The sequence below is a fragment of the Monodon monoceros genome, unplaced genomic scaffold (assembly GCF_005190385.1).
Source record: "Monodon monoceros isolate NGI ecotype Baffin Bay Population unplaced genomic scaffold, NGI_Narwhal_1 Super_Scaffold_15, whole genome shotgun sequence".
Taxonomy (NCBI): domain Eukaryota; kingdom Metazoa; phylum Chordata; class Mammalia; order Artiodactyla; family Monodontidae; genus Monodon; species Monodon monoceros.
This window is the reverse complement of record NW_021703771.1, coordinates 79,572,227-79,716,405: the sequence shown is the minus strand read 5'-3', so window position 1 is coordinate 79,716,405 and position 144,179 is coordinate 79,572,227. Positions and strand designations below refer to the sequence as shown.

General features: G+C 39.8%; 3 protein-coding genes and 1 pseudogene across 4 annotated transcripts in view; 2 read left to right on the top strand and 2 right to left on the bottom strand.

Annotated features, from left to right (window-relative positions):
• The window catches only part of TULP4 (TUB like protein 4), a 231,071-nt gene extending 225,496 nt beyond the window's left edge, over positions 1-5,575 (bottom strand). The window contains exon 1 of the mRNA XM_029223964.1: positions 5,461-5,575. The gene's annotated coding sequence lies outside the window, so the exon portion shown is untranslated. The remainder of the gene's footprint in view (positions 1-5,460) is intronic.
• Positions 5,576-38,371: 32,796 nt separating this feature from the next.
• On the bottom strand, positions 38,372-57,913 carry GTF2H5 (general transcription factor IIH subunit 5). The gene is made up of 3 exons (XM_029223304.1): positions 57,901-57,913; positions 56,973-57,045; positions 38,372-38,755 (listed from the first exon to the last, which is right to left on the bottom strand). The coding sequence occupies exons 2-3, from the start codon at positions 57,005-57,007 to the stop codon at positions 38,575-38,577; spliced, it is 216 nt and encodes a 71-aa protein (XP_029079137.1). The 5' UTR covers positions 57,008-57,045; positions 57,901-57,913; the 3' UTR covers positions 38,372-38,574.
• A 151-nt stretch (positions 57,914-58,064) lies between these two features.
• Positions 58,065-136,548, top strand: SERAC1 (serine active site containing 1). Of its 2 annotated transcripts, none has more exons than XM_029224196.1 (17): positions 58,065-58,183; positions 92,652-92,750; positions 95,364-95,400; positions 97,974-98,110; positions 100,688-100,777; positions 102,043-102,174; positions 103,894-104,015; positions 105,018-105,146; positions 116,084-116,197; positions 118,035-118,197; positions 127,302-127,452; positions 128,760-128,901; positions 129,956-130,050; positions 131,290-131,387; positions 132,554-132,736; positions 133,889-134,032; positions 135,719-136,548. In XM_029224196.1, exons 2-17 carry the CDS (start codon positions 92,660-92,662, stop codon positions 135,853-135,855), a joined length of 1,965 nt encoding a protein of 654 aa, XP_029080029.1. In that variant the 5' UTR covers positions 58,065-58,183; positions 92,652-92,659; the 3' UTR covers positions 135,856-136,548. The 2 variants fall into 2 exon arrangements, with proteins under 2 accessions (XP_029080029.1, XP_029080030.1); XM_029224197.1 differs by lacking the exon at positions 58,065-58,183 and adding an exon at positions 93,248-93,323 and having other exon boundaries at positions 92,699-92,750.
• Positions 136,549-142,412: 5,864 nt separating this feature from the next.
• LOC114895923 lies at positions 142,413-142,947 on the top strand (annotated as a pseudogene).
• The last annotated feature ends 1,232 nt before the right edge of the window (positions 142,948-144,179 follow it).

Genomic DNA, 144,179 nt, shown 5'->3' with positions numbered 1-144,179 from the left:
GGAGCCCGTGCTCCACAGCAAGAGGGGCCACCATAATGAGAGTCCCGCACGGCTCAATGAAGAGTGGTCCCTGCTCACCGCAACTAGAGAGAGCCCACATGCAGCAACGAAGACCCAACACAGCCAAATTAAAAAATTTTTTTTAAAAGATTAGAATAAGTGCATCAATTTACACCTCTACTGAGACCAAAGAGTATACATGTCCCTTCATCTTCACCAGCACTGGGAATTACTATCATCCTTATTCCCACTCCAAATTAGGAAATGCCCAAATATTAAGACTACCAAGAGAATGGATACCCAAAGTAATCATAATAACATAATACTTTATATCAAGCTTTACCAAATTGTTTCACATCTAGTAAGGTCTAAATTGAGTTTAAATTACATTGCCAATATAATCATTGAAATATGGTGTCTTAGTTGGCTCAGGCTGCCATTAAAAAATACCACAGTCTGGGGTGGCTTAAACAACAGAAATTTATTTCTCACCATTCTGGAGGCTGAAAACTCCAAGATTAAGATGGCAACAAGGCTGATTTCTTTTGTGACCTCTCATCTTGGCTTGTAAGTGGTTGCCATCTAGCTATGTGCTCACATGACCCCTTCTTTGTGCGTGGTGAGGGGCGGGGAGGGAAGTGTTTTGGAAGGGGTTGGAGACCTCTCTGTTGTCTGTCTCTTCTGATGAGGGTACTAATCCCATCATGAAGGCTCCACCCTACCCCTAATTACCTCCCTAAGGCCCCATCTCCAAATACCAACACACTGGGGGATAGGGCTTCAACATAAGAATTTGGGGGAGAGACATTCGGTTCATAACAAATGGTATCTTATCTTTGCTTTTAATTTCATTTCTTCAATTACTAGTAAAGTTGAATATTTTAATATATTTATTGGTCATTTACTTTCTCTTTTATTTTTCTTTTAAAAATGGTCTGTTCTGATTCCAAACCCGGAACAGGAAGGCTACAGGATGAGCCTGGAACATCTTGTCACACCAGAAAGCAAGGAAGCTACTACAGGCTACTAGAGCTATGTCATAAGGACTCAGAGCCAAACTGAATAAGTCTATCTGCCCAAAGATATGGCAATTTGAGCATCAAAAGGACAATAATTGAAATGGACTGAGACGCATCATATATGCTAAAACAGAGAAGTTCATAAAGATCCTCAAAAAGAAAAAAAAAAAAAAAAGGAAAGAAAAGACCCTAGCTCCATTACCATTGGAAGATGGCAGGGAACCAACTCATGATTTTGGAGAGTGGCAAATAAAGGGAAATAATCAAACATTCCTACACAATGTATGTATACCTCAGGGTGAGTCCTTCATGCTCTTCCATACAGCAAAATACACCACCATTAAAACGTTAGCTGAGGACAACGACATCAGCTGCAAATTTCACGTCCATCCACATGGAAGGGAAATTAAAGGACCCAGAAAGGATATAACACACATATTAGTTTCAAACCCCATGGTTCCCATATTTTTAAAAGGTACTGTGCATTCTGTTGGTGGGAATGTAAATTGATACAGCCACTCCATTGGAGAACAGTATGGAGGTTCCTTAAAAAACTAAAAATAGAGATACCATATGACCCAGCAATCCCACTACTGGGCATGTACCCAGAGAAAACCTTAATTCAGAAAGACACATGCACACCAGTGTTCATTGCAGCACTATTTACAACAGCCAGGACATGGAAGCAACCTAAATGCCCATCGACAGACGAATGGATAAAGAAGATGTGGCACATATATACAATGGAATATTACTCAGCCATAAAAAGAAACGAAATTGGGTCATTTGTTGAGACGTGGATGGATCTAGAGACTGTCATACAGAGTGAAGTAAGTCAGAAAGAGAAAAACAAATATCGTATATTAAGACATACATGGGAAGCTAGAAAAATGGTACAGATGAACCAGTTTGCAAGGCAGAAATAGAGACAGAGATGTAGAGAACAAACGTATGGACACCAAGGGGGGAAAGTTGGGGCGGGTGGGGGCAGGGGATGAATTGGGAGACTGGGGTTGACATATATACACTGATATGTATAAAATAGATAACTAAAAAGAACCTGCTGTATAAAAAATAAATAAATAAAATTTTTAAAAAGGTACTGTGCATTAAAAAATAAAATTAAATAAAATTTTAAAACAACTAATTTGATTTTCTGTTTTAATTAAACAAATCATAGTTAAATAATTTCCAGTGAGAGCTCTTGATCATCATGAGATTACCTCAGTTGCTAACACTTAGTATGTTAAAATTTAGAACCTTTATAAACAAAATGTAATGTATACATACAATGGAATATTATTCAGCCTTAAAAAGGAAGCAAATTCTGAAACATGCTACAACATGGATGAACACTGAAAACATGCAAAGTGAAATAACCCAGTCACAAAAGGACAAATACTGTATGATCCCACTTATATGAGGGACCTAAAGTAGTCAAATTCATGGAGATAGAAAGTAGAAAGCAGAAAGGTGGTGGTCAGGAGTGTGTGTGGGGGGGAGGAGGACAGAATGGGAAGTTATTGTTTAATGGATACAAAGTTTCAGTTCAGGAACATGAAAAAAGGTTCTGGAGATGGATGGTGGTGACAGTTGCGTAACAATGTGAACGTACTTAATGTCACTGAACTGTACACTTAAAAATGGTTAACACGGTAAATTTTACGTTATGTATATTTTATCATAAAAAACTTAGTATTTTAATATGTTAAAATTTAGTTGACTAAATTAACATTATCCCAACCAAACTAAAAGAAATTCGACATTTCAATTACATATTCCCTGCAGTCTCACTAAGGACAGATGTACAATTTGGGAAAAGCTTTTGGTAATACTGAAAATACTTCACAGGGTAGGAACCAATAGAAACCAATGCAATAACTAAATCAAGACATTTCATAACAGAAGTTTTACTCAATTTTTTTTTGCCATTTGCGGGCCTCTCACTGTTGTGGCCTCTCCCGTTGCGGAGCACTGACTCCAGACACGCAGGCTCAGCGGCCATGGCTCATGGGCCCAGCCGCTCCACGGCATGTGGGATCTTCCCGGACCGGGGCACGAACCCGTGTCCCCTGCATCAACAGGCGGACTCTCAACCACTGCGCCACCAGGGAAGCCCTTACTCAATTTTTTTAATGCATTTGATGAATCACATGCATAGTTGGGTCACTCAATCTATCTTCAATCTTTCTCCATCCACAGAAGAGAACAGGAAAGAGATCATTGATACTGTAAATGCAGTGAAACAGATGAAGAACAATGTCCTAGCTTAGCCCTGCACATGGAAAGCACTGAAGGAAGGCTGCTGTCTCTTTATTCTTCTTTCATCACTGGGGATCTCAGCATCAATGTTGGATGGTTCAATATAAAACAGGTTTCATGAACCACATATCCTCTTATGGCTTAAAAAAGTTTTTTTCCATGCAGGGTTTTGGTGGGGAAAATGTAAATAATCAAACTACCACTCATATAGCTCCATATGAAAACTAGAAAGTTCAATATGATACACACATCTTTTCTAAATGAAAAGTTGGTTTTAAAATAAACAGTAGTAAATACATTACTATTTCTCGGGCACAGGAAGTTAACTTGGGCTTTCTATTCTTCTCCCACATCATAAAGCTTCACTGTGTTAAAAAAACTTTCCCTATATGATCCCTCTAACTCAGTACTACATACTTCCAACTCTAGAGGTCAACAACACCTCCCCCCATCACAGGAAAACACTGCTACTTTCACAGCCCTTACTAAAATAGAGCACTTAAAATTCTCCAAAGAAATTCACATCCTCTAGCAACTCTCTCACACAAATTAAGTCCTATGCTTAAACACTAGATTTAGCTTTTCACAATTTATTCATATACTCATTTCCACAACAGTAAACTATCAAGAAATAGAAAGGGACGGCTGAGTTCCTCCCAATCTCAGCGTGGCTATCATTGTACGATGTTGAGATCAGCTTCCAAACCGCCCCACCAGATCACCAGGAGTACAGGCAGTTGCCTCTGGTTCGCAGCGTGGCTATGTGCAAGGAGCCCTGTCACTTTCCATCCATCACAACCCCAAATCCCAGCAATCAGTGCTGCAGGGCCTGGGGATGAGCATCCTCCAGGACCATAGCACCATCCCCTGTGGCCTTGCCTGCAAGAACTAAGCTCCAAGAAATGCAAACCTGAGACACAGACAGAGAGGCACAAAGAAAGGGACTCCCAAATGTTTTTTTACATTCTTCAAAACTTTAGAAATGAATTATTTTCCCTGTGCTTTTTTAAGAATCTGCCGACTGGGTATCCTTAAGGTGCTGCTAAACTACTGCAAAATACAAAGAGGAGGACAATCGCCAAATAGAGAAATCCAGGGCAGAGCTCCCTGTAAGGGGAGCTGACTGTCCACCAGGGGAGAAGTGTTAGAAGACTTTCTGATCACCATGGCAATTTAGCAGATAAGTCACATCCATCCCCGACAGAACCGTGTCACCCTTATTTCCTTCCACAAAGTTAGATGAACCTCACCTTTCCAACCTGAAAGTGGTGTGACAAGAAAAAGTAGACACCTCTCCCTACTAATTGCCCGAGCCGGTCAAACTTCAGACGCAGCATCATGCACTTTGTTTTTAAGCAGAGAGAAAAGAGGAAGGGTTGGCATTCTGAGCGGAATCCCCGTGATTTGCCAGAGGAAACAGCACAGACCAAACAGCAGAAGCGCCAGCATTTCCATGCAGCTGCCACGACAGGTGACCGGGCCGCTGTGCAGACACCCCGCTCGCTCGGGGGTAACACGGAGGTGGGGCGGCAGGAAGGCCAGGCGGGAGGGGGACAGCCTGGAGGACGAGAAGGTGGGCAGAGGCCGGGAGGGAAATCCACTCCATCCAGACGCCGGGGAGGAAGAGGAGGAGCACAGTTTCCCCCGGGAAACCGTTTTATCTGTCTCCACAATTAAAGTGGTTTTCTGTCTCCACAATTAAGGCGTTTTCTGTCTCCACAATTAAGAAAAAAAAAATGGCTCCAAGCCAAACGCCTCCTGATTTACACACAGACACACATACACTCACGCGCGCGCGCGCACACCAAGCTCCTCTATCGCCCCATTTTCTTAGACACTGAAACAAAAGACTAAAACCGCTAAACGGCAGCAAGCGCCGCCCGGAGCCGGGTGTCGGCCACCGTCTCCCCACCGCGCCCTCGGGAAAGCCCACCCGAGGGGGCCGCCCGCCGCCCCCCCGCCCAAGCCCCGGCCGGGGGCCGCCCGACGCACCCCCGCCCAAGCCCGGCAGAGGGGCCTGGCCGGGGCTGGGGGCCCGAGCGCCCGCCCCGAGGGGACAGGCGCCCGGCCCGGCTCCGGAGGGCGCTCCGCCCGGCGGTCGGGCCCGCCACCTCCTCCACGGGAGGGCGGCAGCGCCCGGGCCGGGACGGCGGTGACAAGAGGCCAGCTCCCGCCTCACCTTCGGGCGCCGGTGGCGGCGGCCCCGCGCTCCTCCGCGCCTCTCTGCCTCCGCCTCCAGCAGCCCCACGCCGCCGCCGCCGCCGCCGCCGCCTCCGCCGCCGCCTCCCCCAGTGTCTCCGCGGAGTCTCCGCCTCCCTCGGCCGCCGCCGCCGCCGCCGCCGCCGCCGCCGCCGCCGCCGGGCCCGGCTGTGCGCCACGTGATCGCGCCACGTGACCCGGCGCGGCTGGCAGGCGCCTCCCCAGCCAGCCTCGCGCCCTCGCGCCCCCGGGGACCCGCGTCCCGTCCGTTGACGCCCGCTGGCTCCGTACTGGGGTCGCGACCCCCGCCACCCTCGCCTCGCGCTCTGCCGCGGCCCGAGCTGCTGACGCGCTCGTCACCTGCTTGCTGCCACGCGCGAAACCCCCAACTCAACAGACCCTGCAGCCACTGCACACTCGCGAGCACGCCCTCAAAGCGCACACACAACCGCCGAACACCCACTCGCGCGCCCACCCGTTCTCACGCACGTGTCACACACGCGCACCCCGCAGTCTTCGTCCCTCGGGGCAACTACACAGCCTGGACAACAGTGAAAACAGTAACTAGTCCAGTCTGAACCCCACCCCCTTGAGGAATCCTTCCTACCCGGTAATGTAATGATTTGTGTGCGGTCCGAACTTAATTTGAGCCGGAAGTGGATATCACACTCTTGAAGTTGAAAGTCTCTAGAAAGCGCACGTTGCTTGTAGTGTGAACCACCGTATGTCTGCATGAAGACAGTCACTGAAGTGTCTTTGATGGTGACGATCTGATCTCAGATATATTGTATCTTTTTCAGTTGGTCTTATGGGGAAAGGACTGGATAGCGTCATTTTAACTCACACAGAGGAACAAGAATTCACAGCCTTTTTCCCCCCATTAAATTGATGTCCTTCTAGGAACGGAAACTTTATGCATCCGTCCTTCATTTTCCATCACGTACACAGAAATGACACTGCTGATTGTGTGACTGTTTATGTATGTGTATTTTTTAAAAAATAGACAAGAGCAGCATCCTTTCTTTCTTGATTTGAGGCATAACGTGCCCTATATATTTAAGTATAGCAGCTAATCTTTGCAAGTGTTCTGCACTTTTTTCTGTTTTGCCTATTTGCCAAAATTTTCACATCAGCTTCGGCTTCAGAGTTAAGAATTCTGTCTTCCGTGAATTTCTGGTTGTCAGAAAGAAAATAAAAGAGTTGGACTAGAGTCTTTAAATCCTGAAATTACATACCTACAATTTCACAAATGTTGGCAAGTGCTGCCTAGATTGTTTTAATTTTTAAAAAGTTTTAAAACGATAATATTTGCCTCATTAACATATGCACATAAGTATAATGTGTTCAAGAGAAGTATCAATATGAGCATTATTTAATCGCATTTTATAACATCTCTAAAATTAATTTTGACACCTTTCAGAAGTAAAACTACATTCAAGTCTTAGAGTACCTTAACCATAAAAGATAATCCTCCCTCATTGCAATGTAATGAGTATTTTGCTTCAACTGCATTAACTGGGGTCAGCAATCAGGACCTGGAGCAAATTTTGAAACATCTGACCCTGACTGTTAGACCTTAAATAGTTAGTAAACTGATGAAAGATGAAAATATGCAGTTGAAGAACTTTTCTTTTCTTTTTTTTTTTCTGCGGTACGCGGGCCTCTCACTGTTGTGGCCTCTCCCGTTGCGGAGCACAGGCTCCGGACGCGCAGGCTCAGCGGCCATGGCTCACAGGCCCAGCCGCTCCGCGGCATGTGGGATCTTCTCGGACCGGGGCACGAACCTGTGTCCCCTGCATCGGCATGCGGACTCTCAACCACTGCGCCACCAGGGAAGCCCCTAACACCACTTCTTTAACAGTACATTCAAATAACAATATCTACCTCACAGGGCTGCTGAAAGAATTAAATGAAATAATTTATGTAAAGCACTGAGTATAGTGCCTGATACATAATAGGTACTCAACCAAAAATAAGAGCTCCAGTGTATTAAATGCTTGCCACGAGCCAAATGCTGTGCCTTGCTGGTTCTTATTTTTACTATTCTTTCTGTTCCCTGTTACTCAGGGTGGGTGCCCTTCATCCCCCGCCGTACCTCCACCAACCCCTTCCCTATTCCCTCTCTCTGCCTTTTCAGAAGGAAAATGGTTTCCTTAAGCCATTTTAACTTGAAGGCTCATTTACAGAAATCTATTGAATCAGTTGTGAATCAGCATTTTAAGCTTAAAAAAAAACCTTTCAAATTATGAAATAAAAATTGACTATAATTTAGAAATCTGAGGCAGCTGGGGGCCATTAAGAAGGAGATTTGGCAATGCGGACCCTACCACTGGCCTTTGAAACCCCCTGGTCCAACAATTCTAATTTTGTTGTGTTTAAAGTACATCGTTGTCTTGGGCAAACTTTTTTTTTTTTTCTAGTGAGGTCCTAAAACTGCCTCACTCTTGAAGGAGGAGGAGTGAGTGGAGAGCAGCGCCCCCACACACACACAGCTTCTTCCAGGCTCAGTGTCAGGGCCATGACAGGCCAGCCACAGCCGGGAGGCCTCGGAGGTGAAGGTGCCGAGAGCGCAGAGAAGATGGAATCGTGGCCTCACCTGGGGCTGGCCAGGGGCAGCTGCGCGCACAGCCGGGGCGGGGCTGGAACCAGCTTGGTCTCAAACCTCACAAGGCTGGCTGCCCTCCAGGAAGCTGCTGGGGATGACAGTCGTGGAGCTGAGAGCCGAGGGCTGTCGGTTGGGACTGAAGATGATCAGGGTGTAAGTCTGGTAGCCAAAACATAATACAGCAGAAACGACTCTACTCCAATATCAAATGCCTTCAACACTTGCGTCTCAGCTGTTACTCTGTCGTATATAACCTGTTGGTTATATCTTCTTTTTGTCTTTGCTTTCGCCACCACATGGAAGAACTAGTTGGAACTTGGCAAGAACAGACATCATCACAAGGCCCAGGGTTATCATCCGTACCATCACTTGGTGACCGGGTGAGCTTGGACACATGCTTGGACACATACTCCGCCTCTCCGGTCTTCACTGCTCAGCCTGTAAAACGGGGAGGGGGTGTTGGTCCCTGATCCTTCCCCACTCTAAAACTCTATGACTCTTTCAATGAGATTTGTTAATAGAGAGAAATGCATAGGACCCTTTCCTAACCTGTGGCTTCTCTATAGTTTGGAATATTCATAACAACCCACTGTCAGGAATATTTCATTTAACTTGGCCATGCTAAGTGAAGGACAAGATGAACTGCCAGGGGGTGGGGGCTTGGCTGCACGCAATTGTAGACCTCAGTGGACTTGTTAAAGTATAAAGTGCCAAAATGAGTTTGCAAAGCGTAGACCTCCCCCCTAACATTTAGTTTCTCCATGTCAAATTCACCCAATTTACATTTCTTAAGCTAGGAAAGCTGTAGAAGAAGAAAGAAAGAGCATTTTAAAATCAAATTTCTGTCTCTACCCCATCCTCTCCTTTTCTGTCCCTCCTCCCTCACTCACCCTTTTCTTCCCTTGACCATGAATCCAAAATATACTTGGTCACCAGTATGAGGTCACGAACAGGACCAATGTTCAAGTATTTCTCCATTTTGCAGGCATCTACCATAAATTTTCTGAGGCTATAAGTACAGCAAACATGGTTGGACCAACCACCGTTCTCCCCTCTTGCTTGCTAACAAACCCCAGTGTGTTAAGCTGTCCACGTCCTCCACTGACCAGTGCTCCCGGAAGCCTGGCCACTGCCCACCCCCATCCAGGTCTCAGCCACCGGTTCTCACAGTGGATCCCAGGCCAGCCACAGCAGCACCTGGGAATTGTTAGAAACACACATTCTTAGCCTCCTCCTCAAACTTTCTGATGGAAACCCTCATGTTGGGGGCTGAGCATCCCGTGTTTTAACACACTCCACAGGTGATTCTGACCCACACGGGAGAATCACTGGTATAAACCAATCTTGACAATTCTATTCTCTTTTCTTAGAAATAGGCAAGTGATCCTGTTCTGGCCAATTAAACCCGAGTGATAGTCTGCAAGGGAAGCCTTTTAAAAACAGCTTTTTAGCTCCTAAAAAAATATGAGGACATTTTCCCGGGCAAGTTGTGGGTCTGATTTCTTAATAATACTAAGATGTCATTTGCATATTCACTCGCATTCCCTCATGAATGTACATTGGTCTTATCCAGAGGTTACATGCTGTGCAATATCACAACAGATTGGGTGCAGAAGTAGATATGAGAACCCATTTGTTCTCTATTAAGAAAGACATTACAGGACTTCCCTGGTGGCGCAGTGGTTAAGAATCTGCCTGCCAGTGCAGGGGACACGGGTTCGAGCCCTGGTCCGGAAAGATTCCACATGCCGTGGAACAGCTAAGCCCGTGTGCCACAACTACTGAGCCTGCGCTCCAGAGCCTGCGAGCCACAACTACTGAAGCTCACGCCATGGAGCCCGTGCTCCACAACAAGAGAAGCCACCGCAATGAGAAGCCCGCGCACCACAACGAAAAGAGTAGCCGCCCACTCACAGCAACTAGAGAAAGCCTGCGCACAGCAACGGAGACCCAATGCAGCCAAAAATAAATAAATAAATAAAAATTTTAAAAAGACATTACAGAGATTTGTAAAAAAAGTAAAACAATGCCACTCTTCCCACTAGATTTCTTTGTTTTGGAAAACATAGTTGTTTTTTCATTAAAAAATGTGTGATTTATATTAACATATAAAGATGTACTATTGTTATAAACTAATAAATATTTTTAAAGTTTCTCAGTTTTAATTTATAAAATGGTAAACATCGATAGATATAACCCATATAATTATATTTTAAAAGCTCTTTGGGGCCCTTAATTCTTAAGAATGTAAAGGCTGAAGTCCTGAGAAAGTCCGAAGGCTGCTCCTTTGGGCGAGGATGCAGTGTCTGGGGCTGCTGCTGCCATCTTGTGACCACCAGAGGCGTCAGCTCACACAGCCAGGACGGCAGGGTAGCGAGAACTGGTCTGTGAGGCCACTTTGACCCTCTGAAGACCCAACCCTGGTATGTATTCTACAATCTTTCACTATCTTAAACTTCCTGTTCTCTGAGATGATAAATCCCCTTCTTGCTTAAGCAGTTTTAGGTTGGGTTTCCTCTTGCTAGCTGAAAAATCTTCCCAACCATTGTAATTTACATTTGGCTCTGAGGACCTCAGTGACGCTTACATCCATTTTGCTTATGTTTCCATAAACAAATCAGTGGCATTACTTACAAAATGAAGACAGTGAAGCCCCGAGACAAAAATTGAATAGAGAATAAAATGTGATAAAGTTGTCATTCATGAAAGTTAACGGAAATTATCAGCACTCTATATAGCCAAATCAGTGAAAATATACTAGAACCCACACACATTTAGGAAAATAAATCTCTGATTAAGACCATGTATTAAACCATTACAGTCTCTGTGTTGTAAAATCGATAACTTCTATGTAAATGCTGTAGCCATTTTCAGTTTAGCTCCGTAAAAGCTTAGATTTCGTAACTGATAATTCTGAGAATCAGAGACTCTGATGAAAGTGATGTTTACCAATAAGACCAATGAATACAAATATGAAGTCATACCTATATAATTAAGCATTGCTCCAAAGAGAATCACTTATTCGATACTCAATAACTTTTGTTATATAAAAAAAATTAGAAGGGGAGTGGCTCTGAAAGATTTAAGTATTTATGTACTGTTTAAGTACCAGGCTACAAAAGAGATGCATCCCAGCAACATTACATTGAAATAGGCAAGTGATCCCCATTGCTCACAGTGAAGTAACCTTACTCACACCTGAAAAATAATGCAAGAGTTTGGGATAGTGTCGCAGAGGTGGCTAGTTGTCTACCCTAAGATAAGGCTGTAACTAGGAAGTCTCTGCCTGGCCAGGGACAACATTTCCCAGAACCCCTCTCTACTTAATTGGGGCCATATGACTGCTGCTTGCCAATGGAATGTGAGAAGAAGTAACATGTGTCACTTCTGGCCACAGCAGTTAAGAAATGGGTGTGCTTCTCCACCCTAACTCTTCCCCTGGCTGCCAGCTCAACACGAAGAACTTGAGGCCCCAGGGAACAAAGCCACCAGATGGAAAGGGCCTGGATTTCTGAATCACTCATGATGGAGAGCTGACTGCCAACAAGAAATACCTACGTCGGACTGCTAAAGGAGTACAAAATAAATTTCATTTTGTTAAGCTTCTGAAAACTGCAGCTAATGTTAACATAGATGCTCGGCTATCTTGAACTGTTGAAGCTCTAAGTAGACATCAGAAAATTTTTTTACTTTAGGAGGAAAAAGAGCAAGTCTCATGGTTTACTATTGTATCCCCATCTCCAGTGCCTAGAGTGGTAGCAGGTAGTGATTAAATATGTGATATGATTAAATGAATGAATGAACAAATTGATGGGTGGATGATGCATGAATAAATTGTGTTCATGTGAAAACTGTAATAGTTTGGAAAAAAATAACACTAAGTATTTGTGGGAAATGTTCACGTTAACTAGTATTTATTTCTGGATATTTTGAGTAAAGGAATAACTGGAGGTATTAAAGAATAAATAGACTGGGCAACCACTTGGCAGGGGTGTGAGATGTGATAGAGAAGGTTCAGCTTGGAAAGGTGATTGGACGATGAGTTTTATCTTGCTATTCTCTGATCTTTTAAATGAGTGATTAGATATATTAGTTTAAGATTCTGTATTTATCTATTTTAATATGAGTACTATTTTAAGTCTTTTAATTATTATTTTAAGAAATAAAAGTATACGAGATGAGAAATCATTATAAATTAAGTACATATAATTATAGGCAAGCTACCCTACAGGAAATCATCAGCTTCTGGAGTTCTGGCCTTGCAATCCTAAACACATACCGTGACAATTATGAATATCAACTGGTATGACAGTAAGAAAAATGTTTGGATTTGATATTAGTTTTAAGAAAAACTTTAACCTTTTTTTTTTGGCCGTGTTGCACGGCTTGCAGGATCTCAGTTCCCCGACCAGGGGTTGAACCCTGGCCATGGACAGTGAAAGCCCGGAATCCTAACCACTAGGTCACCAGGGGACCCCCAAAAAACTTAAATCTTATATGAAAATTTTTAAAGGATGAGAGAAAAAAGATATACATTTAAAAAAAATATTTATTTAGGCTGCGAAGGGTCTTAGTTGCGGCACACTGGATCTTCATTGCAGCATGTGGGATCTTTAGTTGCGGCATGTGGGCTTCTTAGTTGCGGCATGTGGGCTCTTAGTTGCAGCATGCATGCGGGATCTAGTTCCCCGACCAGGGATCGAACCCAGGCCCCCTGCATTGGGAGCGTGGAGGCTTACCCACTGGACCACCAGGGAAGTCCTGAGAAAATATCTATTGACATTCATTTCTCTAAAGAAGAATTCTAAATATTAATTTTATTTGTCTTAATAAGGTTGAAAGATGGAATAGGTAGTTGGCTTGGAGAAATAAGAGAACACAAAGTCCACAGATTGGATAGTTTTCCTAGAAATTATTCTATTAAAATATATATATTTGTGATATGTAAATATGATCAATATAATATATATTCAATATAATTATAACAATTTAATATCATATATAGACACGCACATATATACATATATATATTTGTCTTAAATGGTACATACTTTCTGGTAACCTTCCAGAATCTCCTGAACAAAAGAAGAGATGCTGTGGAGAAGTAGACTTGTTGCTTAGCAACCTGAGATTATGGGACATGTCCTCTTTCATTGACTTGATTTTATTTTACTTTATTTATTTATTTATTTTTCACGGTACGCGGGCCTCTCACTGTCGTGGCCTCTCCCGTTACCGAGCACAGGCTCCGGACGCGCAGGCTCAGCGGCCATGGCTCACGGGCCCAGCCGCTCTGCGGCATGTGGGAGCCTCCCTGACCGGGGCACGAACCTGTGTGCCCTGCATCGGCAGGCGGACCCCCAACCACTGCGCCACCAGGGAAGCCCCACTGACTTGATTTTAAATCAGCCTCTTCAAGGGCAACTATGAGATAAACGACAAAAATGTAAGAACTCATAATGCTAGCATAGGGCAATGATCGTTAGGAACAAACTACCTATGTTGTCACTGTGTTAGGATATTGAGGTTAGTTTGGAAAATATTAATTTTACTCTGGAATACTCTCTCTTTTCCCTGTAGTGATTATACTTATTTAAAATTGCTCTTGCTAAAGTGGAACTATCTGAAGAGTTAGTTGAATACGTTAATTAGCTCGAATGTGTTGATTATTTCACAATGTATAGCTATATCAAATCATCAAATTGTACACCATAAATACATACAACTTAATTATCAAATACACCTCAATAAAAACAAAAATATCACACTTCTAAAGACTACATAGGTTAAGAAGTCAAAATAAAATAGGAAAAATATTTTGAATTTAATAAAAATTAAAACACAACTACAAAAACTGGCTCTTGCTGATGAAGGCGTGTTTCTCCAGAATCTCTGTGTGGGGCTTTGTTTTTTGTTTTTGTTTTTTTTTAATAGTAAAGGGAGTGTGGAAACATAAGGATAAATTTGAGGTCTGAGGCCAAGAAAGCATTTGTAAAGTTTTCTATACAGTGGTCTTAAAGGAAGGAAATATATATAAGTATATATACTGTTTGAAATCCTCAAATGTGGATGTTTATTAAAGTAGGAAATTATGCTTTTTTGGCAAAACAAGATAATTGCACTATTTCTCTGGTAGAAACTAAATCTGAAATCCAAATCGAGTTCATTTATTCCAATGTAGTGCTTCTAAGGAGAAAAAAATATAGCTTGCAGCAGTATTTTATTTCACTGACGTGACACAGGGAGCAAGGAAGGACAAATTCTAGGGCATGGAAGGTCTGGATCCTCAAAGCAGAGATAATACGTGTCTGTGCTTTTAAAACTCTTGGTCAGGGCTCCTCCTGCTGGAATAACTTATTCAGTACTATGATATCAGACTCCTGGTCAAGATTCAAATTTTTGTTTATTTATTTATTTATTATTTATTTTGGGCTGCACTGGGTCTTCGTTGCTGCGCGCGGGCTTTCTCTAGTTGCGTTAAGCAGGAGCTACTCTTCGTTGCGGTGCGTGGGCTTCTCATCGCGGTGGCTTCTCTTGTTGCGGAGCACGGGCTCCAGGCGCACGGGGTCCAGGCGCACGGGCTTCAGTAGTTGTGGCACGTGGGCTCATTAGTTGTGGCGCACGGGCTTAGTTGCTCCACAGCATGTGGGATCTTCCTGGACCAGGGCTCGAACCCATGACCACTGCATTGGCAGGCCAGTTCTTAACCACTGTGCCACCAGGGAAGTCCTAAGATTCAAATTTTTAACAAACCTAACACAGTGTTGCATATTCAATAAGTCACAAATTATTTTTTTTGTGGCAGGGAGAAAAATTTCACATTAAGTGCTGATTTAAAAGGTCCATATCACATCTTCCATTTACCCCATAGTTGATGTTTACATTGAGACTTTGGTTAACATTTACATGGGACTTATGACCTGTCTGGCAGTATTCTAAGTACTTAAATATAGCTATTCATTTAATTCTCACAACAACTATATGAGGGAGGACTGCTATCATCTTCATTTCATGGGTGAGGAAACTGAGATACATGGATGGCTCTATTTCCTAGGTAACTGATATTTTTCATGCTATTGCAAATGGCATTTCTAAAATTTCATTTTTCAATTTTTCATTGCTAGTATGTGAAAAATGTTTTCTGTTTATTGATCTAGCATCCTATGACTTTGCTAAATTGTCTTTTTTTAAGATTTCATAAGGTTTTCAACATACATAATCATGTTGTCTGTTAATACAACCGTTTTACTTATTCCTTTACAACCTGCATGCCTGTTATTTCTTTTTCTTACTAATTGCACCAGCTAGGATTTCCAGTATAATGTTGAGTAGGAATGGTACAAGTGGATATTCTTGCTTGTCCCCAATTTTAGAATGGAAGCATTCAGTCTTTGCTATTATACGTCAATTGTAGTTATGTCAATAGATGCATTTATCAGGTTGAGGACATTCCCATATTCTCCTGGTTCGTAGAGAGTTTTTATCATGGATGAGTGTTAAATTTTATCAAATACTTTTTGACATATATTTGATGATCATATGGTTTTTCTTCTGCATTCTGCTAATGTAGTGAGTTATGAGTTACACTGATTGTTTTTCTTAGTTCCCCGACCAGGAATCAAACCTGGGCCCCAGCCGTGAAAGCGTGAGTCCTAGCCACTGGACCACCAGAGAATTTCCAACACTGATAGATTTTCAAATGTTGTTCAGTTGGTCATGATGTATTATTCGCGTTATATATTACTGGTTATATATATATATTTATTTATTTTATACATATATCATATGTATAAATATGCTTGTTTTATATTGCTAGATTCCACTGGGTAATATTTTTAAAGGATTTTTGTGTCTATTCTCATGAAAGATTTTAATTGATCATTTTTGTGGTAATATTTGTCCTGGTTTGGTGTCAGGGTTATGTTAGCCTCATAAAATGAGATGGGAAGTGTTCTCTACTATTTTCTCAAAGAGTGTGTGTAAGAAGGGTGTTATTTATTCCTTAAATGTTTAATAGAGCTTCAACTGGGCCTAGAGTTTTATCTGTGGAATGATTTTGATTAAACATTCACTTTTCTCAATAGTATTGGGCTGTTTAGCTTTCATATTTTATCTGGTGTTGGTTTTGATCCATCACATTTTTTCAAGAGATTTGTATATTTCACCTACATTTTCAAATTGATTGGCATAATGTTCTTTGTAATTTTCTTTATTAAGCTTTCAATGTCTGTAGGATCTCTAATGATATTCCCTCTTTCACTCCTGATATTTCTAATTTGTTTCCTCTCTTTTTTTATCCTTTGAAGTTTATTAAAACTTGTTTTATGAACCAGCATATGCTGTATCTTGGTGAATGTTGTGTACATACTTAAAAAGAATGTGTATTCTGCTTTTGTTGGGTGAAGTGTTCCGTAAATATCAAACAGATTGAGAGTGTTATTCAAATCTTCTGTATCCTTTCTTCTTTTTTTAAAATTTATTTATTTTATTTATTTATTTTTGGCTGCATTGGGTCTTTGTTGCTGCGTGCAGGCTTTCTCTAGTTGTAGTGAGTGGGAGCTACTCTTCGTTGCGGTGTGCAGGCTTCTCGTGGTAGCTTCTTTTGTTGCAGAGCACAGGCTCTAGGCATGCAGCCTTCAGTAGTCGTGGTGCGTGGGCTCAGTAGTTGTGGTGCGTGGGCTTAGCTGCTCTGAAGCATGTGGGATCTTTCTGGACCAGGGCTCAAACCCGTGTCCCCTGCATTAGCAGGTGGATTCTTAACCACTGTGCCACCAGGGAAGCCCCCTTACTCATCTTATACTTTCTTTACTTCAACTCTAGAATCAGCCATTTCTCAAGGAACTTATTAGTATAGGATAGCATTTAGAAACCAAGATCTGGTGCTTTTGCTATGAGGATGTCATTGCTTCTAGTCTGTTTCTGGAGACAGAGATAGGAAATTCTCTACATACATCTGTAATTATTTCTAGAACTATGTGGATGTATATAATATATACATATCATGAGTTTATATCCTACTTCCAATTCCAATCCAACATTCCTGTCCTCTGGTTTCCATTGTTTCTGATGATGTATGTAATAAATATTTTTTCCCCCTCTGGCTACTTAAATTATTTTCCTTTATCTTTGGTTTCAGCATTTTGACTATATTGTGCATACGTATGACTTTTCTTTGCACCTATCCTGCTTGGTGTTCCTTGAAACTCTTAGATCTCTGAGTTGATGTCCTCCAACAATTTTTGAAAATTCTCAGCCCTTATGTGCTCGAATATTTCTTCTGCACAATTTTCCCCTTCCTCTCCTTCTCATTCTCCTTTACACATCTGTTAAACCATTTGATATTGTTTTGCAGATCTTACGGGCTCTGTTCCTTTTTTTCTTTAATTCTTTTTGTCTTAGTATCTCAGCCTAGAAACATCCTATTAATCTGTATTCATGTTAATGGATCCTTTCCTCTGTTGTATTCAGTTTTCTATTAACCCATTGAATTTTAGTTTCTGATATTAAAAAAAATATTTTTAGCATTTCCACTTTTGCAGTTACTATCTCTTTGCTGTATATCCCCATTTGTCCATGCATGTTGTCCATTTTTTACTTGCTCTTTTAACATATTTATGATAATATATTTAAGTTCTCTGACAATTCTAACATTCAGACATTTCTATGTCTATTTCTATTAATCATTTCTTCTCTTGACTATGAGCCACATGTCCTTGCTTCTTTACATGTGTTGTAACATCTGTCACATTTTCATTTACATGTGTCATATTGTATGATTGATAGTATGAGCAGAAGAACAACAGAGACTGAAATAAAAAATATTCAGTCCCAGAAAGGGATATGCCCTTCTCCTGTCATGCCATGAATGAGGGAGGAGACTGAGTGAAAATAATCTGTAGCTGAGATAGGTCTGGGCTTTGTTGCAGCTTTGGTTAGATTTTCCATTATCTTCAATGTTTTGAGATCAGAATTAGGACTTTCCTTTTGATAGGGTTTGTAATCTGAGCACCAGTGAAACTCCAGAGATCTCTTTATGCTTTGCAACCCAGCCAGTGGCTCCCTGAACTGCAGCTCTGTGTGCTTTATAGTTAAATAATAGCCTGGCTGCTAGCTTTGTGGCTGCTAGAGGGTTCTCTTTTTTCTCAAGTCCTGTTCCTGGCTCTCTGTGTTTGGGAGGTCTCTCTTCATCCTGCTGCCCTAAGCCCAGTTTTTCACAAGGCCACTATACTGTACCTGGTGAAGGCCAGAGAGGAATTGCTTTCTGCTCTGCTGCTTGCCCCCAGACTTTGGAGGATCACGGGAGTTCACTAGGCACAGGCCCAGATGCTTCAGCAGGATCTTTCTCAGGTTTCCTGCCCTGCCCCCAGCCTCCAACATACTACCCTTGTGCACTTTGGTGAAGGCCTGTGGAAGACAGCTGGCGAATGGGTGCAGACTTGCTGGATGACTGGAGCTCGATCCATCATGCCAGCCCACACATGGCCATCAAGTTTATTAAAAGTTAGGCTGATTTCTCCATACCTCCATCCATAGCAGGTTCCTCCGACTCATGTCACTACGCAGACAGTGAGCCTAGGAAGGGCTCATCACTTTCCGGAATTTAGTTCATTTAGGTTTCTTTGTTACCTCAGCTGCCTGATGAGTTTATGAAACAAATGATTTTTTTTACCTTAGCTAGCTTCTCCTCATTGTTAGAGTGAGAGTGATGTTGTCTTACAACTTTTACTAAGTGGAACTAGAAGTTAAAATATGTTTTTAATCTTGAAATTTTGTTTGATCTGAAAAGTTTATGATACAAATTTTTATTTTGAACTAATATATATGTGTATATATAATATTCAGATTAAAACTGCCCATAAAAGAATCTTTTGTTAAAATACAAGAAGTCCTTGTTCCTACCTCCTTATTGTCCAAACCTTTCACATCATTAGAGAAGCAAAGGGATGCACCCACTGGAGCAGGGGAATAAAAATGAGGCAAAGGTCCAAAGCTCCCGGCTGTGTGGAGCCAGTGATACCCTAAGAGAAGGAGTGGGGTCAGGGGAGCAAGCTGTGGGTTGTTGTGTTGACTAGGACTTTGCTCCATAAACCCCTGTCTTCATATGCTACCCCTTGATTAAGAACACAGGATCCAACTTGCTGACAGACAACACCCATGGTTCTGTGCCCTGAACTGGTATCATTCCACGTTGCTTTTTTCTCTTTTGTGGCTGAATGTAAGATGTGTACTATAAATCTTCATCTCTCATGTTTTTGGCTAAAATATTTTAATAGCTATTTCCTATCTCTGTCTCTGTATTTGCAGCTCACACTACTTATTGTCCCCATAGACAACATTAATTTATCATATCTTTATTTTCACTCAACATGAAAGGATTAAAATAGAAATGAAAGGTTTAAAGGGACATCTAGTTTTGGGCTAGTACGAGAGACAATATTATAAAATAAGTTCACCCAAATTAGTAAGAAAAATGTCAAGACCCCCCAAAAGATAAATAGGCAAAGAACATGCCAATTAATTCATAAGAGGGAGTAGTCAAAGCTATAGGTACGTCCCATACAAATGTCCAAATTTCTATTGCCACCCCATGTTTTTCCTCCTGAATGGTAAACCATGTAACCTAGTGCCCTTGGATCTCTCCACCTGCATGGACTCAACTTCTACATTCCAAAGTCAAACACATCTTCCTCCGTAACCCTCGCCTCTTGCTTGTCTCGGTGAATGGGCTAACAAATCCTCTCTCTCTCCTCCCAACCACAACAACTTACTAGCTCCTGTCAACTCAACCTGCTAGATGCCTTTTTCTCTTTTCCATCTCCATTGCAACCTCAATAGTTGAGACCCCCTCATTTTTCACTTGGTATGTTGAGACAACTTCTTACCCAGATCTTCTGCCTTTGGTCCACTCCCGCTCCAGTTCACACTCCTGCCAACTGTTCCTTGAGCCTTCTAAACAGATACCAGATATTCATTTATCAAAATAAATGAAGGCAAATCATGAAATTATTTTGCTTAAAACTTTTCTGGGGCTTCCCATTGCCTCCAGGATGAAACGCAGATACTCCATCAGAAAACTACAAAGTTCTACGGGATCTGCTTTCTTGCCATTCTCCCAAACACACCCTGTCTGTCCTCGAGCCTTACTAAATAGCTTGTAGCTCTTCGAATGTGGCACACTGTTGCACACCTCCATTGCTTTGGCCATGTTGTCGTTTCTGCCTGAAATCCCTCTCCTGTCCTGTTTCCTGATGAACTACTCATCCTTAAGTTTCAGTATGAATGTCACCTCCTCTGTGAAGTTTCAGGCAGAATTAGGTGTTCCCACCTCTTTCACATGGCATGCTATAATAACTTACATTTTCTGTATTTATCACGTTGACCTCTCTTTCCTGCACTGGAATCTGAGCTCTGTGGCAGCAAGGATATTATGTCTATCTCCCCACACCCTAACCTGCACCTAATGCAACACTTGGTTGAATAATGAAATGAAGACATTCTGGTCAGGGTGCTGTGGAACTGGTACACTTAGACACAGCTGATGGCACTTTCAGTTGGTACCATCATTTTAGAAAGCAACTTTAGAAACATATATGAAGGACCATAAAAGTATTGATATTCTTTGACCCAGTGAATCTACATCTAGGAATCTTTCTTAAGGAAATAATCCAAAACTTTTTGTACAAGTTATTCATCACTGTATTACTTAGGTACTCAAAATACTGGAAACCACCTAAATTCCAGCAATAGGAAGATGGCTAAGTAAATTATGACATAGTAAGACAAAGTGCAGTCATTAAAATTTGTGATTTTTAGCTAAATACTGGGCAACATAGAAAACTGCTTATATTACAACACCACTGGACACTACAATTACAGTTGCCCCAGGACCTAGCTAAGACTTAGGTCTGCTTCCAGGATTGTCTGCAACAGGCAGAACTAATCAACTTGAGTAACTTGAGTCCAAACCGAAATCCTTCAAAGGGAGCTGAAAGTCAGAAGCCAGAGAAACTAGGCACAATTGCTAAGTTCAAAAAGAACAATGCAATCTTTTTTCTTTTTTTGAAAAGGCATTTTAAAAAATTAATTTATATTTTATTTTTGGCTGCGTTGGGCCTTCATTGACGTGCGCAGGCTTTCTCTAGTTGTGGTGAACGGGGGCTACTCCTCGTTGCAGTGCACGGGCTTCGCATTGTGGTGGCTTCTTTTGTTGCGGAGCGTGGGCTCTAGGCGCGCAGGCTTCAGTAATTGTGGCACGTGGGCTCTAGAGTGCAGGCTCAGTAGCTGTGGCACACGGGCTTAGTTGCTCCGCGGCATGTGGGATCTTCCCGGACCAGGACTCCAACCTGTAACCCCTGCACGGCAGGTGGATTCTTAACCACTGTGCCATCAGGGAAGTCCCAGAACAAAGCAATCTTGAAAAAGAGAATCAGTGGTTGCAATGAAGGCAGAGTGGGTAAAAACAGGAGAGTCTGGGTACTTGCTGTGAAAGCTGTTGGTCTTCTGAGGCCCTGAAGTTGAAATGAGTTAAAATACAGGATCAAGGCAAACAGCAGTTAAGTAAAGACAATAGATGCATAAGGGAAAAAGAACCCAAATTCCACGCTCTGGGCTCAAGGCACAGAGGGAATGGTTCTGGATTATACCATTTAAAGAAAGTAGAGTTCATGGTGAGCTGGGTTCTGGATTGAACCAAATGGTAATTCTCTCCAGGTCTCCAGGTCTGAAGAGGCACTGGGCTATGTGGGAGAAAGCAAGTTGGCAACCAGGAGGTGGAGGGTGTGTGTGTCACAAGCTGGGATGGGAGCCTAAGTTGTTGACTGCCTGGGCTGTTTCACTGAGCCAGGGGACATCCACAGAGCTGTAGAGCACACCTGAGATTTGCCCGAGATACACCAAAAGGCTAATTTTGGGGTGAGAATGGTGAGGTGTTGGCTAATATTAAAAAAAATTTTCTGTAATATGATATACAGCTTTTAAAAGGACAAAATTAACATTTAAAAATAAGAAGTGGACATCTAATGATTCTAGATGCAGTAACAGGCTAAATCCTGTCCCAGTGTCGTGTAAGATCAGCAAATGAAGCAGTTTACCTGACCGGCATAGCCTGTGGGAACTCGAGTGATCTGGTAGGCAGGAGTCAGCTGCCCTGTCACCCTGTCACAGCGTCAGTTCTTTTCTGTGCTGCGGGTTTCCAGGTCACTGCTTACTGTGACATCCTGCTGACAGGGTAAGCGAGGGCTGAAGTCCTGTGGAAGGAGAGGTGTCTTTTTCTTCACCCAAAGGCCCTGACCAGTAGCAAAGCCAGTACCTGCCACCTTTCTCTGAGTTGCACAAAGGCACTGGACAGGGCAGTTCTGTGCTTCCCATCTGCAAAGTGGGGCATCTCAGAATCCGTGTTTCTTTTACTAACAGAAATTTGACCCTATTTCTTGTGAAGTAATGAGGCTGATTTTATTTTGGTGAAGGTGTCTTTGCCCCTGTCTGGACCGGGTGATATTGTGAAGCTTCTTCACAGAGCACCATAGCCGTATCACTGTCGTTAATCCCCAGGTTTCTCCCCTGAATTGGGGTGGGAGCAGAAGGGAGCGTGTCGGGCCACAGCTTGTACAAGCCACATAATGTGTGCTGGGAAGACCCTCATCTGATCCCTTATCTGCTACCCCTCTGGCTGCCCAAGTGGGTGTTCGAATCCTCTCTCCCTGGCCCCAGGGTGGCTCCTTCAGGGTAGTTCTTCTCCACCTTCAATGTGTTTAAGAATCACCTTGGAAACTCATTAGAGTGTGATTCTGATTCAGCAGGTTTGGAGTGCGTTGCCAGGTGCGGCCGATGCTGCTTGTCTGTGCATCACCGTGGTTTATCGGGGCTCCAGGGCCTTCCAAACATCTGGGGCAGAGGCTGGAAAGGAACTGGGGGCTCCCCAAAGTCTGGTTACTGGAGGAAGAGGGTACTTCCCCCGTGGGGGCCTCTGCTTCTCAGAGCAGACTATGGACTCGTGTTCAGGGCATTACAGAACACTAGTGTAGCAGCCACCCCAACCTGGCTTTCCAGGGAGGAAGAGGCCCCTGCGGTGGTGAATCTGAGGCTCCTGTCTTTACAAGGAGGGAGGAAGGTGCACGGGGGGAGGGGAGGGAAAGCGTTCTGCTCATCAGATTAAGGTTGCAGAGTTTGGGGGCTTTGGGAGTTGAGGATTCCTAAGAAGGGGTGCTCACCTGGAGACCACAAGAGAGAAAGAGACCAGACACTTCCTGTCCCTGAGGAATAATTATTGAAAAATAACCCCACTGCCTAACTTCTTGTGCATTTGGAAGCCCTTCTACAGGGCTTTCCAAACTGGCAATGTGTGGATCTCAAGATCAGCTGTTAGAGCTAATATTAAGCTTGTAAGAACTAATGTGCTAAGCTGCTCTTGTTCTTCCCAAATAGAAGTGTCATGTGAAGAAATAACACACTATATGTTTGGGGATGGCAGAATAATCACCAAACAGGATAAACTTCTATTTTTCTTACAAACTTTATTAAGTACCTAATTGGATCTCATCTGGGTTTTAAGGAAAAAAAACATTAAGATCTACAAAGGAGTTATATTTTCCCACATTATGCCTTCATTATATTATTCCCTCTTCATTAATCCTTCCTAAGGATATTTAGAAAATGTGACCTGTTCACTTCATCAGAATTAGAATCCTAAGGCTGTGTTAATATTTTTGGCTGGACCTGCTTCATTATTGAATACTCTTCCTTTCCGGCTTCTGCTAGCCTTCCATTTTCATTTTAGAATTTCCAATACTGATACATAAACCAAAATATCAATTTTAACAGGCATTCTGAATGGACAGATAGGAATCTTACAGCTATGGGACACAACATTCCCTCTTGAAGTCAAGAGTAAGAAGCAGAGAAAGTTGGTCCTCGGCTAGAAGGAAGATGTGCTTGGAGAGGGGCTGGAAGGTCTCTGTTTCTAGCTTATTTGTGAAGCCCAGCTGCATCCCTGTCCTTGGGTTTTGTGAGTCACCTTGATAATAAATTCCGCTTTTTTATTTTTATTTTTAAAGAAGATGTTGGGGGTAGGAGTTTATTAATTTATTTATTTTTGCTGTGTTGGGTCTTCGTTTCTGTGCGAGCGATTTCTCTAATTGTGGCAAGCGGGGGCCGCTCTTCATCGCGGTGTGCGGCCCTCTCACTATCGCGGCCTCTCTAGTTGCGGAGCACAGGCTCCAGACACGCAGGCTCAGTAGTTGTGGCTCACGGGCCTAGTTGCTCCGTGGCATGTGGGATCCTCCCAGACCAGGGCTCGAACCCGTGTCCTCTGCATTAGCAGGCAGAGTCTCAACCACTGCGCCAGCAGGGAGGCCCATAAATTCTGCTTTTTTTGCTTAATCTAACTGAATTGTATTTCTGTTAATTAGAACTAAAAGAGACTAAATTTATATGCTGGTGAGGAAACTTTCAAGTTGTTCAGTGCTTACTATGTGTCATGCGCTGTAGCAATGCATGCTTTATGTTATTTAATCCTTAAAACTAACCCCATGAGGGAGGTATTAGCATGATTATTATTACCTGCATTTTATGGATAAAACCACCAAGATTTAGAAATATTTAGTAATTTGTTCCAAATCACCATCTATTAAATGGCAAAACTGAGATTCAAACAGAACTTTTGATACAAAAACCTATGCTATTAACCATTATGCTGTACTTTATAGTTTATTGAAACAAATATAGGCATATTATGTACTAGAACAAAATATTCACATTGTAAAACTCCAAGGATGGAAATCCTCAAAGATATACAAAAGCAGACAAAACAGTGTAAGTCCCACTGATCCATGGCCCAGCTTCAACATTTACCAACATTTTGCCAATCTTGGCTCATCTAACCCTCCCCACCCCCACCTTCTAACTATGGTTAATGTCTTACAATCTTACACTAACAGGGTACACTTGTCACAACTGAAAAATCAAGATTGGTACATTTTATTAACTGAACTGCAGGTTTTACACAGGTTTTCTTAGGTTTTACCTAATGTCCCTTTCCTGTTTCCTGATCCCATCAGGGATGCTGCTTCACATTTAGTCATGGTGTCTCCTTAGTCTCTCCTGGTCTATAAGTTTCTCAGTCTTGCCTCGTTTTTCTTGGCCTTGATGGTTTTGAAGAGTGCTGATCAGGTATTTTGTAGCACTTCCTTAAATTTGTGTTTGTCGGATGCTCTTCTCATGGTAAGCCTGGGGTTATAGTTTTTAAGGAAGAAAACCACAGAGGTGATGTGCCCGTCTCATCACATATAGGGGTACATGGTGTCAACATGACTTTATTTCTGATGTTAATCCTGACCACCTGGCTAAGGCAATATTGTCCAGGTTTCTCCACTGTACAGTTACTTTTTCACCCTGTCCAAATCTATTCTTTGGAATCAAGTCACTAAGTACAACCCACACTCATGACACGGAATCAGCTCCACCTGGACTGGACAGTACCTACATAAATTTTGATTTATTCTGTAAGAAAGGCCCCAAGTGATTTTAAAAGTTGAGAATCACCAATCTAAGCCAGTTATGATTATTCCATTCTTCTTTGCCAGTAAGTGGTCTAGGGATGGACATGTGTGACAATTCTAGGAAAGATTTTTCTCCATGATAAAAAAAAAATAATTATACCAGGAGGAAGCTCTTCCTTGTTTCTGCAGGCAAGTGGAGGCTTCCTTTCTTTGTGTGGGTTGCTGCTGTGAGCATGCAATCCTTGGAGTGGCAGCCACCATCTTGTGGCCATGAGGCGATAAGCCAGGGACGGAAAGCCGAAGTTATTGGGATGGCAGAGTTAGAAGAGGGCTGAAACCCTTGAAACTACCTCCAGCTTTCTTGTTATATGGACGATTACTTCTTTACTGTTTATGTCACTTAGTTGCTGTTCTGTTACTTGAAGTCAAATGCATTTCCAATTGATGCAGGTGCCTCATCTTGTTTTTACAACTGTAGCTATCCTCCACATCTAGGACTTGTCTCCTCCACATCTTATTCATTTTAAATGAGTAAGTGAAGGACTAAATGAAGAAGCTATTATAATAACCATAAAATATCAATGTCTTTAATGCCAGTATACTTGGCAATTAGATTCTATACGTCTGTTTCTTCTCTCAAACAAATACAATAGAGTTGTATGCATTCTGTCACTGGGGAAAAATTTATTAGTATGACTAGTTGACAGCGGTAAAAATTTTTGAGGTTTATCAAGTTCAAATTGAAGTTTAATGCACATATATTTATTAATTTTTAGGATTTATTAACCAATATATCGCTAGTATGATTGAGGCAAATAATGGAAGGCCGACCATATAGCGATGAGGATGAAAATACTATTACGTTATGCAACAGCACGGACGAATCCCACAAGTATAACGTTGAGTAACAGATGCCAGACACACACGTGCATGTTGCATGATTATATTGATACAAAATTTAAAAATAAGCAAAACTAATCGCTGGTCAAAGTCAGGACAGTGTTTACCCTTGAGTGGGTAGTGACAGAAAGGCTTTCTATGAAAGGGCTTCTAGGATGGTGATAATTTCCTTCTTCTTGATCGTGGCGCTGGTTATAGAGGTATATTCAATTTGTGGCAATTCAGAGATTTGTACGTTTATGACATGCACTTTTCTGTATGTATGTTATACTTCAATAAAGTTTGTTTTAAAAATTCACCCTGGGCTTCCCTGGTGGCGCAGTGGTTGAGACTCTGCCTGCCAATGCAGGGGACACGGGTTCGAGCCCTGGTCTGGGAAGATCCCACATGCCGCAGAGCGACTAGGCCCGTGAGCCACAACTACTGAGCCTGCGCGTCTGGAGCCTGTGCTCCGCAACAAGAGAGGCCGCGACAGTGAGAGGCCCACGCACCGCGATGAAGAGTGGCCCCCGCTTGCCGCAACTAGAGAAAGCGCTCGCACAGAAACGAAGACACAACACAGCAAAAATAAATAAATAAAATTAAAAAAAAAATTCACCCTGAAAATGTCTATCTCTAGCATCTTACTGATCAACTTTGGGAGCAGATAAACCTCTTAAGCAATGCTTATTTACAAACAGCACAAAATGGTTCACTATTTGTAGTAAAATTTAGACTGGGGTGGAAGGGACTAGCTTATTGCAGGAAGTCCCCAATTTATGAATGTCTTTGTATGTATAATAGCTCACTTGTAATTCAGTTGTTATAAACAATATTTTCCCATAGGTTCAGTGTTAGAATAACGCTTAGGGTAAATGCCGACTGGTAAGAATAATGAAGTGGAAATGCTATATATTTCCCATTAAATACAGGCATATAATTTAAATACCCCTGTTACACATACACAAGACTGAAACAACTTTCAAAGATATAAAAAGATAAAAACATAATTGTGATTAAATTCCATTTTAAATCCATCAGATTAGTAAAAGTAAAGTGTTAGCAAGGATGTAGAGAAATAGGAATTTTCACATATTGTTGGTCAGTGCTAACTGATTCAACTATTTTGGAGAACACTCTGGCAAGATTACTTGAAGTTGAAAATGTGCCTAACCTCCGACTTGGTAACTCCATTTCTGGGAAATAATGTAAAAGAACACTTGTACAGGTGCAGGAGGACAGATATATTATATATGTGTGTGTATGCATATATAAAAAAAGATGTTTACTGCAGAATTTATTGTTCCTAACATTTGGAAACACCTAAATGTCCATCAAAAAAGGAAGAGACATGTAAATTGTATGTATTCGTAACTGAACAGTAAATAATAGCTATAATGAATGAACTGAAACCACAGGTATAATGTGGATCTCAAAATTAGTGTGAAAAGAATTATAGAATGATGGTTTTCATCGTGATACCATTTATGTATCATGTATGTATAAAAATGATAGTAGATATCTTTTATGGATACTTACTAAGTAATATAAATTAAAGAAATGTAAATGATGATACATCAGCTTCCTGTTGTACTCGTATTGGGGGAGTAAAAAAAGAGGACTGTGATTGAGGAGGAGCACACAAGGGAATTCAATTCTCTGCTGTTTTATTTCTTTAAAAAAATCAGAATCAAATATGAATGTTAACATTGACTAGTACATATATTCTTATATGAGTCAATATATTTATGTGTGTTTGAATGCTTTCATACAAAGAATAAAAGAAATGAGGAATTTGGAATGAAGGAAAAGTCAGGATATGAAATTAAAAGCCTCAGCTAAATTAACACACTGAGATGCATATTATAAGACCTATGTAGTTTCCAGGGACGGTTAGCTAATTAGTTCTTTAGCAGTATCTGCAAGATTAAAAACCAAAATAAAGCAATAAAATAGTTCAGGAGGAATGCACCTTTGCTCTTGCGAAGTATTGAGAGGTTTCTCCTCTTCTGGGTCTTCAGCTATCGTGGGATGGAGCTTTGGCACTCAAAAGTGCAACCTGCCAAAGAGTAGCATTGACGCCACCTGGGAGCTTGTTAGAAACGCAGAATGTCAGGCCCCAGCCCAGACCTGCTCAATGAGAATTTGCATTTTAACAAGACTGCCAGATGGCACACTGAGGTCTGAAAAGCCCTCATACAGAAGCAGCAGCTCTCAATAGCATATCTGTCTAGATCATGACCAAGAAAATTTTATTCTGGAAAATTTTCAGAGTAGCTTTTGAACCAATCACCTAGTACAGCCATAGTTAAAGCTTTAAGCACTCAAAGAACATTTACTTTTAGACAAAGGCAGCTTCTACTAAAATTTCCAAGATGTATTAATTGCAAATTGTAGCTGTAAATACCGTATGATGTAATGGCTTTATAAGACTGAAACATCTCCTATGGGAAGTTCATCAAGATTTCTGTGATTTCTTCATGTCACTAAATCAATTTTGTTTACACATCTTTCACAGTCCTGCCTCTGCTCTCCCTGCCTTTCTGAATGAGAAACTCAACTTCTCTTCTTAATTTAACAAAATATATATTATATACATCCAGAGACCTTGTGGTAAGTGAAGATGTTATTAAAGGTTTTGGGGAGACAGAGGAGTGACTATTATAAAGTTGAATATTGGAGTTCCCCCTCAGCAAGATGCGTCCTGAGAGCTGATACACTAACACAGCTTAATAGTTTGTTTCACTAAAAAAATTCTGCCACATGTAAATGTAAATAATGACTAAAATATCTTGCAGAGAATTTATATTTAACCAATTAAGAATGCTGCCTTTACTTTCCTCAATCCAACCAAAGGATCTAAACCAAAGGAACTACCATCCATAAGTAAGATTCTGCAACTACTTCGGGAATCTAATGAGTGGATTTTAACAAAAGCTGGTTCCTTGCTTATAGGCCGAGCCATTTCCTTGGCAGTAAAAGGAAACAGCTGTGCTGGGTGATTAGCCTACTGAAAACCAAATGAGACACAAAAACAAAACCTCCTACCCAAAGTCTCTTTCATACACACTGGCCAGGGGCTCTCAGCTCTGACTGCGTTAGACACACCACAGAAGGGAGCCTTTAAAAAATGCTGAACTTGGGTCCCATGCCAGAACAATTACATCTGAATAAGGGAGGAGGGGGGCACTAAGGACAGGTATCAGTATTTTTTGAAAGCTCCCCATGTAATTCTATTCTGCTCAAGAAAGCAGAAGAAAAACCTTCCTCTGAAATAGAAGTTCTGCTTCAAGTTTTTAACAAACAAAAGGTTGTGAAAGATTAAGTGAAAAAGCCATACAGACTGAAAGTGAGGGGATGGAAAAAGATATTCCATGCAAATGGAAATCAAAAGAAAGGTGAAGTAGCAATTCTCATATCAGACAAAATAGACTTTAAAATAAAGACTATTACAAGAGACAAAGAAGGACACTACACTACATAATGTTCAAGGGATCAACCCAAAAAGAAGATATGACAGTTGTAAATATTTATTCACCCAGCACAGGAGAACTTCAATACATAAGGCAGATGCTAACAGCCATAAAACGGGAAATCAACAGTAACACAACCATAGTAGGGGACTTTAACACCCCACTTTCACCAATGGACAGATCATCCAAAATGAAAATAAATAAACACAAGCTTTAAATGATACATTAAACAAGATGGACTTAATTGATGTTTATAGGACATTCCATCCAAAAACAACAGAATATACACTCTCTTCTCAAGCACTCATGAAACATTCTCCAAGATAGATCATATCCTGGGTCACAAATCAAGCCTTCGTAAATTGAAGAAAACTGAAATCATATCAAGTATCATTTCTGACCACAACCCTACGAGACCAGATAAGAATTACAGGAAAAAAACTGTAAAAAACACAAACATATGGAGGCTAAACAATACACTACTAAATAACCAAGAGATCACTGCAGAAAACAAAGAGGAAATCAAAAAATACCTAGAAACAAATGACAATGAAAACACAATGACCCAAAACCTACAGGATTCAGCAAAAGCAGTTCTAAGAGGGAAGCTTATAGCAATACAGTCTTACCTCAAGAAACAAGAAACATCTCAAATAAAAAACCTAACCTTGCACCTAAAGCAATTAGAGAAGGAAGAACAAAAAACCCCCAAAGTCAGCAGAAGGAAAGAAATCATAAAGATCAGATCAGAAATAAATGAAAAAGAAAAGAAGGAAACAATAGCAAAGATCAATAAAACTAAAAGCTGCTTCTTCGAGAAGATAAACAAAATTGATAAACCATTAGCCAGACGCATCAAGAAAAAAAGGGAGAAGACTCAAATCAACAGAATTAGAAATGAAAAAGAAGTAACAACTGACACTGCAGAAATACAAAGGATCATGAGAGATTACTACAAGCAACTCTATGCCAATAAAACGGACAACCTGGAAGAAATGGACAAATTCTTAGAAAAGCACAACCTTCTGAGACTAAACCAGGAAGAAACAGAAAATATAAACAGATGAATCACAAGCATTGAAATTGAGACTGTGATTAAAAACCTTCCAACAAACAAAAGCCCAGGACCAGATGGCTTCACAGGCAAATTCTATCAAACATTTAGAGAAGAGCTAACACCCATCCTTCTCAAACTCTTCCAAAATATAGCAGAGGGAGGAACACCCCCAAACTCATGTTATGAGGCCACCATCACCCTGATACCAAAACCAGACAAAGATGTCACAAAGAAAGAAAACTACAGGCCAATATCACTGATGAACATATATGCAAAAATCCTCAACAAAATACTAGCAAACAGAATCCAACAACACATTAAAAGGATCATATACCATGATCAAGTGGGGTTTATCCCAGGAATGCAAGGATTTTTCAATATATGCAAATCAATCAATGTGATACACCATATTAACAAACTGAAGGAGAAAAACCATATGATCATCTCAATAGATGCAGAAAAAGCTTTCAACACCCATTTATGATAAAAACTCCCCAGAAAGTAGGCACAGAGGGAACTTACCTCAACATATAATAAAGGCCATATATGACAAACCCACAGCCAACATCTTTCGCAAAGGTAAAAAACTGAAAGCATTTCCTCTAAGATCAGGAAAAGACAAGGTTGTCCACTCTCACCACTATTATTCAACATAGTTTAGACAATTTTAGCCACAGCAATCAAAGAAGAAAAAGAAAAAAAAGGAATCCAAATCAGAAAAGAAGATGTAAAGCTGTCACTGTTTGCAGATGACATGATACTCTACATAGAGAATCCTAAAGATGCTACCAGAAAACTACTAGAGCTAATCAATGAATTTGGTAAAGCATCAGTATACAAAATTAATGCAAAGAAATCTCTTGCATTCCTGCACACTAATGATGAAAAATCTGAAAGTGAAACTAAGGAAACACTCCCATTTACCACTGCAACAAAAAAAATAAAATACCTAGGAATAAACCTACCTAAGGAGACAAAAGACCTGTATGCAGAAAACTATAAGACACTGAGGAAAGAAATTAAAGATGATACAAACAGATGGAGAAATATACCATGTTCTTGGATTGGAAGAAATCAACATTGTGAAAATGACTCTACTACCCAAAGCAATCTACAGATTCAGTGCAATCCCTATCAAAGTACCACTGGCATTTTTCACAGAAGTAGAACAAAAAATTTCACAATTTGTATGGAAACACGAAAGACCCCGAACAGCCAAAGCAATCTTGAGAAAGAAAAACAGAGCTGGAGAAATCAGGCTCCCAGACTTCAGACTACACTACAAAGCTACAGTAATCAAGACAATATGGTATTGGCACAAAAACAGAAATACAGATCAATGGAACAGGATAGAAAGCCCAGAGATAAACGCACGCACATATGGTCCCCTTATTTTTGATAAAGGAGGCAAGAATATACAATGGAGAAAAGACAGTCTGTTCAATAAGTGGTGCTGGGAAAACTGGACAGCACAAAAAAAGAATGAAATTAGAACACTCCCTAACACCATACACAAAAATAAACTCAAAATGGATTAAAGACCTAATGTTAAGGCCAGACACTATAAAACTCTTAGAGGAAAACACAGGCAGAACACTCTATGACATAAATCACATCAAGATCCTTTTTGACCCACCTCCTAGAGAAATGGAAATAAAAACAAAAATAAACAAATGGGACCTAATGAAACTTAAAAGCTTTTGCACAGCAAAGGAAACCATAAACAAGACCAAAAGACAACCCTCAGAATGGGAGAAAATATTTGCAAATGAAACAACTGACAAAGGATCAATCTCCAAAATACAGAAGCAGCTCATGCAGCTCAATTTCAAAAAAACAAACAACCCAATGCAAAAATGGGCAGAAGACCTAAATAGACATTTCTCCAAAGAAGATATACAGATTGCCAATAAACACATGAAAGAATGCTCCAACATCATTAATCATTAGAGAAATGCAAATCAAAACTACAATGAGGTATCATCTCACACCAGTCAGAATGGCCATCATCAAAAAATCTACAAACAATAAATGCTGGAGAGGGTGTGGAGAAAAGGGAACCCTCTTGCACTGTTGGTGGGAATGTAAATTGATACAGCCACTATGGAGAACAGTATGGAGGTTCCTTAAAAAACTAAAAATAGAACTAACATATACCCAGCAATCCCACTACTGGGCATATACCCTAAGAAAACCATAATTCAAAAAAAGTCATGTACTACAATGTTCATTGCAGCTCTATTTACAATAGCCAGGACATGGAAGCAACCTAAGTGTCCATCAACAGAGGAATGGATAAAGAAGATGTGGCACATATATACAATGGAATATTACTCAGCCATAAAAAGAAGTGGAGTTATGTGTAGTGAGGTGGATGGACCTTGAGTGTGTCATACAGAGTGAACTAAGTCAGAAAGAGAAAAACAAATACCATATGCTAACACATATGTATGGAATCTAAAAAACAAAAACAAAAAAAGGTTCTGAAGAACCTAGGGGCAGGACAGGAATAAAGATGCAGACATAGAGAATAGGCTTGAGGACACAGGGAGGGGGAAGGGTAAGCTGGGACGTAGTGAGAGAGTGGTATGGACATATATACACTACCAACTGTAAAAGCTAGTGGGAAGGAGCCGCATGGCACAGGGAGATCAGCTCGGTGCTTTGTGACCACCTGGGGGTGGGATAGGGAGGGTGGAGGGAGATGCAAGAGGGGGGAGATATGGGGATATATGTATATGTATAGCTTATTCACTTTATTATAAAGCAGAAACTAACACACCATTGTCAAGCAATTATACTCCAATAAAGATGGTTTTTTCTTTGTTTTTCTTTTGTGGTACGCGGGCCTCTCACTGTTGTGGCCTCTCCCGTTGCGCAGCAAGAGGCTCTCAACCACTGTGCCACCAGGGAAGCCCTACAATAAAGATGTTTTTTTAAAAAGAAGATTAAGTGAAAAAGCAAGTGTAAAAGCAGTGTGATCTCCCTGGGATGGGAGAGTGGAGACCATTTTTTATACTCTCAGAAAAAGGTTTGAAGATTGTCATCAAAATTTTAATTGTGGTTATTCCTGAATGGTGGGATTGTGGACGAGTTATATTTTTCTTCTTTTGCTTCCCTTTTCCAGTCTACCTGCAATGAAAGTGTATTGCTCATAAAAAAGGTAACTTCAATTAAAAATAAAGATACCAGTGGAGCTTATCTTCATTAAACAGGCTATGACAAGGAATAGTTTAAAAAAGTATAATGTAGGGCTTCCCTGGTGGCGCAGTGGTTGAGAGTCCGCCTGCCAATGCAGGTGACATGGGTTCGTGCCCCAGTCTGGGAAGATCCCACATGCCGCGGAGCGCCTAGGCCCGTGAGCCATGGCCACTGAGCCTGCGTGTCCAGAGCCTGTGCTCCGCAACGGGAGAGGCCACAACAGTGAGAGGTCCACGTACCGAAAAAAAAAAAAAAAGTATAATGTAACCAAAAATGCAGCAGCCAAGATAAAGTCTAAGTTGGAAGCAGTAGGAAATAGGTTTTCCATAAAGTGAAATCGAGTTTAGGTTTTCATTAAAGTAAAATCAAGTTTAGTGACAAATTTGAAAAGCATTCCTGTAACAGAGAATAAAAGCAATGAAAATGATAAGAAAACAACAAGTATTAATCATGGAGAATCAATTAATGAATAGGTGTTTCTAAAGAAAACAAACAGAATAGAGGTATGAAAGTTCTAACAGAAAATCTGTTCATTTAAAAACTTAAACAGAATCCTCCACAACGTAAATAAACAAACCACCTGAATTTTGAGAGCTCAGGAAGACACACATATTCCAGGCAAAATTAACAAGGGATATACACCTTAGTTAACTTATAAAATTTCAAAGAAATAATAAACACTATAGCGGAACAAAATAAAAACAAACAAACAAACAAAAAGGATGGAGGGAGGGATTGGTTAAGAATGAAAGCCAAGTAGAAAAAGAACATTGGGTAAGAAAGAGAGGAGTTCAGAGAAACTCCTACAAACCAAGTGGAAAAAGTTATTCAAAAGAATAAAATCCAAACTGGTCTCAGTAAATGCCTGAGGATGATGAGAAAAATGGCTCAGTTTTAATACAAATGGATGGTGACCCAGGAATTCTATATAAGACTAATCATCGTTTAAGAATGGAGAAAGGAATGGTCTCAGAAAAGCTAACTATTCAGGTATTTCCTGACAATGTTGCTCAGAGACAGTTTTGAGATCAGTGAAGGTAGGGGGTCCCTGTTAAACTATCTACCTAATATTCTTTTACAAGGAATTCCCCTCCTCCCCCAGCTGCTTGTTCTCACTGGACTGTGATCATGCAAAACAAAACAAAATATGTGTGTGTGTGCTGAAATGTCTTTTTTCTCCCTTTTTCATTGTGCTCTTCTAGATTCAAGGTAACTAAATTTCAGAACCATGTGCTTTACATATTTTAACTTACAATCATCCGCACAATTTTTGAGGGTAACTATTCCTGTTTTCACAGATGAAAGCTCAGAGGCACAGAAAAACTGAATGACGTGTACAAGATCCCAGAGCTAGCAAGCAGGGAGCTGACATTTGGACCCAGGCAGTCTGGACTCAGTCAGGCTCTTAATCACTTTTCTGTAGTGAGAACAGTGTTTTTCAAAAGCTTATCCAATAATCTTACCAACAGATCTTTCAGTGATCTTTGCTACAAATGAAGCAGAGCTATGCACACTTGAGAATATTTATTGACTATATTTGCAAGCTGCACCATTTCTTCATCTTTAAAACATACCCTTTTCCTATCTGTTAAGATGGTTAAGAGACAGAATGATCCCATTATACTAGTTAAATCAGAAGGCATTATATCAAAGGTTTTATTTAGGGCTTCCCTGGTGGCGCAGTGGTTGAGAGTCCGCCTGCCGATGCAAGGGACACGGGTTCGTGCCCCGGTCTGGGAAGATCCCACATGCCGCGGAGCGGCTGGGCCCATGAGCCATGGCCGCTGAGCCTGCGCTCCGCAACGGGAGAGGCCACAGCAGTGAAAGGCCCGCGTACCAAAAAAAAAAAAAAAAGGTTTTATTTAGTTTCTTTAGAGCTAAGTGAGGTTTAATGTGTAACTACAAAATAGAGTAAGCACATTATTTACCATCTTTCCAGAAAAGAAGTACAATTATGTTAAATCACCTCTATTATACATAATGTTAAGAGCAATATAATCGTTAATAACTTTGACTGCCACCTATAGTGTTTATCAGAAATAAAAGAGAGTAGCCTTTGTTGCTTATTATCAGTAATGTTTAGTTAGTGTTCATCAAAAACGATGTCTCAATAAACATTTTTACATTAACCCTTATGCATACTTAGGATGCCTGGAATTTTAAAATAATCACATTAAATTTCACAAGGAAATTGGGGTTCAAAGAATACAAAAGTTTTTTTTTTTTTTTTTCAGTATGCGGGCCTCTCACTGTTGTGGCCTCTCCCGTTGCGGAGCACAGGCTCCGGACACACAGGCTCAGTGGCCATAGCTCACGGGCCCAGCCACTCCACGGCATGTTGGATCTTCCCAGACCGGGGCACGAACCTGTGTCCCCTGCATCGGCAGGTGGACTCTCAACCACTGCGTCACCAGGGAAGCCCGAATACAGAAGTTTTGACCTTATATGGTATTAAAAAAAAGAAAAAACCTTTCTCAAGAAGTTAATATAATTCTAAATATCACAATTTTAGTACATGGATATTTGTGACTGGTCAACTATCTCATAAATTAAAATATGACTCTTTTATGCAATTAGGAAAATTTAAGTTAATACTACCTTTTCACAGTATTAAGGACTTTGTTAAAAATAAAAAGACAGTAGTAAATTTCTCCAGTACCCAGCAGCCAACGTATCTTGTTCTAGACATCTAAAGTGTGCTAAATCGAATAATGTCAAGCAGATTCCAAGCAGCAGAGCCTGGAGAAAATGTCACTTGGATATTTCCTGTTCTATCCTAGCTTCTCTCATAGTTGGACGAGCCAACTCAGTGGCTCCAAGTGCGGCTCCCAGCACCACACTGTCCCATCTTTCTAATGTACTTCCAGAAAAAGATATCGAACATTTGCCCTAACTCAACTTTTCAACAATAAGGGCTAATGAAATAAAGATTTTCCTTCACTTAACACTCTTTGTACTCACTGTCCAATAGTCTTGCCAGTACCTCTTAAACTCTGAGATTGTAAGAAAAATTTTCTCTAAGTTTCATGTTAAAAGGTATTAGGTGACAAACACCTGAGGCATGTTAGAAATTGATTTAGACATGCCTGAAATACAAGAGTCAGTAACATTTCAGTACCGCTGGAAATCCTAAAGAAATGTACTGTATTGAGCAAGTTTTAGTACCAGATGTACCAATAACTCATCAAAATTGTTTGCATTGTTATGTGAAAATCAAAATTGGGTGGCTTGAGTACATGGGTGGGAACCATGATAAATATACCTATGGAAATTTCCAGCTTTAGGGAACGCATGTGTAAGTAAGTGACTATGGTACACAGATGCTCTGAATAAACACACCATAAGGAGGCAGGTAAAGTGGGTTTGATACGATTCCACTTAACATCATGAAAGTTATCTTTTCTCTTGGAAAATTCCCACCCCATGAACCCATCCTAGTACCACTATGGTCAGGAAGGGAAGCAAAGCCCCCATCAGTGTTATTGTTTCTGCCTCGATCAACCATAGAACTAGATGCAACACATCTTAACCTCCCCCAAGATTGACTTTGCTTCTATCTGTTCCTACCTTTCTTTTTTAGACAAATTTAAATAGGGATTCTCATAGGGAATAAGGCCCAAGGAAAACTGACTTCTCAATAAAAGAGCACTTGCCTTGATGGGAAAATGTGACCAACAAAGTCTGAACAAGGAAAGATGAAAAGCTGCAAAGCAGCACGTACCTTTCCCATTTGGTTGTTTCTAACCCTCTGTGCTTTTAAAAAACTGTATTTTTAGGGAAATGCAAACTGCAGTTTACGTTAATGTTACAGGGTTCTTTCTCTTCCACATCTTCTTCACCAACAGAGCTGGCTGGCATGCAGATACTATTTGTAAGGTATAAATATTACTAAAGTTCCCACCTTGGCATATTTATCTAAACAGTCTGTCTGTGAAGTTTCTAGTGGAAACAAAACAAACCATACCTACACTACCAAACCCCCAATTACTAATACGAATAAGCAAAGATAAATATCTAGGTGGTATGTAGGTTAGACTGATGATTTAAAAGCATATTCCATTATATTCTTAATGTATTAAATTGGCATTAAGAGGTAGGAAAACCAATTACATTTATATTTTAATGAAGGTTAATAAAAGCCAAATTACAGCCAACTGTTAAAAGCTTTTTTTTTTTTTTTTTTTAAATTCTAGGGTACACACACTGAAAAAAACAGAACAAGAAAGTCAGTTCAGGGGCTTTCTTATGAACAAATGATATCACAGTCTTCCCTGTTGCATGCTTCTGAGCAATTCTGTAAATCTAATCAGTCACACAAGACATCGAATGGTGAGTCTCTCACGTTTGTTACTTTTAATTCCTAAATGGTTATTATCTAATATTTTCACTTCTGGGTAAGAGAAAAGGCATTTTGGTCCATTAATTCACCTACTCGCTCCTGGAGGACATTAACCAACTCTGCTATTACGAAGATGTGAGTGTCATCAATGTCTTGAATGATGAACTTCTTCCCTAGGGCATTTGACTCATCCAAGTACAGCAGAAATTGCTTCATGGCAGGGTCACTGTCGAGATAAACACATCATGATGAGACACCTTACTGTCAAATTACCAGAGAACTGAACAATTAGAATTGAGCATGGAGAGTTTTAGGATAAGTTTAAAAGTTCTAAACTGTTAACCAATTCCTTACTCCTTCTCTGCCTCAAGTGTTGTTGATGATTAACAGACAGCTTCATTTTAGAACTGTTAGTGCAAGTTAAGAGGAAAGAGGCCAATGATGAGATTTTAAAAGAATAATTTGTCACCGACAAGTGAAAAAGTAAAGCAATGTTCACAGCTTTGTAACTAATAGGGACTCGAAGCACAGCCCTGTTAACTGATTTTAAAAATGCCAACAATAGTCTTTGGCTTGCAGTAAATATTCAACTTTTTTTCCCTTCCTTAAAATTCTGAACCTCCTAACATTCAGAATCTTTAAAGGAAATTCTAACCAAATCTCTTTGAGAACAGTGAGTTCAAAATGAGATCTAAATTCAATTCTATTTATTTGTGGTTTTTAGTTTGGAATGAATAGGACAGCCATAAGGGAAAGAGATAAAATTTCCTAGATTTATAGAAATGAGTCTTTTTAATAAAAACCTGAATTACAACAAAGGCACACTTTAGATCTAATATAATATACAATACTCTGTTCAGCAAAAGATGAATATAAAAATGTCAAGTTGCATACAGATATTTTTAATTCTTAGAGAAAACATAATCTTACACAATCTTTTGGTTTCTTGAGGGATGTCAACATCAATTACAAAGATAACAATTTAATTCAAAACAGGTCAGTGTAATTTACTGAAAACCATATACATTTTATTTCTTTCAAGTACAAGCATAGGTACAAGTGAAGCTAACAAAGTAAAGGATTTATTTCAATAGCTAAATGAGTATGGTTTATGGTATATATTAACTACGAATAAAGTCAAGCCTTCCTGAAAAAATGATTGTCTTAATTACTTTCAACAGCTTACCTTTAAAATAATTTTATTAACAACTTGCTATGCTATAAAATAATGTGAATAAATAAGTAGGTCTGCCCATGTCAGAAATGACACTTTTTTTTTTTTTTTTTGGTACGCGGGCCTCTCACTGTTGTGGCCCCTCCCGTTGCGGAGCACAGGCTCCGGGCGCGCAGGCTCAGTGGCCATGGCTCAGCGGCCATGGCTCAGGCGTCCAGCCGCTCCGCGGCATGTGGGATCTTCCTGGACCGGGGCACGAACCCGTGTCCCCTGCATCGGCAGGCGGGCTCTCAACCACTGCGCCACCAGGGAACCCCAGAAGTGACACATTTTAAATTCAGTTTCTAGTATGCTTGTTATCTTAGGTTCAGAAAAGTTAGGTTCTATTGATCCACTTAAGTTTGGCAAAATTCAGTTAAATTCTATAGTTGCAGTATTATAATGACCATACTAATGTGGGAAATTGATTTGTTCAGAAGTGGTAAACTTGCCCTTTTAAGTTTTATTCACTCATTCAATAAATTGAGTACCCATCATGTGCCTGGTGCTATTCTGGTCTGGGGGATTCAGCAGTGAAGAAAATTTACATTCTAGTGGTAACACTATGACAAACACACAGAAAACAAAGGAAGCGAATGAGAAATGGCAGTGACGACAGTGATATGATCTTGCAAGTTTAAGCAGGGGACTCAGGGGAGGCCTTACTGAGCAGGTGATGTCTGAATACACATCAGAAGGAGGTAGTGAGCAAACCATGAAGTGACGTGGGGTAGAACATCCTACGCAGAGTGAACAGCAAGGCCACAGAGCTGGAGAGGGGAAAGTGGAGGGGAGAGCAGTGGGATATGGGTTAGAACTCCATCTTGATTTAACTTACAAAATGACTTTAATTTTAAATGTAAGGATCATACTGGCTGCTGGGTTGAGAAGAGGCTGGTGGGTGGTGGAGGCAATGGTGGAAACAGGGAGACCAATTAGAAGGTGACTGCAGTAATCATGACAAGACATAATGATTTGGACCTAGGTGGTACCAGGGAAGTTGAGCAGTGGCTCAACTCTAGATATACACCAAATGTAAAGCCCACATAACTTGCTGAGACTGGACTTGAGCTTTGAGAGGAATTAAGGAGACGCCAAGATTTCTGGTCTGAGCAAATGAAGGGATGGAGGTGTCTTTCACTGAGATGAGGAGGAACACAGAAGAACAGGTGTGTAGTTAAGATTGAGAGTCTGGTTTTAGGCAAGTTACATCTGAGATGCCACCCAAGTGAAGAAGTTGAGCAGGAAGCTGGATATACAATTCTGGATTTCAGCAGTGAAGTCCATAATGAGGAGTCAGTCAGTCATCAATGTATAGACGGCATTTAAAGCCATGACAAAGGAGTGAGCAGAGCTACAGAGGAGAGTCCAAGGACCAAGCCCTGGATACCCCAATATCAAAAGGTTAGGAAGAAAAGGATGAACCAGCAAATCAGCCTATAAAATGACCACTGAGGTCGGAAGAAAACATGAAGAGTCTGGAAGCTAAGTAAATGAAGGATCTCCAGGAAGAGGAAGAGATCAGCTGGGCCAAATGTTGTTAAGAGGAAGAGCAAGAGAAGGACTGAGAACTGACTACTGGGTCCAGAAGGTTACTGGACTTTCCCAAGAGCAGCTTCAGGACTATGACTACAGAGGACAGGGCCTGACTGGAGTTGTTTTCAGACTGAGAGGAGTGAAGTCGGAGAAAGTGACTACATACATACCTTCTGAGAAATCCTGCTACAAAGAGCAGGAAAAGCAAATGGGAGCTGGAGAGGGATGTGGAAGCAAGAGTTTCTGCCCCACAGGGCCGCCCACCTGGGGAGGGATAGTGTTACAGCATGTTTGTAGTTCCGCTGGGAATGATCTAGTAGAGAAAGAAAAGTGGATAACACGGGAGGAAAAACAGGAAAACTGCTGAAAAGGTGTCTTTAAATAGGCCAGGGAGGCTGGGATCCGGTTCCCAAGGAGGGAGGCTGGCTTGAGACAAGAGAATAGTCTAGTCACCCACAGTAAGTGTGAGGAAGGGAAGAGTGTATGCGCCCAGGCCCAGGCGATGATGACTGTGGACGTTCTCTTCTGGTTGCTTGTTTTCTCAGGGAAACGAGGAACAAAGAAATCAGCTGAAGTGAGGACAGGGACGTTTTCTGAGCTAAGAGAAGGTGAAGGTATGGAATACCATATTCCACGCGTTCTAAGAAGCACATTCCCCCCACATCTTACCATCTCCAAAATTGGGATGGGTCTTACATTTCATGGCATGTTACAGTACAACCGGCAGTGATTTTTCTTATAGGTACATAAAATACTGCTAAGTTTTAAAACTGATGAAATCTTAATTTGATGAAATCTAACAGCTTTATTAGGAAAGTGGGACAATAAATGGACTAGGAAATTTAGCTGGTTTGCAGGCTAGCATTAAGGCTCACATGAATTTAATAGTCATGAATTTAAAGTGAGACCGATCAGTATGTTTGTATGTTTTTCTCCAGCCATTAGAGTTGTGGAGGTAAAGGTTCAGAATAGGTAGAGAGCCGGATTGAAGCCGACCTGGTTGGTGTGACTGAGACGGGCAGGGAGTTGAGTGTCTTTAAGAGAACGAGTATACTGATGGACTGGGTATGGAGGAAAGTGAGGATGCTGGGATGAGTCAAGATGGAAATGCTGGGAGAATCAACAGACTGCAGGTCTGGTAGAATCAAAGGAATTTTAGAGCTAGGGTATTAGAAGGAGTGAACTGGAAAGAGGAGGTAGTGGTCAGAGTTAGATGCCTAAAATGGAGATTTTGAAGAGATGGCAGTATTGGTAGGCATGCGGGTAGGTGTGACAATGTGAATGAATGACTATTGACAGGACAGAGAAAAGCTCATTGGAAGAGGCCAGGGTACTGAAAGGACTATACATACGAAATCGTTAAGAATTTGTGGAGAACTCTTAAAGAGTGACAAGCAGCCTTCAAAGAATAACTTTCAAGGAAAGACTGGGGTGTTTGTAGATGGTTACAAAGAGGAGGATTAGTGGGTGGTCTTGTCTGATTCAGAACTGGGGGGTTTCTGTGGAAGAGGGAGGGAGGATTTCTGGAAGTGGCAATGAGGAACAAGGTAGATACCCATCCCACTTCTTGGCCCAGTGGTACAAGAGGTATTAGATTAAAGTCAACATAGCAGGCTCAGGGGAAAGTTAGGTTTTTATTATGACAACAACAAAAAAGGGGTATTGGGGGAAGATAGAGGGTAAGTTCTGAGAAGAGGCTGAGGATATAAGGGATTCTGCTGCTATCTTACTAGGTTCTAAGGGCAAAGCGGGACATGATGGGGTAGGGGTGAATTTGAAAGTTGATGGAGGGACTTCCCTGGTGGCACAGTGGTTAAGAATCCACCTGCCAGGGACTGCCCTGGTAGTCCAGTGGTTAAGAATCCACCTTCCAAAGCAGGGAACATGGGTTCAATCCCTGGTCGGGGAACTAAGATCCCACATGCCATGGGGGCAACTAAGCCCAGGTGCTGCAACTAGAGAGCCCATGCACTGTGGAGCCTGCGTGCTGCAACTAAGACTCGATGCAGCCAAAAATAAATAAATACTTAAAAAAAAAAAAGAATCCACCTACCAATGCAGGCGACACGGGTTCAAGCCCTGGTCTGGGAGGATCCCACACGCCATGGAGCAACTAAGCCTGTGTGCCACAACTACTGAGCCTGTGCTCTAGAGCCTGCGATCCATAACTACTGAGCCCGTGTGTTGCAACTACTGAAGCCCACATGCCTAGAGCCTGGGTTCCACAAGAGAAGCCACTGCAAGGAGAAGCCCGCGTCCCGCAACGAAGAGTAGCCCCTGCTCACAGCAACTAGAGAAAGTCCACGTGCAGTAACGAAGACCCAATGCAGCCAAGAAAAAGAGTTTAAAGAGCAATTCTAGAAAGAATCTGGGGGTAATGAAGCAGGCTGAAAGGGGTTCTTTCAGATATTACAGAACTGAAAATGGGGAGGCCCATAGGACAGGGAAACAAAGCTTCAGCTTCTTTAAAACTATTGTTTTCCTGCTCAAACAGGTTCTTTCGAACAGGTTCCTGCTCTCAAAGGTTTCTTTTTGAAACCTCAGTTGTTTCCCTATATTGCTCCGTGTCTATACAAATAAAAAGGGGTTGGGTGGGACAGGGGTGGAGAATAAAAGGAGAGCAATTTAAGAGTAGACAGGTGTGGCGGACAGAAAAAAACCCCTCTGCTTTAGTGCTCTACAACCACGCTGCTTCCTCCCTTCCGTGCAAGGAGGGACTTGCCTTTGTCTCTCGTGTGGTGCCCACTTTACCCTCACAACCTTTATTGTGCTGAACTGTCTTAGACCCCACAAGAATTTCAATACTTTCTACAAAAATCACACACTCAGAGAGGTTGCTTAGAAACATATACTTTAGGTGACAGGACAAATGATAGTTTTTTTGTTAACCCTTTAATATAAATTTTGGGTTTAAATGGAACAATAATGACAAAAAACAAGGACATTATAAAATCTGCTGTCCAAATGTGATACATTATCTTGTTACTGTTTGAGTGCAGTGTGTTCACAGATGACACCAATTTACTCTAGTAATTGGCTGCTACTAGGAGGTATTAGAGATAGCAAGGGTTAAATGGTTATGAAGACTTTTATCTCCAGCAACTCTCTAAATAAAATAAATTTACATACTTTCAATTAAGTAAAAGCTGAACAACTGAAACCAAGAAGTGCCAGGGGACTCACACCTGTGCTTTTAACCAACAGGTCAGTGCTTTCAAAATTTTTACTATTTGCATACTACCCTTGCCATTTTAGCCATCTCTTGTAACATCTGCACTACATATTACTCAATTTTTTTCTTTAAATTGCCTTTAAATTAACTTTTCACCTTAACTTCATCTGGTACAAAATCACCAGTCATCTTGATGTTAGTTTTATTTTTTTCTCAGATAAATTAAGATGGTCATAGAAAAAGTATTTCTGTGTTCTATTGCTGCAAAATCTGTGCTACTCCAAATCATCAGGTACACAAACTGTACTCCTTATACCTGAGGAAACACTGCTAACACAAATGAGATGAGAACTTAGAAAATGGTCCGTGACACACTGAAATAACTGCTTCTAATATGAATTGCTTCAATTAAACTTTTTGAAAGGAGATGGAAAGCAGTCAATTTGAGAATGAATTCTCAAGCATGTATTTGAAATGTAATCTGTAATGATTCAAAAAGACACTCAAAGTTTAAAGGACACTTTGCTAGCATATGTTGAGGGCCTAGAATATCTTGCCTGAATATAGGACTATTCTACACGGGAGTTTCTCTGGGAGAACCTGCTGGCGGCAAAAAAACCAAAACCAAGTGCCCATGTACATACTTGGTTAAAGTCCTGGGATCAGGGCTAGTGAGCAAGAAAAAATGTCTTTGTCCTGGAAACGTAAAGGGGAGGTATTATCAACCCCCTCCTAAAGAAACTTAGTATAGAACTAGGGCGCCTGCCGGCCGCTGGTGGGGAACTCTGACCCCTAAGGAGACAGGAGGAATCCCAGAGTGAACCGGTAGAACGTAGGGGGACCGAGGTGGGGAGGAGAAGTGGAGGCCAGACAAGATCGGGGCCCCTGAGGCCGGGGAGATCAGGAGAGGCAGGAGGGAGGGACTCTCCAGGAAAAGCGGGAGAGGAGCTGAGGGCGATCTCCTGGCCCACTCAAGCCGGGGAGCCTGCTGAGCTCCCAAACCACTTTCCCCACCACCAAAGCCCCATCCAGGCCATGTGGGTCCTGGGGGCATAGGAGGGAGGCCGGGGAGATCAGAAGTGGCAAGCAGAAGAGGCCATCCAGGAGGAGTGGGAGAGGAATGGAGGGCGACTGCTCTGCCCACTGGGCCCTGGGGAGCCTGCTGAGCTCCCAGGCTGGTCCCCTGCGATCCAAAGCCCCCTCCAGGCTGCGTGGGTGCTTGGGGGCATAGGAGGGAGGCCAGGGAGATCAGGAGAGGCAGGCGGGAGGGGCCCTGCAGGAGGAGTGTGAGAGGAGCAGAGGGCATTTGCCCTGCCCACTCAGGCCCAGGGAGCCTGCTGAGCTCCCAGGTGAGGTCCCCTGCCCTCTGAGACCAGGGATGGGAGGCACGCCTGGAGCCCTTCTGTTCCTTGAGCCTAAGCCCCAGCCCCCACAGTCCCTAGAGCCTTTTCCAGCCCTGTGGGTCCTGAGCATTGGCCCTGCCCACCACCCAAACCTCACCCTTGCTTACGCCCTGCTCTCCACATCCAAGGCCTTCCCCCCTCCCTTTTTTCTTTTCCCTCCTCCTCTTTTTACTATTGTGGTACTGATGTACCTTCCAGTTGTTGATTCTTTATGTTTTTATTTTTATGTTCTTTCTAACATATCTGTTAGTTTCCTAGTCTAATTTTATTTTTTACTCTGTTATTGTTCTCGCTCTCTTTTTTTTTTTGCCACCCACGTGGTTTGCAGGATCTTGATTTGCGCGCCTGGGGTCAGGCGGAAGCTCCTGCGGTGGGAGCGCCGAGTCCGAACCAGTGGGCTAACAGAGAAACTCAGACCCCAGGGAATATTCATAGGAGTGAGGTCTTGTGAATATTCATCAGATGAGGTCCTCATCTCAGCACCAAGACCCAGCTCTACCCAACAGCCTACAAACTCCATTGTTGGATGCCTCAGGCCAAACGATCAGTGAAACAGGAAAACAATCCCACTAATTAAAAAAAAAAAAATGAGACAGCAAAAAAATATGTCACAGATGAAGAAGCAAGGTAAAAACCTACAAGACCAAATAAATGAAGAGGAAATAGGCAATCTACCTGAAAAAGAATTCAGAGTAATGAAGTAAAGATGATCCAGAATCTCAGAAATAGAATGGAGGCACGGATTGAGAAAATACAAGAAATGTTTAAAAAAGATCTAGAAGAACTAAAGAACAAACAAACAGAGATGAACAACACAAAAACTGAAATGAAAAATACACTAGAAGGAATCAATAACAGAATAACGGAGGCAAAAGAACGAACAAGTGAGCTGGAAGACAAAATGGTAGAAATAACTGCCCAGGAGCAGAATAAAGAAAAAAGAATGAAGAGAATTGAAGACAATCTCAGAGACCTCTGGGACAACACTAAACGCAACAACATTCAAATTATAGGGGTCCCAGAGAAGAAGAGAACAAGAAAGGGTCTGAGAAAATATTTGAAGAGATTATACTGGAAAAGTTCCCTAACATGGGAAAGGAAATAATCACCCAAGTCCAGGAGGCACAGACAGTCCCATACAGTATAAACCCTAGGAAAAATACACCAAGACAAGTATTAATCAAACTAACAAAAATTACATTCAAAGAAAAAATATTAAAAGCAGCAAGAGAAAAACAAAAAATTACATACAAAGGAATCCTTATAAGGTTATCAGCTGATTTTTCAGTGGAAACTCTGCAGGCCAGAAGGTAGTGGCAGGATATACTTAAAGTGATGAAAGAGAAAAACCTACAACCAAGATTACTCTACCCAGCAAGGATCTCATTCAGATTCACTGGAGAAATCGAAAGCTCTTCAGCCAAACCAAAGCTAAGAGAATTCAGCACCACCAAACCAGCTTTACAACAAATGCTGAAGAAACTTCTCTAAGCAGGAAACACAAGAGAAGAAAAAGACCCACAAAAACAAACATAAAACAATTAAGAAAATGGTAACAGGAACATGTATATTGATAATAACCTTGAATGTAAAGACATTAAATGACCCAACCTAAAGACACAGACTGGCTGAATGGATACAAAACCAAGACCCATATATATGCTATCTACAAGAGACCCACTTCAGACCTAGGGACATATACAGACTGAAAGTGAAGGGATGGAAAAAGATATTCCATGAAAAAGGAAATCAAAAGAAAGCTGGAGTAGCAATACTCGTATCAGATAAAACAGACTTTACAATAAAGAGTGTTACAAGAGATAAGGAGGGAGACTACATAATGATCAAAGGATCAATCCAAGAAGAAGATATAACAATTATAAATGTTTATGCACCCAACATAGTAGCACCTCAATACATAAGGTCATGAAAGGAGAAATCAACAGTAACACAATCATAGTAGGGGACTTTAACACCCCACTTACACCAATGGACAGATCATCCAAACAGAAAATAAAAAAGGAAACACAAGCTTTAAATGACACAATAGACCACATAGATCTAATTGATATTTATAGAACATTCCACCCAAAAGTGCCAGAATACACTTTCTTCTCAAGTGCACAAGGAACATTCTCCAGAATAGATCACATCTTGGGTCACAAATCAAGCCTCAGAAAATTTAAGAAAATTGAAATTGTATCATGCATCTTTTCTGACCACAACGCCATGGGATTGGAAATCAATTACAGGAAAAAAAACCTGTAAAAAACACAAATACATGGAGGCTAAACGCTACTAAATAAATAAGAGATCACTGAAGAACTCAAAGAAGAAATAAAAAATACATAGAAACAAATGACAACAAAAACACAACGACCCAAAACCTATGGGACTCAGAAAAAGCAGTTCTAAGAGGGAAGTTTACAGCAATTCAATCTCACCTTAAGAAACAAGAAAAAAAATCTCAAATAAACAATCTAACCCTACACTTAAAACAACTAGAGAAAGAAGAACAAAGAAAACCCAAAGTCAGTAGAAGGAAAGAAATCATAAAGATCAGAGCAGAAATAAATGAAACAGAAACGAAGAAAACAATGGCAAAGACGAAAAAAACTAAAAGCTGGTTCTTTGAGAAGATAAACAAAATTGATAAACCCTTAGCCAGACTCATCAAGAAAAAAAGGGAGAGGACGCAAACCAATAAAATTAGAAACGAAAAAGGAGAAATCACAACTGACACTGCAGAAATACAAAGGATTATAAGAGGCTTCTACAAACAACCATATGCCAATAAAATGGACACCCACAAAGAAATGGACAAATTCTTGGAAAGGTACAATTTTCCAAGACTGAACCAGGAAGATTTAGAAAATATAAACAGACCTATCACAAGTAATGAAATTGAAACTGTAATTAAAAATCTTCCAACAAACAAAAGTCCAGGACCAGATGGCTTCACAGGCGAATTCTATCAAACATTTAGAGAAGAGCTAACATCGATACTTCTCAAACTCTTCCCAAAAACTGCAGAGGGAGAAACACTTCCAAATTCATTCTACAAAGCCAGCATCACCCTGATACCAAATTAGACACAAATCAATCAATGTGATGCACCACATTAACAAATTAAGGAATAAAAACTATGAGCATCTCAATAGATGCAGGAAAAGCTTTTGACAAAATTCAACACCCATTTATGATAAAAACTCTCCAGAAAATGGGCATAGAGGGAACCTACCTCAACATAATAAAGGCCATATATGACAAACCCACAGCAAGCAACATACTCAATGGTGAAAAACTTAAAGCATTTCCACTAGGATCAGGAACAAGAGAATGATGTCCACTCTTGCCACTCTTATTCAACATAGTTTTGGAAGTCCTAGCCACAGCAATCAGAGAAGGAAAAGAAATAAAAGGAATCCAAATTGGAAAAGAAGAAGTAAAACTGTCACTATTTGCCAATGACATGATACTATACATAGAAAATCCTAAAGATGCCATCAGAAAACTACTAGAACTAATCAACAAATTTGGTAAGGTTGCAGGTTACAAAATTAATGCACAGAAATCTCTGGCATTCCTATACACCAACAACAAAAAATCGAAAGAGAAATTAAGGAAACACTCCCATTTACCATTGCAACAAAAAGAATAAAATACCTAGGAATAAACCTCCTGCCTAAGGAGGCGAAAGACTTGTACTCAGAAAACTATAAAACACTGATGAAAGAAGTCAAACATGACATAAACAGATGGAGAGATATACCATGTTCTTGTATTGGAAGAATCAATATTGTGAAAATGACTATCCTACCCAAAGCAACCTTCAGATTCAATGCAATGCCTATCAAACTATCAATGGCATTCTTCACAGAATTAGAACGAAAAATCTTACAATTCGTATGGAAACACAAAAGACCCCGAATAGCCAAAGCACTCTTGAGAAAGAAAAACGGAGTTGGAGGAATCAGCCTCCCTGACTTCAAACTGTACCACAAAGCTACAGTAATCAAGACAGTATGGTACTGGCACAAAGACAGAAATATAGATCAATGGTACAGGAAAGAATGCCCAGAGATAAACCCATGCACATATGGGCACCTAATTTTCGACAAGGGAGGCAGGAACATACAATGGAGAAAAGACAGCCTCTTCAAAAAGTGGTGCTGGGAAAACTGCACAGCTACATGTAAAAGAATGAAATCAGAACATTACCTAACACCATACACAAAAATAAACTCAAAATGGATTAAAGACTTAAACATAAGACCAGACAGCATAAAACTTTCAGAGGAAATCAGGAAAAACACTCTTTGACATAAACCACAGCAAGATCTTTTTTGACCCACCACCTAGAGTAACAGAAATAAAAACAAAAATAAACAAATGGGACTTAATTAAACTTAAAAGCTTTTGCACAGCAAAGGAAACCATAAACAAGACAAAAAGACAAACCTCAGAATGGGAGAAAATACTTGCAAATGAAACAACAGACAAAGTATTAATCTCCAAAATATACAAACAGCTCATGGAGCTCAATATCAAAAAAAAAACCAATCCAGTTAAAAAATGGGCGGAAGACCTAAATAGACATTTCACCAAGGAAGACATGCAGATGGCCAAGAGGCACATGAAAAGATGCTCAATGTCAAAAATTATTAGAGAAATGCAAATCAAAACTACAATGAGGTATCACCTCACGCTGGTCAGAATGGCCATTATCAAAAAATCTAGAAACAATAAATGCTGGAAAGGGTGTGGTGAAAAGGGAACCCTCCTGCACTGTTGGTAAAAAACTAAAAATAGAACTACCATATGACCCAGCAATCCCACTACTGGGCATATACCCCGAGGAAACTATAATACAAAAAGAGACATGCACCACAATGTTCACTGCAGCACTATTTACAATAGTCAGGACATGGAACCAACCTAAATGTCCACTGACAGATGAATGGATAAAGATGTGGCACATATATACAATGGAATATTACTCAGCCATAAAAAGAAAAGAAACTGAGTTATTTGTAGTGAGCTGGATGGACCTGGAGTCTGTCATACAGAGTGAAGTAAGTCAGAAAGAGAAAAACAAATACTGCATGCTAACGCATATATGTGGGATCTCAGAAGAAAAAATGGTACTGATGAACCTAGTTGCACAGCAGGAATAAAGAGGTAGATATAGAGAATGGACTTGATGACATGGGGTGGGAGGGCGAAGTGAGAGTAGCATTGACATATGTACACTACCGAATGTAAAATAGTTGGCTGGTGGGAAGCAGCAGCCTAGCACAGGGAGATCAGCTCCGTGCTTTGCGATGACCTAGAGGGGTGGGATAGGGAGCATGGGAGGGAGGCTCACGAGGCAGGGGATATGGAGACATGTGTATGCATATGGCTGATTCGCTTTGCTGTGCAACAGAAACTAACATGGTATTGTGAAGCAATTATATTCCAATAAAGATCTAGTAAAAAAAAAAGAAACTTGGTATAGCTCCTATAAAATATGATTGTTAAAAAAAGTATTACACCATGAGAGGCCTACTAGAATGATGCAGTTAGCTATGAAAGAGACCAAAAAATTAATCGGTCAGTTGGATAAAGTTGTCAATACTGTCTATCCAATCAGAATGATAATCTTGTCTTAGTCAATAATAAACTATCCTTCCTGATGGTAATTAGTTAACAGATATAATTACTTTAAAAATTTACAAGTATTTCTCCATAAATAGTGTTATGTCCTGATAGTGGAATGTTTTAGAAAATTGTTACTGAATGTGAAAATGCCTTTGTTCATATCACGTAAAATATTTTCAAATATTTTAATAGCTATATTGTTTGACGATAAAAATGTCACAACACTTTGTTTAGTTAGAATAATCAACTACCTACAATTTTATCTGCAGCTTGGATCACTTCCTTAAGATAAACATCTAGAAATGGAATTATTGTGTTAAAGCATATAAAAGCTCAAAAGACCTATCACAAATTACTTTCTAGATCAGTTGCTTCTTTTTTGTGTGTGTGTGGTACGCGAGCCTCTCACTGTTGTGGCCTCCCCGTTGAGGAGCACAGGCTCCGGACGCGCAGGCTCAGCGGCCATGGCTCACGGGCCCAGCAGCTCCGCGGCATGTGGGATCTTCCCGGACCGGGGCACGAACCCGTGTCCCCTGCATCGGCAAGCGGACTCTCAACCACTGCGCCACCAGGGAAGCCCTAGATCAGTTGCTTCTTAAGACTGCACTTCCATCATCCATGTCAGCAGCTTGGTGAGAGCCTGCATTTTAAAAGCTACGGACTGGAAGAGAACAGTCACCTCATTTAAAAGCTACTCTGGTTGGGGGTGGGGAAGGATAAATTAGAAAGCTGGGATTAACATATACACACTACTATATACAAAATACTGAACAGATAATCAACAAGGACCTACTGTATAGCACAGGGAACTCTACTCAATACTCTGTAATAAACTATACGGGAAAAGAATCGGAAAAAGAATAGATACATGTATAACTAAATCACTTTACTGTACCCCTGAAACTAATACATTGTAAATCAACTATTTTATATACAATAAAAATTTAAAAAGTAAAAAATAAAAGCTACTCTGATGTAGCTTGCCAAAAAGGAGGCCTAGTGTATGAACCTTTTCTGTACTGAAACTTGAATTCAATTTATCAAGAACCTCTTCTTATCCACTCTGCTTCTCACTGTGGTAGTAGAGCTCTAACTAATAACCTGGAATTTAGGGTGAGATTACACTCCTTGGTTCAATTTTATTAACAAAATTCTTTCAGTAAACAAATATTTACTAAGCACCTCTATATGTATCTCAGGCACTGTTCTGGGTGCCCAAGAAACTTCAGTGAATGCAGCCCTGCAAAGAATAAGAAGCAAAGGCTCACAAAAGATATATGAATGCTGTTAAAGAACAGGACAGCAGTTAGACTGGCTTTGCCTTAGTTCTTACTTGCTTTTCATATACAGTAGAGGTTTGGAAGCCAAACCCATAAGGACAAGACTGGTCTAATAATACCTGTTTCTCCAGATTCTTTGCTGTTGTGCTATAAACTGGCTGGAATTTGCAGCTGTACAACAAATCTTCCTGGCTGAAGCACTTGCCAAACCAACTGTGATAAATGTCACACCAGAGGTCTGCTCTAGCACCTGGAATTGGACGCAGACATTTGTTGAGCATATGCTGCTTGCTTCGGTAACTGCTATGGTTGGCTAGATTCGGGAAAACACTTGGTGTGAGGCTGGCAGTCGATAGTGGTGGATACCAACAAAGAGGAAGTTTTCAACAATCTCATTTTGACATAAAAATACAAAAAACTGGGCTTCCCGGGTGGCACAGTGGTTGAGAGTCCGCCTGCTGATGCAGGGGACACGGGTTCGTGCCCCGGTCCGGGAAGATCCCACATGCTGCGGAGCGGCTGGGCCCGTGAGCCATGGCCGCTGAGCCTGCGCGTCCGGAGCCTGTGCTCCGCAACGGGAAAGGCCACAACAGTGAGAGGCCCGCATACTGCAAAAAACAAAAACAAACAAACAAACAAACAAAAAACCAACTTTAGTTTGTGGTATTTGATAAGCCTTGGGAGGAGAGAACCTTATTATATCCAAGTACTTTGATTTTTCAATTCACTGATAGTTGGGCCTAAATGGCCAACATTATACTCTGGCTTATTTGCTTTTTTAATGTAGATCTGTATTCCAATACACCTAAATGCTTCATATAATCTATGGATATTATGAGATAAGAACTGGCTTATACTGATACTGTATTATTAACAATCTTCTCTTTGGAATCAAATATAGACATGAGGGAAACTGAAGGACTTTAGTTACCATCATCCCAACATGTGCACCTACACATGAAGGAGGACCCACAGGCCCTGGCCATGCCCTTTATGAATCTATTATTGCTTAGGCCTGGAGTCTTCTTGGAAGATCTGTATCTTTGGGAAGACAGTTACCCTTTTGAAAAATTGTGCAGGCTACACTTTAGACTTCACTTTGAAGGGAAAAAATAGTTTTGCAAGGATAGTATCCATCTGCAAAATAAAATTGAAGTACACTGTAGTCTTGCTGCAAAACCATTCTCCATAGGGGAACTGATTATCAAACTTAAGCTAATTAAGTGCTTCTCAAACTTAAAATGCACTGTGTCAATATCCTTTTTTATGCACAATTCTGATTTAGTAGATATGGGGTGAGGTCTGAAAATTTTCATTTCTAACAAGCTCCAGATGATGTTGTTGCTGCTAGTCTGGAGAATACATGGAAAAGCAAGTTGTTCAGCACCTAGGCAGAATTCAGAGGCTGGTAACAAGCAAACTAGCAGAGAGCTTGCCGGATCAGGAAAGAAAACTAAACCTCAGTTCCTCTTACAAATCTGTACTCTTTGTTCTTACGGCTAAACTGAAAGTCTACCACCGAAATTTTGAGTTTCCCAAAGTTTTGCTCCTTAAAATGCAGCCTAGGGCTTCCCTGGTGGTGCAGTGGTTGAGAGTCCGCCTGCCGATGCAGGGGACACGGGTTCGTGCCCCGGTCTGGGAAGATCCCACATGCCGCAGAGTGGCTGGGCCCGTGAGCCACGGCCGCTGAGCCTGCGCGTCCAGAGCCTGTGCTCCGCAACAGAAGAGGCCACAACAGTGAGAAGCCCGCGTACCGCCAAAAAATTAAAAAAAAAAAAAATGCAGCCTAGCATTATTAAAAAAAATAAAATATAGGTGTAATACAATCCCAACCATCATTCCAAAAGGATTATTTTGGAACTAGACTAAATTATTCCAAGGATATTCTTGAATAGGTAACAATGACAAAGAAAAAAATGGATGTGGGATGGGATTAGGGAGAGTAGCAAGGGGAGTGAAACTCTGTGATAAAGGAGTCATCACACATCATTTGGGAAGGAAATAAATGGTGTTGGACAATTATTCAGCTATTTAACCAAAAAAAAAAGGCAGCTAATTTAGATCTTCACCTCATAATATGCCCCTCCTCTCAATAAATTCTAGATGAATGAAACTCAAAATATCAATGAAAATAAAAATATGAAAACCCTAGGACAGAGGTGAATATTGATCAAATCCAGAATGATTAACTTTAGGAAAATCAGAAGAAACAAAAGGGAAAAAACTGATAGCCGACACTGTGTGTGTGTGTATGCTCTGTGTTAAAAATAATGTTAAAAGACCAACCGGAGGCTTCCCTGGTAGTGCAATGGTTAAGAATCCGCCTGCTAATGCAGGAGACACGTGTTTGAGTCCTGGTCCGGGAAGATCCCACATGCTGCGGAGCAGCTAAGTCCGTGCGCCACAACTACTGAGCCTGCGCTCTAGAGCCCGCGAGCCACACGTACTGAAGCCCGCACGCCTAGAGCCCGTGCTCCCCAACAAGAGAAGCCACCGCAATGAAGAGTAGCCCCTGCTCGCCACAATTAGAGAAAGCCCGCGCACAGCAACAAAGACCCGACTTGACCAAAAATAAGTAAATAAATAAAATTTTTAAGAAAGACCAACCAGGAAAATGTTTCTATTAATTATGACAAAGTAATAAGAAAAATAAAATACAAAAATTAGCTTAGAAGGTGTTTTCCAAAAGACAACAGCACAGCATGCTTAGAATTTCTGGGATCTCAATCCGCCTCTTGGCTTTCCCAAGTGAACACCTCTCTCCTCTCTAGCGCTTTATTTTTATCAACATACATTGTAGTCTCTCACTTTAAAACAATGAAAATAACAAGAACCAGAGTTCCTTAACATATCCTTCTTCAACTACCGACCCATTTCTTTATTCCTTTGCTTATTATCACAACAAAACTCCTCCACATGGTCTCTACTTCCTTGCCCCCCTTTCCCTTTCCAAAGTACTCCGATCTGGCATCCATCCCACCTCTCCATTAAAAAGCTCTCATAAAAAACCGATGACCTCCAGTGTGTCTTCATCTTACCCCACCTCTCATCAGCACTTGACACAGCCAACTCGCTTTCATCAACCATTCCCTTGGTTTCCCTCCTACTTCACTTGGCTTCACCGACAATACAATTTATTGTATTGTCTTTTTTCATACTAGAGCTTCAAAATCCAATGTGTATTTTAGTACCTGGCGAAATACTTTGGGTATAGAGTTAAGAAATTAATTTCACCTGTTTCATTTTACTTTTTAGTGTGGCTACTAGAAAATTTAACACTACATATGTGGCTCACATTATATTTCTACTGGACAGTGCTGCTCTAAATGCCAGAGATCCCTAGGGTTTGGTCTTGCTCCTCCCCCAGCCTTGCCATCACAGAAACAGTACGGTCATCCATATAATGGCTCACATTAGAGGCAGAGAAATGTAGACAGTAGTAATTTCAAACAATGGGAGTGTCCACTGGGCAGGACTCCCAGATGAGACAGAATTGTTTGGTGGGGCAAACAAACAAGTGGAGACTGAGCAAGACTGGTCCAACAGTTCAGATTTTCAGACTAGGGATAATTAAGCCCTACATTAGTTTGAGGGGCTCAACTCTGCCCATAGTTTCTAGTTTCTCCTTTGGAATGTGTGCCTAGTTTAAGAAACCTTCAACTCGCTTTCTTGTTCTTTTCTCTTTTTTAAAGACCAAAGTTTGTGTGACTTAGGCAGACCCTAAAATTCTAGTCAATCCCTGACGATTTGAGAATACAAGCACTGTTCCCCTAAAGAGGGTTAATGTAACAAACATGCTGCCGCTGACCAAAACTTCTTGGAAATAATGCCAATTACATCTATTCAACAGAAACATTGAAATCTGGCACCAGGAACAAACTTAGCAACGAAATCTGTCCCACTTGATGAACTGGGAAACTGGGAGATTGGGACTGACATCTATACACTAATATGTATAAAATGGATAACTAATAAGAACCTGCTGTATAAAAAAATAAAATTCTAAAAATCAAAAAAGAACCCCACCATCTGTCCCACTTGTTATTAAGTAAGAAAAATGCAGTTGAGAAAGCTGAAAAACTTGATTCATTCAAATCTTAAGAACAAAAGAAAAAAATGGACTTTGGAAGGGATACACATACAAATCAAGATTCAATGTGCAGATTTAAAATTTGTTAAGTATCAAAACTACTAACCATTCTATAAGAACTCCTTTCAAGACGTTGACCATCTTTTCCAAGTCAGAAGGTGCAGATGACCTTAAAAATGCTAATAAAAGGATAAGGTGACAAAATACAAAAGCATCAACTTCAATATCCTTTGGTGATTTACTTCTGAAAAGAGGCAAAAAATTAAATGCCAAGACTAAACATATAAGTCTATTAAAGACATAAAGCTAACATTAGGAAAACATACAGATATTCTGATCTTTTAGCAAAATTAAAATGAGTCTATTTGGAATATTAACAATGCATAAATCTTACTTGCAAAAAATTCTGCCCGCTGTCAATCCTAATGAAAGCATGGGCCCTAACTCCACAGCAGTGTGCCCAATCCAGGTCTAAAACATGTCCACTAATCAAAAGATTTCTTTTCCTACTCAGGAGTATGATAAAAGGTAATATCCTTGGAGACAGGAATCACAGGATGGTAGCTCTGAAAGGGGACCTAAAAATTACATGGTGAGTCCGACCACCTCGTTTTGCAGACGAAAAGGAGCGAAAGATTAAGCCGCAGCTCCCGGCAAAAAAAAAAAAAAAAAAAAAAAGTACAATCCATGTCTCCAGATCTTGTGTTCCTCTGCCAAATAAAGTATGTTCCCCAATGATGTGCGCTTGAAGGAAAAGAAACCACTCAGCGCACGCGAAGTTAACCCTTCTTAAATTTCTACACTTGGGTCCCGGGCAGTGCCTCCCCGAAGAAAATCCACCGTTCAATTCCCGCGGGGCAGCCGCCCGGCCTCGTCAGAAAGGGCCCAGAAAGGGGGCAGAACACCGCCCTATACCCCCGCACCTGAAAGACAGGCTTCTGGGACTTTCCCCCTCCTCCTCTTTTTCTTTGAGACCCCTCGACCTTCCAGGCACCCCACGCTCCGCTCTTGCGCCAAGAGCCAACGCCACGAACCTTCGCCCACAGATGCAGCAGCACTTCAGCGTCGCCGACAGAGTGCGCTTGCGCCGATTACGTCATCGCGACAGCGATGGGCTCGTGGGTGGAGCGCGCCGGCGGGAGGCGGGGCGCGGGCTCGGCTGAGGGGGCGGGGCGGCGTGCGGTGAGGGCGGGGTCACGTGCAGCCAGCCGCTGGTTGGGGACGCGCGCGGGCAGGGAGCGGCGGAGAGTGGTGGTCTCCCTGCCGACCTGGTCCCGGGTGAACAGCTCGGGGCTGGCTGAGTCCGCGTGCGGGCAGGTAGGAAGGGAAGGCTGGGCTCGTGGGGGCGGGCTGGGGCCCTGGCGAAGCCCGGCACGGCGGGGAGTGGGGAGGGCGGCGACGGGGCGCGGCCCCTGACTGACCCGCTGACCTGCCGCTGGGCGTGAGGGGAGGGCCTCTCTCGCAGCCTCGGCAGCCCTACTCTTCTTTCCCAGTTGCCACTCTTCTCTAGTTACAATCCAAGGCCTAAAGAGCACCTGCCGGTACCATTAGCCCAGGCGCGGTGGTCACGGCAAGACGATGAAAATGAGGGGGAAACAGTCTCCTCGTTTAAATCCGAACCTTTCAGAAGGCAGCGTCTAGCTGTGACCCGAGAGGTTGAATAGATTGAATGCTGATAGGTCCTCCAAGCCCGGTAATTGTCATATTAAAGTGAAAGACCCAGAGTGAAGTAAAATTACTCTCTTCCCCAAATTCGGATCTGTGGTCTAATAGAGCTGTCTCTTTCTCCAATTGGCTTTACCAATGGAGAAATGAGGTTCTTGCTTTCTGTTCCTTAGATGAAATTGTACTTCTCTAATTGTGTGTTCATGTGATTTACGAACCTAGCTCTTCCATTTATTTCCCTCTTCCTGTGCTTCAAATCTTTCCCGTCCGGTTGGTTTCCATGTTGTTGTGCATGCTCGCTCCCTCTCTCTTTAATCTGACCCAGGCATAGTTCTTCCCAAGTATATTTTCTTTTTTTCCTTCTTGAATGCATTCTCCTCCTTGACGGTCTCATCACTTCCATCACATCAAACCTCCATTCTTGTGCTCCATGTGCTGGCCTGATGCCTGCACATTAATGACCTGTGAGAACTCTAAACACCGCCTCTCAAACTGAACTAGTTCTCACTCCACCCTCACTTCAAAATCTGCTTTTCTTCCTGTATTTTTCCAAATCATCCAGATTTAAGGCCTCATTTATTTATTCAGCAGACATTTTGCACAATTATGTATTGCACAGACCCTATTCTATACAATGGTGAACAAGCAACTAATTATAGTGGGGGAGAGGGACACAAAAAATCAGTTAACAAGAAGGGGTAACTGATGTGAAGTTATAAAGAATGGCTGGGAGGGCTTCTTTGGTTAGGAGGTCATCAGAAATGGCCTTCAGTTCAAGCAGATTTCTGAGTAAAACAGTAACTTCTACACACCAGCAATAACTAACTAGGAATTTTAATAATAAAAAAGATACTATTCATAACTGTATTAAAAACTGAAGGTATCTGGAAATAAATCAGACTAAAGCTGCATAGTCCTTTAAGGAGAAAATTATAATGCTCTACTGAAACACATAAAAGAAGACCCAGGTAAATGGAGAGATATACCATATTCAGGGATAGGAAGACTCAGTATCATAAAGATGTCAGTTTTCTCCAATTCTACAGATTCACTGGAATTCTAATTAAAATTGCTGTATAGTTTTTCATGGAACTTGACATGCTGAACCTAACATGTATATGAAAAGGCAAAGCACCCAGAATTGCTAACTCAATTTTGAAGAAAAATAAAGTCTCTTCCTCCCAGATATCAAAACAATATAAAGCCATGATAATTGAGACTACTGTCTTAATTACTGGTATTGGTTTAGGGACAGGAAAGTAGACTCATGGAACAGAATAGAGAGCTTAGAAACACGTCCGCATACATATGGAAGCTAAATATAAGGTTAGCTTTGGTAAGCTTTGGTATTACAAAAGCACAGAGTATTCAATAAATGATGCTGAGATATGTGATATCCACATAGATTGAAGACAAAATTAGCTTCCTGCTTCACACTGTTCACAATAGTAATTTCCAAATGGATTGAAGACCTAAGTGTGAAAGACACACATGAAAAATATTTAGAAAAAAAAAGGAAATATAGGAGGCTATGTTGTCTCTAGGAAAGATTAATTTTTTGTTTTATTTGGGTTAAATACATGTAACATAAAATTTACCATTTTAGCCACTTCTAGGTGTACAGTTCAGTGATATTCATGTTATCATGCAACCATTACTACTACCTATCTCCAGAACTTTTTCATCTCTCTGGGAAGGATTTTTTAAGCTACAAAAGCACCGTTGAGGATGCCATTGCAAATGAGAGATGATGGTGACTTGCACTAGAGTAGTAACAGTGAGGATGGAAAAAAGTGGCAGGATTTGGGTTATATTTTGATGGCACAGAACAAGAATTGTGCATGGTTTGGATACGAGGTGAGGGGAAAAAAAGGAATCAAGGCCAACATATGTGTTTTTTGCTTGAGCTCTGAGGTAGATCTTTCACCATTTATCATAAAAAACCATTTACTATTTGTTTGGTGCTGATGAGGAGAATGAGAGGAGGAAGAGTTCAGGGAGAAAAAATAAAGAATTCTGTTTTGGACAGTTAAGTTTGACAGGCCTGTTTTACATCCAAGTGGAAATGTTCCAGTAGCTGTTGGATACATGAGTCTGGAAAGATTGTGGCTGAAGGTACCACTTTGGGATCACTAGCATATAGATATTTAAAACTGTGATGTGTTAGAATTGGATTTGGTTTCATTACATAGAAAATATAATAATGGCTTAAATATGCATATGATTATATAGGTAGGCAGGCCATGGATGGTATGGCAGCAGCTCTGTGATCATCAGGGATTCAGATTCCTCTGTCTTGCTGTTCTGCCATCCTTAGCATGCTACCTCATGATTGAGATGACTGCTTTAATTCCAAATGCCACCTGCTCATAGCAAGAGGGAAGCTTGATGGAAAGGCGCATACTTTTCTCTTTAAGGACACTTCTCAGGTGTTGCATATGACACATCCACTTACAACCCATTAACCAGTTCTTAGTGACACACTAACAAGAAGGAAAGATAGGTGATGTAGTCTTTATTCAGCTGTGTGCCCAGTGTTTTATAGAGTTACACATGTATCTGTGCTATGAACCAGCAATTCCACTCCTAGATATTTACCCAAGAGAAATGAAAATATATGTCTATAAAATGACTTGTATCAGACCGCTTGTGGTAGGCAGAATACTGGCACCCCAAAGATGTCCATTCCCAAATCCCTGGAACCTGTGAATATGTTACATTACAAGGAAAAGGGAACTTTGCAGATGGAATTAAGGTTACAGATTTTAGGGTAGGGAGATTATTTTAGATGTTCTAGGAGAGACTAATGTAATCACACAGACCCTTTAAAGTGGAAGAGGAAAGCAGAAGAGTCAGAGATGTGGCAATGTGAGAAGGATAAGCTGTTGCTGGTTCTCAGATGTAAGGGCTACCTGCAAAGACTAGAGGGAAGGCTCTGAGAGTGAAGGGTGGCACTCAGGCAACAACTAGCAAGCAAACAAGGACCTCAGTCCTGTAGCTGCATAGAACTGAATTCTGCCAACAGCCTGAATGAGCCTGGAAGTGCAGTCTCCCTCAGAGCTTTCAATAAGTGATACAGCCCAGCTAACACCTTGGTTTCAGCCTATGAGTCTTAGATAAATTTAATCTAAAATGCTGTCTAGGAATCTGCGTTTTAATAATCTGCAGATAATTTTAGGATGACATTTAGAGAAACACTGGTTTATATGCTGATCTTCAATAACTTCATCCAAAACTATGGTTTCAATTAATAATATGTGCCGATGACATAAATCTATATCTATAGTGTAGACCTCTCTGCCGAGCCCACATAGCTTAATGGACATCTTTCATGAATATTTTACAAGAACCTTCATCTCAGCATGTTGAAATTGGGAATTTATCCTTTCCCTCAAATCCATTTCTCTTCTTGTATTTTTCTATTTTGGTAAATGTTATCCCTTATATACTCACTAATCCAAACCAGAAACTGAGAATCATAATTGCCTCTTCCCTTTTACCCATTCCTCTCCGTCTCTCACCCAGTTGTTTATCAGATTCTTTTCTCTTATTATCTCCTTAAGTCTGTTTTTTCTTGATTATTCTCAGAGCCACTGCCTTAATTCAAGTACATGTTTCTCCTTGATTATTGTTAAAAGCCTCCCTATTGGTTCTCCCCATCTCTACTTTAGCTCTCCTCCAACCTATTTTCAATCTTGTCAAGTTTTCTAAAAAAAATTTTTTAATCTTATTATTCTCTTTCTTAAAGTTAATCTCCTGTCAGCTTCCATAACTCAGGGTAAGCTTCATACTCCTTAATTTAGCTAAAAAGGACTTTCATGATTGACTGGCCCCTGCCTTCAACACTCCTCTGTTAGTAATCAACAAAATGACTTGACATAAAATCAGTAAGGAAGAAAACACCTGAAAAGCACCATCAACTAATAGTCATTTGTAGGTCCCTCTACCCAGCAACAACAGAATATACATTCTTTTCAAGTGAGTATGGAATATTCATCAAGAGAGACCATATTCTGTATCATAAAGCAAGCCAAGATTTAAAAGAATTGAAAGTATACAAAGCCTGTTCTCCAACCACAATGGAATTAAACTAAAAATCAATAACAAAGATACCTGGAAATTCCCAAATATTTGGACATTAAGATACTTCTAGATATCCCATGAGTCAAAGAGGAAGACACAGTGCAATTAGAAAATATTTTTAATTGAATGAAAGAAAAAAAACAGCATATCAAAACGTGAAGGATGCAGTCAAATCAATACTTAGAGGAAATTTTTAGCATTAAATATTTACATTAGGAAAAAGGAAATTTTAGATTAGTGATCTAAGCTTCAATTTTAAGAAGCTTGAGAAAAAAGAGCTATTTGAAGTCAAAATAAGCACAAGGCAGAGACTATTAAGAGCACAAAGTAATGAAATTGATAATGGAAAAACAGGAGAGTAATTCAATGAAACTAAAACCTGCGTCTTTGAAAATATCAATGAAATTGAGAAATCTCTAGCTAGACTGGCTGAAAAAAAAGAGAAGAGACACGGATGTAGAGAACAAATGTATGGATACCAAGGGGGTGAAAGCAGAGGGGTTGGGGAGGTGGTGGGATGAATTGGAAGATATTGGGATTGATATATATATACACTAATATATATAAAATAGATGACTAGTAAGAACCTGCTGTATAGCACAGGGAACTCTACTTCGCTGTACAGTAGAAACTAACACAACATTGTAAAACAACTATACCCCAATTAAAAAAAAAAAAAAGAAAATGGTGAGAAGAAAAAAGACACAAATTGTCAAAACTCAGGAATGAAAGAGAACATGTCACTTTAGACCCTAAGACCTTAAAAAGATAATGTGGAATCCTACTTAAAACTTTTTAAGGAAGAAAGAATACAGTTCTACATAAACTCTTCCAGAACATAAAAGAAGATGGAACACTTGCCTACTTATTTTATGAGACCAGCAATACCTTGATGTGAAAACCAAAGACATCACAAGAAAACTAGATATTAGTATCTCTTGTGAACATAGACACAAAAAATATTAACAAAATACTAGCAGGGGCTTCCCTAGTGGCACAGTGGTTAAGAATCCGCCTGCCAATGCAGGTGACATGGGTTTGAGCCCTGGTCCGGGAAGATTCCACATGCTGTGGAGCAACTAAGCCTGTGTGCCCCAACTACTGAGCCTGTGCTCTGGAGCCTGCGAGCCACAACTACTGAAGCCTGCATGCCTAGAGCCCATGCTCCGCAACAAGAGAAGCCACCGCAATGAGAAGACTGCATACCACATGAAGAGTAGCCCCTGCTCACCGCAATTAGAGGAAGTCCGCGCACAGCAACAAAGACCCAATGTAGCCAAAAATTAAAAAAAAAAAAAAATTAGCAAATCCAAAACAATATTTAAAAAGGATATTGTATCGTGACTTAGGTTTATTCTGGGAATATTAATTGGGGAAATGTATTATATTAACAGAGTACAGAAACATCATATGTTCACCTTAATTAACGCACAAAATGCTTCTGACAAAATTCAGCATTTCGGGAATAGAAGGGAATGTCCTCAAAGAGAAAAAGGACAGCTACAAATAGTCTACAGCTAACATCATCCTTAATGGTGAAAGACTGAATACTTTTCTCCTAAGGTCAGGAAAAATACAAGGATATTTGCTCTCACTATTTTTATTCAGCATTGTATTGTAGGTCCTAGCCTGTGAAGTAAAGCCAGGTAAAGAAATAGAAGGCATATCGGTTGGAAAGGAAGAAATTGAACTGTCTCTATTCACAGGCAACATAACTGTCTATGTAGAAAAATCCAAAACAATCTACAAATAAAGGTCCCAAAATTAATAAGTGAGCTTAGCAAGGTCACAGGATACAAGGAAATACACAAAACTCAATCGTTTTTATATGCTAGTAGTGAACAACTGGAAATTGAAATTAAAAAAACCCAAATAATTATTTATAATTGTACTAAAAATCATAAAATACTTTGGTATAACTCTTTAAAAGTATATACAATATTTGTATGCTGGAAATTACCAAACATATGTGAAAAACATGATAGGTGATTGAACAAATAGATAATCCATATTAATGGATTGGAAGACTCAATCAAAATTTCAGAAGAATTTTTTTGTAGAAATAGACAAGCTGATTCTAAAATTTATATGGAAGGGCAAACTGGAGTAGCAAAAACAATTTTGAAAAAAATCAACAGGGCTTCCCTGGTGGTGCATTGGTTGAGAATCTGCCTGCCAAAGCCGGGGACATGGGTTCGAGCCCTGGTCTGGGAAGATCTCACATGCCGCGGAGCAACTAGGCCCATGAGCCACAACTACTGAGCCTGCGTGTCTGGAGCCTGAGCTCCACAACAAGAGAGGCCACAATAGTGAGAGGCCTGCACACCGCGATGAAGAGTGGCCCTCGCTTGCTGCAACTAGAGAAAGCCCTCTCACAGAAATGACGACCCAACACAACCAAAAATAAGTAAATTAATAAATTAATTAAAAACAATACAAAACAAAAAAACAGCAAAGTTCAAAGATACACATTACCTGATTTCAAGTCTACTGTAAATATACAGTAATCAGGATGAATGTGGCATTGGACCAAAGGTTGAGTCAACGTATAGATCAATGAAACAGTAGTAGACATGTATACACATGGTCAGTCAACTGATTTTTGGCAAAGATGCAAAGGCAATTAAATGAGGAAACAGTCCTTTCAACAAATGATTCTAGAACAATTGCATATGCATATGCAAAAAGAAGAACCCTAATCTATAACTTTCACTCTATACAAAAATCCACTCAGAATGGATTATAAACCTAAATGTAAAACCTAAAACTATTAATCTCCTAGAGAAAAGTATAGGAGAATAACTTGGTGACCTTGGATGAAGGAAGGATTTCTTTTATGACACACCAAAATCATGATCCATAAAGTTAAAAGTTGATTAATTTGACTTCATCAAAATTGAGAACTTTTGCTCTTTGAAAACACATTTAAGAGAATGAAAAGACAAGCTGTAGGCTGGAAGAACATATTTACAAATCACATGTCTAACAAAGGCCTTTTATCCAGAGTATATATAAAATACTCCCAAAACTCAATAAATAGGAAACAAACAACCTTATTAAAAATGGTCAGGGACTTCCCTGGTGGTCCAGTGGTTAAGACTCTGCACTTGCACTGCAGAGGGCAAGGGTTCGATCCCTGGTCGGGGAACTAAGATCCCACATTCCACATGGTGCAGCCAAAAAAAAAAGGGCAAACATTTTTTTACAGACTCTTCACCAAAGAATAAATAGAGATGGCAGATAAACCCATGAAAAGATGCTCAACATCACTGGTCATTAAAAAAAATGAAAGTGGGACTTCCCTGGTGGTCCAGTGGTTAGGACTTTGCCTTCTGATGCAGGAGGTACAAGTTCAGTCCCTGGTTGGGGAGCTAAGATCCCACATGCCTCGTGGCCAAAAAACCAAAAACATAAAATAGCAGTATTGTAACAAATTCAGTAAAGACTTTAAAAATGGTCCACATAAAAAAATATATCTTACAGAAATGCAAGTTAAAACCATAATGAGATATTATTATACACCTATTAGAATGCATAAAATTAAAGTGACTGACCCTGTCAAGTGTGAATGAAGATGCAGTACAACTGGATCTCTAATAATTTACTGGTGGTAATACAAAATGGTACATCCATTTTGAAAAAGTTTGGCAGTTTCTTATAAAGTTAAAATACATTTACCTTATGACTCACATCTAGGTTTTTACCCAAGTGAAGTGAAAACTTATATTAACACAAAAAAATCTGTATGCAAGTGTTTATAGCTACTTTGTTCATAATCACCAGAAACTGAAAACAAGCCAAATATCCTTCAGCTGGGGAATGTATAAACAAACTAGTATATCCATACGATGGAATGGTACTAAGCAATAAAAAAAATAAATTACTAATACAACAGCATGGATGATTCTCAGTTGCCTTTTGTTAAGTGAAGGAAACCAGACTCATAGGCTACATACTGTATGATTTCGTTTACATGGCATCTTTGCAAAGGCAAAACTACAGTGACAGAAAACAGATCAGCGGTTTCAAGAGCTAGGTGTGGAAGAGATTTGACTCCAAAAGGGGAAAGAATTGTTTGGGTTGATAAGACTGTTTTAAATTTTGATTTGATGGCATTTATCAAAACCTTAGAGCTGTACGTTTAAAGGGTTAATATTACTATGTCTAAAACACCTTAAAAATGGAAAAAAAAGTGTATGAACAAAATTTTTTTATCAGGGACTTCCCTGGTGGCACAGTGGTTGAGAATCTGCCTGCCAGTGCAGGGGACATGGGTTCAATCCCTGGTCTGGCAAGATCCCACACGCCACGGAGCAACTAGGTCCAGGTGCCACAACTACTGAACCTGTGTGCCACAACTACTAAAGCCCGTGTGCCACAACTACTGAGCCCACATGCCACAACTACTAAAGCCCGTGTGCTCTAGGGCCTGTGTGCCGCAACTGCTGAGCCTGCATGCCTAGAGCTCGTGCTGTGCAACAAGAGAAGCCACCACAATGAGAAACCTGCACACCGCAACAAAGAGTAACCCCCGCTTGCTGCAACCAGAGAAAGCACATGCACAGCAGCGAAGACCCAATGCAGCCAAAAAAAAAAAAAATTATCACTTTTTCCTCTGAAACTGAGAGGCAAACCTGTAGCACTCTTGATAGACAACTTAGGACCACTAATTTTCTAGATATTAAGAAACACTGATGTGGGCAATGGGGAATTATTGAAAGATTTGAAGCAGGGGAATAATGTGCTCAGATTTAAGAAGTTACTTTTACTTCCAGGCAGCATCCTCTGCTCCTTCCATACACATGAAACTTTTTAGTTAGGATGCAGTGAAAGAACTTGGAATTGTGAGAAGGAAGAGAAGAGGAAACTCAGGAAAAGTTGTAGCACTGAGGGAAAGCTTGAAGCAAGTTATTGGATTATCAGAAACTGATAAGAGACCTTAATTACTTGGACCTTATGTGCAACAGAGTTAAAGTCAGCCTAGCTTAAAGGTGATTGTCTTGAAGGTGTACACATTCAAGGAAATAGGGACTAGCAGATTTTTTCCATTAGACTATAGAAATAGCATGAAAACTTTCTTTTACCAAGAGCATTAAAGAGTGGAAATTGGAACTCTGATTAAAACCACTTATGTTTGTGGGGTTTGAATTCACACTGTCCTCCTAGTGCTGGGAACCCAGGTTGAGATATCCAGAAATTTGTAATACCTGTCATACTTTGACCAAGAAAGTTTAAAACTGTGCTGTGTGCACAGTTGACCCAGAGCACATAGGACTCCCACAGAAAATATTCCCACTGAAGATGAGCTCTCAATCAAAGATTACAAAGCATATAGACAAACCACTGTGAAAGATAGCCAGCCCTAATTATTAGAAATAGTGGTCCAACAGAGAAACTTTAAAATAAGTATGTTTCAAGTGTAAAGGAAGGTTTAGAAACCACATGTACCAGTTAGCTTTTTGCTGCACTGTAAACTATTCCAAAGCTCAGTTACTAAAACAACCATTTTATTATTGCTTATAAGTCTAAGGGTTGAATATGGGTTTTGTAGGGTCAGCTAGGGGCTAGTTAGCTAGAGATTACCTCATATGCCTGTCAGTTGGTGCTGGCTGTCAGTTTGTACTGGTGTTTGGGCAAATGGGGATATTCGGCAGCATTTCTCTTTTCATTCAGCAGAGTAAGCTGGGCATCTTTTCATGGTGGAGGTCACACAGTTCCCAAGAGCAGCAAAGACAAGCCTCAGTGTGCAAGTGCTTCTCAAGTCTTTGCCTGCATCATGTTTCTGTTGTCTTATGGCCAAAGTCAGTTGTAAGGCCAGTCCCTAGTCAGTATGGGAAGGCACTAGCAAGGAACATTCACACAGGAAAAGGAATAACTTGCGGCCATTTTTACAATCTGTCATAATTTAAGACAGAAACAGAATAGTGTGTAAAAAGAGCAGACAAGTGTGAAAGTAAGCCAAATAGAAGTTTTAGAAATAAAAGAAAGTAACTGAAATAATCAGTAGATAGATTGAATGGCAAGCTAAATGCAGCTAAATAAAGGATGAATTGGAAGATACATTTGAGGAAACAATCCATAATGCATGTCAGGGACAGAAAAAGGTAGAAAATATGGAAGAAACTGATATTTGGAGTATAGAGTAAGAAAGTCTAACATACATCTAATGGGAGTACCAGAAGGAAATAGTAGAATGGAGCACACCAAATCCTGAGCAGTATATGTAAAACACCCATAAAATAGGGACATTTAAGAACATCAGAAATAAAAGATCTTAAAACTGGTGGATGAGATAAAATAATCATGATAATGATAAAATTTATTGAGCACTTAACTTGGAATAGGCACTGTTCTGTGTGTTTTACATGTATCAACTCGTATAATATTTATAATAACCCTTTAAAGTAGTCCTATTGCTACTGCCATTTTGTAGATGAGGAAAGTGAGGCACAGAGAGGTTAGTTAGTCCATAATCATATGTCTAGTTGTGTTTTAAAATGTACTCAGGATTTCTTTTTAATCATGGATGGTAAGGTGACACAAAGCTGCCTTGAAAGAAGAGTTTAGTGTTGTTTCCAAGAGGAGGGATGTGCCATGCCATGCACAGCCACCTGGGGAAACATTAGGGTTCCCCGGTGTAGAAGGAGTTAGAGGGAAACCATGGGCCAGAGCCTTTGTTGTGATTTTCATGGGAAGGAATGGATAAGACAGGACAGGCAAGCTGAACAAATTTAGGGTTGGATAGATTGAATAATTTTGGCAGCCTGTGGGCTGTACGGGAGGTCCCTAGTTGTCTGATACCTGGCCCTGGGTTGATTCAGGGTAAGGAAAATATTGGCATGGTGTATGATAAATAAAGGAGGCATTGCAGAGTAGAGACTAAGGATTGGTTGGTTTGCATGTGAAAGGTGTGCTTAGAAGCAAAATTCTTCACAGTTTCTAAGAATTAGGTAACCCTGGAAGGGGAAGTCACCTCCTGAGTCCTCAAGGCCCCAAGATGTCAGAGCATCATAAAAGACACAACTAATATAGGTTGTTGGCGGAACTGGATTTGAAACTAGGCAGTGTGGTTCTACAGAGAATATTATAAACCTCTTTATATTTTGCCTGCAAAGAAACAAAAAGTAGACTTACAACAGATTTCTTATGAGCATCAATAAATATCAGATGAAATGTCACTAGAAGTAGCATGAACATGCTTAAGGAAACCTACTATTAATTTAGAATTCTAAACCCAGCTAACTATATTTTAGGACAGAATGAAATATAAAACATTTAATTTATTTATTTTTATTGAGGTACAGTTGATTTGCAATATTATATTTGTTTCAGGTGTACAACATAATGATTCAAAAATTTTTTTGAATTTTATTTTTTTACACAGCAGGTCCTTATTGGTTATCCATTTTATACATATTAGTTTATATGTGTCCATCCCAATCTCCCAATTCATCACACCACCACCATGACCCCACCACTTTCCCCCCTTGGTGTCCATATGTTTGTTCTCTACATCTGTGTCTCTTATTTCTGCCCTGCAAACTGGTTCATCTATACCATTTTTCCAGGTTCCACATATATGCATTAATATACGATATTTGTCTTTCTCTTTCTGACTTACTTCACTCTGTATGACAGTCTCTAGATTCATCCACGTCTCTACAAATGACCCAATTTCGTGCCTTTTTATGGCTGAGTACTATTCCATTGTATATATGTACCACATCTTCTTTACCCATTCGTCTGTCGATGGGCATTTAGGTTGCTTCAATGACCTGGTTATTGTAAACAGCGCTGCAGTGAACATCAGGGTGCATGTGTCTTTTTGAATTGTGGTTTTCTCTGGGTATATGCCCAGTAGTGGGATTGCTGGGTCACATGGTAATTCTATTTTTAGTTTTTGAAGGAACCTCCATACTGTTCTCCATAGTGGCTGTATCCATTTACATTCCCACCAACAGTGCAAGAGGGTTCCCTTTTCTCCACACCCTCTCCAGCATTTATTGTGTGTAGATTTTCTGATGATGCCCATTCTAACTGGTGTGAGGTGATACCTCATTGTAGTTTTGATTTGCATTTCTCTGATAATTAGTGATGTTGAGCAGCTTTTCATGTGCTTCTTGGCCATCTGTATGTCTTCTTTGGAGAAGTGTTACATTTAGGTCTCTAATACATTTTGAGTGTATTTTTGTGTATGGTGTTAGGGAGTATTCTAATTTCATTCTTTTACATGTAGCTGTCCAATTTTCCCAGCACCACTTACTGAAGAGAGTGTCTTTTCTCCATTGTATATCCTTGCCTACTTTGTCATAGGTTACTTAACCATAGGTGTGTGGGTTTATCTCTGGGCTTTCTATCCTGTTCCATTGATCTATATTTCTGTTTTTGGGCCAGTACCATGTTGTCTTGATTGCTGTAGCTTTGTAGTATAGTCAGAAGTCAAGGAGTCTGATTCCTCCAGCTCCTCAAGACTGCTTTGGCTATTCAGGGTCTTTTGTGTCTCCATACAAATTTTAAGATTTTTTGTTCTAGTTCTGTAAAAAATGCCATTGGTAATTTGATAGGGATTGCATTGAATCTGTAGATTGCTTTGGGTAGTATAGTCATTTTCACAGTATTGATTCTTCCAATCCAAGAACATGGAATATTTCTCCATCTGTTTGTATCCTCTTTAATTTCTTTCATCAGTGTCTTATAGTTCTCTGCGTACAGGTCTTCTTTCTCCCTAGGCAGGTTTATTCCTAGGTATTTTACTCTTTTTGTTGCAGTGGTAAATGGGAGTGTTTGCTTAATTTCTCGTTCAGATGTTTCATCATTAGTGTATAAGAATGCAAGAGATTTCTGGGCATTAATTTTGTATCATGCAACTTTACCAGATTCATTGATTAGCTCTAGTAGTTTTCTGGTGGCATCTTTAGGATTCTCTATGTATAGTATCATGTCATCTACAAAGCGAGTTTTACTTCTTCTTTTCCAATTTGTATTCCTTTTATTTCTTTTCCTTCTCTGGTTGCCATGGCTAGGGCTTCCAAAACTGTTGAATAATAGTGGTGAGAGTGGACGTCCTTGTCTCATTCCTGATCTTAGAGGAAATGGTTTGTTTTTCACCATTGAGAATGATGTTTGCTGTGGGTTTGTTGTATATGGCCTTTATTATGTTGAGGTAGGTTCCCTCTATGCCCACTTTCTGGAGAGTTTTTATCATTAATGGGTGTTGAATTTTGTCAAAAGCTTTTTCTGCATCTGTTGAGATGATCATATGGTTTTTATTCCTCAATTTGTTAGTGTGGTGTATCACATTGATTGATTTGCGTATATTGAAGAATCCTTGCATCCCTGGGATAAATCCCACTTGATCATGGTGTGTGATCCTTTTAATATGTTGTTGGATTCTGTTTGCTAGTATTTTGTTGAGGAGTTTTGCATCCATATTCATCAGTGATATTGGTCTGTAATTTTCTTTTTTTGTAGTATCTTTGTCTGGTTTTGGTATCAGGGTGATGGTGGCCTCATAGAATGAGTTTGGGAGTATTCCTCCCTCTGCAATTTTTGGGAAGAGTTTGAGAATGATGGGTGTTAGCTCTTCTCTAAATGTTTGACAGAATTCACCTCTGAAGCCATCTGGTCCTGGACTTTTGTTTGTTGGAAGATTTTTAATCACAGTTTCAATTTCATTACTTGTGATTGTTCTGTTCATATTTTATTTCTTCCTGCTTCAGTCTTGGAAGGTTATACCTTTCTCAGAATTTGGCCATTTCTTCCACTTTGTCCATTTTATTGGAATAGAGTTGCTTGTCATCGTCTCTTAGGATGCTTTGTATTTCTGCAGTGTCTGTTGTAACTTCTCCTTTTTCATTTCTAACTTTATTGATTTGAGTCCTCTCCCTCTTTTTCTTGGTGAGTCTGGGTAATGGTTTGTCAATTTTGTTTATCTCCTCAAAGAACCAGCTTTTAGTTTTATTGATCTTTGCAATTGTTTTCTTTGTTTCTATTTCATTTATTTCTGCTCTGATCTTTATGATTTCTGTCCTTCTACTAACTTTGGGTTTTGTTTGTTCTTCTTTTTCTAGTTCCTTTAGGTGTAAGGTTAGGTTGTTTATTTGAGATTTTTCTTTTTTCTTGAGGTAGGCTTGTATAGCTATAAACTTCCCTCTTAGAACTGCTTTTGCTGCATCCCATAGGTTTTGGATTGTCATGTTTTCGTTGTAATTTGTCTCTAGGTATCTTTTGATTTCCTCTTTGATTTCTCCAGTGATCTCTTGGTTATTTAGTAACGTATTGTTTAGCCTCCATGTGTTTGTGTTTTTTACGTTTTTTTCCCTGCAATTGATTTCTAATCTCATAACGTTGTGGTCAGAAAAAATGCTTGATATGATTTCAGTTTTCTTAAATTTACTGAGGCTTCATTTGTGACCCACAATGTGATTTATCCTGGAGAATCTTCCATGTGCATTTGAGAAGAAAGTGTAATCTGCTGTTTTTGGATGAAATGTCCTATAAATATCAATTAAATCTATCTGGTCTATTGTGTCATTTAAAGCTTGTGTTTGGATGATCTATCCATTGGTGTAAGTGAGGTGTTAAAGTCCCCCACTGTTATTGGGTTACTGTCAGTTTCCTCTTTCATAGCTGTTAGCAGTTGCCCTATGTATTTATTTATTTATTTATTTTTTAATTAATTTATTTTTTGCTGTACGCGGGCCTCTCACTGTTGTGGCCTCTCCCGTTGCAGAGCGCAGGCTCAGTGGCCATGGCTCACGGACCCAGCCGCTCTGCAGCATGTGGGATCTTCCCGGACCGGGGCACGAACCCATATCCCCTGCATCGGCAAGCGGACTCTCAACCACTGCACCACCAGGGAAGCCCGCCCTATGTATTTAAGTGCTCCTGTGTTGGGTGCATATATATTTATAATTGTTATATCTTTTTCTTGGATTGATCCCTTGATCATTTTGTAGTGTCCTTTCTTGTCTCTTGTAACATTCTTTATTTTAAGGTCTATTTTATCTGATGTGAGTATTGCTACTCCAGCTTTCTTTTGATTTCCATTTGCATGGAGTATCTTTTTCCATCCCCTCACTTTTAGTCTGTATGTGTCCCTGGGTCTGATGTGGGTCTCTTGTAGACTGCGTATATATTGGTCTTGTTTTTGTATCCATTCATTGAGCCTGTGTCTTTTGGTTGGAGCATTTAATCCATTCATGTTTAAGGTAGTTATGGATATGTTTGTTCCTATTACCATTTTCTTAATTGTTATGGATTTGTTTTTGTAGGTTGTTTTCTTCTCGTGTTTCCCACTTAGAGAAGTTCCTTTAGATTTGTTGTAGAGCTGGTTTGGTGGTGCTAAATTCTCTTAGCTTTTGCTTGTCTGTAAAGCTTTTTTTTTCTCCATCGAATCTGAATGATATCCTTGCTGGGTAGCGTAATCTTGGTTGTAGGTTCTTCCCTTTCATCACTTTAAATATATCATGCCACTCCCTTCTGGCTTATAGAGTTTCTGCTGAGAAATCAGCTGTTAACCTTATGGGTGTTCCTTTGTATGTTATTTGTCGTTTTTTGCTTGTTGCTTTCAATAATTTTGCTTTGTCTTTAATTTTTGTCAATTTGATTACTGTGTGTCTCGGCGTGTTTCTCCTTGGGTTTATCCTGCCTGGGACTCTCTGTGCTTCCTGGACTTGGGTGGCTATTTCCTTTCCCATGTTAGGGAAGTTTTCAACTATAATCTCTTCAGATATTTTCTTGGGTCCTTTCTCTTTCTCTTCTCCTTCTGGGACCCCTGTAATGCGAATATTGTTGCATTTAATGTTGTCCCAGAGGTCTCTTAGGTTGTCTTCATTTCATTCATTTTTCTTTATTCTGTTCCGTGTCAGTGAATTCCACCCTTCTGTCTTCCCAGTCGCTTATCCGTTCTTCTTATTCTGCTATTGATTCCTTCTAGTGTATTTTTCATTTTAATTATTGTATTGTTCATCTCTGTTTGTTCTTTAATTCTTCTAGGTGTTTGTTCTTTAATTCTTCTAGGTCTTTGTTAAACATTTCTTGCATCTTCTTGATCTTTGCCTCCATTCTTTATCCGAGGTCCTGGATCATCTTCACTATCATTATTCTGAATTCTTTTTCTGGAAGGTTGCCTATCTCCATTTCATTTAGTTGGTTTTCTGGGGTTTTATCTTGTTCCTTCATTTGGTACAAAGTCCTTTGCCTTTTCATTTTGTCTATCTTTCTGTCAATGTGGTTTTCCTTCCAGAGGCTGCAGATTTGTTGTTCTTCTTGCTTCTGCTGTTTGCTGGCTGTTGGATGAGGCTATCTAACAGGCTTATGCAAGTTTCCTGATGGGAGGGACTGGTGGTGGGTAGAGCTGACTGTTGCTCTGGTGGGCAGAGCTCAGTAAAACTTTAATCTGCTTGTCTGCTGATGGGTCGGCCTGGGTTCCCTCCCTGTTGGTTGTTTGGCCTGAGGCGACCCAGTACTGGAGCCTACGGGTTCTTTGATGCGGCTAATGGCAGACTTTGGGAGGGCTCACGCCAAGGAGTACTTCCCAGAACTTCTGCTGCCAGTTTCCTTGTCCCCACAGTGAGCCACAGCCACTCCCTGCCTCTGCAGGAGACCCTCCAGCACTAGCAGGTAAGTCTCGTTCAGTCTCCTATGGGGTCACTGCTCCTTCCCCCTGGGTCCCGATGCACGTACTACTTTGTGTGTGCCCTCCAAGAGTGGAGTCTGTTTCCCCCAGTCCTGCCAAAGTCCTGCAATCAAATCCCGCTAGCCTTCAAAGCCTGATTCTCTAGGAATTCCTCCTCCTGTTGCCCGACCCCAGGTTGGGAAGCCTGACGTGGGGCTCAGAACCTTCACTTCAGTGGGTGGACTTCTGTGGTATATGTGTTCTCCAGTTTGTGAGTCACCCACGCAGCAGTTTTGGGATTTGATTTTATTGTGGTTGTGCCCCTCCTACCATCTCATTGTGGCTTCTCCTTTGTCTGTGGACGTGGGGTATCTTTTTTGGTGCGTTCCAGTGTCTTCCTGTCGATGATTATTCAGCAGTTGGTTGTGATCGGTTCTCTCATAAGAGGGAGTGAGCACACGTCCTTCTACTGCACCAACTTGAACCAGTCTCAATGATTCAAAATTTTTTAGAGGATACTGCACTTATAGTTATAAAATATTGGCTATAATCCCTGTGCTGCACTGTATATACTTGTAGCTTATTTATTTTATATGTGGTAGTTTGTATCTCTTAATCCCCTACCCCTATATTGCCTCTCCATATTCCCTCTCCCCACTGGTAACCACTAGTTTATTTTCTATATCTGTAAGTCTCTTTTTTATTATATTCACTAGTTTGTTTTGTTTTTTAGATTCTACATATAAGTGATAACATGCAGTATTTGTCTTTCTGTGTCTGATTTATTTCACTAAGTATAATACCCTCCAGGTCCATCCATGTTGTTGCAAATGGCAAAATTTCATCCTTTTTTTGTTTGTTTGTTTTTTTGCGGTACGTGGGCCTCTCACTGTTGCGGCCTCTCCCGTTGCGGAGCACAGGCCCCAGACACGCAGTCTCAGCGACCATGGCCCACGGGCCCAGCCGCTCCACGGCATGTGGGATCCTCCCGGACTGGGGCATGAACCCGCGTCCCCTGCATCGGCAGGCGGACTCCCAACCACTGGGCCACCAGGGAAGTCCAAAATTTCATCCTTTTTTAAGGCTGAATATTATTCCATTGTATATATACCACATCTTCTTTATCCATTCATCTGTTGATGGACACTTAGGTTGCTTCTATATCTTGGCTATTGTAAACAATGCTGCTATGAACATTGGGGTGCATGTATCTTTTTGAATTAGCATTTTAGTTTTATTTGGATATATACCCAGGAGTATAATTGATGGATCATATGATAGTTCTGTTCTTAGGTTTTTACAAAAAATTATTTATTTATTTATTTATTCATTTGATTGCACCAGGTCTTAGTTGCAGCAGGCAGTCTCCTTAGTTGCTGCTCACCAGCTCCTTAGGTGCAGCCCGTGTGCTCCTTAGTTGCGGCAGATGGGCTTCTTAGTTGTGGCATGCATGTGGGATCTAGTTCCCTGACCAGGGATCGAAACCGACCCCCCTGTATTGGGAGCATGGAGTCTTAACCACTGCACCACCAGGGAAGCCCCTGTTTTAGTTTTTGAGCAACCTCCCAACTGTTTCGAAAGTAGGTGCACCAATCTACTTTCTCACCAACAGTGTATGAGGGTTCCCTTTTCTCCACTTCCTTGCCAGCATTTATTATTTGTGTTCTTTTTGATGATAGCCATTCTGACAGGTGTGAGGTGATATCTCATTGTGGTTTTTATTTACATTTCTCTCATAATTAGTGATGTTGAGAATTTTTTTAAGTGCCTGTTGGCTATCTGTGTATCTCCTATGGAAGAAATGTCTATTCATGTCTTCTGCATTCTTTAATTGGGTGTTTTAAAATGTTGAGCTGTATGAGCTGTCTATATATTTTGGATATTAACCCCTTATAGGTCATATTATTTGCAAATATTTTCTTCCATTTGGTAGGTTGTCTTTTCATTTTGTTGATGTTTTCCTTTGCTGTGCAAAAGCTTTTATGTTTAATCAGGTCCCAGTTGTTTGTTTTTGCTTTTGTTTCCTTTGCCTTAGGGGACAGATTCAAAAAAAATATTGCTACAATTTATGTCAAAGAGTATTCCATCAGTGTTTTCTTCTACGGGTTTTATGGTTTCAAATCTTACATTTAGGTCTTTAATCCATTTGGGGTTTATTTTTGTATATGATGTTAGAAAATGTTCTAATTTCATTCATTTACATGTAGTTGTCCAGTTTTCTCAGTGCCAATTATTGAAGAGACTGTCTTTTCCCCATTGTATATTCTTGCCTCTTTTGCCATAGATTATTTGACTGTAAGTATGTGGGTTTATTTCTGGGCTCTGTATTCTGTTCAGTTGATCTATGTCTCTTTTGTGCCAGTACCATACTGCTTTGATTACTGTAGCTTTGTAGTATAGTCTGAAGTCAGGGATGTGATTCCTTCAGCTCTGTTTTTCTTTCTCAAGATTGTTTTGGCTATTTGGGGTCTTTTTTGTTTCTATACAATTTTTAAATTATTTGATCTAGTTCTGTGAAAAATGCCATTTGTATTTTGATAGGGATTTGATTGAATTTGTAGATTGCCTTGGGTAGTATGGTCATTTTAACAATATTAATTATTCCAATCCATGAATATGGTATATCTTTCCATCTGTTTGTGTCATCTTATGTTTCTTTCATTAGTGTCTTATAGTTTTCTGAGTACAGGTCTTTTACCTCAGGTTTATTCCTAGGTTTTAAATTCTTTTTGATGCTATTGTAAATGGGATTGTCTCCTTTATCTCTTTCTGACAGTTCATTGTTAGTGGATAGAAATGCAACAGATTTGTGTATATTAATTTTGTATCCTGTAGCTTTATTGAATTCATTAATGAGCTCTAGTAGGCATCTTAGTAATTTCTATGTCTGAAGCGTCATGTTATCTGTAAACAGTGACAGTTTTACTTCTTCCCTTTTAATTTCGATTCCCTTTATTTCTTTTTCTTATCTCTTTTTTGTGGCTAGGACTTCCAAAACTATGTTGAATAAAAGTGGAGAGAGCAGGCATCCTTGTCTTGTTCCTGATCTTAGAGGAAATGTTGAGATATGTTCCCTCTATACCCACTTTCTGGAGAGTTTTTTTTTTTAATCATAAATAGATGTTGCATTTTGTCAGAAGCTTTTTCTGCATCTACTGAGGTGATCATATCGTTTTTATTCTTCAGTTTGTTAATGTGATGTATCACATTGATTGATTTGTGGGTATTGAAAAATCCTTGCCTCCCTGGGATAAATGCCACTTGATCATGGTATATGATCTTTTCAATGTACTGTTGGATTCGGTTTCCTAATATTTTGTTGAGAATTTTTGCATCTGTGTTCATCGGTGATATTGGTCTGTAACATTATTTTGTGATATCTTTGTTTGGTTTTGGTATCAGGGTGATGCTGGCCTTGTAGCATGAGTTGGGAAACATTCCTTCCTCTGCAGTCTTTTGCAATAGTTTGAAAGGGTAGGTGTTAACTCTTCTCTAAATGTTTGGTAGAATTCACCTGTGAAGCTATCTGGTTGTGGACTTTTGTTCATTGAGAGGTTTTTTTTAAATTACTGATTCAATTTCATTACTGGTAATTGGTCTGTCCATATTTTCTATTTCTTCCCGGTTCAATCTTGGGAGATTGTACATTACTAGGAATTTGTCTCTTTCTTCTAGGTTGTCCATTTTATTGACATATAGTTGTGCATAGTAGTCTCTTATGATCCTTTGTATTTCTGCGGTGTCAGTTTTAGCGTCAGATTTCTAATTTTATTGATTTGGACCCTCTTTTTTTCTTGACGAGTCTAGCTAAAGGTTTATTGATTTTGTTTAGCTTTTCTAAGAACCAGCTCTTTGTTTCATTGATCTTTTCTATTGTTTTCTCAGTCTGTATTTCATTTAAATATGCTCTGATCTTTATGATTTCTTTCCTTCTACTAATTTTGGGTTTTGTTTGTTCTTCTTTTTCTAGTTCCTTTAGGTGTAAGGTTAGGTTGTTTATTTGTTTTCTTTCTTGTTTCCTGTGGTAATCTTGTATTGCTATAAACTTCCCTCTTAGAATTGCTTTTGCTGCGTCTCATGGATTTTGGATCATTGTGTTTTTGTTTTCATTAGCCTCCAGGTATTTTTCTGATTTCCTCTTTGATTCCTTCAGCGATCCATTGGTTGTTTAGTAGCATATTGTTTAGCCTCCACACATTTGTGGAGGTTTTATGCAGTTTTTTTCTTGTAGTTGATTTTTTTTCTTTTAATAAATTTATTTAGTTATTTATTTTTGGCTGTGTTGGGTCTTTGTTGCTGCATGTGGGATTTTTCTAGTTGTGGAGAGCGGGGGCTACTTTCATTGAGGTGCATGGGCTTTTTCTAATTGTGGCGAGCAGGGGCTGCTCTTCATTGAGGTGCACGGGTGTCTGATTCCAGTGGCTTTTCTTGTTGTGGAGCATGGGCTCTAGGCGTGCGGGCTTCAGTAGTTGTAGCTTGTGTGGGCTCTAGAGCGCAGGCTCAGTAGTTGTGGCACACGGGCTTAGTTGCTCTGTGGCATGTGGGATCTTCCCAGACCAGGGCTTGAACCCGTGTTCCCTGCATTGGCAGGCGTATTCTTAACCACTGCACCACCAGGGAAGTCCCTTGTAGTTGATTTCTAGTCTCATAGAGTTGTGGTCAGAAAAGGTGCTTGATCTTTTTAAAAATTCACTGAAGCTTGTTTTCTGGCCTGGCGTGTGATCTATCCTTGTGAATGTTCCATGTATACTTGGAAAGAATGTGCATTCTTCTGCTTTTGGATGGTATGTTTTATATATGTATATATAGTCCATCTGGTGTAATGTGTCATTTCAGGCCAGTATTTCCTTATTGATTTTCTGTATGGATGATCTCTCTATTGATGGAAGTGGGGTGTTGAAGTCCCCTACTATTATTACCGTTGATTTCTCCCTTTACTTCTGTTAATATTTGCTTTATGTATGTAAATGCTCCTATGTTGGGTGCATATATATTTATAATTGTTAAATGTTCTTGGATTGATTCCCTTATTCATTATGTAATGTCCTTCTTTGTCTCCTGTAACAGTCTTTGTTTTAAAGTCTATTTTGTCTCATTTAAATATCATTACCCTGGCTTTCTTTTCTTTCCATTTGCATGGAATACCTTTTTCAATCCCCTCACTTTCAGTCTTTGCATGTCTTTAGATCTGCCATGAGTCTCTTGTAGGCAACATATATACAGGTCTTGTTTTTGAATCCACTCATCCACTCTGTGTCTTTTGATGGGACCACTTAGTTCACTTACATTTTAAGTAATTATTGATATGTATGTCTTTATTGCCGTTTTGGTAATTGTTTTTAGCTTTTTTTTTGTAGTTGTTTTTTGTTCCTTATTCTCTTCTTGTTATTTGATGACTGTCTTTAGTGTTTTGCTTGGATTCCTTTCTCTTTTTGTGTGTGTGTATCATAGATTTTTGGTTTGTTGTTATCATGTGGTTTATGTATAACAATCTATATATAATGTGTGATTGTTTCAAGTTGCTGATCTCTTCATTTCAAGAGATGTGCCTATGATTAAGCACAGGGCTCGAACCCGTGTCCCCTGCATTGGCAGGCAGATTCTTAGCCACTGCGCCACCAGGGAAGTCCAGGGAAGGGGTTTTAAAGGCAAGGTGAGGGAGGGGGCCCTGGGGAATGTGATTAGCTTGTGCACAATTTTCTGTTTGGTAGGAGGTGAGGTGACCAGGTGACACCCCAGGGCTTAATCATAGGCCCCTGTGCCTATGATTACTGTTTTTGACATCATATTTTACATCCAATTGTTTTGTGTATCCCTTAGCTGCTTATTGTGGATACAGATGATTTTACTACTTTTGTCTTTTAACCTTCCTATAGCTTTTTGTGTGTGGATGATCTGCTGCCTTTACTGTTTATTTGTCTATACCAATGAGCTTTTTCCTTTCGTAATTTTAATGTTTCTAGTTGTGGAGTTTTCTTTTTCGCTTAGAGAAGTCACTTTAACATTTTTTGTAAAGCTGGTTTATATTTTCTGGTTATTATATTATATTATATTTCTCCTGCCTCTGTGGGAGATTCTCCAAGATCAGCAAGTAGGTCTGACCCAGGCTCCCTTCAAATTACTGCTTCTGCCCTGGGTCCCAGAGGGCATGAGATTTTGTATGTGCTGTTTAAGTGTGTGTTACTGAACCAAACTTGGGTCCACTCACCGCACATACAGCGAACCTAGTCTGCTGGCCCAGGTTGTGGTGAAGGAAAGTACAGCATTTATTGTGAGATACCAAGAAAGTAGTACAGGCGCCTCTAATGGTCAGAAGACCCTAACTCTGTGATGGCTTTCAGGGAAGCCATGAAAAAAAAAGTTATTTTTAATTAATTAACTGATTAATTAATTAATTTCTGGCTGTGTTGGGTCTTTGTTGTGCATGGGCTTTCTCTAGTTGCGGCGAGCAGGGGCTACTCTTCAGTGTAATGCGTGGGCTTCTCATTGCAGTGGCTTCTCTTATTGTGGAGCGCAGGCTCTAGACATGTGGGCTTCAGTAGTTGTGGCACGTGGGCTGAGTGGTTGTGGTGCACAGGCTTAGTTGCTCCATGGCATGTGAGATCTTCCTGCACCAGGGCTTGAACCCGTGTCCCCTGCATTGGTAGGCAGATTCCTAACCACTGTGCCACGAGGGAAGTCCAGGGAAGGGGTTTTAAAGGCAAGGTGAGGGAGGTGGCCCTGGGAAATGTGATCAGCTTGTGCACAATTATCTGTTTGGTAGGTGGTGAGGTGACCAGGTGATGCCCCAGGGCTTAACCTTAAAATTTCTTTTTCTTAGCTTGCCATATCCTTCTCTTACAATAACATTTCTGTAAGAAAAATGAGAGAATGACTGTCAGAAAGAGAACAGCCTTCTCTTTAATGTAATAAAAATTTCCCACGGACTGGAAAAGAAGAAAACCAACTGATGATTCCTGAACAGTGTTTGCATAGTCTCTTGTTCGTTGCACTATTCTCTTTTCTCCCTTGTCTACCATTATCTGTACTCAGTGGAATTCTTTAGCACTCTATTGCAAGACCTGCTGGACTAGTTCAGATATTTCCTCCAATCCAGCTGTCCTTAACTTACACAGTAGAGTGGGGGGTGGGGGAGTTAGTTCCAGTTCCTGTACATATAGTCACCTACATCAGTGTTACCATACATTTATTTTTTTACATTACAGTTTCCTGACTGTACCATAATTGCACCAAATTCCTGTGTCATTCATACTAAAGGTGTTATTGTTACAATACCCATCAGATAGAACGCCTGTCTCATTACTGACTCTTTCTCAGCGGAACGTTCCTTTTCCCATATACCATATGTTAACTTTTTTTTTTTTTGCGGTACGCGGGCCTCTCACTGTTGTGGCCTCTCCCGTTGCGGAGCACAGGCTCCGGAGGCGCAGGCTCAGCGGCCATGGCTCACGGGCCCAGCCGCTCTGCGGCATGTGGGATCCTCCCGGACCGCGGCACGAACCCGTGTCCCCTGCATTGGCAGACAGACTCTCAACCACTGCGCCACCAGGGAAGCCCACCATATGTTATCTTGTATGGGGGTCTTTCTTGTAGGCCAAGTCAGAGTGGTCTCTGAGTCCCACTGGGTTTGAGGGCAGAACCAAATGTTGCTTTTCAAAGTGCAGCTCAACATGGAGACTTGCGTCCAAACGTGGGGCACAGCTTCATTATTCACCAGGGCCCAGTGGCTTCCCATAGGCAGTATGTGCTGTCTCTGGAAAATGTTCCTGTCCCCTTTGCCTACCAGTTGTACTACCTGATATAGCCCCTTTTTATTAATCCGGGGAGCTGAGGCCGTCAAGGCGCAGTGGTGTAACTTACAGTTACTGCTCAAAAGATCCCATCGCCCAGGGTGGGCCGTAGGTTTTCCAAAGCTTGGCTTTCTGGCTTTCTGCACCCCAGTATAGTGGACCATTGCTTCCGTGCCACTTTGGCTTCCAGTTGGATCAGCATGCTCAACAAGCTTTGCTGGGGGTTTACATAGGCCTGTTCCCAGAGGAGGTACTTGGCCTTTTCGCCATTATTTTCTAGGTCTAAATGCGAGTGTGAGAGAAGTGGGTACTTCAGTTCCAGAGTAGTGTAATTATAGTGAAGGAGTAAAGTAACTTTATCTTGAGAAGGAGTCGGAACTAGCCTCCAGGATCAAACAAAGGCAGGGTTTTGGTACACAGATAATATGACTTTCCTCCAGCAACAGAAAAATTACAGTCCTTACCTTAATGTAAGGAGCCATCCCCTTTGCTTCTTACTGTTTCTTCTAAAGAGGACTTCAAGATCTGTTAATGGCTTTCAGCAGCAGTTTTCTCCTTTATTGTGGTGATGGGCAAGAGGGATCGCCCCTTCACTTGGGAGTGTATCCAAAGCTTAACATCTTCAAGTTTGACAGAAGAGTTAGTTACTAGCAAAGCCTGATAAGGCCCCACCCACTGGGATTGTGGTTGGTTTTCTGGGAGTACTTCTTTCCAGGTTTTTCAAAGCTCCCTGTTCCCCAGGTTTTATCTGATGATGGGGGAAATCTGTAGGGTACTTCATCCTGTTATTGGCAAATCTATGAATAGCATTCAAAACTAATTCCAGTGTTTGTACATACCTCATAGTATCTAATTCTTTTACTTCTGATCAGAAATTTGTCTGCCTAGCAAGTCAGAATAGAGGAGTGGTCTCTTGTACAGTATCTCATAAGGACTCAATTGGAGTCTGCTTCTAGGGGCCACCCTGATTCTAAACAGTGCAAGTGACAATATTTTGTCCCATGTTAAATCAGTTTTTTGACAGATTTTGTCTACAGTCCTTTCAAAGTATAATTCCTCTTCTCCATTTTCCCAGTTGACTGGGATCTCCAGGATGCATGTAAATTCCATTTTATTCCAGGTTGCTCTGAAACCCCTTGTGTACTACTGTCAACAAAAGCTCATCTGTTGTCACTCTGAATTGAGCTGGAGAGTCCAAACCTGGGAATTATTTCTTTAAGTAAGGACTTCATTCCCTCAGAAGCCCTTTCTGTCTGACACAGGAGTGCTTTCACTTGGCCTGTAAAAGTGTCTACCATTACCATTAGATAATGAAAGTTTCCTTTAGTCTTGGGCATAACCATGAAATCTACCTGCCAGCCTTTCCCTGGGCTTTCCCCCTCACCACCCCCCACCTCCTGAATTCCATATGAGGGGGAGGAGGCCTATTTCTGGTGTTATTTTTAACACAAGTCAAGTACTTCTGTATAACCCTTTGAACAGTCCTGGACATAATAGGTCCTTGAATAAAATCTTGTTTCCATTATAAGGTGGCGTCCCTCCCATAGTGGGTGTTCTGATGGAAAGAGCTAAACAGTTCTTCCATTAAGCTTTCAGGAATCAAAACCTTTACTTGGTTATTAACCAGCCACATTCTGGGTTCCAAATGGGTAGGGTTGAATCCCTTTTTATACAACATAGTTAACAAGCTTGATATAATGGATTTACTAAATTTTGCCCATAACGAAGAGTAAGTTTATATGATACATTTATAAATATTGATTGCAACTAGGTAACAAAGTAAGTCTCCATAATTCCAAAGAATCTATGTCATATAGCACAAGAAAAAGATAATCTTTAGAAATTTTGTATGTTTAGAGACTAAAAACAAACTAATCCGTGGATTAGAGAAAATCACAGTGGAAGTATCAGGACTTGTGAAATTGAAGTAAAGCAAAACTTAGAGGGGAATTTATGGTCTTAAGTGCATTTATGAAACAGCAGGAAATGCTCATAATATGTTAAGTATTACTGAAGAAGTTGCAAAAAGAACAGAGTGAATCCAAAGAAAGAAGAAAATAGTGAAGAGCAGAAATAGAAAAAAAAAAAACAAAATAAAATAGAGATGCTCAGCAAAAGCAGTAGATGATAAAAATTAATAAATGATTTTTTTCTATTAATACGCTTTTAGAAGACTGCTCAAGAGTAAAAAAGAAGAGGCACAAATAATGCTAGGAACAAAAAAGGTAGGCAATTTTGGGATAAAAAGATCATAGGAATAGCATGAACAGCTTTATGCTAATGATTTTGAAAACTTAAATGCCCATTTTCTTGAAAAATAGATATTATCAAGACTAATTCAAGAAAAAAGAAAATCTAAACTAGTAATTTAAAAAATAAGTGACTCTGGGACTTCCCTGGTAGTGCAGTGGTTAAGAATCTGCCTGCTAATGCAAGGGACACGGGTTTGAACCCTGGTCCGGCAAGATCCCACATGCTGCAGAGCAACTAAACCCGTGCACCACAGCTACTGAGCCTGTGTTCTAGAGCCACGAGCCACAACTACTGAGCCCATGCACCTAGAGCCCATACTCCGCAACAAGAGAAGCCACCACAATGAGAAGCCTGTGCACCACAAGGAAGAGTAGCACCAGCTCGCCGCAACTAGAGAAAGCCTGCGCACAGCAACGAAGACCCAATGCAGCCATAAACAAACAAACAAATAAATAAATAAAAATAAAAGTAAAAATAAGTGACTCTAAAAAGAGGCACATTGGGCTTCACTGGTGGCACAGTGGTTGAGAGTCCGCCTGCCGATGCAGGGGACACGGGTTCGTGCCCTGGTCCGGGAAGATCCCACATGCTGCGGAGCGGCTAGGCCCAGGAGTGGCCACTGAGCCTGCGCGTCCGGAGCCTGTGCTCCACAACGGGAGAGGCCACAACAGTGAGAGGCCCGCGTACCGCAAAAAAAAAAAAAAAAAAAGAGGCACATTAGCAACCAAATGCAATATGTGGACCTTGTTTAGATCCTAATTCTAACAGGCCAATAGTGCATAACAGAAGTTTATGAAATAATTGAAACATTTGTTGGATATTTGATGATACTAAGGAATTTTTTTCAAGGGGGACATAATGATGGTTAATTTTTTTTTAACCATCAGTAACATTCTACAGTATTTACAGGTTATATATTACATGACATTATGGATTTGCTTCAAAATAATTGAGTGTTATGGTGGTGGAAAGTGAATGTGGGTTACAGTATAGATTTCACTGTTCAGTACCATAGCCACTAACCATGTGGGTATTTAAATTAAATTTAATTAAAACTTAAAAGACTGAAATTTCAGTTCCTCAGTCACATTAGCATATTTTCACACTAGTGGTGTATAAATAGGAAATGTCTATCATGCAGAAGTTCTATTGGATAGAGCAGGTATAGATGAAACAAGATTGACCATGTGTTGACAATTTTTGAAGCTGAGTGATGGGGCTGAGTTTATTATTCTGTCTCTATTTGTATACATTTGAAATTTTCCATGAAAGGAAGAAACAAAGAAAAACGATGCATGACCCTTTGTGGAGAAAATTACAAAAGATCTAAAAGAAGAATTGAAGATACACCTTTCATGAATGGAGGCACCCCACATGATACCAGTTCTTTCCAAACTAATCTGTAAATTCAATTCAGTTCCAATAAAAAACCCAATAGCGAGGGCAAACAGCAGAAACAAGGAGAACTACAATCCTGCAGCCTGTGGAACAAACACCACATTCACAGAAAGATAGATAAGATGAAAAGGCAGAGAGCTATGTACCAGATGAAGGAACAAGATGAAATCCCAGAAAAACAACTAAATGAAGTGGAGATAGGCAACCTTCCAGAAAAAGAATTCAGAAAAATGATAGTGAAGATGATCCAGGACCTCGCAAAAAGAATGGAGGCAAAGATAGAGAAGATGCAAGAAATGTTTAACAGAGACCTAGAAGAATTAAAAAACAAACCCACAGCAAACATCATTCTCAATGGTGAAAAACTGAAAGCATTTCCTCTCAGATCAGGAACAAGACAAGGATGTCCACTCTCACAACTGTTATTCAACATAGTTTTGGAAGTTCTAGCCACGGCAATCAGAGAAGGAAAAGAAATAAAAGGAATACAAATTGGAAAAGAAGAAGTAAAACTGTCACTGTTTGCACATGACATGATACTATACATAGAGAATCCTAAAGATGCCACCAGAAAACTACTAGAGCTAATCAGTGAATTTGGTAAAGTTGCAGGATAAAAAATTAATGCACAGATCTCTTGCATTCCTATACACTAATGATGGAAAATCTGAACGAGAAATTAAGGAAACACTTCTTTTTATCATTGCAAGAAAAAGAATAAAATACCTAGGAATAAACCTACCTAGAGAGATAAAAGACCTGTATGCAGAAAACTATAAGACACTGCTGAAAGAAATTAAAGATGATACAAACAGATGGAGAGATATTCCATGTACTTGGATTGGAATAATCAATACTGTGAAAATGACTATACTACCCAAAGCAATCTACAGATTGAATGCAATCCCTATCAAATTACCAATGGCATTTTTTACAGAGCTAGAACAAAAAAATCTTAAAATTTGTATGGAGACACAAAAGACCCTGAATAGCCAAAGCGGTCTTGAGGGAAAAAAACAGAGCTGGAGGAATCAGACTCCCTGACTTCATACTATACTACAAAGCTACAGCAATCAAGACAATATGGTACTGGCACAGAAACAGAAATATAGATCAATGGAACAGGATAGAAAGCCCAGAGATAAACCCACACACCTATGGTCAACTAATCTATGACAAAGGAGGCAAGGATATAGGATGGAGAAAAGACAGTCTGTTCAATAAGTGGTGCTGGGAAAACTGGACAGCTACTTGTAAAAGAATGAAATCAGAACACTCCCTAACACCATACACAAAAATACACTCAAAATGGATTAGAGACCTAAATGTAAGACCGGACACTATAAAATTCTTAGAGGAAAACATAGGAAGAACACTCTTTGACATAAATCACAGCAGGATCTTTTTTGATCCACCTCCTAGAGTAATGGAAATAAAAACAAAAATAAACAAATGGGACCTAATGAAACTTAAAAGCTTTTGCAAAGCAAAGGAAACTACAAACAAGACGAAAAGACAACCCTCAGAATGGGAGAAAATATTTGCAAACCAGTCAACAGACAAAGGATTAATCTCTAAAATATATAAACATCTCATGCAGCTCAATATTAAAAAAAGCAAACAACCCAATCAAAAAATGGACAGAAGACTTAAATAGACATTTCTCCAAAGAAGACATACAGATGGCCAAGAAGCACATGAAAAGCTGCTCAACATCACTAATTATTAGAGAAATGCAAATCAAAACTACAATGAGGTATCACCTCACACCAGTTAGAATGGGCATTATCAGAAAATCTGCACATAATAACTGCTGGAGAGGGTGTGGAGAAAGGGGAACCCTCTTGCACTGTTGGTGGGAATGTAAATGGATACAGCCACTATGGAGAACAGTATGGAGGTTCCTTCAAAAACTAAAAATAGAATTACCATGTGACCCAGCAATCCCACTACTGGGCATATACCCAGAGAAAACCACAATTCAAAAAGACACATGCACCCTGATGTTCACTGCAGCGCTGTTTACAATAACCAGGTCATTGAAGCAACCTAAATGCCTATCGGCACACGAATGGTTAAAGAAGATGTGGTACATATATACAATGGAATAGTACTCAACCATCAAAAGGCACGAAATTGGGTCATTTGTAGAGACGTGGATGAATCTAGAGACTGTCATACAGAGTGAAGTAAGTCAGAAAGAGAAAAACAACTGTTGTATATTAATGCATATATGTGGAACCTAGAAAAATGGTACAGATGAACCAGTTTGCAGGGCAGAAATTGAGACACAGACGTAGAGAACAAACGTATGGATACCAAGGGGCAAAGTGGCGGGGGGGTGTTGGTGTTGGTGTGATGAATTGGGAGATTGGGATTGACATATAAACACTAATATGTATAAAATGGATAACTAATGAGAACCTGCTGTATAAAAAAACAAGTAAAATAAAATTTAAAAATTAAAAATGTAGGAGATTGCCAAAAAAAATAATTCCCAAGAGCCAAGATAATCCTGCCAAGAATGGGGGCAGGGGTACTCACTCTAGAACCTATCAAGGCTTATTTTAAAGGTATAATAATTAAGAAAGGTGTTATATTATTGATGCAGGGTTAGACAAATGTGTTAGTGGAACAGAATTCTCCAGAAATGGACCCTAGGTAGATTAGACCTTGGTGTAGGGAAAAGTCATTTCTAATCAATAGGGAAACTATGGTTTAGTAATAAATGGTCTTGGGATATTTGATTTCTAGAGTATGATGATTTGACTTTAGACATCCTGGGTTTTAGGTGTTTGTGGTGCTTCAAGGTGCAAATATGCATTAGGCAGTTGAATATATGTGCTTAGCAGAGAGACTTGAGTTAGTTGTAGAGACTTGGGAATCAAAAGCTTACAGGTAAAGCTTTGTGATGAAAACACTGAAATTATTTAGCACGAGAATATAACATGAGGAAAAAAGAAGAGCACAGGCGGAACCCACTGAAACACTAATATTTAAGGGCTGGGTAGAGGCAGCAGAGACACCTGTAAGCTCAGTAAGAGCAGGGAGTTGTGCTGCTTTATTCACATCTCAGGTGTCCATCCCTGACAGGTGGTAGGTGCTCAATAACTGAGTAACTCTTTGTTGAATGAGTAATGGGATGGAGCAGCCAGTAATAGGGGAATCAAACTAGAAAACCAGGTGTCATAGTAGCTAGAGGAGACAAGGAGGGAGTAGTCAAATGCTTTAGACAAAGACAGTAAGATGGTGACTGAAAAGTGGATTTAGCAGCAAAGATGTCACTGACTGGTGACCTTGGGGAGGGCTGTTGCAGCGCTGGAGGAAGACACACTGGGGAAAGAATCTTAGGAAAGGGAGGTGAGAGAAGTGGCAATAGCTGGAGGGCACTTGGGTAGACTGAGGTTTTACTTTTTTTTTTCCAATTGTTTGTTTTTGTGTTTTGATAGGAGCATATTGGACATCCAGTATTTAGGGGGGAGGAGTAGAAAGAGCTGATAGAGAGGGAGTGTGTGAAAATTAAGAAGAGAAAGACAGATAATGAATCAAGGTCCACATGGAAGGGAAAAAATGATATCTAGAACATAGATGGTACATTTCCCTTTGAAAAAGGGATGAGACCTTTTCCTCAGAAACAGGAAAGAACAGTGCAGATAAAAATCCATTTGGAATCTGGAAAAGGCGATGCAGATAAAGATATGCAAGTCGGCCAGCGTAGATTTCCTGTGATATTAGGAAGCTTAGGCTTGAGGGTGCCTTACTTGCATGGGCCCCTGTGAGTGCTAGGAGTTACTAGGAGTTGTAATGTCTTAGGGAGGGAGGAACACCAGAGTGTAATCCTGAAGTATTTCTATGTAAGCATTTCTGACAAATTAGCTAATGAAATCCCAGAAGAAAGGTATCAAAATTTCTAAGACTCCAGTAATTTATTGTGATATCTTTTCTCCTTCTGAATCACTTTCATTTTAGTACCTAATTTGATATTTGTGGTTTTGTGGTGTTTTTTTTTTAAAGGAACCTCCCCTCTCCCCACTATTTGAATAAATGTTGATTCCTTCAATACCTGGATCAATCCCTGCTTGTAGGTATGGGGGCAGAAGTTGAGGGAGTTCAGAGTCGTAATTTTCTGAGTGAAATAAGAGACAAGATCATTTGAAAAGGATGCAGGTAGGGTAGGACGCTTGGCAGAGTATGTGGATATTTAGAGCAGTCATCATGGGGATGAGAAGAAAACTGATTAAGGACAGGCAAAGTCATTCTGAGAGCACACTCCCAGTTTGCCTTTTGTCCCCCTGCCCCCAATTTTGGCTGTCCAAGTGTAAGAACAGAGAAAACACATGTTTCAGGTTGGGGCTGCAGGATAGTAGAAGGAGGAGGACTCTGGTATGTTGAGGAAGCAGGTAGAGAGAGAGGTTGCAGTGATGCACCCTGGAGTCGAGGCTGGGTGGGGAAGGAAGTACAACCATGGGATGGATGCTCACCCCCGGAAAGCAAGGATGGATGGTTTGTTGAGACTGGAGAGCAGTGAACTGGAAATAGTGAAGACGCTGAGAGAGTTGAAAGAGAGTTAGAGTTAGTTTATTCTGGAAAAAGCTGAAAGAACCAGTGATGTCATTTGAGGAAATCTAGAGGGAAATAAGATGAGGAAGTATATTTCCACTATACTCATTCAGTTCCAGGACTTGGTGGGAGGGGAACCTGCTGGCGGGTGGTTTGTTTAAGTTAATACCGTGAAGGTTTTTAGGCCAGAGAAGTAATAGTAAACAATATTCGTTTAATGTTTTATAGTTGACCACTTTCATAGTAGATGTTGGGATTGAAGGAAGCAGTATATTTTTGCTCTGCATTTTTGTTTTAGTCAAAAGTTTTCATGTAGTAACTAAAATGAAAATCTATACATAAACTCTTAGTTTACATCGCATTCTGCCTTGGTTTTATAAGCACCTACTTCGTTGCTGTCTTTGTATCATTTTTACCATTATCCTGTGTCTCACAGAGAAGTAGCAGCAACCCTTTAAACAGTGAGAAAATAAGATACAATGACCTTTAAAACAGTGACCTTTACAAGTTTATCTGTTGCCTAAACTAGTTTGCTTAGTCATCAATTGAGGTACTAGAATTACAAGAAAAAATGTTTAAGCTTTTTATTTTGTGTTATTGCTAACAGATTTTCTTACACATGTACACCAAGCAATTTTCCCCTTAATCCCTGTAAAGCTGCCAGAAGTTTTTAATGTATTAAGCCAAAGACCATTTCTCACATGAGTTCCTCAAGGCATCTTCTTTCTTTTCTCTTATTGCAAAAGAAAAAAGAAGAAAGAAACGTCTCATCCAAAGACAATCTATGATTCTAGAATACTGAGTTGTTCTAGAAACCATTCATCATATTTAGATCTTCTTTACTCAGTTGATGAAATAGTTGAGCAAAAGGATAGTGATTAAATAGTTGGGCAACATCTCCTTCTTTGACAGGATGCCAACAAGTAACGATTACATTTCAAAGATTTTAAACAATGTTGGGTACCCTCTTGAAGGCCTTGGAGAAAAGCTAAACACTTCTGTGGGTCCTAAGTATATCTTCCATTCAGAGCTGCTTTTCATTTCTGTAGGGACTTCAGTCACTAAAGATAAATAGATCTATCTATATGCATATATATATTTTTAGAAGGCATTAACATTTTTTGATTCCTATATTGATATTCTGATTAATAATCTCTTTTCCTTTTTCCTACTAATCATTGTTCACAGTTGGACACAGTTTGAAGAATAATCATTGAGGTACTAGCAAAATACTATTCTAGTAAGTCTGCTTTAAATTTTTAGGGGAGAAATTTTTTTTCTTTAATTGAAAACTTTTTTTCCAGGTCTTGAAAAATCTAACTCTGTGGGCAGTCTACTGTGATTGTGACATGTTCTTATAGTTAAGAGAAATGTTTTTAATTACATGCTAAATTAAACGTGTTATAATTGTTCTAAGCACACAGAATGTCCCTGGCTGCTTATTGCGTCATCTGTTGCAGAAGAATGGGAACCTCAACTCCTCCGCCAAAAAGCAACACATATTGGAGAGATGTCAGTGAGTACAGCTTAAACAACAATATCTTCTTGTAGAAACAGTGATAGAATTGTGGTTAACTTTCCAGGGTTGTCCACAAAAACTTATTTAATCCATGATAAATCTTAAAGTTGTTTATGTCTTTTCTGTACTAAAGGTTCACCCCAAATTTGTACGCCCAGAGCCATGCATACTCCTTTTTCTTGGGAATCTTTTCCCTCCCCTATGTTTCCTGTAAGATTCATACTCATCCTTTTAAACTCAAGTGTCACTGCATTCTTTTTCAGCAGCCATTTATTAAGCTTCTGTAAAACATGGTGCCAGGCACATGTATTAGGTTCTGGGAATTCAGTGGTGAACCAGGAAGATGTTTTGCTTGTCCTACAGGAACTTAGGATCTAGCACTAATCTACTGTCTTTATTTGTAAATCTTTATTTACATTACTTATTACTAATCTTTATTTGTAAAATGAGAATATTGGCCTAGGCCATCTTTCATTCATTCTGCTATGTGCCAGGTACTATTACTAGGCCCAGAGGATACAGTATTGAATAAGATGAAGTCTCTGTCCTCATGGAGCTTCCTTTTGATCGGTAAGAAAGATCAGTTTTTAGGATAGATCTTTTTCATCTAGAAAATTCTGTGATTTTGTATTTTAAAAATAAAAAGAGGAGTGGGACAGAGAAGGGAGCTTTTCTTCTCTCATCATTTCTAGCAAAACACACTCAAGAGTAGTAAATACACTTTGGGGCAGGAGAAAAGGCTGTGAGTCTGTATTCTGTTTCCAGGGCTTAGTGAAAAGGAAACATCCTAGTAAGAAGACACAGATGGCAGCAGTATAGGAGGAAATAAACTGGCTGTTCCCTGGGAAGTCCAGGAAGCCATCTTGGAATGAAAAAGATCCCAGAGGGGTTGCACAGTCAAGAAGCTCTGTGTGTCACAACTTTCGATCTCATCCCTGCAGAGTTTCTGGAACTGCCCTCTTTCCTGTTCTGGAACCACTGGGTCCTAGAGTTTGGGAGGAATTTCCATCTCCCTTGGCTGATGCATAGGGAAGCTGATGGAGGAAAGTTCCTTATCCCTCAGTATGGAGAAGTGTGTTCTTGGCAGCATAAGTTGAAGGTCTGAACAAAGGGCTACCTACCTCTATACAGCCAACAAATTATAGGTTACATAGATATTCGTGAGCTGCCTGCAGTCCCTAACCTTCATGGGTAATATTAGTTAACATTGTGTTCAGTACATATAACAGAAACTAGACTATAATGGCTTAAATTAGTAAGGTTTTCATTTTTCTTACATAACAGGAAGTCAAGATGGAGACAGTTTAGGGCAGGAATCACAGTTTAGCAATTCTCTCGTCTTCCTGCTCTATTATCTTATTGTCCTCATGGTCACAAGTTGTTGCTGAATCCCAGGACATCAAGAAGGCAGAAAGACCAAAAGCCATGTTACGAGGCTTTGTCTTTTTATTTGGGGAGGGATCTCTCCCTATAGACTTCCATCCATATGTTTATATAGATGTATTACATCTCTCTCTCTATATGTGTATATATATATTGGCTACAGCTGTGTTGCACAGCCAGCCCTACCTGCAGAGGATTCTTTAGGTAGTAATCAGGTATCTTCGAATATCTTTAGGTAGTAAAGAAATTTGAATATCTTTAGGTAGTAATCAGGTTGTATTAGTAAGAATTAAGGGGCTTATGTGTATTGAATTTGAATGTCTTTAGGTAGTAATCAGGTTGTGTTAGTAAGAATCAAGGAAATTTGAATATCTTTATGTAGTAATCAGGTTGTGTTAGTAAGAATTAAGGGGCTTATGTGTATTGAATAGGCAGCTAGCTGTGTCTGCCACTAGGACTTTTTTTTTTTAATATTAAAAAAATTTTTTCCAAGTTCCAAACAAAAAATTTATAAATAAACTTGTAGAAAGTAACCTATATATTTTTTAAAGATTTTTTTGATGTGGACCATTTTTAAAGTCTTTATTGAATTTGTTACAATATTGCTTCTGTTTTATGTTTTGGTTTTTTGGCTGTGAGGCATGTGGGATCTTAGCTCCCTGAATAGGGATCAAACCCGCACCCCCTGCATTGGAAGGAGAAGTCTTAACCACTGGACCACCAGGGAAGTCCCTAACCTATATTTTAAATGGGACTACCTGTATATGGCACTTAACCACCAATTATAACATAATTTCTTTGGGAAGAATCATTTTGTGTCCCACCTCACAAACATAATCCCTTAATATAGTCTTAGGTAGTGATATGGAGAATTCTTCCCATTCCTTTATTTAACTGGTTGTGAACTAAAAAAAAAGTCAGGACAGTTAGCTCCCTGGACATTGCATTCAGTGAAAGCACTTTAGGCCTGGCAGTATCAGTAGTGCAGCAAAACGAGGGTTTCTTACTGATTTAGTGTGGAGGATGGCAGAATAAGAAGGGGTGGAGGAAGGGGAGAATTAGTATGAAATACAGATTATATTTTGGACTCAGTGCTTATTGGTTCATTTTTTGTATCTGGGAATAGGAAGCCATGTGTTGATAGTAAATGATTATATTAATGGAAAGATATCAATTTTTCCAATTGATATTCATCACATTGACTTTTTTTCCCCTTTCTTTTTGAAGGAAATATAATAAAGTTTACTGGATCACTTATTTTAGGGTAAGTGTCAACAGTGAAATATTAACTGGCTTTATGATACTACTGTTTGAAATCTCAGTGGAAGTGATTTACAGGTAGCATGGGGCACTGAAAGGGTACAGATTTTGGAATCTATAAACATGTGGATTCATCCCTGGTTAATCACTGGTTCTACCACTTCAATGTTGTCTTGATCCGGTTACTCTAACTCCTGAGGAGTGTTTTCTCTTGGATCGAGGTGTACAATGGGGATTCTGCCCATCTGGCACTGTTTCTCTGAGGGAAGCACTTGGCATGTACAGAGCAGGCACTCACTAATTAGCTTTCACACACCTAAAATCACATCTTGTGTTAGGTTATAAAGAGGGTGAAGAAGGTAAAAATCAACTATAGTCAGAGTTACTTTTGAACATCCTTTAAGTCACCATAAAGCTCTTATGAAAGGAAATTGAGATTGACTGAGAAAACCAATAGATCGACACTCTCATCTCATGCTGTTTCAGAGGCACATGCTTAATGACTGGAGTGACTATCTTCCCCCAAATCGTTATTTTTCATTCTCTTTTCTTTCCTTTTTTTGGGGGGGCGGAGGATATATATGTTAAGTTTATGTCTAATACTGTTCTAGTGTTTTTGTTAATAATATTCTTTTTCATTAGTATAAATATAAAATCAACCCTTAGATGCTAAAATGATAAAGGGAATATATTTGGCATTTTATCCAAATACGTACATTTCTCCATGACATTGTAAGGTAAGACAAAACATATTTAGATGATTTTTTCTTTTGACTCATTCCAGGCAAAAGATAAATGTATATTGTTTTCTATAGTGTAATTTCTTTGTTTATATCACAGTTATATTCAGGAATATAGTGAAAATTAATCACAATTTCTGGTGAAGAGTTTTGTCTTTCATGGAAAGCATGATAAAAATACTGAATAGATATGTTCTTTTTGGCTGCTCAGATAGATTCCCCAGGAGAGGTGATGATTCTTGAGAGCTTTCTCTCTATTCTTCTGGTACTGGCCAGTGTCTGGCCTTTCTGTCTTACTTGCTTTTGCTTTAGGGTGGGAAGCTCAGAAAAAGGCTTCATAAAACTGTGTGTTTCTAAGTTGTGAATCCAGACAGAGTGCAGCCTTTGTGTCTGGATTTAGTGTAGGTCAATCTGATTAGGGGAAAATCCTTCATTTTAGGATACACAACATTGTATTTCACTTTTTTTTTTCTTTCCAGTTTTCTTTTTTTTTTTTTGGCTGCACCGTGCAGGAACAGGATTTTAATTCCCCAAACAGGGTTGAACGCGGGCCCTCGGCAGTGAAAGTGCGGAGTCCTAACCACTGCATGGAATTACAGTGCAGTAATACAGGAATTCCCTGTATTTCACTTTAAAAATATATATATATATTTATTTATTTATTTTTGGCTGCGTTGGGTCTTCTTTGCTGCGCGTGGGCTTTCTCTAGTTGCGGCGAGCGGGGGCTACTCTTCCTTGTGGTGCGCGGGGCTTCTTATTGCGGTGGCTTCTCCTGTTGTGGAGCACGGGCTTTAGGCACACAGCCTTCAGTAGCTGTGGCTCGCGGGCTCTAGAGCACAGGCTCAGTAGTTGTGGCGCACGGGCTTACTTGCCCCGTGGTATGTGGGATCTTCCCAGACCAGGGTTTGAACCCGTGTCCCGTGCATTGGCAGGTGGATTCTTAACCACTGAGACACAACTGTGTCCCCTGTATTTCACTCTTAATATTTGATTTTAGGTATAACTCTTAGGAGAGGAGAAATTTTCATATGCTGGTGATAAGGAGTACAAATTGTCTAATCTTTGAAAAAAAACAGTTTCGCACTATCGTAAAGTTGAACAATATATATACTTTCAGAAAGTCTGCAGTTTTACTTCTAGATATGTATCCTAGAGGAACATATACACATGCCTACAGTGTAGATGTATACAATGTGTAACAGTATTATTTGTAGTAGACTCAAGCTATCGATAGAAATTCCCTAAATTGCCCATCTGTGGTAGAATGGATAAATAAGTTGTAGTATAGCTATACAATGGATGAATCACATACCATGTGAAAATATAAATGCATGAACTCCAGATACATGTAACAACATGGATGAATCTCACAAACAGAAGGTGAACTAAAGAATACATACAGTGTGATTTCATTCCTGTGAAGTTCACAGACAGACAAAACTAAGCCCCGTTGTTTAAAGGTTCATGTTTAGGTGGTGAACTATAAAGAATAGCAAGGATATTACTATAATAAGACCCAGAATAATAGTTAGCTATAGAGATGAGGGAGTGGGTCAGGATCAGAGAGGGGTGCACTGTGGGCTTCTGGGTACTGTTAACGTTTTTTTGCCTGGGTATGGTATTGCAGCTATTTGTTATTATTTGTAAGCTGAAATGTGTGCATACATTTATACATATATATGTATAATCTATGTTATATGCACATTACTGTATATACGTTATGTTTCCCAATAAAAAAGAAAGAAAAAGTTCTACAAAAAGCTTAATAAAAAAAAGAGTGGCTCCTGTGTTATATTTAGATCATATATTTATGATGAATTTTTTGTTTCTTTTTAAGAGGTTCTTTATTTATTACATATGAAGTTCTGGCCTTGAAGAAGTCTTTGACATTAGATACTCAAGTGGTACAAAAAGAAAAAATGAAGTCATACATATATGTGCACACAGTTTCTTTAGATAAAAGAGAAAATCACGGTAAGTTTATGGTAAAGTAATCCCATCTTCGTGAAAAATGGAAGCTACTTATTGAATTTAAAAATGAGTATTTAGGAATGTAAATTGGTACAAACACTATGGAAAACTGTATTGAGATTCCTTAAAAAATTAAAAATAGAACTACAATAGAACCAGCAATGCCACTCCTGGGTATTTATCCAAAGAAAATTCTAAAAGATTATGCACCCCTCTATTCACTGCAGCATTATTTACAATAGTCAAGATATGAAAGCAACCTAAGTGCCTATCAGTAGATGAATGGGTAAAGAGGATGTGGTACATATATACACTGGAATATTACTCAGCCATAAAAAGGAATGAAACCTTGCCATTTGCAACAACATGGATAAACCCAGAGGATATTATGCTAAGTGAAATAAGTCAGAGAAGGACAAATGCTGTATTATTTCACTTATATATGGAATCTAAAAATAAAACATGAATAAACATAACAAAACAGAAACAGAATCGTTTCTACAGAGAACAAAGAGGTGGTTGCCAGAGGGGTGGGGTGAGGGGAGGCGAGAAATAGGTGAGGGCGGTTAAGAGGTACAGACTTCTGGTTACAAAATAAATGAATTATGGGTATGAAGTGTGGGGAATGTGGTCCATAATTATGCAATACCTTTGTATGGTAACAGATAAAAACTGGACTGAGCATGGTGATCATTTTGAAATGTATAGAAATATGGAATCACTGTGTTGTATACCATGAACTAACACAGTGTTGTAGGTCATTATACTTCAAAAACAAACAAACTCATAGAAACAGGGATCGGGTTTGTGGTTACCAGAGGCGGGGCATGTGGGGGAAGGGGAATTGGATGAAGGTGGTCAAAATGTACAAACTTGCAGTTATAAGGTAAATAAGTACTAAGGATGTCATGTATAACATTAATAAATATAAATGTAAATGTAATTAACACTGCTGTATGTTATATATGAAAGTTGTTAAGAGAGTGAATCCTAAGAAGTTCTCATTACAAGGAAAACATTTTTTTTCTTTGATTTTGTATCCATATGAGATGATAGATGTACACTAAACTTGTTGTGGTAATCATTTCATGATGTTTGTAAGTCAAATCATTATGCTGTTTACCTTAAAGTTATGCAGAGCTGTATGTCAATTGTATTTCAGGAAAACTGGAAGAAAAAAACTATAAAAAATAAAAAAATGAGTATTTAAAGCACAATATTAATAAAATAGGTTCAGCTAACTCTATGAATCACCAAACCCTATGAGAACCAAGTTCCTAAAGAATTAATTGAAGATAAAATTTTGGACTTTCATATTTAACCCATATTTGCAGCTCTCCTATAACTAAGTCAGGTGAAGACTAGCCAGCTTTTTTTTTTTTTTTTTTTTTTTGTTTTACGCGGGCCTCTCACTGTTGCGGCCTCTCCCATTGCAGAGCACAGGCTCCGGACGCGCAGGCTCAGCGGCCATGGCTCACGGGCCCAGCCGCTCCACGGCATGTGGCATCTTCCCAGACCGGGGCACGAACCCGTGTCCCCTGCATTGGCAGGCAGACTCTCAACCACTGCGCCATTAGGGAAGCCCTAGCCAGCTTTTTTAATCTAAACTTGGAGTTCCTCACCTTCATGAGAACTGTCGGTTCGGAGGCTGGTCCTCAGTTTAGCAAGCATAAAAACATGATTTTTGTCACTTAGCTCAGAGGTATTTTTGCTCTAAGGCATTTATTCATGCACACTAAACTCATGAGATGGATTCACAAGTATGAATACCAACTTCTTTACAGAGGGAAAAAATCTGTCGTTAAGGCTGGAAAACCTGTCTTTACTAGTCAGAACACTCCCCTTCTCCATATTTTGGTCACATGGAAATCCAATTAGTAATCAGACGATTGCTTGGTGAACATGAGATTTTGGGGCAGAAGAGTATCTTTTCATCAGGATATGGGTAGCTTGGGGAGTCATCACACTAGATTTACAGCTGCCTGTTCTACACTGTCAGCCAGAATAACCATGCCTGTGAGCACTTTACATTCCCTGAGTGGGCAGGTTCTGCTGCTCCCCTGTCTACAGCTATATATATCACCACTCTCTCCTGTTTGTGTTTATTGTTATTTCACCTTCCTCTTTCAACGTGCTTTTATGGTGTGTTACAATTTCAATTACACAGATAATTTTTATAGCATATAATTTACCTATATAGTAGAGCTTAATCTCATTAGTAAGGTATCTCTAAATTTCACTTTGAGAGTGGTATTTTTAAGTGACATTTTCCTGAATGTAGTTAATCCTATGTTGTATATGAGGATTTTTGTTAGTTTTAGTTAGTGTTTTTGCTTTTGATTTGTTTTTACTTTTTCCCTGACTAGGAAAGCAGTGTTTTTTGGGGGATCTAGAGTTCTGTGTTCCCATAATGGTTTTAGTTGCTTTAAATAGTGACAGTAAAAAGAGAAAGATGCTGTTTTATATTTTCTTTTTGAAAAAATTGGGGTTTAGTTTATACATTTTTTTCTTTGAAGTATTGGAGCATACATAGCATTAAGAGTACCTACTTGGTTTTATTTAAATTTGTAATCATTTTAGGAATCACCTACCAGGCAAGAAAAGAGCTTCACAAAGCAGTAAGAAAAGTATTGGCAACGTCAGCCAGGATATTACGGGGTCCATTTGCTGGTAAGTATCACATATTTAACTGAGACTCCTTATCAGTAATCTGAAAGTCATTTGATGATCAACCTGAGATTTTTTTCCCATTTCTTATACTAACATTTATTATAGCTATGGAAAATTGAGGAACATTATTCTCTTGGGCTATATTTAAGGGCTTGATGCCTTGGACTGTTTTCTTCCTTCTATCTTTATGGATGCATTGTTGTTTGTTAGATAGTTGTAAATAAATATTGAGATTCTTGATGAATATTTCAAAATTTAAAATTTGTTATAAAATCACTCCCATGCTTTCTCATAATGAGAATATTCCATCAAAAATGTAGATTTCACAATCAGGCAAATCTGCATTGTGAAGCTAGCTATAAAAGAGCTGACCTGATCTCTTTAAAAAGTTGGCATCATGAAAAAAAAAGGTGGGTAAACTTTCTAGAATTAAGATACTAAAGAGACTTAATCAAATCCTGCTTTATAAAAAACCAGCTCTAAAGATATTTTGAAGACAATTGGAAAAATTTGAATATGGAGTTGGAGTGAATTTTAGATGATTTGGAAGATTTTTGTTAGTTATTTTTGGGTGTTAAAATGGCATTGTGATTATATAGCAGAATGCAGGCTTATTCTTAGGAGATGCATGTTGAACTATGAAAGGGTGGAATGTCATTATTTCTGCGCCTTTCTTTCACATAGTTCGGAAAAAAATACACAATCATCCTGGGGAATTCCCTGGTAGTCCAGTGGTTAGGACTTCACGCTTTCACTGCTGAGGGCCCGGGTTTGATCTCTGGTTGGGGGACTAAGATCCCACAAGCCGTGCAGCATGGCAAAAAAAAAAAAAAAAAAAAATACACACACTTCCATATAGATTAAGCAAATATGGCAAAATAATAACATTTATTAAATCTAGTTGTGGTAAGCATGTGGATGTCAATGTCAATTGGATGTCAATTATTCTTTTAATCTATCCCATATGCTTGATATTTCTCATAATAAAAAGTTTTTTAGGGAAAAGGAGCCAAAAAAAAAGATCTCATTGTGAAAGCAACATAATATATAAAACAAAAGCACATGCAAAATATATGTAACAAATAAAACAAAATAATATGACAGAACTGAGAAGAAACCTATCAGTCATTATCAACACCTGGAGACGGATATAACTTTCCTATTGTAGATTTAAAATATTTATAAATTACTGTCTTAAATGTGAGGATGAAAATGTTGTTTTAACTGTTCACATTGTCTTTTTTTTTTTTTTTTTTTTAACAAAGACACCTTTAGTACAATTGACATAGAAGATCACGAATGTGCTGTGTGGCTGCTCCTGAGGAAAAGTAAGTCTGATGACAGAGCAGCACGACTGCAGGCTGTGCAGGAAATGGCAGAGACCCGTCACTGGCATGGTAATGAAACCATCTGAACACATGGCACACCGTCAGCTAGCTCTTGATCTCTGATGTAAAAGAGAAGGGAAGGAGATACTAAGGAAGGAAAATAATTCAGGAAATATTAATATATGTAAAAAATATTTTCAAAAAAATTTAAAAGAAACTCTAGTGATAGAGAAGTGTAAAACCTGCTGGCCTAGCAGTCGTATTGTGTTTGGTAAGAACACCCTCAAAACTGAGGTAGATATATTTGTATAACTTTCTACCAGAATGAACTTTTACTTGATTGGAGAAACTCTTGATTCTGATAGTTATGGCCTAATGTGTCTGTGGTTTTTTTGGTTCCTATTTAATAAAATATATTTTAATTGCTGGCTGCATCGAAGTTACATTTGCATTCACTTTGACAGTCTATTTGGCTTTAATACTAATACTTGGTCAAATGTGCCTAATTTGCGTGTGTATATTTGTTTTTTAAGGAAGATTTTAAATATTTAGCTGTATTTAAAATCACAAGTTCTGCAGTAAAAGTACATGAGCAAGAGATCAGATCTGCTCTGAGTACAGGAGCTAAAGTACACTTTGTTAGTAGAGTCATCTTGTAAAAACGGGTAAACAAAAAAGAATGTTTTCAAAGAAAAATTTAGTCTCAGAATAAGATCTCTGTCTTCATACAAGTTAATTAGTTTGATTGAGTGGTGGCTATAATAATTTATACTGTAAAAATAAGCTTATTTAATGCGAGTGGAGACTTAGAATAAAAATCTGATCTGTTTCAAAATCTGCCTTCCAGGACTCCATTTCAGACTTCTACTGTATCGGAAAAATCAAAGTTGGAGCCCTGGCATGTAGATTTTTTAAAAGTTCCCCACTTGATTCTGAAGAACTCACCCAAGTTATATAGTGCTATTATTAAAAAATGTCTCCTTCAATGGCTGCAGTTTTTTTTTTGATACATGTCCTTAGTCCATTTGGGATGCTATAACAAAATACCTTAGACCGGGTAGCTTATAAACAACAGAAATCTATTTCTCACAGTTTTCTGGAAGCTGGGAAATATAAGATCTGGGTGCCAGCAGATTCTGTGTCTGGTGAGGATTGAGGGAACTCTCTGGGGTCTCTTTTATAAGTGCACTAATCCCAGTCATGAGGGCTCCACCATCTTGACCTAATCACCTCACAAAGGTGCTACCTCCAAATACATTGGGGATTAGGTTTCAACACATGAATTTGGGAGGGACACAAACATTCAGTCTATAGCAAACATAAAGAATGGAATGGTGAAATCATGAAGGCTAAAACAAAGTACTACTGTCTGGAACCTCAGATTATTCATGGGCTTCATGGAATGTCAAAGCACCATGTAGGTACCAGGGGACGACAGATTTAAACAGAACTCAGGTTTTTTGAGTAGTGATCAAAATAGCTTTTGGATGATGGAATTTTTTTTTTAAGGAGAAGTTAAATTGGTTCTGACTTTTCAGTTTTCACATTTGAGGTTTATTTTTTTCAAAAAGGTTAGTTTGTGGTATATCTAGATATATGTTGAGAATTATGAGATCAGTCATGGAAATGTTGGATATTTAGCTTACGGTATTGTAAATGCAGTTGCAGTTAAAAAAAAACTTGGGAAATTTTGAATTACAGACTTGTAGTTTAAAAGTTAAGTTGTTCATTTAACCTTTGAAACAGCCATAAGCTAATTTGGGTACTCGCAATATACTTTTACAATAGATTACCAGTATAGGATAATTGCTCAAGCCTGTGATCTGAGAACTCTTATTGGTCTGGCACGAAGCAAAGATAGTGATCTTCGTTTTTTTCTCTGCCCACCTCCTTTGCCATCTTTAAAAGAAGTAAGTAAATAAAATAATCCAGTGAGTAAAAAATGTTTAATATATCATCTTCACTTTGGGTGCAAAATAACCATTCAAAAAGCAGTTTGTTGGCTACTTATCACACGCAGGTAAACTAGGGTTTAAACCTGCAATTGTAGTTTCCATTCCAAGATTTCTTGATTCCACAGGAGGTGTTATTTCTCCTAAATTATTTTCCGCTATGTAGAGTTGGGAGTCTCTATACACCAGAGGGTGGCTTCTTAGCATATTAGCATCCATAAATCGGTCCTTTGTTCTAAGGTTGCTATAGAACAGTTTTTCTCAACCTCAACACTACTGACATTTTGGGCCAAATAATTCTTTGTTGTTGGAAGCTGTTCTGTACACTGTAGCAGCATCCCTGGCATCTACTCATTGGATGACAGCAGCACCCCTGAGTTGTAACAACCAAAAATGTCTCAGATATTGCTGAATATTTCCTGGGGTGCAAAACAGTCTCTGGAGAACTACTACATATAGATATTAATGTACTAATATACATGGATATTAATTGTTAACTACTAATATAGATACTAGAGCATGTTCCTTGAGCGCTTTTCTCAGACTTTTCTAGAAAATGAAAATCTGAAAACTTGCAACGCGTTTTTGAAAAATAGAAAAACAAATTATTCTAGATATTAGTTACTAGAAAAAATCAGATAGGAACAAGTTCTGCATATTAAAAAGCCAGCTTTAGTTAGAAAGAATGTAATAATTCATTTTGAGTCAAGATGTGAAGTAGCCTATGAGGTGAAAATCTTGAGCTATGCTTTGCAATAGGTCTTTCAGATTGAGTTAGCAGACATGAAAGTATAGAATTCAAAATTAAATGATTCTCTGCTTATCAGGGTGGTGACTGTTTTCAAGACTAAAAGCACTGATTTACCTCTCCTGTTTTGTTTTGGCTTTATTCTTTGGGTACTTTTTGTTATACTCAATTGTGGAGTTTAATTATGAAGAATTTCTTTTCCTTTATTTCAGGAGTCTTCCGTTGAAGAAGAGCTCAGACAGTTGCTGGCTTCTTTACCTCAAACAGACCTAGATGAGTGTATCCAGTATTTTACATCTTTGGCTCTGAGTGAAAGCAGTCAAAGTCTAGCTGCTCAGAAGGTTAGCTCATTTATTCACTCGGTAAATAGTTTTGAGTGCCCACTTTTCCAAGATATTGTGTCAGGGACTCGCACTTAGAACTTCAGAATAGTCATTCATCCATGAACTGAATAAACATACTGATTCCTGGTTGTGTGCCACACAATGGGCTAGGTGTTCAGGATAATGGGGAGACAGGTAAATAAACAAAGTCACAGAGTGTGTAAGAGAGATACAGGTTACTCTAAGAGCCCATCACTCTGTTTAAACCATAATTCAAAAAGAGTCATGTACCAAAATGTTCATTGCAGCTCTATTTACAGTAGCCAGGAGATGGAAACAACCTAAGTGTCCATCATCAGATGAATGGATAAAGAAGATGTGGCACATATATACAATGGAATATTACTCAGCCATAAAAAGAAACGAAATTGAGTTATTTGTAGTGAGGTGGATGGACCTAGAGTCTGTCATACAGAGTGAAGTAAGTCAGAAAGAGAAAGACAAATACCGTATGCTAACACATATATATGGAATCTAAGAAAAAAAAAATGTCATGAAGAACCTAGGGGTAAGACAGGAATAAAGACACAGACCTACTAGAGAATGGACTTGAGGATATGGGGAGGGGGAAGGGTAAGCTGTGACAAAGTGAGAGAGTGGCATGGACATATATACACTACCAAATGTAAAATAGATAGCTAGTGGGAAGCAGCCGCATGGCACAGGGAGATCAGCTCGGTGCTGTGACCACCTAGAAGGGTGGGATAGGGAGGGTGGGAGGGAGACGCAAGAGGGAAGAGATATGGGAACATATGTGTATGTATAACTGATTCACTTTGTTATAAAGCAGAAACCAACACCATTGTAAAGCAATTATACTCCAATCAAGATGTAAAAAAAAAAAAGACCATTTTAAAAAGGCTTCACAGGGGGCTCCCCTGGTGGCGCAGTGGTTGAGAGTCCGCCTGCCGATGCAGGGGACACGGGTTCGTGCCCCGGTCCGGGAAGATCCCACATGCCGTGGAGCGGCTGGGCCCGTGAGCCATGGCCGCTGAGCCTGCGCGTCCGGAGCCTGTGCTCCGCAACGGGAGGGGCCACAACAGTGAGAGGCCCGCGTACCGCAAAAAAAAAAAAAAAAAAGGGCTTCATAGGAAGTACTCTGAAGTCGCATCTTGAAGAATGAATAGTAATTGACAAGGCTTTAAAATATTACCTCTATGTTGGTGATGCCTAAATTCAATATCTCTAGCCCTTTGTTCTCATCTAAGCTCTAGATTTGAATATTCAACCTCCTTCTTGACGTCTCTACTTGGATGTGTAATAGGCATCCCAACTTTACATGCCAAACCCACCCACACTCTGCAAAGCTCTTCCTCCTCTAGTCTTTTTCATTTTGGTAGAGGGCACAGCACCCACCTAGTTGCTTAAGCTAAAGCCTAGGAATTCTGGATTCCTTTCTTCCAGGTTCACCTAATCAGCAGTTACTGTGAGCTGTTCCTTCAAGTATACCTTGAATCCCTTTGTCTCACCACCTTCACTGTAGCCACTTACTCCTGGCCACCATCATCTCTTCTTCGTAGTGTCCTGTTCATCTTGCTTTCTCTTCTTCCTTTCATTTAAAAATAATTTTAGAGTCTCTTTCATAGTCTTTTATTATTTCAGTTTATTGGGGGTTAATTCCTGTTTGTGGTGGCACAGACTCCCCCTTATGTTACATTGTAGATTAACATGTGTTCATCATTTTTACTGTGAGCTTATCTTTAGCCAGATTGATTGTTTTCTATGGGAGTCCCAAGCACCTCAGATTCTAAATTTATCTCTACAGAGCAGTTTTTGTGTTTGCTTCTTTTGGATGCCCTAGGAGTTCGCTGTTAGGGACTAGTTTTTTATATCGGTTCCTTAGTTTGGAATTTCTGTAGCACATAGGTAGTGTAAATTCAGATATATCTATGGATGGCAGTCTTAGGTTTGTGATTTCTCACTCAAAGCCCCAAGCAGAAACAGGCTTCTTGTTGCTTTCATGGGCTGCTGGGCAGAGCTGTTCTAGACTTTCTTATAGACAAGGAGGCAATCTTTCCAAGGTTCTGCCTTTATATAGGGATCTCAAATCTAGCTCCCATAGAATGTGAGACTCAAAACCACACCTTCTGCACTGAACAAGTGTTAAAAGCCTATCCTGAGGTGCCTGCAGGAATTTTACGTCATCAGCTATGTGCTTATCGCTTCTGCTGAATGTTCTGTTTTCAATTCTAGCACCCAAGGGTTTCCCTTTATTTATTTTTATTTTCTTTAGAGCTTGATTTTGTTTTATTTCATTTTTTTAAAAGATTTATTTTATTTATTTTTGGCTGCATCGGGTCTTAGTTGCGGCACGCGGGATCTTCGTTGAGGCATGCAGGATCTCTCATTGAGGTGCGTGGGCTTCTTCTCTAGTCGTCGTGTGCAGGTTTTCTCTTCTCGAGTTGTGGCATGCAGGCTCCAGGGCGCATGGGCTCTGTAGTTTGTGGCATGTGGGCTCTAGCTGAGGCACACGAGCTCAGTAGCTGTGGCGCGCGGGCTTAGTTGCCCCGCGGCATGTGGGATCTTAGTTCCCTGACCAGGGATTGAAGCCGCGTCCCCTGCATTGTAAGGCGGATTCTTTACCACTGGACCACTAGGGAAGTCCCTGAGCTTGACTTTGTTTTAAAATAGCTTTTGTTATTTATTTATTTATTTATTTTTGCTGCACGTGGACCTCTCACTGTTGTGGCCTCTCCTGTTGCGGAGCACAGGCTCCGGACGTGTAGGCTCAGCGGCCATGGCTCACGGGTCCAGCCGCTCTGCGGCATGTGGGATCTTCCCGGACCGGGGCACGAACCCGTGTCCCCTGCATCGGCAGGCGGACTCTCAACCACTGCGCCACCAGGGAAGCCCAGCTTTTGTTATATTTTATTAAACATGTTTGTCATGGGAGGTGTTCACCATGTCAACTAAAGAAAAACACACAACCTAAAGTTGTGAGTTAAGTTTTATTCAGGGGCCCTTACTTAGGACTGTAGCCCAGGAAACAGCGTCTCATATAACTCTGAGGAACTGCTCCATAGAGGTAAAGGAGGAGCCAGAAATATTGAGTTTTGTTGGAAAAAAAAAAGCCACGTAGTTGAACATCATAGATTACTGCTAATCACAAAGAACAGACGTCTCAAGTTAATGATTTTATATAGGGAAGATGCAAGAATCTGGGCTCACTGAAATTATTCCTTAGGTATGTACCTTAACCATCTAGGGCCAGTATTGAGCACAGAATGTTTCACGTTTCCCTCCATCCTGAATTCCCCTCAGGCACACGGCAGGTGGGGGTGCTGCCATGGCTGAAGGCTTGATGGCGGGCGCATTGTTTGTTTTCTGTAATGGCAGGCTACGTTCTTTGTCCACAACTGGAAGCCAAGTTCACCATCTTGCTGGATCCAGAAAGCTTCCTTATCGCATCTCCATCACCTCTGTGAGCTGCAGACACCACATCAACCTCTAGCCTCCACTTTACCTCTCCAGTTCTGTGTCCTCACAGCAGCCAGAGTGACGTTTTTAAAACACAAGTTAGATCCAGTCATACTCCTGCTTGAAGCCCTCCAAATGGCTTCCCATTACATGTTAAGTCTGAGCCCTTTACTTTTTGTGATCCAGGCATGGACTGGCCCTTGTTTACTGGTGTGCCTGCCCCTGGGGGTGGTGAGAAGATTGACAGGAAGGTCCCACTAGGCACAGTTACAGAGTGTAAAGTTTGTTTGGTGGCAAGGAGTCTGAAAACTGAAGGAAACCATGCATTAGGTGAGGAAGGCAGTGTCTGCAGTGTCATCAGAGCTCTGAGTGCTCCACGGGGAAGCTCCACTCCTTTGGAATAAGGCTGCCTTCAGACGGGAAAAGGCGCCCCTTCTGATGGAGGTGTTGGTGTTCTCTCCCCACATCTCTTACTCCCATTGACTAGATGTAAATACCTGGCAGACAACTACCCACACACAGCAGAGGGCTTCTGAGTGAATCAAAGCAGCGTCCTAGGCGTAGCATCCTAAACAGATCCAACTCCGGCCCGCCTGAGGGTGACTACTGAATGCCATTATTCTTGTACCATTTCAGCAACACTTTTATCTTCGTAAAATATCTCTTATATCTCTAAGAGAAATCAAAACAAATTATAATCACTTTTACTATAATAACTAATCAACTCAGTGAGGAGAAAGTATTTTATCAGCAAAACAAATCATAGTATTTTACATTCTTTTACCAATTGAATTGCCAACTAAAAATTGGCACTCGCCATCTGCCTCTACAAGGATTAAGTCACTGGCCACTGCAGCCACTGACCATCAACACACCCTGAAAGGAGTTCAGGGCAGAGATTGGGAATGAGGTGCTCGGTGCTCTGGGAAAAACTGGCAGAACAGGCCTTCAGATAGTTAGACATTTTCAGGAGAAGATTTTATGAGCCCAGGTTCTTGCATCTCCTCGTATCTAGAAAAGCACTGAAATCGTTAGTGGTGACAACTGCTCCTCATGACGAGCAGCAAGCCTCGGGCAACATGTGTGCTTGACAGCACGTCCCCCCTTCTCTAAAATCATACACAGTACTGACCTTTCCCCCTGACCTCTTTGGAGCAGTTCCTCCGAGCTGTCTGAGACGCTGTCTCCCTGGGCTATAGTCCTCATTTTGCCCCAAATAAAACGTAACTCACAACTCTCACGTTGTTCATTTTTTTCAGTCAACAGAATGATTTGTCTTTTCCTCATCTCTGTTTTTATGAGAAATTCGGGACATATCAGTAGATATGACTTCTCTAGTATACTTTTTATAATTCCTCCTTTCGACCGTGTCTTGGAGTCGCTCCAGTGAAGTGTAGTCATTGTTTTCCTTTTGATGCTCGGAGCGCCACTGCCTGGCCACCAGAACCTGTTCCTTAGGCTGACCTCATTATCCTTTTAAATTCCATCCCCAAGGTGGCTGTGAGAGCACCTTTGTTTTCTGAGAGTAAGATGTCCCTGGCTCTTCTTGATTCTCCTGCCCTACAAAGAGCGTCAGCTGCTCCTGCAAGGCATCCCACCCACTGCCCTCTCCCACTGCTGTCACTCACTTCTCTCCTCGCTCCCGTGCCAGAGCTCCTGGTACCTGGCCTGATGTTCCTCATTTTCAGCACAGAAGATGTTCTGCTCATTACTATTCAGTTACCATCCCTCTGCCTTTTATAGTGTTCTGTCACCTTCTACAGTGTTTCCTTACCTTTTGCTAAGTGGAGAGGAGAGTGGTTGAATACACTATGCCACTTCTTTTCTGCCCAGAAGTCATGGCCTCAGCCTGCAGTTTAAAGAAGGAGCACATCTTTAGTTAGTTTAATATTGAAATAAATGTTTACTTTCAATTCTGAGGTTCCATCTCATCAGATCAGTAAGCAACTCCATCGTAGTTACTCTTATTTCCCCACCCCCTCCCCAGTTGAATCAGGCTCTGGATTTTTTTACATGCCAGTAAGTTGGGGATGAAGGAGTGGGAGGGGCATCCATCTGGCTTTTAGTGATCTGATCAGTTTATGACAAACCTGTCCCGTGATAATTCCCAGGCTCCCTTCAAGTGGAGTGAGCTGCTTCTGTACAAAACTGCTCACGTGAAGAGCTTCCTCTGGGCTTTAGCAGATAGCCTACAGTTATGATTGGGTTTAGAGCAGGGCTTCTTAATCTCTGTACTCCCAAAGTTGCATCCCTTTGGTGATTTGGTAAAGTCTGTGAACTCATTTCTAGATGCATAAAATACAATTCATAGCATTATGTGGGAAACCAATTATATTGAAATATTGTTATCAAAATAAAAAACTTGTAATATAATTAATATATGTACTTCAATTTCAAACTTAAAGAATTGCAACAATAATTTCACTAGATTTGCCAATTATTCATATTTTATCCCATTTGTTTTATCATTCCCCATTTACTCTCCCTCTTTCTATAGATATATTTTTATATGTCTGTTTACACACATTTGCTGTTTCCACCCTGAACCTTTTGAGAGTTAGATGCAGTGTCGATTTTAGGTCACCAGTGTGAGAATGTGCAGTTGGCATGCAGAGGAACGATGAGCATAATGTTCCTTTCAGATAGCCGCAGCAAGTGATATGTGGTGGGGAAATAGCTGCGCTTTCTGTTGAGAGTCACACAGACTGCAGCTGTTTCTGTGGTTTATTGTCTGTGTTTATAGTTGAATACAATGAAAAATTTTAGTTAAGTGTTAGGAAGATAAAGATGTAATTTTTTCCCAGCCAAGCTTACTTCCTCTCTCCCCTGAATTCTATCTACCCAGACCCTTAAGAATGACCTGGGTTACAAACTCATGCTTTAGAATGAACGTCATTTACGCCGTTAGTTTGCACAAGTTGCAGAGCTCTAAGGTTGTAATTTTTTATGAAGAAACACAGAGATTAGCTCTCACACATATTAAAACAAAGGGACCCACAACCACAGCTAGAAGCAGTATCAAAACTCCCCATCCTCCCTGCGCCCCACCCACCCTGGCAGTGATTTGCCTTCCCTCCTTTTATTCTTTCTGTTCATTGGGAGAACTGGGTCAGTGAGAGTGAAAGCACTCCTCCCACATCTGTCACCTCCTCCCACATCTAAAGCCTTGGTAGCTCTCCAAGATCTGCCTGGGAATTTGTTGACTGCAGTTCTGGTGGGAGGTCGGGGGACAGGCCAGGGTGGTCCTTGGTCTTCTACTATCCCAGATATAACTATCAAGATCGCTCCTTCTTTGATGTCAGGATCCGGGTTTCAGTCTTGTTTTGGTTTTTGTTACCATCTGGACACTCCCCATCAGTCAGCTTGTCTCCAGTTTCAACATTGGTTAGAGGACCTCAGGTGAATGTGACCTAGAGCCTAAGGATGCAACCAGGGATGCAGAAGTGTGGACATTTTAGATTGTGATTTCTTTTTCATCTAATGTGGCAAACTGCCTGGAGTCAAGAGAACAGTGGGTATGGCGCATTGAAATGATTTCCCATCATAAAGCTTTTGTGGTCTTGGCTAAGGACAATCCAGCTAAAATCTTGCATTTCTAGTATTATCATCTTCCCTTGTAATTTCCCAGAGTCTCTCTGAAATCAGCTAAGCCATTAAGGTCTGAAGTTCTTGTATTGAGACACTTCTAACATCCATCTGCATAAGTATAGCAATGGGTTGTGATTGAGAGGAAGATGCCAATAGATGGGGTTTAAGGATGGGAGATTTCTTTAATGCCAGAGGATTTGGAAACCTACAGAGATGCTTACACAAAACAGGAGACTATGCAGCTTGCTTTCAGAGGGATGGATAGGCTTCCAAGGTTCTGCAAGTTCCTCATGATGTACAGCTGCGCAGATCAAGGATTCCTTCTGTTGGGATGAACCCATCATTGTCATCTGCGAACTCCCTGTACCTTCCCGCCTTCCGACTTTGGTTATGGGTAAATCTGCTCATCAGGTGTAAGTAACAGAGACAAAGCAAACCCAGCTCATTTCTAAGTGTTTGTAGGAGAACAGATAATTATTTTCAGACATTGCATCTCTTAGCAGGCCTCAGCGTCAGCTTGCCTGACTCTGTTTCTTTACCACCTTTCTGACCCTCCCCTCCCCTCCCTCCCTCATGCACACTGCTCCAGCCACACTAGCCTTTTCTTTCCATTCCTTAAACTTGCTCATTGTATATCTACTTGTGTTCCCTCTGCCTGGACTGCTTTGCCACCGGCTTGTCACATGGCTGCCTCCTTCTTGTCCTTCAGATCTCTGCTTGTCAGCTCCTCAGAGAGACCTTCCTCTTTATCTCAAATGTTTGTTGCAGTTATTGCCCTTCATAGCATTATTCCCATTCTGTAACTATTTTATATATTTATTTGCTTGCTTATTTCTGTTTTTCTCTTCTGTTTTTCTCTTTCTTCTTCTGATTTCTCTTATAATCTCCCCAGTACCAAGTACAGTACCTCAGACACAATATGCTCTCAATAAATATTTATTGAATAATGAATGGATGAATCATGACATTGCTAAAAGAGCCAGCTGTACACAAACTTATATATACTTAAATAACAACTGGCATATTTCTGTTGTGAGTCAAAGCATTTGTGTATGACAAATAAAAAACAAGAGATAGCTCTAAGGGTTATGTTTAATTGGAAGGTAGATTATATGGTAAGAAAATACCTATTATGTATTCAATTATTTGGCTGGTATAAACCTGTTGAAATGCATTGGAAAAATACCACATTAACTCATAGTAACGTTGTGTCTCTGAGTATCATAATAAGAAAATGATACATAAAGAACTTTGTTATACACCTATAATTCATATATAATATGGATTAAGTTCTTTACTAACTTGATTAGTTGACATTTCCTTTTATGCTTTTATTATTATCGTTTCCTTTTAATTTTTATGCCTTACCCATTATTATTATTTTTAACATTGTCACTCTCTCCACCTCTTCCTCTGGATTTCTTTGATCCTTAAGAAATTGTTTTTCAGTATATCTTAATCCAGTGATAAAGAAGCAGTACCCATGTATATTGACTTTTGTGTTAGGAGTTAGAAAATACTTTGTATGATCACACTATGAATTTATACATTTTATTTATTGCTTTTTGCTTATGCTTCTTACTGCCACACAATTTGGCAGTTCATAAATAACTTAAAGCTTTGCCAACAAGGATAAAATTGGAACTGCACTCTTATATCCCACTTTAAAAATGATCAAGAAAAATGAAAATCCTGGATCGTTTTTCTCTTCCTCTCCCTGTTCTTTCCTTGGAACATTTAGGTTGGAAAGAGGTCAGATGATTTGAAGCTGTGATGTAAGGAGAGGGGTTTGGGGGAGGCAGGTTGTGGTGGTAGGTTTTTAAGAAAAATTTCCCACCCCCCCAAAGCCCACCAGTCCACCTTCTACCCTTATCTCTGCTGGAGGAGGCAAGGACTGTCAATGAGTTAGTCCTTCCCAATCCTCCATTTATTTTATTTTATTATTTTAAAATTTTATTTATTTAATTTATTTATTTTTGGCTGCATTGGGTCTTTGTTGCTGCACACGGGCTTTCTCTAGTTGCGGCAAGCAGGGGCTACTCTTCATTGCAGTGCGGTGGCTTCTCTTATTGCGGAGCACAGGATCTAGGCGCGTGGGCTTCAGTAGTTGTGGCTCATGGGCTCTAGAGCACAGGCTCAGTAGTTGTGGCACATGGGCTTAGTTGCTCTGCGGCATGTGGGATCGTCCCGGACCAGGGCTCGAACCCGTGTCCCCTGCATTGGCAGACGGATTCTTAAACACTGCGCCACCAGGGAAGCCCCCAATCCTCCATTTAAATAGCATGAATCTTTGAGATCCAAGCATGTTTAAACTCAGAAAAAAAGAAGATTATTATATCAGAGAAGACAGCATGAATAAGAATTATAGAGTGGCCAAACATTTTGAATATTTACCAGGTTTACTGAACCATGAACCCTATAAATTAACTCAGAATGCAGAAACTTATGGACTGTATTTCCTACAGGAAACACTGGGCTTTATATATACATTTTTGAAAGACACTACCTTGTAGTTGTCCTCTTTTGCCAGCAGGTGGTCTGTGTGCACACAATTATGACCCCTAGTTCAAATACAAAGCGCTTCAAAAGAAGATACAGTAATAAATCTTCCTTGTATCTCCCCACCCCAATATACACATGTAGTTAACACACTTTTTTACACAAATGGTAGCATATGGTACACACTCTCTGCTCCTTCTTTTTCTCACCTAAGGGTTTATCTTAGAGAGTGATGTATATCAATATATGAAGAGACTCACATAGCATTCCATTGTATAATTGTACCATCCTTTATTTAACCAACCCCCTATTGAAGGACATTAGGGAGCTTCAATCTTTTATTCTTACAAACAAAGCTGCAGTGAACAAACTTGTACCTATATCACTTTGCCAGTGTGTGAGTGTCCTGTAGGATAAATTGTTGAAGGGCATGGGCACTTGTAATTTTGACAGCTGTCACTAAATTGTCCTCCATAGAAGTAGCCCATTGATATTACCAGCAGCAGGGTAATGAGAACGTCTTATTTCCCCACCTGTCTGATAGATGTAAAATATCCTTTCTTATCTATTTTAGAGGCACTTAGAGCAACATGACTGTTGCTCATTTTTCTATAGCCTTGTTGGTATTTTTCACTGATTTTTAGGAGATTATTGCATGTTACTGATCTGTGGTTAATAGTTGAAATTTTCTTTTCCCCATTCTTATAATATGTTTTAATATCTATTAAGACTAGTCCCCACTACTCTTCTGTTTCATAATTTTCCTAACTCTTCTGTTTATTCTTCCATGTGAACTTGAATTTCAATTTAAGAAAAATTAAAAGCTCTCTCTCTTGTTTTTCTGGCCGCGCTGCGCAGCCAGGGACTGAACCCGACCAGGGACTGAACCCAAGCCATGGCAGCAAAAGCTCCAAGTCCTAATCACTGGACTGCCAGGGAATTCCCTTTTTTTTTTTAATTAAAGGCTCTCTGATCATTGTTATCATTGTCTTTATTTAAAATTTTTCCAGTAATGCCTTTTCTGTTATTTTGATTGATAGATTTTTAAGTAGACTCAACTGGCATAATCTGACACTAGAACATTTGTTCAGCTCTGGGCTTTTCTTACTGGGTCAAGATTTATGTGTTAGTCTCCATACTTTTAGATAAGAGGACACAGAGGAAAGAATTGAGAAAGTCTCAAAGACTGCTTTCTTCTAAGAATAATTCCATATGTTTTCTAGTCTAGCAACAGTTTGCATAATGAAAGTTCCCTGTAAGTTTCCAGAATATTTTGAGTCTTACATATTAGTTCTTTCTAATACTGTATATAGTACAGAGATTTTTTTTTTCGTCAAACAAAAAATATTAGACACTTTTTTCACTAAGAATTTTAATTATCTCACTTTCAGGGTGGTTTATGGTGTTTTGGAGGAAATGGCCTTCCTTATGCTGAAAGTTTTGGAGAAGTTCCTTCAGCTACAGTGGAAATGTTCTGTTTGGAAGCTTTAGTAAAACATTCTGAGGTAATTTACATTTTCAAAATATGGTTTACTTTTTATGATCACATTGAAAAAATTATACATGTTGGTTCATTCAAGGGAAATAATTCTCATTTTTTATAAAAGAAAAAAAAGCTTTTCGCTTGTTTTTAAATTTCTGCTTTTTTCTCAATTGTCAGAATTGATAATCATGATTTAGCACCAATACATGAATTTCACTTTTGCTAAGTATTTCTAAAAATGGATTTAATCTTAATTGCTCATAAAGCAACCTGTTGTCTAAATATGGCATTTACCTTTGTGTTATGCTGTCTTGCATTACCTTTCTCAGATAATTTTTACAAGTAATATTACCAGGGAGTTAATTTCCAGTAAGATATCTGCGAAAGATGTGTTAAGATAGAAAAAAGGTAAATACTTGGAAAAAGTATTTATTTGACCATAGTCTTGATTTTTAACCATAGCATACATATGTCAATGATTTAAAAATTTTTTTGGCATTGTGACAACTTTTCTATCATCATAGTTCGATTTTAAAAAGAAAAAAGCAACAAACTTTGTGGTGCTCAAACATCAGTGCATAAAAATCATCCAGGAAGCATGTTAAAAATGCACATTCCTGCTCACAGTTAGCAGTTGTAATTTAGTAGATGTGAGGTGGAGTCCAGGAGCTTGCATTTGTAACAGGCATCCCTGGTGAGGCCGATGTAGTTGGTTCATCCCACATCATGAGAAACACCATCCTAGAGGTTCTAAACGCTCCAGTTTAATTGGGAACCATTAGACGTGGCACAAAAGCATGGTGCTCTCTGGTCATCTCAGTTCCCTCGGGTGGAATCAGGAATCGAGTACAAAGCAGAGTCGTTAGTGTGGTAACACACTAAAAAGGGAATGTGGGAAAGTAAGCTTGATTTTTTGTGACTTATGACTGATTTCCGAAACAATAGGTGCATCTGCAGTAGAATGTCCAGTGCATGGAATGTAATAGTTACCTTTCCAGAAACTTCTCAACATATTAATATCTCACTTGATATATGTCTAAAAGGCATACTTTTTAAATGCATATAAAATGTAAAACTTAATAAAAATTTAGAGAGTGAAAATCATTGCATATACATGACATGATATCACATAAGTGATATAAGTGATAAAACTAAGTGCTGGGGAGAGGCAAGGCTGTGCTGGTGACGTTGGCAGACTGTAATGGCTTGTTGGTCAGTTATGTCACCTTACCTTAATGTATATATTTCCTTTGGCTTTCTTTTATCTCTTTTCTCCATTAAAAATTCACATCCCTCTTTCTTTCTTTTTAATTTTTACTTGATCTTCCTCTTTAAAAAAAAATTCCAACTCTTGAATTTTAGGAGAGCCCCATAGCTGTGGGCTTGTGTGGGGTAGTGTGTAGGGCCACAGATGTTGCTTATCTCTATATGGGAGTTCTTGTAGGCAGAAGCAAAATGCGCCACTTACACAGGGGGATTATTTCCTGTTATCAGGTGGCAGATTTCTCAAGGGTAGAGAACCTTTTAAGGTAGTTTCAAGCCAGTCAGAGTATCAGTATAAATTGAAACAATTCTGTAATAACGACATTGTAGTTACATCCAACCAAGAACTAAGCAGAATAACTTTAAGAATAAAAATGTCACAAGTCCTAGTGGCCTTAATTTTTCAGTGATTTTAAAGCACTTCCCACACAGATGGGGGTTTGCTTATTTATTTGAGCTGAGCTGAGAGTTTTGGGGGGGTCTCTCTGGGTCTCTTCCTTGAGCAGGAGCCACCTGGCTGCCCACCAGCATGCTGTGTCACCTGGTTAGTGAATTTGTGCAACATAAAGTGAGCTTTCATTAATTTATTGTGCTAGATATCCACACATTGTGATAAAATTGAAGCAAATGGAGGCTTACAACTACTGCAGAGGCTGTACCAACTTCACAAGGACTGTCCTAAAGTACAGAGAAATATAATGCGTATCCTTGGAAATATGGCTTTGAATGAACATCTTCATTCTACTATAGTTCGCTCAGGTAACAACTTTACATACCGAGTATTTTGGATCCAGTCCTTTGTTCTTCTCCCACCTCCACCCCTCATTCATGCTACGCTAATTTTTCAATAGGCTTGAGACTTTGCTTAGGGTTAGTTTTGCGTCCTTAGAGCATGTCATATTAGAAGGGCAAGGAATTGCTTGAGACGTGGGTAGTCCACACCTAAGATAATCAGTGTGTGGACAGTCACAGGAGAGCAGTTTTTGCCATGATGACCATCTAATTGTTTATATTATCTTTTATATGATCTGGTTAACCAAGAGGCATAGTAAGACTAAAAAGAAGTCCACTGTATAATTGATTTTCCCCCTTGCAACTAATTAACCACCTGTGGGGAGGTACTTTAGATGAAAATTCCTGCCTGATCCAGTCTTTATCATGATGGTTGCACAACGGTGATTTTCCAGCTGCAGCATCCCTTCCTCGTTTACTTTTCAGCATCTGGCATTCTACTGTAAGCAAGAGCTCTTCCCTCTCACTCCTTCCTTCTCTCTTTCCTTCCTTTCTTCCCTCTCCTCCCTCCTTTCCTTCTCTCTCCCTCCCTCCCTCCCTCCCTATCAGTATGGGCACATGGTTTCCTATTTTTTAATAGTTTACAACTTATTATTGTACTTAAAAATTTGATGCCAGATTGTCTCAGCTTTGGTTAGTAGGAGCCCGGCAAATTGGCTCCTGTGTCCTTTGATATGCCCACATCATTTTGGGAGGCATTCCTTACTTTCCAGTATAACAAGATGTTCTAGGCTCATTTGTTCAAAGAATCCTGTTTCCTTTTAGTAGAGAATGAATTTTAGAGACCAAGATCTGGGTACTGTCTACATGTGCTTATTGCTCCTGGGGTGTCTTTGCTTCTGGGCTCTTTCAGTGGAAAAAGCAGGGTGATATATACAAATATATGTATGCATATACACAAATAAATATACATACCTATGTGCACATATACATGCATATGTTCAACAATATTTATTAGAAACGATGAATTTACATTTTTTTCTTGTATCACTCTGTTTTGTTTTTTTTTTTGAATTTACATTTAAGAGTGTCTTGATCAGCAGAAGTTTTTAACTTGCTGAAATCTGATTCGGGGATCAGCAGACTTTTCTATAAAGGACCACTTACTGTATTGGTTTAATTTGTTCCTCTTTTTTTATGGATTATTAAGGTAGAAACTTAGATCACTGATTTTAACCTTTTTTCTTGTTTCAGTTAATCTGTTGCTGTGTAACAGACCACCCTAAAACTCACTGGTTAAAACAGCAGCCATATATTTTGTTCATGAAACTGAAATTTGGGCAAGATTCAGTAGAGAGGGCCTTTATGTGCTATATGCAGCATCAGCTGGGCAGCTCAGCTGTGAGATGGAGGGTACATTTTGAAGATTGCTCGTGCACATGGCTTGCAAATTGGTACTGGCTCTCAGCTAGGAGCTCAGCCGGGGCTGGGGGCACTGGCTTCTTTCAACACTCGCCTTGGGCTTCCTTAAAGCCTGATGGCTCAGTTCCAAGGGCAAATGTTCCAAGAGAGAGACAGGTAAAAGCTCTTTTGCCTTTTATAGTCAAGCACTGGAAGTAAGTTTTGCCATGATCTATTGATTAAAAGTTAGTCACCAAGGCTAGCTCATATTTGAGGAGAAGGGATTTAGAAGGGGTTTAGACCCATCACCTCTTGATGAGAATGGTGTCAAAAGAATTTGAAGATGTGTTTTAAAGTCATTACAGTTATTTTCTAATATAGGTATTTAGAGCTGTAAATTTCCTCTAACCTGCTTTAGATGCATCCCTCAAATTTTGGATATATTGTATTTTCATCATTATTCAGTTTGAAATATTTTCTAATTTCCCTTATGATTTCTTCTTTGTCTCATGGGTTACTTAAAAGTGTGCTGCGTAACTTACAAATATTAATGGCTTTCTAGATGTCGTATGTCTTTGATTTCTAGTTTAATATTCCATGCATTCAAAGAACACACCCTGTAAGATTTTAGTTTTTGGAAATGTGACACTTATTTGATGGCCCATTTTATGGTCTATCTTGGTGAATGTTCTGTGTGCACTTGAAATGAAGGAATATTCTGTAGTTGTTGGATGAAGTGTTCTATACATAACAGTTCAACCAAGTTGGTTGATCATATTATTCAAATCTTCTCCAGATCTTTACCGAGTTTTGTCTAGTTTAATGAATTACTGAGACGTGTTAAATTCTTCAACTGTGATTGTGAATTTTTCTTCCTTTAGTTCTATCAGATTTTTCTTCCTTGTGAAATGTTCATTTTTTTATTATTAAGTATTGTCTCTATTACTGGTAATACTCCTTTTCTTCAAGTCTGCTTTGTCAGGTATTAAAATAGACATACTGGCTTTTTTTTTTTATGCTTGCTGTTTGCATTGCATATCTTTTGTCTTTTTCCCTTCTTTTGCTTTCATTTTTCTGCGACTAAAAATAAGTACGTCTCTAAGACAGCACATACTTGCATCTTTGTTAAAAAGTTCAGCTTGATAATCCCTTTTAATTGAAGTGTTTTGTCTCTTTAGCTCTAATGTAATTATTGGTAGTTTGGTTGTGTCTGTTGTCTTGCTCTTGCAATTTGTCCCCTCTCTGGTTTTTGTTTCTTTTTTTCTCCTTTACAGTCTATCTTAAATGCATATTATACCATTTTGTATATAACGTGAGAGTCTCACAACAGTATAATTCAGTTTATACACTCTGCCATCCTTTGTGGTATTGTCATAATTATAGACCATAATATGTTATAGACCACATATGTTATAGACCTCACAATATATTGTTGTTATTTTTGTTTTAACAGTCAAGTGGTATTTAAAGAACATAAGAAAACTTTTTATTTACATGTTTATAATATACAGCGCTCTTCCTTCTTTTCTATCTAAATTTGTGTCCGATATTATTTCACTTCATCCTAAAGACCTGGATCTGCCGGCAGCAAATTCTGTCACCTTTCATTTTCTGAAAATGTCTTGACTTTGCCTTTATTTTTTTATCCAGGGAAAGGTTATTTTCCATGGATAAAGAGTACTTTGTTGACAGTGTGTTATTTTTTTCTGTCAGCACTTAAAAAATACCATTCCATTCTCTCTCTCTTTTTTTTTTTTTGACCCAAGCCGAACATCAACCTTTTATTGATAACAAAGCAGCAATTTGGGGGCATGTTTCCAAGACGCCAAGAACAGGCTTCTGTCCCCATGCTCTCTGTGTGTGTGTGTGTGTGTGTGTGTGTGTGTGTGTGTGTTGTCTGATGAGAAGTCTCTTCTTATGTCCACTTTTCTTCTCTTATATGAAATGTATCTTTTTTCCTGTCTTCTTTTTAGATTGTCAGCAGTTTGACTGTGAAGTGCCTAGTCTATTTTTATATTTATCTTGCTTGGGGTCTACTGAGCTGACTGAATCTGTGAGTTGATGTTTTTGAGCAAATTTGGAAACTTTCCAGCTTGTCTATCTTTAGATATTCTTTTTTTTTGGTCCCTTTTTCTCTCTTCTTTCCTCTTGGGACTTCAATTATGTATATTAAATCTCTTGATTCTGTTCCACAGGTCATTGAGACTCTGTCCATGTCTTTCCCAAAATTTTTTTTCTCTGTGCTTTACCTTTCTTTTTTTCTTTTTCTTTTTTTTTTTTGCAGTACGCGGGCCTCCCACTGTTGTGGCCTCTCCCGTTGCGGAGCACAGGCTCAGCGGCCATGGCTCACGGGCCCAGCCGCTCCGCGGCATGTGGGATCTTCCCAGACCGGGGCACGAACCCGCGTCCCCTGCATCGGCAGGCAGACTCTCAACCACTGCGCCACGAGGGAAGCCCTTTACCTTTCTTTTTTTAATGTATCTTTTAATTGAGGTATAGCTGAAGTTTCAGGTATACAACATACTAATTCACAGTTTTTAAAGATAGCACTTCATTTATAGTTATTGTAAAATATCAGCTATATTCCCTGTGCTGTACAATATATCCTTGTAGCTTATTTATCTTATACATAGTAATTTGTACCTCTTAATTCCATACCCCTATCTTGCCCTTCCCCCCTTCCCTCTCTCCACTGGTAACTGCTAGTTTGTTCTCTGTATCCGTAAGTCTGTTTCTTTTTTGTTACGTTCGCTGGTTTATTTTTTAGATGCCACATATAAATGATATCATACAGTGTTTGTCTTTCTGTTGTATCATGCAGTGTTTGTCTTTCTGTTACCTGACTAATTTCACTAAGCATAATACCCTCCAAGTCCATCCATGTTATTGCAAATGGCAAAATTTCGTTCTTTTTATGGCTGAGTAGTACTCCATTGTGTGTGTGTGTGTGCGTGTGTGTGTGTGTGTGTGTGTATACACACACGCACACTATATCTTCTTTACCCAGTCATCTACTGATGGACACTTAGGTTGCTTCCATATCTTGGCTATTGTAAACAGCGCTTCTATGAACATTGGGGTGCATGTATCTTTTCAAATTAGTGTTTTAGTTTTATTTGGATATATACCCAGGAATGGAATTGTGGGGTCATATGGTAATTCTGTTTGTAGTTTCTGAGGAACCTCCATACTGTTTTTCACAGTGGCTGCACCAATTTACGTTCCCACCAACAATTTAGAAGCGTTCCCACCAACAATTTAGAAGCGTTCCCTTTTCTCCACATCCCTGCCAGTATTTGTTAGCTGTGTTCTTTTTGATGGTAGCCATTCTGACAGGTGTGAAGTGATAATCTCATTGTGGTTTTGATTTGCATTTCCCAATGTTGAGCATTGTTTCATGTACCTGTTGGCCATCTGTACGTCTTCTTTGGAAAAATGTCTATTCCTGTCTTCTGCCCATTTTTTAATCAGGTTGTTTTGGGTTTTTTTGATGTTGAGTTGTATGAGCTGTTTATATATTTTGGATATTAACCCCTTATGGGTCATATCATTTGCAAACGTTTTCTCCCATTCAGTAGGTTGTCTTTTCGGGTTTTTTTTGCGGTACGCGGGCCTCTCACTGTTGTGGCCTCTCCCATTGCAGAGCACAGGCTCCGGACACGCAGGCTCAGTGGCCATGGCTCACGGGCCCAGCCGCTCCGCGGCATGTGGGATCTTCCCGGACCAGGGCACAAACCCGTGTCCCCTGCACCGGCAGGCAGACTCTCAACCACTGCGCCACCAGGGAAGCCCTGTCTTTTCGTTTTGTTGATGGTTTCCTTTGCTGTACAAAAGCTTTTAAGTTTAATTAGGTGCTGTTTGTTTGTTTTTGCTTTTGTTTCCTTTACCTTAGGGGACAGGTCCAAAAAAAATATTGCTATGATTTATGTCAAAGAGTATTCCACCTATGTTTTCTAGGGATTTTATGGTTTCAAGTCTTACATTTAGGTCTTTAATCCATTTTGAGTTTATTTTTGTATATGGTGTAAGAAAATGTTTTAATTTCATCCTTTTACATGTAGCTGTCCAGTTTCCCAGCACCACTTATTGAAGAGACTGTCTTTTGTCCATTGAATATTCTTGCCTCCTCTGTTGTAGATTAATTGACCATAATTGTGTGGGTTTATTTCTGGGCTCTCTATTCTGTTCCACTGATCTGTATGTCTCTTTTTGTGCCAGTACCATACTGTTTTGATTAATGTAGCTTTGTAGTAGAGTCTGAAGTCAGGGAGCATGGCTCCTCCAGCTCTGTTTATTTTCCTCAAGATTGTTTTGGCTATTCAGGGTCTTTTGTGTTTCAATACAAATTTTTAAATTATTTGATCTAGTTCTGTGAAAAATGCCATTGGTATTTTGATAGGGATTGGATTGAATGTGTAGATTGCCTTGGGTAGTACGGTCATTTAAACAATATGAATTCTTCCAATCCATGAATACAGTATATCTTCCCATCTGTATGTGTCATCTTCAGTTTCTTTCATCAGTGTCTTATATATAGTTTTCCGAGTACAGGTATTTTACCTCCTTAGGTAGGTTTATTTCTAGGTATTTTATACTTTTTGATTCAGTGGTAAGTGGTAAGTGGTAAATCCTTAATTTCTCTGACAGTTCATTGTTAGTGTATAGAATGCAACAGATTTTTGTATATTAATTTTGTATCCTGCAGCTTTATTGAATTCATTGTTGAACTCTAGTAGTTTTTTTGGTGGCACCTTAGGATTTTTTTATGTATAAAGTATCAAGTCACCTGCAAACAATGACAGTTTTACTTCTTCCTTTCCAATATGAATTCCTTTTATTTCTTTTTCTTATCTGATTGGTGTGACTAGGACTTCCAAAACTATGTTGAATAAAAGTGGAGAGAGTGGGAATCCTTGTCTTGTTCCTAATCTTAGAGAAAATGCTTTCAGCTTTTCACCATTGAGTATGATGTTAGATGTGGACTTGTCATATATGGCCTTTATTATGTTGAGGTATGTTCCCTCTATACCCATTTTTTGGAGTTTTTATCATAAATGGATGTTGAATTATTTTTATTATTTTATTTTTTTAAATAAATTTATTTATTTTTGGCTGTGTTGGGTCTTGTTGCACATGCGCTTCTCATTGTGGTGCTTCTCTTGTTGCGGAGCACGGGCTCTAGGCATGTGGGCTTCAGTAGTTGTGGCTTGTGGGCTCTAGAGCACAGGCTCAGTAGTTGTGGCACACGGGCTTAGTTGCTCTGTGGCATGTGGGATCTTCCTGGACCAGGGATCGAACCCATGTCCCCTGCATTGGCAGGTGGATTCTTAACCACTGTGCCACCAGGGAAGTCCCCTGGCTGTTGAATTCTGTCAGTAGCTTTTTCTTCATCTTTTGAGATGATCATATGGTTTTTATTTTTCAGTTTGTTAATGTGGTGTATCACACTGATAGATTTGAAGATATTGAACCATCTTTGCATCTCTGGGATAAATCACACTTGATACATGGTGTATGATCCTTTTAATGTGTCATCAAATTCAGCTTACTAATATTTTGTTGAGAATTTTTGCTTCTATGTTCATCAGTGATATTGGTCTGTAATTTTATTTTTTTGTGATATCTTTGTCTGGTTTTGGTATTGGGGTGATGCTGGCCTTTTTGCATGAGTTCAGAAGCGTTCCTTCCTCTGCAATTTTTTGGAACAGATTGAGCAGGATAGGTGTTAATGCTTCTCTAAATGTTTGGTAGAATTCACTTGTGAAGCCATCTGGTCCCGGACTTTTGTTTGTTGGGAGTTTTTTTTTTATTACTGATTCAATTTCATTATTGGTAACTGGTCTGTGTACATGGCTGAAGTATAAAATCAAGTCACAGGCCAGTAGGAATAGTATAATTCCATTTAGGCAAAAAAAAAAACATATGGAGCTATAGTGTATATATAAATTATAGGTATGTAACTGAATTTTTAAAAAGGTTTGGAAAGGTGTCCACCAGACTTTTAACTTTGATTACTTCTGAGGATATAAGTGGGAATTGGGAAATGATGGGAGTGCTAAAGTGGGATGTTCATTATTAAGTGCTATTTTTGTTTGTTTTACAGTTAAAATGTATTCAGAAGTTATGTAATTAAAAAACAGTAAATATTTAAGAAAGACACAAGTTTTCCAAGGAGCATTAGGTGAAGCATCTCAGGCATTGTAAAAATACTTTGCCAACTAAAAAATGCTGTAGAAATGGCCTTGTGCCGTGCTTTCTCTTGTGTTTCCTTTCTTGTGACTCCGTTAAAAATAAAGCCATATTTTTGTACATACCAATAACATACTTGTATATCTCTATAGGTAGAATTTGAAAACATTAATTATTGTAAAGCATTCTATAAGAGATTTTGAAGAGGGATATTCTAATATTACACATTAGAGTATTGCTAAAGAATTATTGGGTCTGAAATTTCTTTTGGATTATTAAATAATGGCCTCCTATCATCACAGTGTTTCTCAACACTTTTGCCACAGAAAGTGGGAGGACGAAAGAGGGAGGACAAGCTACTCTCTATTGAGCACCTGCTGCGCTTGAAAATGGCAGTTTTTATATAGATTAATTTATTAGAACCTTCCTTCAGGTCAAATGAACCACGTAACTTGACTGAGTTTCCATAGCAAGTAAGCAAGGGACAGAAATTTGAGCTCAAGTCTCTCTGACCTCAAAGCCCATATTTTTATTTTAAATTAAATAATACATGAATAGACTCTCATTGTAAATACTTCAGAGAACACAGATATAGCAAAAAATTAAACCCAGCTTTATAAAGAGCCCTCCACAACCCCAACTCCCTCCTAAGAGGCAGTGACTTTAATAGTTTGGTGCCTCTTTCTAGATCTTTGTGTGTTTGTGTGTGTGTGTGTGTGTGTGTGTGTGTGCATGCACGCACAAGCATAAACTTTGCCTATATATTTATGTTCATAAAGCAATACACTGTTTTAAACAACAAAAACATAAAAAATAAATGAAATTGTACTGCACAAAGTATTTCTTCGTCTCCCTTTAAGAAATAGTTCTTCCAGACTGTTACATATAGAATGGATAAACAACAAGGTCCTACTGTATAGCACAGGGAATTATACCCAATATCCTGAGATAAACCATAATGGAAAAGAATATGAAAAAGAATGTATATGTAGTTATAACTGAGTCACTTCGCTGCACCGCAGAAATTAACACAACATTGTAAATCAACTATACTTCAATTTAAAAAAATGAGTTTTTCCTTCCTGAACCTCAGGTTTTATAAGTTTTTTGTCTGTCAAACAAGTTCATTATTAAGAAACTACTCACTCGTGTATTATTAAGGGCTGCTAATATGCCAATCAGAATGAAATAACTAGTGTTAACTCACTGAGTTTAATAATTTTTGCTAAAGCAAAATATGACATTTTCTTACCATTTATGGCCTCATCTCTAGTAATTACAACTTCTGTTAGATTTTCTAAATAAAGAAAATGGCTCTTAACCTTCGTTGAGATCCCTAAGGAGTACCTGGCTGGGGACATCACAGCATTGTGCTGTGGGACCCAGGGGGCCTTAGGGAAGAATGTAATTGTGGTGCTAGGGCTTTTTCTCGTAGACAGATGCTGAGGTTTGCCTTCCTCCCATTATTTTCAGCCTGAAAACCTCTCAGTAGTCTGAGACGGATTAGCGCTGGTGTTTAGAGAATATGTTCTTTTCACCAGGCTGGGTTTCCATACTGGTAGAAGCAATAAAGTCCCACCACATTATGGAGGCCTCACACGCCGCCAGAACCCTGGCTAATCTAGACCGAGAGACTGTGCAAGATAAGTACCAGGACGGCGTGTACGTGCTGCACCCCCAGTACCGCACAAGGTAAGAAGGCAGGGTAGAGCCGCTTTGTCCCTGTGGGGACGTAATGCTTCAAGGCCTTAATATTCTAACTTCTTTCTGCATAATTTAGATAAGTTAAATACCTTACAAATAAGTCAAATACCTTATTTACTGAAACAGTTTGCCCCTAATAACCTCAGAAGAATTGCAAGCTGTCGTGAAAGTATGGAACTAGCTAAATTACCAGGGTTATTTTATACCAGCGGCTTACCTTCAGGAAGGCTGCATTCACCTTTTATAACGTGTCTCACATAAACTCTGTAATGCATATTTCTTCTTTGTTTCATTACCTTTTTCATGTAAATCTAAGTTATTAACTGATTAGGGTTGTAGAGGTTGATCTGGATGAGAAGGAGCTAGGACATTATTACATGCAGGCAACCAAATCAGCCTGGGCCTAGAACTCAAGGGACTAGAGAAAGCTTAGGCGAGGTTATAAAAGCATGTATCGGAAGGAATAAGTTGTAATAAATTTGACTCATACTCCTTCTTAAGGTTATTTCTTTTTTTGTTTGTTTGTTTGTTTTCTTAAGGTTATTTCTGGTCACTATTTCCAGTCGTATCATTGCTAAGACAATAAATATACCACAATGAAAAAATTACACATTTCTTAGATTTTTGTCAGGCACTTTAATACCTCAGAAAACAGCAAGAACTTTTTTTTAACTTGAAAAATAGATTTCCTGGTTAATTCTAATTTGTAAATAAAATAATATGGTAATGTATTTTATGTGTTATATAATTGGGTGTGTATTATAAATAGCTTGCAAGTAATATACTATTGCAATTTTTTTAAATGGCATATACAAAGAAAGAATGTTACTTTAAAATCTCATTTGCTCTGTTTCTGATAAACATCATTTTCCTTGATAAAAACAATCTTTTTCATGCATACTGAGTTTGAAACTACACTAGCATATGATTTAATTTCTTAAATACTTTTATTGATTTGTGTAATATTCTCATGGAACTCTTTGGAGGGTAATCTATGACATCTGTCACTTCACTGATCACTAAGCGCATTACAGTTGATTTTGGTTGGTCTGCCTGCCTAGTTGTGTTTCCATCCTTACAGAGAGAGCAGTGAGCACACTGCATATATGTCTTTGCCAGAGCTCCTTTAGGGCTCCTCAGCAAACCTGTGCTTATAAAGCTTGCCTTAATTACGTTTATTTTATGTCATATAAACCTGCTAAAATAAGCACCATCCAAAGAGAGTGCTGTGTAGATTCTTATCAAAGTAATAATGCATTTTTTCTGCTTCTTTTAAAAACTCTCTCCCCTGTTAGCCAGCCCATTAAAGCAGATGTCCTGTTTATTCACGGCCTTATGGGAGCAGCATTCAAAACGTGGCGCCAGCAGGACAATGATCAGAATTTATCTGAAAAGGTTTCAGAGGATGAAACTAAGTATACAACATGTTGGCCCAAGGTAAGGAAGCGGCTACCTCTGGTTGGCCACCCTTATCCCGACACGCTGCTGTGTCACCGGCCTTTAGGGTCCTCCCTGTGACATGCTTACTTTCCTCTTTTTACTGGGATTTTTTTTCCATGCAGTTTTTCTTTTCCTTAGGGACACTTATAATATGTTACATGAACAACTGGGCTTATCACTCTGTGTTGTATAATTTACGGTACATTCTATGACTCTAAAAGAGTATTCTGTTAAGTAAAAAATGGGCAAAGGGCAAGGGCCAGTAAAATAGTCCACTTCCGTTAAAAATATAATTCAAAAAAATATATATATATAATTCAATAAATAATATATTAATAACAGCTGGCTAGTTCTGTGGTTTTAATAATTATAAAATAGAAAGACTTTGAAGAAGTAATTCTGCTTTGGATTTCTTTGACATTATTTCTTCTAAAGAGCCTAAACTTTGGCATTAATTTATTGAATGAAATTTATCTAAAGCTCAGTGAAAACTGATGCTGTAAATATGTATAAATAGTTCCTGGGGCTTTGTCCCACTTCTGCTTATCCACCTTCACAAGGGCTTATCAGCAGAAAGAGTGGTTGGCACTCTTTCTCTGGTGACACTGAAATATGGAGATGACGATAAACCTCGGATCCACAGAGACAGAACTGTAACTGTAATTAGTATCCGAGCTCTCAGGTCAAATCTCTAACCTCCGTCACGCTCTTCTGTCTGTCCTGAGATCACAGCTTTCTACTAAATGCTTTCAAAAAGCCAATTTGATCTAGACTCCAAAAACAGGCCCTGCTTTTGGCTATAGCAGATTAAAATTGAGAATATTCTCTTGAAACCTGCATAGACCTTATGCAATATCACCTTATGAGCAGAGATATAAAAAGATAAAACGCTGGAGTTATTTTTCTAGTCACCTTTATACTTTACTCCAATGCAGTCTTTTACTAGTTGTCAGTATTACAAGGGTCCTTTAGTTACGAATTTCAATTGCTAGGAAATAAGTGGAACAGTGGAAATTCATATCTTCCCTTTTGTACCTTTTATTTTACGTAGTCGTGGTTAGCAAGAGACTGTCCCGCTCTCCGAATTATATCTGTGGAGTATGACACCAGCCTTAGCGACTGGAGAGCAAGGTGCCCTATGGAAAGGTAACAGAGGGGGAAGGGTCCAGGCCACAAGTGGGCCCTCTGGGATGGAGGGGGGTTTTATCTTTGAGGCCACAGACAGGATTTTCTTATGGAAAACTAACCTAACCTTTCTTCTCTTCCTTATAGAGGAAGTTAGCTATAAATAATGAAACTGTATGAGGCTTAGATACAGTGTCAATGTTGGGCTCCTAACATGGTTCACTTAAAACTATTCACATAGTAAGGACCATGGATTCGAGAGCGAAGTTTCCTTAATTCCTGGAAGTAAACATGGGGCTTTTGGCTTTTGTGTTCACAAGCATACCACCTAAAGGAAGCCAAGAGAGATGCTGAGCAATGTAGGCTCCTTATGTCACTTGTACATCGTATGTGCCAATTGTATATACAGGAGAGAGCGCTCGATTTCTGGGCTTCAGGACCTAGACTACAGCCAATTCTGCCTTTGACTCACTAGCCATCTCAGGTCATTAAACTGGTCTGGGAAGTCTGGTCTACAAATGGAGGGAGTTGGTCTGATCTGTGTTATCAAACTGAGTGTTATATATGAATGACCGCCACCTAGGTGCCAGAGGAATGGTGCTGAGGGTCAGCGGGCGAGACCCCAGGGCTCCTTCCCCAGGTCACCCAGAGGAGCTCGCATAAACCTTTATTTCAAAGAGAGGATTCTCCACATACACAGTTTAAAACTACCAGACCAGACAGCTTTAGAGTTCCCTTTTAGTTTGAAAGTTACTTATTTGAAGTCTGATTCTAATAGCTTTGTGCTGTTTCTAAGTAACAAACCAAAATGATGAAAGCTTAGTGTTTGTAACATAAATACAAGTAGAACTAAACAGCAATGACAGCTGACTCCACAGGTGAACTCGCAAAGGACAGCGTGGTCTCTGCTGATCCTTGTCTTGTCAGGCCACCTAATGAGGAGGGACGCACACCCTAAGTGGTGGGGGCAATGGGGTAAGACCCAAGTTTGACCCGTGAAAATTGCCCGATACGTTTTAGATGCCTAAACAATGCTTGTTTCATAAATATTCCCACCTATGCCAGTGTGACTAAGTTAGAAATGGGGAATGAGCAATTGCAGGAATCAACCGGAGAGAATAGAGGTATTCCTGACTCCAAAATGTAGCATGTAGAATTGGTCCAATAAACAAAAGATCTTGCCTTAAAACGTGAATAGCAAAATTGGGGCAGGGGGAATCAGTAGCCTCCTGTCATACCCGCTGTTTTCATTTTGTTCAGAAAGTCCATTGCATTCAGGAGCAACGAACTTCTGAGGAAGCTCAGAGCTGCTGGTGTTGGGGATAGGCCAATGATTTGGGTATCACACAGCATGGGAGGTAAGTATGTTTCATTGTTGCCAAGCAAGCATTGTGAGGTTGTCAGCCATGCGAGCTCTCTGTTTTGTTTATTGGTAGCCCTTTTCCCCCCTAAATTAATGTTTTTGGCTATGGCTCCTCCCATGCTATTTGTTTTTCTAAGAGGGGACAACTAGTAAAAAACCATATAAAAAGAAAATGAGTTAAGCACTACGCTTGATAATGAGTGAATATCAGAAGCTGTCCATGGCGTATGTAAGCCCAACTTGTAAATATCTCTCAGCGTTCCTGGCTGGTCCCAGGGCCCCCCCTTTCTTCCCTGTTTCTCCAACCACCGCAGAGTCCGTCACTGCTCCTGTGCCCGCAGCCCCAGCCCCCTGCATGCCTGCTTACCCCTCGCCCAGGCCTGCAGAAGTGGCGGTGTGATCACAGGTGTCCCCTCTTTGGTCCCAGTGCTTGCTTGCTAAGCCACATCCCCTGCTTCTCCCAACCCACTCCCAGTCCAGTGCTAAATGTTCACCATCCACCTTGCAGAGGGCCTTTCAACTTGGCCTAGTTTATCTGATGAAATGCTCAGGACTGCTGACTCTTGAGTCTGGGCTTTTTGCTGAGAGAAAGGTGGATGTAGCCCTTTGTATCCTCAGAGACCGACTGTTACCATCCATGTTACCTTTGTGTTTCCCTATCAGCTCCAAGCCCAGGTTGGGGGACAGAAAAGAAGGTGCCTTCCTAGGTGCATTTTCCCACGGCAGCTTTGTTTTCTCCCCAGTGGATATGTGAGACTGTGTTTTTAAAATATTAGCACTGTCCTAACGGAGTGGTCGTCCGTGGGCTGCTGCGGGTAGGTGGGGAGGCTGGCTGCTGCATATGCGCGTCATTGATGGACACCCAACATGCAGTGCCTAGCTCTCTTCTCCGGGAGAGTTTATCCTGTGATGTAACGTCTGCTTTACAAATGAGCTTCTAGAGTCTTACCTGTTTGTAGTCTTGTGCTATATATTTTAGAGGATTGGGCGCATTACTAAGTGTTAATATTTTAAGGCCCTGTTTGTTGGACTACAGAGAATTATTGTTTAAACTTTTTTAAAGAAAGCATCTCTTTTTCAGTATTTCTCGTTTGCCTTTTTTTTTTTTTTAAATAAGGGAAGGAAAATAGCTTATGCATTGTTTTTCTTCTCTATGGCTAGGTCTTCTTGTCAAAAAGATGCTGTTGGAAGCCTCTAAGAAGCCAGAAATGAGTACTATTATAAACAATACCAGAGGAATAATTTTTTATAGTGTCCCTCATCATGGATCCCACCTGGCTGAATACTCTGTTAATATTCGTTATCTTCTCTTTCCCTCTTTGGAAGTCAAAGAACTCAGCAAGGGTAATACTTTTTTTCTAAAGGGAATTAGCATTGTGTTAACACCAGTTATACGGGAGAAGGAGGAGAACAGTTTTGACTAACAGTTTTAACTTGGCTGTATTACCTCATTTTACTATTTGTACATCAATTGTGTTTAGACTATCATGGAAACTTTTTAGTTTGGGGTTAATTTTTCTTTGATACGTTCCCTTTTTGTTCTTAAGCCATTATCTGCTTAAGAAATATAACAATAATTTTAACACTATCTTAGTTAAAATTTTTAAAGTTACATAATGTTTTGCGTTAAGTATTACTCCAAATTACCAAAGAACTGCTCTTTTCCACAAGTTTGGAAAATCATCAACTGTTAAAATATACACGAGCTTTTCAGATATTCATATTATAAGGCACTATATTTGTTTGGGGTTAAAAAGCATCTTCTCTTTCTCTGGAACACCTGTTAATCAGAATTTTGGGACCCTTGGCTTGAGCTTTAGTATACCATTGTCTTTTTGCTCATATGTTCTTTGTTCTGCTTTATGGAGAGTAACTGGACTTTCTCTTCAAACCTTTTGTTGAATTTGATTTTTTTTGCAAATTTTATCTTCCACAAGCTCTTTCTTGTTCTGTGATCCATTTTCTTTTGAAATCATTCTAAAGATACTAATTAGAGGTTTTTTTAAAAAAAAGTGTCTTCTGTGCCCAGGTTTTCTGTTTGCTCACCTGGTCTCTCTCAGGTGGTAGGCTTTCCTCTAAGACCTGGTGCTTCTTGGTCGCCCTTTGATACTTGAGGATGGGGGACAGGAAGGGGATGGGTGCTCTGTGATTATAGACAGGCTCTGTTGATGGGAGGCTGTGCTTCCGAGTGGACGTGGAAGTGCCAGCCAGCACACCGAGGGACCCCTCAGTCCCACACACCAAACTGCCCTGGGTACTGCTTCTGGTCAGCCAGCAATGTGAGAAAACTCTCCCGCTGACACTGGCCTCTAAGTTCTAGATTGGTTTTAGCCCTTTTCTCTCATCTTAATGGCTTCTTAGGAAGAAGAGAAAATAAACAAGCCACCAGCTTGAATCAGAACCCTAATTTCCTCTCTAAATTTGGAAGGTTGATGCATTTTATTATGAACTAGATAAATAGATCTTGTTACAATCTCGCTCTCTATAATTTTACAGATTCTCCTGCACTTAAAACACTACAGGATGACTTTCTGGAGTTTGCAAAAGATAGAAACTTCCAGGTGCTGAGTTTTGTAGAAACACTACCAACCTACATTGGTAGCATGATTAAACTCCACGTGGTGCCCCTGGAATCAGCAGGTATTCACTCTTTTGAAACTTGTTTGTCCTTAGTTTCCTGGTTGGTGGTAATCATAAACGTCAACTTTTATATCCAGTTTCTCAGTTTTAGGAGACAGTTTTATGAAGATTTAGATTGTTATTCTTTTAAGCCATAGATTAAAACTTCTCTGCAAATATTTAACCTTGGCATTCCCCTTCCCTCCTTTTATTTAACTGATTAGACAGCAAAGGTTAATTGGCTAACTCTGCGTTAGCTCTCAACAGTGAAATCTGCTGCATTAAGGTAAGAATACAGAGCTTTTCTATCAGCTAGATTAAAAGGAGCAGTTCATTTCACAGATTGATAGCCGCCTGCAGGAACCTTAAATCAGCTAAAGGTGTGGAAGCTTAGTAAATAACTGGAAGATACATGGGGAATAGTCAAGCAACAGAGATTGTGAAGGAAAAAACTAGTGTTAAAGTTCAGTGTCTTCCTAATCCTGGGACTGAGGGAAATGACCAATGCCTGCTACTGCAGCACTGTAGCCTACTGTAGGCTCTTTGAGGGCAGAGCCCAAATCTCAGTTCTCCTTATAGCCTCCTGTGTTACTCTGAGCATAGTAAAGAGCCCGTACATTTCACTCCCTGAAATGCTTTCCCCTCAACCTGGCTAACTCTTTAGTTGCTTGTCAGACCCTTTTCTGATCACTTTGAGGGCCTGGGTCAGGTGCTGTCCTGGTAGCACTCTGCCATTACCGAGAGCTCCTGGCAGCCAGGCATGGTGCGTATCTGGAGCGCCTGCCAGATGGTTCTTCTGTCTGCGTAACAAGTTTTGTCCTACTTCATTATTATCTATATAAAATGAAAAAGGCTTGATATCCTATAGTGGAATCTGAAGAGACTTTACCTTAAAGCAATATGCCATAGGGTGAGGAACTGCTGTTTGGTAGTTGAAGAACCTGAAGAGTTCAAAGAACAGTGGCCAGTTTTTTGTTTTCTTTTAAGATGAATTTGGGAGCTTAAGGCAAAATTAATATTGTGGACCAGCTGCTGGTAGTGACATAGCCTTGTCATCATTCTATCTACCCCTTCTTCTGTGTCACCAGGTGGGCAGTCTTCCTTCATAACCACCAGCTGCACTTCCTCACCTGGCTGGCTTCACTAGTACCTCCTGTCACTTCCATCTAGGTGGACTTGGTTAGGCTGAAACATCAAAAACTCAACCAGCTCTCTCAAGCACCACATCATCTCCTTCCCTGGTAGAGTGAGCATGGAGGGCGGGTATAGAAGGGATTCCATGTGAGACGTTCCCATTCGTTTCATCAGGGCACGGGAGCTCATTATCAAGTTTCTAATATTAGCTCTAGGAATAGAAGTGGTTCAGAGAAGTGTGGAATAACTTAGTAATAACCTGCAGTGGGTAAACGTTTTGAAGGTGACAGTGCTCAGGCTCTGTTCACTATTGAATTAGGAAATCGGCAGCACACACACAGAATTTATGAGAAAAGCATAAAGTTATAATTACACCTACTGAGACTCCATTCTCACGTGAGTAGTCAAATGCAGTTTAGTTACAGTCAAACTTTAAGTTCCTTTATCTCTGAAAAGAGGTTCTCTATCACAACCAAATCAACATTTACAACTACGCATTTGGCCTCTTTCACTGTTGACAGGGGGCAGCTTATATTTTTACTTAAATTTTATTGACATTTTTGTTTTCTTCAGATCTAGGCATTGGAGATCTAATTCCTGTGGATGTTAACCATTTGAACATTTGTAAGCCAAAGAAAAAGGATGCTTTTTTGTACCAACGTACCTTACAATTCATCCGTGACACTTTAGCCAAAGACCTGGAAAACTGACAATTGTCTTTTTCTTTTTTCACACGTGAACACAGTGCAAGAAACGTGGTGTTCTCTCTTTTTAAGCTCTACGCAATCATGCAAATGTAGTCATTATGGCATTAATGTGGCCTGGAGTATGTTGCAGGCAACAGAATATTGTTCTGTAAAACACAAACCCAGAAGTGTCAATCAAAGAAAGAAGGGCTAGACTGGATTCTTCTGATTGAAAAAAACTTCCATATGTGCCAGTTTATGTTTTGCAGTGTTGTCCCTGGTGATAGGGAGCAAGCTGCTATGGCTAAAGGATGTGATCTGTGACTTTTGTCATCTGTGACTGTCCCTGGCTCATGCTGGGAGCAGCGCTGATGGCTTCTGAAGGGAGAGCCATCACCAGTTTACCACAGAAATGCCTGTTGGAGGGTGCCTAAAATGGAGAGAGAATGAACTAGAACATAAAGACTCTGTTTTGGGTCAGGGTTTCCATGTGCTGTAAGTTTTTAAAACTTGTCAGTGTAAACCTTTGTGTAACATGTTAGCTTTGTTACACGCCTTGTCATCCATGGGTCATTTCCTTGTAAGTTTTTATTTTCATATTGCTGAGAACAAATATTTCTCTTTTTAAAAAATTTCTAGCCTATAATAATTCTTTCCAGACTGTAGCTACCTATACTTTTAATTTTTCCCAGATAAGAATAATAAATCCATTGTTGATCAGAGTGTGGACTGAAACTATTCTAAGCTATTATATATATATTAGCAATACTTAATATCACAATCCTCAGATTCTTTTTAGCTAAAGTATACCATTATTTCTTGCTCATTAGGAAATGGTATTAATTGGTCTCCAGCATGTGAGAAATAGGAAATCATCCTGATGACTTTTTTTTTAAGTAACAGCATTATTGAGCTATAATTCACATACCATAAAATTCACCCTTTTAAATGCACAGCTCATTGATTTTTAGTGTTTACAGAGTTGTGCAACCATCACCACTATCTAATTTCAGAACATTTCATCATCCCTCCAGATAACCCCACACCCACTAGCAATCACTCCTCCTCTTCTCTCCCCCAGCCCCTGGTAAACACTAATCTTTCTGTCTCTGTGGATTTGCCTATTATGGACATTTCATATGAATGACAAGTTTTAAAAAATTTATAATACGTGGCCTTCTGTGTCTGGCTTCTTAGCATAATGTTTTGAAGGTTCATCCATGGTGTAGCATGTATACATGTAGTAGGACTTCGTTCCTTTTTATGGCCAAATAATATTCCATTGTATGGATGTACCACATTTGTTTATCCATTCATCAGTTGAGGGACATTTAGGTTCTTTCAATGTTGGGGCTGTTATGAATAATGCTGCTGTTAACATTCACGTACAAGTTTTTGTGTGGACATGTTTTCCATTCTCTTGGGTATATACTAGGAGTGGAATTGCTGGGTCATGTTAAGCTTATGTCTACCATTTTGAAAATGATGGACATTTGTAGAATGGGATAGTCAAAGCTAAAAGGAGTACAGCATCTGAAGGTAAACTGGGGGCATCAGTGAACCTTAACAACATCTAATTGTTTAATTATGCAAAAACCTAACAAGTGACTTAACTACCTGTTTTGTTATGTAGCTATAGAGTGTGCTAGTTAGCTATCAACAATAAACTCTAGCTAATGGAATCACGTGGGGAGAGGGGTGTAGATAGGCTTGGTTCGTTTTCTTTTTCTGTTTTCCATGAACCATGGCAGAGATACCATGGCTGGAATATCTGTTCATTAACTTAGAGTAATGAAATGAAACCCCACTTTGCAAAATCTCAATATAGCCATTATAGCTGTGCTTTAAAAATAAGGTCTGGGAGAGAGATCCAGTGTACTTCTGAATGACTATAGCTTTTCAGGCAAGTCACTTACCATTTCTGTTCATTCTGTTTATGAAATGGATATGATGTATACAGATTCACTTCATCAGTCCGGTAAGATTTAAGTCAATAATGTTTTAAAAATAATCATCACCTGAAAAACTCTAAGAACACAAAGTATGAAAACATACACATTTGAAATAGTTTTAAACTTAGACCATCAGTAAAATGGTTCTCCTAGTTCAATCAGCCTTGTTTAAATATCCTTTCTGGAAAAAATTTCAAATGAAGCTTCCTATGACCTTTCCCCTCATGGGAAAAGTCTCTTTAAATGATCTATCCAGGAAGGAAATAAACAGAATACAGGTGTTAGCAGACTACTGAAAGCAAGCTGTAAATAAAATTCAGATGAAAAGTTAATTATCCTTATCTATAAGCCCTTTACTTCTTTCTGATTACGTTGTCAACCCTAAAAGTTAAGGGCACCGAGTCCCCCCTTTAGTGTTTAAATGTCACCATAGAGAGAGTCAGACTACAAACGGAGGAGCGTGATGCCTTTCTTGACTCCATCTCAACCATTCACCCAAGGTCACAGCAACAGGCATAATATGGTGGAGGACGCAGCCCTCTGCTCAGGTCGGGGCGCCCATGGTAGTGGATGCCAGCACTGGTTTCCTGTTGTTGAGAAAGACAGCACAGTCACAGAGTGACGTGTGTATCTCTTTTGAACTTGGCTCATAATTTACAGTGCCCCTCAAATTATTTCTAATTCCTAGAATTTGACTTTTAGGCATACCCTCCTGAATTTTCATCTCTTTGTTATATTAAATATGTTAAAATGTATGGTTTCGCTTTTATTGACATTTGGTATAAAAATTATGTCCATGAAAAAAATTTAAACATGTTCAATAAATGCAATTTTAATGTACTCAGTAAAACTGATTGTGCCCTTATATTGGATGTTGAACACTCCCCAAAGCTAATCGCTTAAAATCTATTAGAAATTTATTGTATAATTATAAATTACCTTAATAAAGCAGAAGACATAAAAAGGCAGTTTAATATCCAAGACGTTTCCAAATTTAGAAAAAGCCATTCTTGTAAAAATTCCAGTTCTTAATCTGCTTTTAGCTTGGCCTTGGAGTTTAGAAACAGTGTCATGGAATTCAACACCTGGTTCCAAAGTTTGAAAACACTAAGCTTACTAGAATCTTTGATTTTTAATTTAATCCAAACTATTTCAGGATTGTTAAAGCTAATTTACATTGAAAGCTGGATACGCACTGATTCCTAGGATCATTAGAGAGTGCTGGATATGAATGTAATCCCTAAGCGTAAAAAGCTTTGGGTATGTATACATCTAGATGGGTTTTAGAATATTTTGACATCTGGGATTACCAGATTAAAACATTTTTGAGAGTTCTGGACCAGGATGGTGACATAGGAGGCTCCTGAACTCGCCTGCTCCACAGACACCAAATTTACAGCTACACACGGAACAGTTCCCTCAGAGAGAAGTTCAGAAACTAGCTGAGCAACTCCTACACGTTGGGTGAACGAGAAAATGCCCATGTTGAAATGGATAAGAAAGACTGAGACACACTGTCACCATAAATCTCACCCTTGGCACAGTGAGATACAATCAGGAGGGAGCACACAACTCCCAGCTTCTGCCTGAGGAGTGAAGGGTTTGGGCCCAACATCCAGTGCCCCAACTTTCAAGTCTTCCACCTGAAGGATGGACCCCCCCACACACCAAAACACCTAGCTTTGAAAGCCAGCAGGGCTTGCATCCACAAGACCCACAGGTCTATAGCAAAGAAAAAAACAGTTCTAAATGGGCTTGCAAGGACTCACAGTGGCTTTCCCCCCAGGGCTCAGCACAAGGGCAGCAGACAGAAATGCCCATCTCCCAGCCTTTTCCTGAAAGATGCCCATTTGTTTATCTTAAAAGCTGCGGCCTGAGGGTCAGGCTTCTAATTTAGCACACATCTAGAGGATGACTGTGATCTTCCCTGGGGACCAGGGAGGCTGGTGGTTCTGTCTCTGCATTCTTCCTCTTGCCCACTCGAGGTTGCTGGTGTCTTCCTGGAAGGAGCTTCAACACATCTCTAGTGCCCTGTCTTTTGTGGCTGTTACCCAGGGAGTGCACCGCTTGATTACTTGCCTCTGATGGCCAGCAAGCCTTGTGTTTGTGGATCCCACAGGACTGTACAAAGAAACAGTTCCATCCCCCTATTGCTCAGCACAGAGGGAGCAGACAGAAACACCCATCTTCCAGTCTTTCCCTGGACGGGTCTATCTGTATACTTGAAAAGCTGCTGCCTGAGGGTTCAGTTTCCAATCAGCCTGCATCTAGGTACTGACTGAGAATGTTCCCTTTGGAACACTGAGAGGTCCTAGCAGAACCTCAACTCCCGGGAGCCACTAAGAACAAAGAAGGAGGTTCAGACAGTCACAGAGTTTGAGAGATAACCAAGAGCTTGATGGGCTGAATCCTAGGTTCATCTCCTACTCGAGACCACTCTGTCAAGACTGGGGACTTCCCTGGTGGCGCAGTGGTTAAGAATCCACCTGCCAATGCAGGGGACACGGGTTCAATCCCTGGTCTGGGAAGATCCCACATGCCGTAGAGCAACTAAGCCTGTGCGCCACAACTACTGAGCCTGTGCTCTACAGCCTGTGAGCCACAACTACTGAGCCCGTGTGCCACAACTGCTGAGCCAGCGCACCCTAGAGCCCACATGCTCTAGGGCCCACTTGCCACAACTACTGAGCCTGTGTGCCGCAACTACTGAGCCCATGCCCTAGAGCCCGCGTGCCACAACTATTGAGCCCATGCACCACAACTACTGAAGCCCACGCGCTTTAGGGCCCACGTGCCACAACTACTGAAGCCCATGCGCCCTAGAGCCCATACGCTGCAACTACTGAAGCCCACATGCTGCAACTACTGAAGCCTGTGTGCCTAGAGCCCATGCTCCACAACAAGAGAAGCCACTGCAATAAGAAGCCCGTGCACTGCAACAAAGAGTAGCCCCCGCTCACCACAACTAGAGAAAGCCTGCATGTAATGAAGACGCCCCACCCAGAAAAAAAAGACTGGGAGAGGTGGCTATTTTATCTAATGCACAGAAGCCAACACAGGGAGTCAAGGAAAATGAAGAAACAGAGGAATATGTTGCAAACAAAAAGATGAAACTCCAAAAACAGACCTTAGCAAAATAGAGATAAATAAGTTCCAAATAATGGTCATAAAGATGCTCACCATGGTCAGGAGAGTAATGCATGAATAGCGTGAGAATTTCAGCCAAAACATAGAAAATAAGAAAGAATCAATCAGAAATCACAGAGCCGAAGAATACTAACTGAAAAACGTAATAGGGGGTTCAATGGCAGACCAGATCATGGGGAAGAAAGGATCAGCAAACTCAAAAAGAGGGCAGTGGAATGCATCCAGAGGACAAAAAAAAAAAAAAAAAAAAGTGAAAAAGAATGAAGATAGCTTAAGGGACCTATGGGATACCATTAAGCAGACTTGATACTTGCATTATAGAGGTTCCAGAAGAAGAGAGAAAAAAGGATCAGAAAGCTTATTCAAAGAAATAAAGGGTAAAATCTTTCCTAAGCAGGAATCCCAAAGGGTTCCAAATAAGATGAATTCAAAGAGCCCCACAAACTTTGCTGTACACTGGAAACTAACACAACATTGTAAATCAACTATACTCCAATAAAAACTTGTAGAAAAACAAAAAAACAAAGCCCCAGGGAATTCCCTGGAGGTCCAGTGGTTAAGACTCTGTGCTTCCACTGCATGGGGCACAGGTTCGATCCCTGGTCAGGGAATTAAGATCCCACAAGCCGCATGGCAGGGCCACAAAAAGAGCCCCACACTGAGACACATTATAATTAAACTGTCAAAACAAGGAGAGAATCTTAAAAGCAGCAAGAGAAAAACAACTTCTTATATACAAGGGAACCCCATAAGACTACCAGCAGATATTTTGCAGAACTTTTGCAGGCCAGAGAGGAGCGACACAATATATTACAAGTGCTGATATATTACCAAGAATACACTACCTGGCAAAGTTGTTCTTCAGAGTGGAAGAAGGGATGGAGTTTTTCAGACAAGCAAAAGCTGAAGGAGTTCATCACTACCAGACCAGACTTACAAGGAATGTTAAAGGGACTTCTTCATGCTGAAATGAAAGGACACTATTTAGTAACAGGAAAACATATGAAAGCGTGAATCTCACTAGCAAATGTAAATACAGATGGTCCCCGACTCACAATGGTTCAACTTAATGATTTTTCGATTTTATAATGGTGCAAAAGTGGTGTGCATTCAGTAGAAACCGTACTCCAAATTTTGATCTTTTCCTGGGCTACCAATATATGGTACGATACTCTCTTATCAGCCACATGATCACAAGGGTAAACAACTGATACACTTAAAACCGTTCTGTACCCATACAATCATTCTGTTTTTTACTTTCAGTATTCCATAAATTACATGAGATATTCAACACTTTATTATAACATAGGCTTTGTGTTAGATGATTTTGCCCAACTGTAGGCTAATGTAAGTGTTGTGAGCAAATTTAAGGTAGGCTAGGCTAAGCTATGATTTTCAGCAGGTTACGTGTTTTAAATGCATTTTCAACTTACAATATTTTCAATTTATGATGGATTTATCAGGATGTAACCCCATCATACATTGACCCACGGCCATGTCGGCCTGCTACTAAGTAAGAGGCATTTCAATTACAGATCAAGGAGGACTGGAGAAAGAAAGCACAGATCTGTACAGGGTGGCACTGCAGTTGTCAATCTGAGTGTTCTCAATTTGGTCATCATAAAAAAATAGGGAGAAGGATATTCCTGGACTCATTAATACTACTGTGCCTTGTCACCTGGGGCCCAAAAGAGTTGGTGGAATCCAGAAACTTTTCAGTCCCCCTAAAGAGGATAGCGTTTGCCCATATGTTGAGAGAAAGCCCTTAAACAAAGAAGGTGAGAAACCTGGGACCAAAGCACCCAAGATTCAGTGTCTTGTTACTCCACATGTTGTGCAACACACACATTGGTGTATTGCTCTGAAGAAACAGTGTACTAAGGAAAATAAGAAAGAGGCTGCAGGATATGCTATGCCTTTGGCCAAGAGAATGAAGGAAGCCAAAGCAAAACGCCAGGAACAGATTGCCAAGAGATGGAGGCTGATGTCTCTGAGAGTTTTGACCTCTAAGTCTTGAGTCCAGTCAAAAATGCAATGTTCTAAGAGTAATGAATAAATAAGATCAGACATCAGGAGAAAATTGTATGGAACCACAAAAGACCCTGAATAGCCATAGCAATTTTGAAAAAGAAAAAGCTGGAGGCATCACTCTTCCTGATTTCAAACTACATTTCAAAGCTATAGTAATCAAAACACTATGGTTTGGCATCAAAACAGACAATAGATCAATGGAACAGAATATAGAGCACAGAAACAAACTCATGCACATATGGTCAATTAATTTATGACAAAGGAGCCAAGAATACACAGTGGGAAAAGGATGGGTGGGAAAACTGGACAGCCACATGCAAAAGAATAAAACTGGACAACTATGCTACACCACACATAAAAATCAACTAAAAATGGATTAAAGACTTGAACTTAAGACCTGAAACCATAAAACTCCTAAAAGGGAACAAAGGTAAGCCCCTTGACACCAGTCTTGGCAATGATTTTTTAGATTTGACCGTAAAAACAAAGGCAACAAAAACAAAAATAAACAAGTAGGACTACATCAAACTAAAAAGCTTCTGCACAGCAAAAGAAACCATCAACAAAACGAAAAGGCAACCTAAAGAATGGGAGAAAATATTTGCAAATCTTATATTTGATAAGGGGTTAATATTTTAAAACTATAAAGAACTCATTCAACTCAATAGCAAAAATCAAACAATATGATTTAAAAATGGGCAGAGGAACTGAATATTTTTCCAAACAAGATAAACAATGGCCAACAGGTACATGAAAAAGTGCTTAACATCACTAATCATCAGGGAAATGCAAATCAAAACCACAATGAGATACCCCAATACATCTGTTAGAATGGTAATCATCAAAAAGACAAAGGATATCAAGTGTTGGTAAGGATGTAGAGAAAAGGGAACACTGCACACTGTTGGTGGGAATGTAAATTGTTGCAGCCACTATGGAAAACAGTATGGAAGTTCCTCAAAAAATTAAAAAAAGAACTACCATATGATTCAGCAATCCCACTTCTAGGTATATATCCAAAGGAAATGCAAACAGGATATTGAACAGGTATCTGCACTCCCATGTTCATTGCTACATTATTCACAATAACCAAGGTATGGAACCTAAGTGTCCATCAGTGGATGAAGGGATAAAGAAGGTGTAGTATATACATACAGTGGAATATTATTCAGCCATGAGAAAGAAGGAAACCCTGCCATTTGCAACATGGTTGGACCT

Excerpts from the sequence above, each read along its gene's own strand:
- GTF2H5 (XM_029223304.1), bottom strand. The coding sequence starts at position 57,007 with ATGGTCAACGTCTTGAAAGGAGTTCTTATAGAATG. Across the intron at positions 38,756-56,972 it reads AAAGGAGTTCTTATAGAATG|TGACCCTGCCATGAAGCAAT; the intron begins GTTAGTAGTTTT and ends TTATCTCGACAG.
- SERAC1 (XM_029224196.1), top strand. The coding sequence starts at position 92,660 with ATGTCCCTGGCTGCTTATTGCGTCATCTGTTGCAGAAGAATGGGAACC. Across the intron at positions 98,111-100,687 it reads AGATAAAAGAGAAAATCACG|GAATCACCTACCAGGCAAGA; the intron begins GTAAGTTTATGG and ends TAATCATTTTAG. Across the intron at positions 102,175-103,893 it reads AGAGACCCGTCACTGGCATG|ATTACCAGTATAGGATAATT; the intron begins GTAATGAAACCA and ends CTTTTACAATAG.